Genomic DNA, 144,179 nt, shown 5'->3' on the forward strand with positions numbered 1-144,179 from the left:
TCCCATACTGAACTCTGTACCATTAAGCAGTAACTCTCCATTTCCCCCTCTCCCACCTTCCCTGGTAATCACTGTTCTACCTTCTGTCTCTATAATTTGACTGTTATGTTACCTCATAAAAGTGGAATCAAACAATATTTTTCTTTGAATTTGGGTTATTTTACTTACCATAATGCTTTTAAGATTCATCCATGTAATAACATATATCAGAATTTCCTTTTTAAAACTGAATAATATTCTATTGTATGTATGTACTTCATTTTGTTTATTGATCTATAATGGACATCTGGGTTATTTCTACCTTTTGGCTGTTGTGAATATGCTGTTATGAACATGAGTGTACAATTATCTGTTTCAGTCCCTGCTTTAAATTCTTTTGTGTATATACCCCAGAAATGGGTCAAATAGTAATTCTGTATTTAAATTTTGAAAAACTGTAGTGTTTTCCACAGGACTGTACCATTTTACATTTTTAACATCCAGGACTAAGATTCAAAGCAACCACATAAAAAGAATATAGAAGAAAGTCACTGTGCATGCCCAGGGAAAGATGTACACTCTGAAAAGACCTGAGAAGTCTAAGTTTACACCTCAAGCTGATTCTCAGCACAGATATCCTATGACAATAAAAATTTTAAAAATAGCAAGTTCTGGGGAAGTGGTAGAATTTCAAGAGTTATGTGATGATTCAAATGTCCCATTAACAAAAAATCACAAGGCATACAAAGAAACCTAAAGTATTGTCCATTCAACAGTAAGTAAATCAGCAGAAATTTTTCCTGAGAAAGACTAGATGACAGGTTTACTAAACAAAGACTTTAACACAGCCATCTTAAAGAGGTATAAAGTAAGATGTGGACAAAATTAAGAAAAGTATGTATGAACAAAATGGGAATATCACTAAATGATAGAAAACATGCAAAGAAACCAAAAAGAAAAGCAGCAGCTTAAAGGAATAATAATTGAAATGAAAAATTTGCTAGACTTATTTTTTTTTAAATATGTCTTTTATTGATTTCAGAGACGAAGGGAGAGGGAGAGAAGGAAACACCAATGATGAGAGAGAATCATTGATCAGCTGCCTCCTGCATGCCCCACACTGGGGATTGAACCCACAACCTGGGCATGTGCCCTGACCGGGAATTGAACCATGACCTCTGGTTCATAGGTTGACACTCAACTACTGAGCCACACTGGCCGGGCAACTTTTACTTTTACTCTTAAATTACTTTAACGTTGTATCTGGAAGTAACAAATACCCATCACATTAATTAGCTTACTTTTGTTTATATTCTGTTTTCCTATTTAACAGACATATTTAGATCACAGTAAGAACAGATTTGAGAACCAATAATTAAGGGGTTTACCCTTAATTTTTGTTGTTTTGCTTTAAATTTAGATATTCAAAGAGAAGAAGAAAAAGTGAAACGATCTGTGAAAGATGCTGCCAAGAAGGGTCAGAAAGACGTCTGTGTGGTCCTGGCCAAGGAAATGATCAGGTCAAGGAAAGCTGTAAGCAAGCTCTATGCATCCAAAGCTCACATGAACTCTGTACTCATGGGGATGAAGAACCAGCTGGGTAAGAAGGCCATTGCCTTACCACCACCTAGTCAAAACAAGAAGTGAGAAAGAGAGAAACATTTTTTTGTTTCCTCCTGTATACCCCCCAACTGGGATCGAACCCACAACCCAGGCATATACCCTGACCGGGAATTGAACCTGCAACCTTTTGGTGCATGGGATGATGCTCCAACCAACTGAGCCACCCGGCCAGGGCTATAATTTTTATTTTTTTATCATTGTCTTAGTTTGGGTGTTATATAAAATGCAAAATATTACTATCATTAGTTTTATTGTTACTTTTCTTTTTGCCAGTGTTGTTGAAGTAGTGGCAGTCTACACATAAAACTGCTTTGTTTAAAAGTTAGAATGTGCCTGACTGGCGTGGCTCAGGGGTTGAGCATTGACCTATGAACCAGGAGGTCACGGTTCGATTCCTGGTCAGGGCACATGCTTGGGTTTTGGGCTTAGCTCTCAGTAGTGGGGGGAGTGCAGGAGGCAGCCAATCAATGATTTTCTCTCATCATTGATGTGTCTATCTTTCCCTTTCTCTCTGAAATCAATAAAGATATATTTTTTTAAAAGTCAGAATGTATTTCCTCATGTGAACAGTGTTATAGAGTGACCTGAGAGTTGAATCATAGTTAAACTTTGCATCCAGTTGGTTTCTGTTCTTACTTAATTTCTGTTAAATGAAGACATCTTAATGCAGAACTATAGTTGCTCAGAATGGTAGCAAGTGACTGTCAGAAATTTATACTTAGTATGGGCTCAGAAATTATGGAGAAACTTTTCACTAAAGAGTATTGTCAACTCTCTGTCAGATACTACATTGATGAGCACGTCACACTCAAAAGTTAGAAGACTGAATTTTCATTTTAAAGGCTGGTTCCAAATTATTACCTAATCCATTATTTGATTGTATTTAGCTCTGAAGGTATTTCTTTACGTTCAGTTTTAATTTAACACTTGGATGTAGCTTTTAAATACTAGCATGTGTAATGACTACATCATCAGTTTCTTTCTCCAGATACTGACGAAAATAATCATGGGTTGGGAAAGAGTAAAAATGTGACAAACTCTTTGTACCACATCTTTTTAACTTTTTTAAAAAATATATTTTATTAATTTTTTACAGAGAGGAAGGGAGAGGGACAGAGAGTTAGAAACATTGATGAGAGAGAAACATTGATCAGCTGCCTCCTGCACACCCCCTACTGGGTATGTGCCCGCAACCAAGGTACATGCCCTTGACCGGAATCGAACCTGGGACCCTTGAGTCCTCAGGCCGACGCTCTATCCACTGAGCCAAACCGGCCACGGCCACATCTTTTTAACTTTTAAAAACTGTTATTTCAGCCCTAGAGTAATGTATTTAGACTCGTTCAATACTGGCTATATCACTTATCTCTATGCCTTTGAACAAACCAAGTGTTCAGTACCATGAAGAAATAGTTTAATCTAGCCGAAACCGGTTTGGCTCAGTGGATAGAGCGTCGGCCTGCGGACTGAAAGGTCCCAGGTTCGATTCCGGTCAAGGGCATGTGCCTGGGTTGCGGGCACATCCCCAGTAGGAGATGTGCAGGAGGCAGCTGATCGATGTTTCTCTCTCATCGATGTTTCTAACTCTCTATCTCTTTCCCTTCCTCTCTGTAAAAAATCAATAAAATATATATTTAAAAAAAAAAAGAAATAGTTTAATCTTATGTCATTTTAAAAAATATATATTTTTATTGATTTCAGAGAGGAAGGGAGAGGGAGAGAGAGATAGAAACATCAATCCGTGATGAGAGAATCATCGATTGTCTGCCTCCTACAACCCCTTATTGGGGATTGAGCCCATAAACTAGGCATGTACCCTTGCCAGGAATTAACTGTGACCTCCTGGTTTATAGGTCAGTGCTCACCACTGAGCCACACAGGTTGGGCTTATCTGTCATTTTGAAAGCTCAAGTAAAATATTCTTGCCTTTTACAGCCAGCTTTGAACATTTCATGTTTATTCCCTATTTTCATATTCCCTATTTTTATGCAACATGCTGAAAAGATGCATGTTCAGTTGACCATGAGAAACTTATTTTAAATTTTTTCATTATTTTTGTTACTGAATCAATATCAGAAAACATTTTGCTTATTGTGCCTTCTCTCCCCTACCCCACCTAGGAATTCAGCACTGTATGCATAGTCTCTTTTTTTCCCCAATTGCAAAGTAAAAGTATACAGGATAATATAGTAGATACTATGTACCTATTGCCTAGAACCAATAAAATTTGATATTTTGTTATATTTGCCTCAGTTTTTATATTATAAAACATTATTACTAAACTTGAAGCGCCTTTAATATACCTTTCCAATTCCATTCCCTTCTCTCTCAACCTCCCTAGAGGAAACCACTATCATGAATCTTAAAACTTGTATAAATGGTATTATACCATATACACCATTCGGTATCTTTGTACCATGTATCGTTGTACTTTTGAAATATACTCAATGATAAATACGCACTTTAACTAGTGGATGGTACTCCATTATATGGGTGTGTCATATTTTATTTTTGTTTCCCCCACTGATGAGCATTTTGGCTATTTCCAGTTTTTGCTGTTACTAACAGTGCTGCTGTGAATGTCTTTTCACTCTTGCACACGTCAGGTGGTTTCTTTAGGACAGTTATATACGCAGAGTGGAATAGCTGAATTTAAGTTATTCTAGAATTGCAAAATTACTCTCTACAGAGGTTTTACCAGTATATATTTCCACCAGCAGCAGATGAGAGTTCTTTTTTCCATATCTTTTTATAGTCTGACTTTTTAACCTTTAAGACAGTGGTTCTCAACCTTCCTAATGCCGCGACCCTTTAATACATACAGTTCCTCATGTTGTGGTGACCCCCAACCATAAAATTATTTTCGTTACTACTTCATAACTGTAATTTGCTACTGTTATGAATCATAATGTAAATAATCTGATATGCAGGATGCATTTTCATTGTTACAAATTGAACATAATTGAAGCATAGTGATTAATCACAAAAACAATCTGTAATTATATATGTGTTTTCCGATGGTCTTAGGCGACCCCTGTGAAAGGGTCGTTCGACCCCCAAAGGGGTCGCGACCCACAGGTTGAGAACCGCTGCTTTAAGAAGTGTTATCTTGTTTAACATCTGTGGGAACTAGTGAACTTGATCACTCTCTTCTGTCACCTTTTCTCCCTGTGTACTGATTCCGAAAAATCTTTTCAAGCAATTATAACTCACAGATCACCATTAATTTACGTGAAAAAAAAATCTTTCCTCCCATAGCATGTACTTTCAGTGGTAAACATGATGAAAGCTTTCTCAGGTACTGCACAAGTCAAGAGCTTGTTATCCTTTAAATATACATTCCTAACAATATGTAATGTTTTTTAAAACATATATTACCCTGTGGTTCTATCACAACTTAAAAGTAAAATATCTGCTCTTTGATCTTTAAATGTTAAAGTGCTATAAGGCTCTGTTTGGCCCTCTGCTCCCTTCCATCTTCTAACATCATGATCTCATCTAGCCTCATGCCTTTAAATGCTGTTGATATTTGAAGTTTTGTCTTCAGCCTGACTTCATCACTAAATGTATAGTTGGCATCTCCACTCATGTCTTAATGAGAATATCAAAATTAATATGACCACACAAAATCTTGGCTGGTCTTACTTCATCTGTATCCCCACCTACTCCCTATGTTCTCCTCTAGGAATCCAAGACATCATATAATTTCAGTTGTAAATGTTTGCACTTAGATTTTTAAAGGACAAGGGTTCTACCCCTTCTGTTCCTTGTTCTTTCAGTTCTGGGATTTGTGATCATTTCTTTTCCACGCACTGCATTTTTCTGTTTGTTGTGGGCGGGGCAGGGGGGGCGGTTAATGAAAGCAAAAGATTTTAGTCAGTTGTTAAATTTCCTAGATTGGTCCTTTAATTTGTTAGGTTTCCTATTTTCTGTTTTGAGAATAATAATAGTACCTTCCTCATAGGGTAGTGTGAGGCTTAATTTAGCGCCTGGCACATGGTAATTGCTACATATTATAGGTTTAAATGTTGTTATCATTGTTATCAATTTAGTCTTTGTTTTCTACTTTCTGAGAAATTTCCTCAACTTTATATTCCATTTAGTCTATTGAATTTTTTGTTTTGGCTAGCTTGATTTTTATTTACAGGAAAGAATTCTGTGATAGTCCCCTTAAAAAAAAAATTCTGTTTTTATTTCATGAATGCAGTATTGTCCCTTATTTTTGACAGTTTTCTTTAATAAATTTTTTTTTGTTCCTTACATTGGTTCTCAGAGCTGCTTCTTCTCTATTTCTCTCTCCCTTTTTAAGAAAGAAAGAGAACCCAGCTGGCATAGCCCAGTGGTTGAGCGCTGACCTATGAACCAGGAGATCACAGTTCGATTTTCGATCAGGGCACATGCCCAGGTTGTGGGCTCGATCCCCAGTGGGGGCGTGCAGGAAGCAGCTGGTTATTTCTTCTCTAGCATCATGGATGTTTTTCTCTCTCTCTCCCTTCCTCTCTGAAATCAATAAAAATTTTTTTTTTTTTTTAAGAAGAGAGAGGGAGGCAGAAAGGGGAAATGGAGGAGGTTGGATTAAGTGTAAGCTTCATGAGAACCTTCTTCAGTCTCTTCAGCAAATGGACTAAGCTACAAAGAGCAAAATGTTTTCATAAATTTAATAAATACATTCTCTTAGCCCCTATTATGTGCCATATATATTGCTGGGCACTGGAGATAAAATAATGAACATTACAGGCACAGTGTTGCCCTCTAGGTATGGGGTGAAAAGCAAATAATTGAATAAGCTTAATAAAGTAATAAAATACATGCATATTTATAATTGTGTTAAGCACTAGGAGACTGTAAAAGGGAAATGCAGTGAAAGGTGGCTCCTTAAGGCACGGATGTAACCTAAAGGAGGAGGAGCAATTAAGTATATGTGTTGGTGGGATGTTCCAACTAGAGTGTCAGTATGTGTAATGGTCATGGGGCAAAAACAATAGTGTACTCCACTCTGAAGGAAGGTCTGGGAGGTTGGGTACCCCAACTCTCAAGTTGATGGCCAGTAAGGATGAGCAGGGAAGTGAAGACGGGGTTTTTTTGGTGTTTTTTATTTTTTGTTAATCTTCACTCAAGGATATTTTCCCATTGATTTTTAGAGAGAGTGGAAGGGAGGGGAAGAGACAGAGAGAGAAACATCAATGTGAGAGAGACACATCGATTGGTTGCCTTCCTCATGAACCCTGACCAAGGTTGGGAATCGAGTCTACAACCCAGGTACGTGCCTTTGGCCGGAGAAAAACCTGGAACCCTTCAGTCTGCGGGCCCACGATCTATCCACTGAGCCAAACTGGCTAGGATAAGAAGGCAGTTTTTACAGCTATTAAAAGCAAGAGTTCTTAGAGACACATTCAAATTGAGATGCGCTGTGGCTACGGAGCAGATAAAATGCAGTGGGAGTTCAGAGGAAAAGTATTTGGGGGAGAATAAGGGAGGCAGCTGAGTAGAGGAACTAGGGTGCAGGTGAAGTATTTCAAGTTGTGTTCAGCCAACAGCACTTGATTCAGTTTGATGAGAGTGCATTAAGGGGAGCAGTGGGAGGTAACGCTGCAAAGGTAATTTGGAGTCGAGCTGAGAGTTAAGCTGAGGAGTTGTCATTCATTTCCTAGGCAGTGGAGAGCCTTGGCACACTTAAGCACAGACTGCAGATGCAGCAAGTGGGGCAGTGGGACCAGGGAGGTAGTGGGCAGAGCCTGAGTAGTCAGTCCACTGGGATGGCGTGGAAGAGAGGGCGAGAGGAGGCACTGTTCTGCATGAAGGGTAAACGGGACTTGGTGAAGGTGTAAACAAGGCAGAGATGCGCCAAACTCTTGGACGTGGAAAAACTGCAGGGCCATTAAGACACTGGAAACCTAGGGAGAGGAAGAGGCCTGGGAGGAAAGGAGATTCTGTTGGGCTGTCCAGATCACTGGATGAAGATCACCTGGCTTCCCCAGCACCAATGCGCTGCCTGGTGAGAGGAACCCCCAGGGAGAGAATTGAGAGGGTTTATAATAGGGTGTTGCTTGTTGATAAATTAAATACAGCAGAGAAGGTACGTGAGGATAGGACTTGGGACAGGCAAGAGGGAGGAGTTTACATTTAGGGAGTGAGAAAGGAGAAAACCAGAAATGGTGTAATGAGAGTTCCTGAGTGGTCTTGCTTCAAATGTGCCTTACACACACACACACACACACACGCACACACACACACACACACACACCCCAGGCATGTGGCTGCTTTGAAAACCCACCATTTGATGCAGTCATTCCTTTTCCTAAAATGCAGTTGCTAAAATGCAGATGTCCCTGGGAGGGTGAAATGCTAAGCCTTGTCAGCTGTGAATACGTTGTCATGATCAGATGCTTTCCAGGTGAAGCTTTCTGACAGCAGCTTCCCACAGAATAAGACAGATGATGAGTGTGTTTTGATTGAGAGGAGAAAGTGAAGAGAGAGGTTCAAAGGTGGGGCAGGAAATAGAATTACCATATCATCTGGCAATTCCACTGCTGGGTGTCCACTCAAAAGGATTGAAAGCAGGGATTCAGACAGGTAATTGTGCACGCATGTTCCTAGCAGTGTTTTCACAATGGGCAAAAGGTAAAGGCAGCTTGAGTGTCCACTGAAGGATGAAGAGGTAAAATGTGGTTTATATACAAAATGGAATATTCTTCATCTTTAACACACATTACAAATGGCTACACCTTGAAGGCATTATGTGAAGTGAAATACACCTGTCACAAAAGAACAAATATGGCGGCATAGATAAACACCTGAAATTGCTGCCTCACACAACCACTTCAAAAATACAACCAGAAGACAAACGGATATCATCCAGAACCACAGGAAGGCTGGCTGAGTGGAAATTCTACAACTAGAAGGAAAGAGAAAAGCACAGTGAGACTCAGAGGAGGTGCAGAAGTAAAGTGCAGAGGTACGGAGGCACGCGCGGAAAGGGCTGGCAACTGAGGACACAGTTGTCTTTTTCATTCGGGAGGGAGGCACAAGTTCCCGACTCCTCTGAATTCCAGTTCTGGGCGAATCTCTGGGGACCCAGACTCATACGGGGAGAAACTGGACTGTCTGGCGGGCAGAACTCGAGGGCGGCCTTTTTTTTTTTTTTACCGCGGGACACTGAGACCCGGGACCTCTTAGGGCAGGACTGAGGATTAGCTATAGCTGTTTACTCCACCCTGTTGAGCCCCTGAGACCCAGCCCTACCCAAGCTGTGCGCAGAGGCTTTTGCATATGAATGGCCTGGCCCTTTGCAATCTAAAATTACCTAACTGCAGCTGGATCAGAGAGACCCAGAACATCTAAAAGAAGGCCCAAGGCCCCACAGCAGCTTGCATTGCTTCACAGCTGGGCCTCATCTGGGCACCTCCAAACCCCAAACAAGGAAGAGGAACCTGCAGATCTCTTCGTAGCTCCTGCTGGGTAGCCTCAGACAGAGGCTAAATTAGCACCTCCTTAGAGATTCAAGAGCCTGTGTACCCAGTGGTCAGAGTGGGACCATCCAGATTACAACTCCTCAGATCCATAAGGGACACACTCAGGAGGCAGACTCAGTGAGCACCAAAGCCCCACTGAAGCAAGTCTTGCCCCAGAAGGGTGTCTCCAGCACAGAAGTTCTCCCATCGCAGATACAGCTGATTCTCACAGTCAGTTGGCCTGGAGGTCAATACCTCCCAGTGATACCAACAACAATCAAAGCTTAACTACAACAAGACTGTGCACAATGCCCACAAAGGGGTGCACCAAGAGTGTCCACCTCAGGTAATTGGGGATGCTGAGCCACTTGGCCCTATAGGACACCTAGCACAGAAAGCCACTCTATCAACACGGAAGCAGCCAAAATGCGGAGACAAAGAAACAGGTCACAAATGACAGAAATGGAGGAAAGCAAACTGCTGGATATAGAGTTCAAAACCACGGTTATAAGGATTTTCAAGAATTTTCTAGAAACCGCCGATAAATTTAGTGAGACCCTCGAGGTTATGAAAAAGGACCAACTAGAAATTAAGTATACACTGACTGAAATAAAGGATATTATATAGAGATCCAACAGCAGACTAGAGGATCACAAGAATCAAGTCAAAGATTTGAAATACGAAGAAGCAAAAAACACCCAACCGAAAAAACAAAAAGAAAAAAGAATCCAAAAATATGAAGATAGTGTAAGGAGCCTCTGGGACAACTTCAAGCGTACCAACATCCGAATTATAGGGGTGCCAGAAGAAGAGAGAGAGCAAGATATTGAAAACCTATTTGAAGAAATAATGACAGAAAACTTCCCCTACCTAGTGAAAGAAATAGACGTTACAAGTCCAGGAAGCACAGAGAACCCCAAACAAGGAATCCAAAGAGGACCACACCAAGACACATCATAATTAAAATGCCAAGAGCAGAAGACAGAGAGAATCTGAAAAGCAGCAAGAGAGAAACAGTTAGTTACCTACAAGGAAGTACCCATATGACTGTCAGCTGATTTCTCAACAGAAACTATGCAGGCCTGAAGGGAGTGGCAAGAAATATACAAAGTGATGAATAGCAAGAACCTACAACCAAGATAACTTTACCCAGCAAAGCTATCATTCAGAATTGAAGGTCAGATAAAGAACTTCACAGATAAGAAAAAGCTAAAGGAGTTCATCACCACCAAACCAGAATTATATGAAATGCTGAAAGGTATCCTTTAAGAAGAGGAAGAAGAAGAAAAAGGTAAAGATAAAAATTATGAACAACAAATACATATCTATCAACAAGTGAGTCTAAAAATCAAGTGAATAAATAATCTGATGAACAGAATAAACTGGTGAATATAATAGAATCAGGGGCATAGAAAGGGAGTGGACTGACAATTCTAGGGGGTGAAGGGGTGTGGGAGGTGCGGGAAGAGACTGGACAAAAATTGTACACCTATGGATGAGGACAGTGGGGCGGGGGGTAAGGGCAGAGGGTGGGGTGGGAACCGGGTAGAGGGGAGCTATGGGGAGATAAAGAGGAACAACTGTAATAATCTGAACAATAAAGATGTGTTTTTTTTTAAAAAAAGGACAAATACTATGATTCCATTCCTATCAGGTACCTAAAATACTCAGATTCATAAGGACAGAAAGTGTAATGGTGGCGCCAGGAGTTGGAGGGAGGAGGGAGATAGGAAGTTAATAGTACAGAATTTCTGTTTGGGAAGTTTGAGAAAAGTTCTGGAGAGAGAGTGGTGGTGATGTACAACGTGAATGTACTTAATGCCATCAAACTGTACATTTAAAACTAGTTAAAACAGTAAACGTTATGCTATAAATGTTTTGCCACAATAAAAATAAAAAGGTCGGGCAGGCCTGGGTGCTCAGCCATGGTGCGCCCTGCGGCAGGGACTGAATGGAGCTCTAAGCCCTTGAGTGCTGGGGGCAGAGTGTCTAGAGAGCCAAACAGGGCAGCACTCTCCTAGGCACCCGTTGTGATTTCCTTCTCTCTCTCTTTGTTTCATTCCATGCTTTGATTGGAGTACTTGAACGTGAGTGTACAAAGTGTGGATCTTTGAGGTGAAACATCACATTTGTGAAATTTAAACTGATTTGTTGATCAAAGCACACTTTTAATAATTTATTAGTATTTCTAACTTAAAAGTTATGTAGGCTTGCTGTAACTTTAATTCCAATTGCAGTCGCTCTTCTGGCTTAGTCAGTGATTCCCAGCGGGCGGCAGGTTTGCCCTTCAGGGGACATTTGGCAGATTTGAGACATTTTTGGTTGTCACAGCTGGGGAAGGAGGAATGCTGCTATTGGCATTTAGTGGGTAGAAGCCAGGGATGCTGCTAAACATCCTAGAATGTATAAAGCAGCCAATACAATAAACAAAATACACAAAATAAAAAGTGAACGTTCACCAATCCCCCCGTCTCGGCCTCAGCCCTCTTACCAACCAGTAACCACAGGGACTGTTATGCAGCTTGCTTTTTTCAGTCTAACAGTTTGTCATTTTAACAGGAACAGACTTTTCTCTTTATTTGGCATTAAACATTTAACTGTCTTCTAGCATATGAAAGATTAAAATTTAGTTTCTTTTAGGCTTGCTGAGCAATAATCTTCTAAAATAAATATATATCTGTGTTATGTATCATCCATAGTAGTGTTTATTTAGTGGTTTTAAATGTTTTTCTTCAAAACTTTTACAAATTCAAATTTTATAGTGCATAATTATCTTTTTCCAATAAAATTATTTTCCCTTGAACAAACAAAATACAACACTGAAATGTTTTAAAGGGTTAGAAACATCCACCTACCTCCCTAACAAATTGATTGTTTCCATTTGTTTCATATTCAGTTTTAGTTGTTAATCTTATGAATGCTGCTTTTATGCAGCTGTAAATAGTGTGTAAGAACACACAGCTGGCATTGAAGTGAGAGTGGCACAAGAGGGTCGTTCCTCTAAAAGTTTAAAGTCCTGTCCCTTTAGCACCTAGATAATCAGAAAGCTACATTCTCACACTCCTCCCACCTTAGCTTTGATTCCCATAGAAATGCCTTTACTGAGCTATGTTTTGATAGTATTCCTTTGCTTTATTTAATGGAAAATAATCAGCCATATTAAGAATATTTCTATAACCTCTATACAGTTGCAGATACAGTCAGTAAAGATTGTGATCATGTCATCATTTTAGGACCTAGTGCTGGGAAAAAATTATCTTTCTCATCATTGATGTTTCTCTCTCTCCCTCTCCCTTCCTCTCTGAAATCAATAAAAATATATATTAAAAATTTTTTTAAATCAACAAATAAATGCTGAGGAGGATGTGGAGAAAAGCAAACTCTTGTGCAGCCACTGTGGTTAACTGTGGAAGTCCCTCAAAATACTAAAATTAGAGCTGCTATACCACCCAGCAATTACACTTCTGGATATATATATATATATATATATATATATATATATATATACAAAGAAAACAAAAACACTAATTCAAAGAAAAGATATACACAGCGCTGTGTTCATTGCAGTACTATTTATAACTAGAGGCCCAGTGCATGAAATTCGTGCACGGGGGTGGCGGGGGGGGGGGTGTCCCTCAGCCTGGCCTGCACCCTCTCCAATCCGGGATCCCTCTCACAATCCAGAACCACTGGCTCCTAAGTGCTCACCTGCCTGCCTGCCTGATGGCCCTAACTGCTCTCCCCTGCCGGCCTGATCCCCCTAACTGCCTAACTGCTCTCCCCTACCGGCCTGATCCCCCTAACTGCCTATCTGCTCTCCCCTCCTGGCATGATCCCCCTAACTGCCTATCTGCTCTCCCCTCCTGGCATGATCCCCCTAACTGCCTACCTGCACTCCCCTCCTGGCCTGATCCCCCTAACTGCCCATCTGCCCTCCCTTCCTCTCTGCGCCTTCAGACCCCTGCGCCAGGAGTGCTGAGAGCTCTCCTGCGAGGCCCTGCCCCCGTCCTGACGCCCCCATCCAGGCTGAGCAGCCCAGTGGGCCTGGTGCGCCTCCACCGGGGGCACAGGGAGTGGGGGGCCGGGGGCGGTGGGGTGGGGCCGGCGGCAGCCTCATGTCCCAGTGGCACAAGTCCCCGCCCCTGTTCCCACCCACCAGCTCCAGTGTGCGCACAGCCTGTTGAACGGTCGTGACTGGGACATTGTTAGCAACCTAGGTATCAGTAGGTGAATGGATAAAAAAGAATTGGTATGTGATATACAGATATGCATATGATCTCAGAATACAGACAGTTTTTCCCTAGCAGGGAACTGTAACCATCTTACGTTGACACGCACATATACTCACTGCCTCTTATCCTGATTTCTCTCATTTTCCTGACATCCAGCAGCAGGTTCCTCACAGAGCGGCTGTCGTCCACATGCTGGTTTGTAAAGAGCACTGCGTGGGTAGCCTAAAGCCTTGCTTTCCAGTGTGACCCTGGCCAGGTCCAGAGCTGTTCCTCACATGTGTGACTCACCTGGATGCCGTGGTCATTCCTGGCCGGCTTCCTTCCCAAAGGCCAGCCGCAGGCCTTCGGGTCCCTCCGCACTGGCCAGTTGAAGTGCGTGCTCAGTGTTAGCAAAGGAGCACACAGTTTAGGAAAGTCAGTTCCTTGTGCAGTCGTGTATTCCGCAGATACGTTAATGGCTGTGGAAATTCACATACTGCTGTTTCCTTTTCTTAGAATGGCTTGTCATTTTACTCTCTTTTTTCATCCTGTGGTCCCTTCTATTGAGTAGTCCTTCTCTTTCAGCGGTTTTGCGAGTGGCTGGTTCCCTGCAGAAGAGCACAGAAGTGATGAAGGCCATGCAGACTCTGGTGAAGATCCCAGAAATCCAGGCCACCATGCGGGAGCTGTCCAAAGAGATGATGAAGGTGACCTGGGGCTAACCCTGCACCCCGCTACGTGTCACGCTCAGCAAGTGGCGGAGGCTTGGGCTGGGTTGGGCAAGAATGGGCGGACCACTGTGGCCTGACACTGAGGTCAGAGGAACAGCAGTTAATATCGGTTGAAACCACCTGAGCTGAGCCTGGCAGAGGTGGTCAGGTTGCAAGAGTGCCCCTTAGACTAGGAAGTGAAAGTGTACCCAGACCTCAGGGGAGGTTGGGATCCAGGGAACGGGCAGCTGGGGTTTACGGGCTCCGACAGGAGTACAGAGACAAGAAGAGCCCAGGTTCCTCCGTCTGCTCCAGGGGACTGTTAGAGAAGCTGGCATGGGGGGTCGTTCTCCCTCCCTCGCCAGCAAACTTTTGGTAATTTTTTTTCTGTGAAGGGCCAGATATGAAATGTAATTTCTATTTTGTGGTCCATACATCTTTGTTACAACTACTCAACACTGCTTTGTAGTGTAAAAGCAGCCATACATAACATGTAAACAACTGAGAGTTACTGTGTTCCAGTAAAACTTTATTTACAAAGCAGGGAGTGGGCTGATTGGAATCTGAGGGCTGTGGTTGGCTGGGGCCCGTTAGATAGAGAAGGGGAGGCTGAAAACCAAATAGGAAGCAGTGAACACCTGCCATCCAGGACGGGCCTCGCAAGGACCTTGCTGCTGGACGGGGCTCAGGAGGGTGTTGTTCCTGAGCCCTCTGCCAGCCATTGGTGCATCCCACGTTCTGTCCTCTCAAGCCCACCCAGCGACCCTGTGAGGTAGGTGTTTTATCCCCTTTTACACAGGAGGAACCTGAATCTTGAAGTTGCCAAGTAACTTACAGACCTGGGCTTGTCTGACCTTATCACCTGAGCTGCCCCGGAGGAAGTGGTGTAGGAAGTGCCTTGTGCAGTGCTTGCCAAGACGGGTCGGGACGCTCAGGCATCTGTCTGCAAGTTGTTCCCCAAGCACCGCCGTTGTAGTGCGGGGTGCTTTGTGAAGCTCTGCTGAGAGCAGTGAGAGGCCCACCTCCAAGCTTAGTGCTAAATTTGGAGAAGAGTTTCCTTTTTGCCCTTTGCCTTTCTGCAGAGAGGGCAGCATCCAGGGTTTCCTGTGGCCAACAGTCTTGTGTGTTAGCCCGCAAAAGGGTGGACTGGCCTGGGAGACACTGAAGTTCACTGGGCACTCACCCTTAAAGGTATCTTTTGAGAACAGATTTAACTGTTGGAAGTGACCTGGTTTATTCTGTGTTTAGGCAGGGATCATAGAAGAGATGTTGGAGGACACTTTTGAAAGCATGGAAGACCAGGAAGAAATGGAAGAAGAAGCCGAAATGGAAATTGACAAAATTCTGTTTGAAATTACAGCAGGTATGACCCTGACATTCATCCCTTCTCACCTCCTTTTATGGCCATTCTTCCTGCATTCACTAAATTAGCTAATAGCTTTTTCTTTAGGCTATAACTTCCTTACTTCTACATTTTTAATTTTAGATTGTGCAAGTTATTTCTTGAAAAATAGGCACATTATCTGTAAACATCTTTTTTAAGACACAGAAATAAAGAGTTTTTTTTAATTCCTAGAGTTTTCAAAGGTGAAAGGTGAAGTATTGGTGTCAAAAACTGCACTTGGGAGTTTGAATTGGTATAGAATTTCTAACTAACTGACCTAGAAGATTGACTTCTGGTAGTTTACTCTAGTAATTAAAGAGGGCTGAATGATTTAACTCAAGGATGTCTGTAGTAGTCTTGTTTATAATACTGAAAAGTTCTAAACAAGTTAAATGCCTAAAAACAGAATATTGGTTAAGTCAAGTATGTTATATATGTTTTAGTGGAATACATTATAGTTGTGATAGGTAATGTAGAAATTAATATATTAGTGACATGTAAATAGGTTCACTATGCATTATGTGAAAAGAATCTATGGAAATACACATTTTTATGTAAAAGTCACATCTATAGAAAAATAGTTGTTATCTCTGAGTGATGGTTAATGAGGTTTATTTGGATTTTTTCCCTGTTCTTTTTTAAAGTTATTTTTCACTTACAGTTGACATACAATATTATATTAGTTTCAGGTATACAATATAGTTCTAGACAATTATATCCTTTTGAAGTGATTACCCTGATAAGTCTAGTACCCATCTGACACAATATATACATATATACATTTCTTTTAAATTTCACTTATTGATATTGTTAGTGAGAAAGGAAAGGAGAAAGAGAAACATTGATTTGTTGTTCCATCTATTTAGGCATTCATTGATTAATTCTTGTATGTGTCCTGATTAGGGCTCAAACCCATAACCTTGGTGTATTGGGATAATTCGCTAACTAACTGAGCTACCCGGCCAGGGCACATATATATTATTAACTATATTCCCTATGCTGTACTTTATATTCCTGTGACTATTTTTATAACTGGTAGTTTGTACTTTATAATGACTTTCACCCATCTGCCCAACCCTTCTCCCATCTGTATCTATGAGTTTGTTTCTGTTTTGTTTGTTCATGTACTTTGTTTTTTACATTCCACACATAGATGGAATCATGTGGTATTTGTCTTTCTCTGTATGACTTATTTCACTTAGTATAATACCCTCCAGGTCCATCCATGTTGTTGTGAATAGTAAGATTTCATTCTTTTTTATGGCCATTGTATGTATGTACCACATCTTCTTTATCTAGTCATGTATTGATGGACACTTAGGTGGCTTCCATATCTCGCCTATTGTATGTGAAATGACCTCTTTGTCTTTTATGATAGCCTTGGTTTTAAAGTCTTACTTTGTCTGATATAAGTATTGCTACCCCCAGCTTTTTTTAAATTTACATGAAATACCTTTTTCTATCTCTTTATTTGCAGTCTGTGTGTGTCTTTCCATCTAAAGTGGGTCTCTATTGGCAGCATATATTGCCTTGTCTTCCAGATCACTGATTTGATCCTCTGCTTCATCTTATCTGCTATAGATTCTCACTAGTATATTCTTTCTCTGCTTCATCTAATCTGTTGTAGATTCCCTCTAGTATATTCGTTCCAGTTACTGTATTTTTCAGTTCTGACTTTTTATTTATTTATTTTTATTTTTATTTTTTTATTGACTTTTAAAATATATTTTCAATCTATATCCTTTTTTCTGTTTTCTATCTCTTTGTTGAAGTTCTCAGTGAGTTCATCTATTTTTCTCCCAAATTCATTGAGCATTTTTATAACCAATGTTTTGTGCTCTGTATCTTGTAGATGGCTTGTCTCCATTTCTTTTAATTCTTTTTCTGAAGTTTTATCCTAGTGTTTCCTTGGGGGCATGTTTTTTGTCTCCTCATTTTGGCTGACTCCCTGTGTCTGTTTCTATGTGTTATGTAGATCTGCTAGGCCTCCCAGTCTTGACAGAGTGAAGTTACATAGAAAGTGTCCTGTGTGGCTCATTGACACAGTCTCCTTAGTCATCTAAGCCAGGTGCTCCGGGGGTGTCCCCTTCATGAGTTGTAGTTGAGCCCCGAATGCTGCCAGCATGTCCGCGGTTTGGTTTGACCCTCAGGCTGACTGGCTCTGAGTGCTGCCACCAGTATAATGGACGAGGTGTGGTGCAGGGCTGACCCCACAGAGCTGGAGTCACTTTGGTGGGCTCTGGGGCCAGCCAAGTCTGACCCTAGGGTGTCAGTAGTGGAGCCGTTTGATTCGGACTCTGGTCTGATCTGAAGCTGGCCACTAGGTTTGTTGGGTGTGAGGCCTCTTGGGAGTGGCTCTGGTGCAGGCCAAGGTCAGCCACCCCTTGTGCTGGGCTTGGGACCACTTGGTAGGAGCTAAAGTGATCTGCACTTGTGCTGGTTTTGGAAGTGTTTGAGAGGGGGCACACTGTGAACCAAGGCTGGCTGCCACTTGTGCCAGGCTTGTGACCCTGTCCTGGGCACTGCGAGGTGAGCTCAGCCAGCTGCAACGTGTGCCTGCCTGGCTATGGCTGCTTAGTTGGAGCTACTCGATAGGCCACAACTGGCTCCACTTAGGACAGGCTTGGGGCCACCTGATAGGAGTTACAGTGTATGTGGAGACTCTTAGCACTTGTGCTGGTCTTAGGATGCAATGCATGCTGAGGCATCCATCACATGTGTGAGATGTGTGGACCTTTGAAAAAGTCTGCAGTGCAAGTCTGTGGCGCCCACCACTCATGTGAGGTGTGCAGATTTAGGGGAAAGGCTGTAAATTGAGCTGAGGTGGGCTGCTTGTGTGAAAGAGCTGCTGGAAGGGGCTCAGGCCAGGCAAGGGATTTGGGCTGGGGGTGGGTCAGGGTGGGGTATCACCAAGGCAGGCTGAGCGGTGTTAGTCAATTTAAACGAGAGAACAAATTTGATACCTTCCAGTATCAACCCCTGGGTAGAGCTGCCTTCTCCCCTATCCCCCCAGCTCTTTCCCTGAAATTAGTCAGTTCAGTTCCTTCTCACATGCCCTCCTCCCCATATGCCCCTGATGCTTTTCCAGCCACTGCCCCTGTGCTGGAACTTACAGCCAGTGAGTTTGTGAACGAGTGAGTCCATGTGGGCCCCACACAATCAGCACCTCAGTCTCTAGTGGCCCTTCGTGTTTCCCAGAAGCAACCCCTGTGGATCTTCACAGCCAGATATTATGGGCACTTCCTTCCCAGCACTGGAAAGTCTGGTTTGTGGCTGAGTTCCCTCACTCTCCAGGGGGACCTCTGCAGCCGAGATACCCCTCCCATTTCTTTTCTTTTTTTTAAATATGTTTTGAGAGAGAGAGAAAGAAACATCGATGAGAGAGAAACATCAACATCAATCAGCAGCTGCCTCCTTCATGCTCCACACTGGGGATCAAGCCTGCAACCTGGGCATGTGCCCTGACTGGGAATCAAACCGGTGACCTCTTGGTGCATGGGTTGACGCTCAACCTCTGAGCCACACTGGCTAGGTTCCCTCCGTTTCTTAATGGCCACACCGTGCTTGTGAGATCCGCCCATTTCACATCAGTTCAGCTGGGTGTGAATTCTGTTCAGCTAGCCTTCAGGGGCTTCTCAGTGATGGTTCTATAATTCACTTGTAGTTTTGATGTGATTCTGGGAGGAGGCGAGTACAGCATCTACTCTGCCATCTTGATCAGAAGTTGAGTTTTTAGTCTTTATTTTTCTGGATTTTCTGAGTTTTTTGTTTGATAAAATATATATATATATATATAATTGGTGAGATTTAATCACTGTTTTTTCATTTGTTTTAATTTGTTGGGGGAGAGAGGAGTAGTTACTCCATACTCCAGAAAAACATTTTTTGAAGATTTAGAAACAATTTAGTTAGATTTTGAAATCTTCATGAATCTTGAAAATTAAGTATTCAATAGTGTTTAGGAATTTAGATCAAGAGCTTCAGAACCAAAATTGTTTTGTTTTATTTTTTCCATCACCATTTATCCCCTCTGTGCCCTCTTCCACCTCTTCCTCCTCCTCCCCCCACAATCACCACACTGGTGTCCATGTCTGTCTGTCTCTCTCCCTCCCTCTCTCTCTCTCTCTCTCTCTCTCTCTCTTCCTTAGTCCCTCCATCGCCTCTGCCCCTGCCACCAGATCTGTCTGCCTGCTTTTATGAGTCTGTCCCTATTGTGCTTGGTAGTTCAGTTTGTTCATTCAGAACCAAAATTCTTAAAATCAGAATCTTTATAGTTATTATGACTTTGGTGTCATTACAGTTGGTATTTGCACATTTGTCATCATGGGCAAACCCTCACCAGAACAGCTTGTTTCCTTGCCCCTTCTCTGTCAGACTGGCCCTGGCCTGGAAGGCGGGAAGAGGAAGGACCATGTCTAAGCCAATGTGTTGTTGATCTGCTCGCTGTTTCTTTCCAGGGGCCTTGGGCAAAGCACCTAGTAAAGTGACTGATGCCCTTCCAGAGCCTGAGCCTCCAGGAGCCACGGCCGCCTCAGAGGAGGAGGAGGAAGAGGAGGAGGTGCTGGAGGCCATGCAGTCGCGGCTGGCCACGCTCCGCAGCTAGGGCCGCCCAGCTGTGCCCCGAAGCTCTTCCATGGCCTGCCCGCCAGGTGTGCGCACACTCCGCTGAACGGCCGCTATTTATGTATCTCTTGCACTACACCTCTGTGAGGAAGCTTTGCATTCTGGAGAAGGTTTTTTTCACTCTCTGCAGAGGTTTTGGGGTCTCAAAGGATTGTTCTGGGGACGTGCTGTAATAAATGCATCATTTACAGGAGTAGAAACGAAGAATCCTTTCGGAGGGAGGGCAAAGAATTTGGTCTCCTCGCAAAACACTTCTGAGAATAGAGCTCATCGCCTGATGTTGAGGACTCTGTACATTTTTTTGTCTGTAAAACACTATATGAATGGGTTTTAATAAATGTGCTTTAACACTTGGTCTCCTTTTAGGCTGTCATGTGCAATGAACTTTCCAGGTGTTTGCTCTTCCAAATTATTTTATAATGGAAGTAATTTGGAAAGAGAGCATAAGACTTGGAAGCTCAGGAGAAGGGCTTCTCCCCTGCAGATGCTTCTCCCCAGCCTTCGCAGACGTAGCGTGGGAGCCACTGTGCGCTTTTTGCCATCTGTTTAACTAAAAAGATACTTGGCGATTATGACCCTTTGTCCTGTTTCAATGGCTGTTTTAACGTCCTGAAGGGTATGTAGAGGGAGGGTAGGTGGGCTTTTCTTCCCTTCCTTCCCATTGCAAGTTGTATCCAGAGCAGAGAGCTGTGAGATTAGGACTTTTTCAGATTGCCTGATCCTGCTTTGAGCTGGTTGTCTTGGGTGCATGGGATATGGGTCTACCCATAAGTGCTTTCTCTAAGCCAGGGCTGACCAGTGAGAGGCATGGTGTGGCCATGCATTATAATCAACTCTCACACATCTGAAATATTCCTGCGTTACATTTATAAATAATTCAGGAGCAGTTTATATTTGTGTTTGACAGTTTATAAAGCTCTTCTTTTGACACGTGATCTCACTCAGTCTTCACAAATAAGAAAAAGAGCTCACCTTGCACAGGATGCAACCCAGATCCCTGTGGTCCAAGTCCTGTGTATAGTAAACCAGACAGGAAGAAACCCAGCCACTCATCACAGGTTGTATAGAGAAACCCTGAAGTTTCGGCTGTCGCTGCAGTGAGGCCGAAGTCTCGTCATGCAGAATGGGAATCTTGAATCCAGGGCCGTCCTGTCACTCTGGATTTTATCGTCAGGATCCACTTGTCTTTTTAGTAAACATGTTTTAGAGCAGCTTCAGGTTCATATCACAACGACTGGGAAACACAGCATTCCCATGTACCTCCGCCCAACCCATGCTCAGACTTCCCACTTTGTGGATGCACATCCCACACCACAGAGGTACATTTGTTACATTAGTAATGGCTTCTCGCCATTACTAATATGCATGTAAGCTTTCTTTATGTCTTTGGATGGCTTGGTAGGTCATTTCTTTTTATTGCTGAATTTCCATGGTTTGGATGTATCACGCTATCCATTCATCTACTGAAGGACATCTTGGTTGCTTTCGAGTTTTGGCAATTACGAATAAAGCTGTAAATGGCCATGTGCAGGTTTTGGGGTGGATACATGTTTCAGCTCATTTGGGTAAATACCAAGGAGCACAGCTTCTGGATCACATGGTAAGCGTATGTTTAGTTTTGTAAGAAACTGCCAGACTGTCTTCCAACGTGGCCGTACCATTTTGCATTCCTACCAACAACGTACGAGAGCTCCTGCTGCTCTACATTCTTACCAGCTTTGGTGGTGGTGGTGTTTTGGATCTTGACCGTTCTAACAACTGTGTGGTGGTATCTCACTTTTGATTTGCAATTGTCGAATGACATGATGTGGAATATCTTTTCATGTGTTGTTTTTTTGTTTGTTTGTTTTTGCCATCTGCAGATCTTCTTTGGAGAGGGGTCTGTTTAGATCTTTTACTCATTTTTCTTTCTTTTATTTTTTTCCATAACCCCCCCCCCCCGCCCCAATTACCACACTGTTGTCCATGTCCATGAATTCTTTCTCCCTCTCTTTTTTTTCTTTTTTGCTCAAACCCTCTGCCCATTTTTTAATTGGGTTGTTCGTTTCCTTATTATTGAGTTTTAGGAGTTCTTTGTGTAATAGTTCTTTATCACATGTGTGTTTTGCCAATATTTTCTCCCACTCTCTGGCTTCTCATCTGATTCTCTTCACATTGTCTTTCACAGAGCAGAAGTTCTTCATTTTACTGAAGTCCAACTTAGCAGTTACTTGTTTCATGATTGTGCCTTTGGTATTGGATTGTAAAAGTCCTCACCATACCCAGGGTCACCTACATTTTCTCCTATGTTATATTCTAGGAGTTTTATAGTTTTGTATTTTACATTTAGGTCTGTGATTCATTTTGATTTAATTCTTGCGAATAATTTAAGGTCTTTGTCTAGATTTTCATTTTTGCACATGGACGTCCAGTTGTTCCAGTACCATTTGTTGGAAAGACTGTCTGTGCTGCATTTTATTATCCTTGCTCCTTTGTCAAAGACCAGTTTACTATATTTATGTGGGCCTATTTAAGGGCTCTATTTTGCTTCATTGATGTATTTGCCTATTCTTTTGCCAATACCACACTGTGTTTTTACTTTCCACTCTGTTGATTCATGTAACTTTACAGTAAATGTTAAAGTCAAATCAAGTGCTCCAGCTTTGTTTTTCCCCTTCAGTATTGTGTGAGGTATTCTGTCTTTTACCTCTTCAAACAAACAGTAGAATTGATTTGTCAACATCCACAAATTTACTTGCTGGGATTGGGATTGGGATTGCATTTAAGTCCATAAATCAAATTGAGAAGCACTAACTTGTTGACAGGATATTGTTTTATGATTGCATTTGTCTGGCTAGTTTACTCGCAGCATGATATTGGAATTAAATGCTCATAACCCCTGGGCATTTTGGATCTTATGTGGATAGTCAGAATTTATCCAGGCGGGTGGATGGACAGTCAGAATAAATAATAACCACTGTTCCAGCCATTCAAGTAAAAGGTTCTAAATGTAGGGCTTGTTTTAATTGTTTAAAGGGGGGGTTCTGTGTTCTTCATTCCTGCTTTGAGGCCTGGGAAGTACAATGTTGGCTCAGTGTCATGTTAATATTCCATTTCCCCTCAGTACTCTCTTGGGCATATTGGAAATGAAGGTGAGCCAGATCCTCTCTGGCCCTGGAAGGATCCACAAGCCAGGAAGGGAACGAGTGATGTAAACAACGGCAATAAAAGTTTTCCTCTGTGCTCAGGCCGTCCACGTAGGTCCAGCCCTGGTGGCACCAGCTCCCACTCGTCCCACATTAACTACTGATCGAATCTATTTGGTGCCCTAAAATAATGTCAAGGGCACTCAGAATAGCATTCCACAGCACCAACTCATTTGTTTGTTTTTAAACACAGCTTACTTGGTAAAAATCACTGTCTAGCTTGTGGCAGTCACTCAGCAGTGTTTGTTTTACTATGGTTTCAAATATCAAAAAATTTCTATATGTGACATGGCACCAGAGTTAAGTTAGGGTTTTTCAAAATGCTGACACGCCGAGCTCAAAAGGTCGCCACCACTGCTCTGGGTAGATGGTAACCTCTCCCCGTGTTATCTATCAGCGATGATAGCTATTAGCACCCACGGCTCACATGGCCTTAGGCCTCTTGTCTTGCATATTTCCAGGTGTGTCTCGTTACTCCTGGAGAGAGGGGGTTATGACTCATATTTGTTCTCAATTAGTACTCGTCATTCCTGCCTCTTCACCTCTTCCTGACACCCAGCTATGAAAACAACTGTAAAACATCACAAAGCTTTCAAAGCTCTGAAGAACTGGGACTGTTTTTCTTGTCCTACCCGAGTGACAGGTGCTCTTCAAATGCTAATACGTGTTACCAGTTAGCAAGGCCCTTAAGTGAAATAAACTTGGGAAATGTTTGGTTAAAGTAAACGTAAATCAGGTTTTGTTTTTTTTAAATATATTTTATTGATTTTTTACAGAGAGGAGGGGAGAGAGATAGAGAGTTAGAAACATCGATGAGAGAGAAACATTGATCAGCTGCCTCCTGCACATCTCCTGCTGGGCATGTGCCCGCAACCCAGGTACATGCCCTTGACCGGAATCGAACCTGGGACCTTTCAGTCCGCAGTCCGACGCTCTATCCACTGAGCCAAACCAGTTTCAGCAAATCAGGTTTCTTTATACTTTTCAGAGCTTTTCATATGCTTTTTCCAAATGTATTTGACCAAAATAGTTTTTTTTGAGATAGCAGAATTAACATTTTCTAGCTACTGAGCCATTTAAAAAATACAAGCCTTTAAACCACAGTAGGGAAATATCTATTTTTAAGCTAAGAAAATTCTACACATAATTAATTATAGTTTTAACAGATAAGTTTATAGAGTGATGTCAGCGAAATTATGGAGTAGACAACTCCAAACACTCAGCCCTACAAAGAAACATTGAGAGAAAAAAAAACAGCCAACCAATTTTGTCAGAACTCTGGAAAGCAAAAAACTGACACTACCCAAATGAATACTGTATTAAGGAAAAAAGAAACTTAAAAAGAAAGCTGGTGGCATCTTTACTTGTCCGTGCCGCATCTGTTTCCAAGCCTGGCAGCAGTCTGGAAAGCAGCAGCCCACACTATCAGCCTGGAGTCCTGGTTCCTAATTCCAGAGGAACGGAGCAGACCTTATTCACAAATTATGTGTGCCTGCCCTAACCTGCCCAGGGTCATTCTGAACAACTAACATAAGGTGCTCATCTTTGGTTTGCCTGTCTTGAAACTTGGGGTGGAAAAGCAGCAGTCATTGCTTTAAAACATGTTAAGGAAATTTTTAAAATGTGCTCCCTTGGGGGAGCATGTCCTTGCCATTCCCTCCCCCCTTCCCCCACAGGCACACATCTCCTAAACTCCCAGGGACCCCAAAAGCTTGCAATTAGGGGAGCAATGGGCAGTGGCAGCTCATCCCAAGCTAACCCCCTAACCTGTCTCCAAGGCCCCCTTTACGCTGACTTCCCTGTTGCTTCTATGTTAATAAACTTTAATAAGCATCCCATCTAAGTGTGCTTTTGCTGTGGCCAATAAGTTTTTGCTGAAAAACATACACAAACAAATGAAAATATACTGGGAGGAAAGGCCAGGGATACTAAAGTGTTCACAAGCATCAGTGTATACTGGGGAATTTAGAAAGCCACATGCATGCCAGGACAGGAAATAGGCTCAGAAAAACCTGAGAAGTCCCTAAGCATTCTCCATGGCTAATCTACAGGCTGTGAGGTAGAATCATAACTGGTTAAGTGTTTAAAGATTGCCCCAGCACAAAGTCAGTCCATAAGGACAGGGACAGGTATTGATGGGTTTTTTTTTAAGGTCCTGGCGTGCAAGGAAATCTCAAAACACTGGTTGGCTGAACACAGCTAGTCCTTTAACAGCAGACCCTGGGAGAGAAGAGAGTCTAAATTATGGAATCTTCAAATGTCCAGTTTTCAACAAGAAACATCACAAATCATACAAAGAAACTGGAAAGTGTGGTTCATTCCAAGGAAAAAAATTTACAGAAACCATGCCTGAGGAAGCCCAGACATTGTACTTTCCAAACAAAGACCTGAAGCCGTCTGTTTTCAATATGCTCAAGAGGTAAAGAAAATCAGGAAAACAATGTGTGAACAAAATGAGAATATCCATAGAGAATTTTAGAAAGGAACCACAGAGCCCTGGCCAAGTGGCTCCATTGGTTGGAGTGTCGGCCCATACACCTAAAAGCTGTAGGTTTGATACGTGTAAAGGAGGCAGCTGATCATTGTTTCTCTTTCTCTCAAAATCAATGGAAACATTGTGCAAATTAATAAAAGAAAGGAACCACAAATTCTGGAACGAAAACATACAATAACTGAAATGAAGAAAAAAATAATATACCAGCCCTAGTTGATTTGGCTCAATGGTTACAACGTCAGCCTGTCCAGTGGTTCTCAACCTTCTGGCCCTTTAAATACAGTTCTTCATGTTGTGACCCCAACCATAAAATTATTTTCATTGCTACTTCATAACTGTAATTTTGCTACTGTTATGAATCGTAATGTAAATATCTGATATGCAGGATGGTCTTAGGCGACCCCTGTGAAAGGGTTGTTCGATTGCCAAAGGGGTCGCGACCCACAGGTTGAGAACCGCTGCTGTAGACTGAAGGGTCCCAGGTTTGATTCCAGTCAAGGGCACATGCCTGGGTTGGAGGCTCGATCCCTAGTAGGGAATGTACAGGGGGCAGCCTGTCAATCATTGATGTTTCTATCTCTCCCTCTCCCTTCCTCTCTGAAATCAATAAAATATATATTTTTAAAAATACACTAGAGGGGCTCACCATCAGATTTGAGTAGGCTGAAGAAATGATCAGTGAACTTAATGTATAATAACTTAAATGATCCAAACCAAGGAGCAGGAAGAAAAATGAAGAGTGGGCATAGCCTAAAGGACTTGTGGGAGACCATAAAGCTCACCAACATATGCATTATGGGAGTTCAGAAGAAGATGAGAGAGAAAGGAGCAGAAATAGTACTTGAAGACACAATGGCTAAAAACCTCCCATATGAAAGATACGAATCTACATATCCAAGAAACTCAACAAATTAAAGCAGGATAAAATAAAAGGGATCCACACTGAGACAAGTATAGTCAAGTTGTTGAACAATAGAGAAAAGAGAAAATCTTGAAAGCAGAAGAGAAGCAACTTCTCATGTACAAGGGATCTTTAAAAAGATTAACTGCTATTTTCTTGTAAGAAATATTTGTTAGCCCTGACCAGTTTGGCTCAGTGGGTAGAGCGTCAGCCTGCAGACTGAAAGGTCCCAGGTTCGATTCCAGTCAAGGGCATGTACTTTGGTTGCGGGCACATCCCTAGTGGGAGGTGTGCAGGAGGCAGATGATCGATGATTCTCTCTCGTCGATGTTTCTAACTCTCTATCCTTCTCCCTTCCTCTCTGTAAAAAATCAATAAAATAAAAAAAAAAGAAATATTTGTTAAATTGATTGGGGTGACATTGGTCAACATAAATATATAGGTTTCAGGTGTTGGTTTCTGTTATGAGATCTGCATATTGCACCATGTGCCCACCACCCAAAGTCAAATCTGTCACCATATATTAGGACCCCCTTCTCCTCCAACCCCCTTTAGCAATGTTTCAGGAATTAATAATTTTCTCTGCTGCTACTGTAACTAAAGAAGCCAACAAAACAGCCCAGAGAACTAGCCAAGTTTCTGAGGAGAGGCCTCCAAAGAACTTCAAAGACATGGCCAAATTTGGTACAAGTATTTCTTTTTTTAAAATATATTTTATTGATTTTTTACAGAGAGGAGGGGAGAGGGATAGAGAGCCAGAAACATCGATGAGAGAGAAACATCGATCAGCTGCCTCCTGCACACTCCCTACTGAGGATGTGCCTGCAACCAAGGTACATGCCCTTGACCAGAATCGAACCTGGGACCCTTCAGTCTGCAGGCCGACCCTCTATCCACTGAACCAAACCGGTCAGGGCCAGGAGTATTTCTTTTCATGGCAGCATTTGACTGCTCACCATGTGGCACCAGGTGGGTTTGTTATAGGATTCAGGGCAGGAGGAATAGAGAAACGAAGAGAGACAGGAAAGTTAAAACAAGGCCAAACAGTGCAGGTAATTTGCAGCCAGCTTGCAACTTACAAGCCATTATCCTTCCCAGTCGGGACACAAAGCACATGGTTTTAAAAAAAATCTCCCCAAGGACAGAATACAGAAAGGGAGGGAGAAAGGGGAAAGGAAAAAAGGGCAGTTTTACTCCCTAAGCAGAGAAGCCAGCAGTCTCAAGGCTTGGCAAGATAAAATTACCAGGTGTTTCTCATGAATTCTGGATAGGCCACAACAACCTAAAAAAAAGGGGGGGTGGGGGGTACCTTGAGATTTAATCTGTACCAAAATATTCAGCAGAGGAATTCTGAGACCTATAGACAGGAGGGTATATAACACCTTGTAACACCCCCCCCCACCAAAGAAACAAAACAAAACAAAAAAAATGGCTCTTCAGATGAGCTGAGAGCCCTTTTGCGCTTCGTAAGCCAGGTGTATAGTTTGGCTTGCTTTGCTTTTTTCAATAACGGTGCATGCTTCAATTGCTTTAATAAATTGGCTTTTCACAACTCAAAGTCTCGTATAAATTCATTTATGTGAGAAGACAAGGATCGAGGGTGGGAACAGCTCTCTCCCACTGACTCAGAGGGCTGTCCTTAGGGGTAGCACCCCTCCGGTGCCCGTGAGAGGTGCCTGTAGCAGGCTGGGTCCAGAAACCTGGCGTCCCCATGCCGCCCTCCGACTGGAGAGGCACCTTTCCGGTACCCAGCTGCCCCACGGTACCCCTCCCCAGTGAGAGAGCCCGCGCAGGCGCAAGGCAGAGGGGCACGAGGCTGGGGATGGGGGGAAGGGCTGGTGGGGGGGGGGGGGGGCCGGGAGGCGGCGGGGCGGGCTCGCGCGTGCGCAGTGGTGCTGCCGGCTAGCCACCCAGCGCGTGTAGGCGGGGCCTCCGGTTGCGCACCGTGCCGGGCGGCCCCGCGCGCTTGGCTCTGGACGGGCGGCTCCGGGAGCGGGAGCAGGTGCTGCCGCGCCTCGTGCCTGGAGTCACGCACAGGAGGACGGAGCTTCTGCTGGGCATCGCGCTGCTCGCCCACCTCCTGTGAGTGAGCGCGGCGGCCGAGGGGGCCTCACTCGTTCCCGGGAGGCGGGGCGGGGGGCGGCGGGCGGCGGGCGGCGGGCCGTGTGCGTCCCCGGTGGTGGCCCTGCAGCCCGGTCTCCCTCCCCGCCGGGACCTGCGCTTCCTGCTCCCACCCTTTTCCGGGGGCTTCGGACTCTCGCCCTTTCCACTTTGCGGCAAAGCAGCCGTCTAACTTGGGCGAAGACCCTCGACCGGTTCGGTCCTGGCGCAGGCCCCCTGCCCCGGAGCGCAGTGACCGCGGGGCCCCCGCGGCAGAGCGCTGCCGTCCTTGGCCAGCCCCGCGCACCGCGGCCCCCACTTTCCGTCCCCGACGCGCGGGACTGCTGTCCCCGTCGCTCCCGGAGCGGCCGGGGACACCTGGGGACACCTGGGGACGTGCGCGCCGTGCCGTGGGTTAAGTAGGATAAACTGCTGTTGCCGATGGCGGGGACCCCGCTACACTGTTTGCTCCGCAGGAAAATCACTCGGCATTTAACTGTTGGGGAGCCCGGTGTTGCGGGCCCCGCCAACCCGTGGCAGCTCCCAGGTGTGCGGGCGCGCGGGGCTCCAGTCCTGGCCCGATGGGCAGGCGCTTCCGTGTGTGCGGTTTGGGATGTTTAGGACCGTATTTATATACTACTGAAAGGAAATCCGTATCATTAAAGCTAGATTGCTGTAACTTTAAGGTGTTACTTATAATCACTAAGGTAACTACTAAAATATAACTAAAAATACACAGAAAAGGAAAGAAAAAGGGAAGCAAAATGGTACAGCACAAACTTTTAACTAAATGTTAACTAAATTTGAAAAGAGGTAGTAAAGAAGGAATTGAACATAAAGCATATACAGAAAACAAGTAGCTAAGCAGGAGAAGTCCTTCTTATTGAGAAATTAAATATAAATTGAGCTCCCCAAGTAAAAGGCAGAGAGATTGGGAGAATGAATAAGTGAAACAAAATCCAGCTACATGCTGACGCAATTTAGATACAAAGACACAAAAGACGGAAAGTAACAAAATGGAAAAAGACATTCCATGGGAATAATAATCAAAAGAGAGCCAGGGTGTTTACATTATTATCAGACAAAATAGGTTTTAAATAAAAAAGATGACAAGTAAAGGAGATTAAGTATTGACTAAAGGGTGGATCCATCAAGCAGACATAATATATGCACCTAACAACAGAGCGCCAGGATATATAAGGCAAAGATGGTCAGAACTGAAGAGGGAAATAGTTCTACAATGATAGAACTTTCAGTAATTAACAGGATAGCTAAGCACACAATTAATAAGGAAATTGAGGACTTGAAGAACACTAGGTACTCAGAACACACACAGAATGCATCCAACAACAGCAGATCACACATTGTTCTCAAATGTAATATTCTCCAGGATAAACTATATGCACAACCACAAAACAAGTCTCAAGAAATTTTAAAAGATTGAAATCATACTAAATATCTTTTCTTGCTGGGAGCCGGTCCATCCTTGCTGTTTCAAGGGACCTGGCATATATGGCATACTGTTCTTAATATGTTTGCTCACCTTCTTGGCACTATGTGTTTTAACCAAGGTCACCTCTCTGAGAAAGGTTGTTTCCCCAGGTAGGGATTTTCCCCTGAAGTTAGGGAGGGAATAAAACCCCTTAACTAAGTGCCAGGCGGGTAATTAATCACTTTAACTACGAACAATCATGCTTAAGCTACATAATCTTTATTCCCTGGAATGGACATAAGAAACGCCCTAACCTTTGGAATAGAGATTGATAGGATTGGAATCAACTGGTATAAATACAGATGTAAGAAGACAACAGGACACAGAACCTAGACACAGAACCTACACAGAACCTAGAGACAGAAGAACTTCGCTGGAGAGAACATGACAAAAGATCCTGGACAGAAACTGGCCACAGAACCTGGAGACAGAAACTAGCGAGAGAACCTGGCTGAAGAACCTAGAGACAGAACCTGGCTACAGAACCTGGATAGAACATGGCAAGAGAACCTGACTAGAACCTGGTGACTGAACCTGGCTGGAGAACCTGGACAGAACCTGGCTGGAGAATCTGGCAGGAGAACCTAGCAAGAGAACATGGCTAGAGAACATGGACACAGAACCTGGCTGGAGATCCTAACCAGAACTTCACTGGAGATCCTGACCAGAACTTGGCTGGAGATCCTGGCTAGGCTGCTGATCAACTGAACGCTGTCTCCGTGTCATTCCTTCTTCGCCGACTCCGTCCACACCTTTGGGGACCCCTGGACCTGCTGGGGCTGGACCCCAGCATTTTCTGACCACACACACACAAAAAAAAGAAACTAGAAATAAGTAACATGGGAACTGGAAAACTCACAAATATGTGAAATTAAAAAACACAAATGAAGGGAGGAAAAATAAAGTGAGGAAATACACAACAACAACAACAACAATCTCAAGGATCAAGGAAAAGAAATTATTTAAGCAATAAAAAAAAATTTAAAGAAGCTGAATAGCATGTTATTAAATATTGATTGGGTTAACAATGAGATCAAAGAAGAAATCAAAAAAATCCTGGAAACTAATGACAATGAAAACACAACAATCCAAAACCTATGGGACACAATGAAAGCAGTCCTGAGAGGGAAGTTTATAGCTCTACAGGCCTATCTCAAAAAACAAGAAAAAATGGTAGTAAATCACCTAACTCTACAACTCAAAGAATTAGAAAGACAGCAACAAGAAAACCCCAGAGTGAGCAGAATGAAGGAGATAATAAAGATTAGAGCAGAAATAAATGACATAGAGACCAAAAAAACAATACAGAAAATCAATGAAACCAAGAGCTTGTTCTTTGAAAGGATAAACAAAATTGACAAACCTCTAGCCAGACTCACCAAGAAGCAAAGAGAGAGGACCCAAATAAACAAAATCAGAAACGATAGAGGCGAAATAACAACAGACCCCACAGAAATACAAATGATTGTTAAAAAAATACTATGGACAGCTCTACTCCAACAAACTAGACAACCTGGAGGAAATGGACAAATTCCTAGAAAAAATACAACATTCCAAAACTCAATCAGGAAGAATCCAAAAATCTCAATAGGCCAATAACTATGGAAGAAATTGAAGCAGTCATCAAAAAGCTTCCAGCAAACAAAAGCCCAGGACCAGACGGCTTCACAGGGGAGTTTTACCAAACATTCAAGGAAGAACTAAAACCTATCCTCCTCAGACTACTACAAAAAATTCAAGAGGAAGGAACACTTCCAAGCTCATTCTATGAAGCCAGCATCACCCTAATACCAAAACCAGGTAAAAACAACACAATGAAAGAGAATTACAGGCCAATATCTCTCATGAACATAGATGCCAAAATCCTCAACAAGATCTTAGCAAATCGGATCCAGCAGTACATCAGAAAGATCATACACCATGACCAAGTAGGATTTATCCCAGGGACGCAAGGATGGTACAATATATGCAAATCAATAAACGTGATACATCACATAAACAAATTGAAAGAAAAAAACCACATGGTCATATCAATTGATGCAGAAAAAGCATTTGACAAAATCCAACACCCATTTTTGATAAAAACTCTCAGCAAGGCAGGAGTAGAAGGATCATACCTCAACATAATAAAAGCCATATATGACAGGCCCACAGCCAACATCATACTCAGTGGACAAAAACTAACACCATTTCCCCTAAGAACAGGAACAAGACAGGGATGCCCACTCTCACCACTCCTGTTCAACATAGTACTGGAAGTATTAGCCATCGCAATTAGGCAAGAAGAAGAAATAAAAGGCATCCAAATTGGAAAAGAGGAAGTAAAACTGTCCTTATTTGCAGATGACATGATATTATACATACAAAACCCTAGAGACTCAATCAAAAAGCTACTAGACTTAACACATGAATTTGGCAATGTAGCAGGATACAAAATTAACCCCAAGAAATCTGAGGCATTTTTATACACCAATAGTGAACTTTCAGAAAGAGAGATTATAAAAACAATCCCATTCACCATCACACCAAAAAAATTAAGCTACCTAGGAATAAACTTAACTAAAGAGGTAAAAGACCTCTACTCAGAAAACTACAGGACGTTGAAAGAAGAGATAGAGGAAGACATAAACAGATGGAAGAACATACCGTGTTCATGGATTGGTAGAATCAACATCATTAAAATGTCCGTACTGCCCAAAGCAATCTATAAATTCAATGCACTTCCCATTAAAATACTGCCAGGGTCCTGCCCCAGCAGGTCCAGGGGTCCCCAAAGGTGTGGACGGAGTCGGCGAAGAAGGAATGACACGGAGACAGCGTTCAGTTGATCAGCAGCCTAGCCAGGATCTCTAGCCAGGATCTCCAGCCAAGTTCTGGTCTGGATCTCCAGCGAAGTTCTGCTCTGGATCTCCAGCCAGGTTCTGTGTCCATGTTGTCTTGCTAGGATCTCCAGGTTCTCCAGCCAGGTTCTGTAGCCAAGTTCCCTCGCTAGGTTCTCCAGCCAGGTTCTGTCCAGGTTCTCCAGCCAGGTTCAGTCACCAGGTTCTAGTCAGGTCCTCTTGCCAATTTCTGTAGTCAGGTTCAGTCCAGGATCTTTTGCCATGTTCTCTCGCTAGGTTCTGTCTCTAGGTTCTGAGGCCAGTTTCTGTCCAGGATCTTTTGCCATGTTCTCTCCAGCGAAGTTCTTCTGTCTCTAGAGAACGTTCTGTGTAGGTTCTGTGCCTAGGTTCTGTCTCCTTAGTTCTGTCTCTCTCCTTTCTGTGTTCTTACATCTGTATTTATACCAGTTGATTCCAATCCTATCAATCTCTATTCCAAAGGTTAGGGCGTTTCTTATGTCCATTCCAGGGAATAAAGACTATGTAGCTTAAGCATGATTGTTCATAGTTAAAGTGATTAATTACCCGCCTGGCACTTAGTTAAGAGGTTTTATTCCCTCCCTAACTTCAGGGGAAAATCCCTACCCGGGGAAACAACCTTTCTCAGAGACCTTGGTTAAAACACATAGTGCCAAGAAGGTGAGCAAACATATTAAGAACAGTATGCCATATATGCCAGGTCCCTTGAAACAGCAAGCATGGACCGGCTCCCGGCAAAATACCAACGGCATACTTCACAGATCTAGAACGAACTCTCCAAAAATTTATCTGGAATAAAAAAGACCCCGAATAGCTGCAGCAATCCTGAGAAAGAAAAAAGTAGGTGGGATCGCAATACCAGATATCAAGATGTATTACAAAGCCACTGTTCTCAAAACTGCCTGGTACTGGCACAAGAACAGGCATATAGATCAATGGAATAGAATAGAGAGCCCAGAAATCGGCCCGAACCAATATGCTCAATTAATATTTGACAAAGGAGGCAAGAACATACAATGGAGCCAAGATAGTCTCTTCAATAAATGGTGTTGGGAAAATTGGACAGATATATGCAAGAAAATGAAACTAGATCACCAACTTACACCATACACAAAAATAAACTCAAAATGGATAAAGGACTTAAATGTACGACAGGAAACCATAAAAATTCTAGAAGAAGCCAAAGGCAACAAAATCTCAGACATATGCTGAAGCAATTTCTTCACTGATACAGCTCCTAGGGCACTTGAAACTAAAGAGAAAATGAACAAATGGGACTACATCAAAATAAAAAGCTTCTGCACAGCAAAAGAAACCATCAACAAAACAACGAGAAAACCCACTGCATGGGAAAACATATTTGCCAATGTCATATCTGATAAGGGCCTAATCTCCAAAATTTATAGGGAACTCATACAACTTAACAAAAGGAAGATAAACAATCCAATCAAAAAATGGGCAAAGGACCTAAATAGACACCTTTCAAAAGAGGACATTCAGAAAGCCAAGAGACATATGAAAACATGCTCAAAGTCACTAATCATCCAAGAGATGCAAATCAAAACAACAATGAGGTACCGTCTCACACCTGTCAGAATGGCTATCATCAACAAATCAACAAACAACAAGTGCTGGAGAGGATGTGGAGAAGAAGGAACACTCGTGCACTGCTGGTGGGAATGCAGACTGGTGCAGCCACTATGGAAGACAGTATGGAGTTTCCTCAAAAAACTAAAAATGGAACTCCCATTTGACCCTGTGATCCCACTTCTAGGAATATATCCCAAGAAACCAGAAACAATCAGAAAGGATATATGCACCCCTATGTTCATAGCAGCACAATTCACCATAGCTAGAATCTGGAAACAGCCTAAGTGCCCATCAGTAGATGAATGGATTAGAAAACAGTGGTACATCTACACGATGGAATACTATGCTGCTGTAAAAAAGAAGGAACTCTTACCATTTGCAACGGCATGGATGGAACTGGAGAGCATTATGCTAAGTGAAATAAGCCAGTCAATGAAGGAAAAATACCACATGATCTCACTCATTCATGGATAATAGAGACCATTATAAACTTTTGAACAATAATAGATACAGAGGCAGAGCAGCCTCAAACAGATTGCCAAACTGCAGCGGGAAGGCCGGGGAGGGGTGAGGAGCAGGAGGGAGGGGGGTAAGAGATCAACCAAAGGACTTGTATGCATGCATATAAGCATAACCAATGGACATAAGACACGGGGCTAGGGGAGGCCAGGGGATTGTCAAGGGTGGGGGGAAAAAGGGACACATATGTAATACCTTTTGTAAGACTGTAAGCAATAAAATAAAAAATTAAAAAAAAAATTTTGGAAATAGATAATGGTGATGTTTAAGACTTGTGAATGCCAGTTAATTGTACACTCAAATATGGTTACAATAGCATTTTATGTTATATATATTTACAACCACAATAGTAAAATAATACTTAAAATCTATTTTTACTTTTCTAAATAAACTTTTTGGCATGTTTGAAATGGTCATATGGATTTTTAAACTTTTAATATGTAAATATTCTGATACTAAGCTAGCTTTTATCCTTTATTTTTTACCTTTTTTTATATACTGCTGCATTTGAACTTGCCAATATTTTATCTAGGATTTTTTCAAGTACGTTTATAAATAATATTGGTCTATATGTTCTTTTTTGTGCTTTTGTATGATTTTGGTGTCAATTATATGAAGCCTTATAAAATCCACTGAATAATTTTCTCTTCTCTTGGTTATATTGCATAAAATAAAGACTTTTTTCTAAGTTTAGTACAAACTCATTTGTAAAATTGTCTGTGGCTGGTGCTTTTTGGGGGATTAGGATGGTGCAGATATTTTTGACTAAAAATTCAGTTTTATTTTTTTATATATATATTTTATTAATTTTTTTACAGAGGAAGGGAGAGGGATAGAGAGTCAGAAACATCGATGAGAGAGAAACATCGATAAGCTGCCTCCTGCACACCCACTACTGGGGATGTGCCCGCAACCCAGGTACATGCCCTTGACCAGAATCAAACCCAGGACCCTTCAGTCCGCAGGCCGAGGCTCTGTCCACTGAGCCAAACTGGTTAGGGCAAAATTCAGTTATTTTAATAATATCTAGATATTAGATTCAATTTTAATAATTATTTTCCTTTAATAATGTCCACTTTTATTGTTTTAAAATTGATTTAAATAAACATTAAAATAATTCTCTACCATATTTATAGTTTCATTCCTAATATTGTTCATTTGTATTTTTCCCTTAAGAAGTCTTGGAGAAGTTTACCTAGTTTACTAATTTTTTCAAACTCAGCTTTTGATATTGATAATTTCCATTTTTTGATTTCTGCTTTTTAAAAAATTAAGTCTTTTATTGTTGGAAGTATTACATATGTCCCCCTTTCCCCCTCATTAACCCCTTCTAGCTCACCTCTGCCTCCTGCTCCAGGCCTTCACCGCCCTATTGTCTGTGTCCATGGGTTATGTATATATGCATACAAGTTCTTTGGTTGATCTCTTCCCACCCACCTCCCCTTCCCCACCTTCCCTATGAGATTTCACAGTCTGTTCTGTGCTTCTGTGTCTCTGGATCTATTTTGTTCATCAGTTTATTTTCTTCATTAGATTCCACATAAGAGTAAGATCATGCGATACTTGTCTTTCTCTTGACTGGCTTATTTCGCTCAGCATAATATGGTACTCTCCATGCTGTCTCAAATGGTAAGAGATCCTTTTTTATTACTGCTGCATATTATTCCATGGTATAGATGTACCACAGCTTTTTTATCCATTCATATACTGATAGGCACTGGGCTGTTTCCAGATCTTAACTCTTGTAAATTGTGCTGTTATGAACTTAGGGGTACATACATTTTTTCTGATTGATTCCTAGAAGTGGGATCTCTGGGTCAAATGGCAGTTCCATATTTCTTTGAGGAAACTCCATACTGTTTTCTATAATGGCTGCGCCAACCTGCATTTCCGCCAGTGTACTAAGGTTCCCTTTTCTCCACATCCTCTCCAGCACTTGTTTGTTGATTTGTTGATGGTAGCCATTCGGACAGGTGTGAGTTGATACCTTATTGTCATTTTAATTTGCATCTCTCATGATCAGTGACTTTAAGCATTTTTTCTTATATCTCTTGGCCACCTGTATGTCCATTTTGGAGATGTGTCTATTTAGGTCCTTTGCCCTTTTTTAATTGGGTTATTTGTCTTCCTTTTGTTAAGTTGTATGCGTTCCTTATATTTGGGATATTAACCCTTTATCAGATGTGTCATTGCCAAATATGTTCTCCCATGCAGTGGGCTCCCTTTTCATTTTGTTGATGGTTTCCTTTGCTGTGCAGGAGCTTTTATTTTGATGTCATCCCACTTGTTTATTTTCTCCTTAGTTTTCTTTGCTTTAGGAGAAGTATGTGTAAACATATTGCTACGAGAGATGTCTGAGATTTTGCTGCCTATGGTTTTTTCTAGGATTTTTATGGTTTCATGACTTACAGTTAAGTCTTTTATCGATTTTGAGTTTATTCTTGTGTACGGTGTGAGTTGGTGGTCTAGTTTCATTTTCTTGCATGTATCTGTCCAATTTTCCCAACACCATTTATTGAAGAGACTATCTTGACTCCATTGTATGCTCTTGCCTCCTTTGTCAAATATTAATTGAGTGTAATGGCTTGGGTTGATTTCTGGGGTCTCTGTTCTGTTCCATTGATCTATATGCCTGTTGTTGTGCCAGTACCAGTCTGTTTGTTTTTTTTGTTTGGTTTTTTAAAATACATTTTTATGAATTTCAGAGAGGAAGGGAGGAGAGATAGAAACATCAATAATGAGAGAGAATCATTGATTGGCTGCCTCCTGCATGTCCCCCACTGGGGACTGAGCCTGCCACTGGGGCATGTGCCCTTGAATGGAATCGAACCCGGGACCCTTCAGTCTGTAGGCCGGCACTCTATCCACTGAGCCAAACCAGCTAGGGCAGTACCAGGCTGTTTTGATTACAGTGGCTTTGAAGTATAACTTGATATCTGGTATTGTGATTCCTCCAGCTTTGTTCTTTTTTCTTTTTAATATATTTTATTGATTTTTTACAGAGAGGAAGGCAGAGGGATAGAGAGTTAGAAACATCGATGAGAGAGAAACATTGATCAGGTGCCTCCTGCACACCCACTACTGGGGATGTGCCCGCAACCAAGGTACATGCCCTTGACCGGAATTGAACCTGAGACCCTTGAGTCTGCAGGCCGACGCTCTATCCACTGAGCCAAACCTGTTAAGGCTGTTCTTTTTTTCTTAAGATTGATGCAGCTATGCAGGCTCCTTTTTGGTTCTATATACATTTTTGGAGTATTTGTTCTAGATCTGTGAAATATGCTGTTGGTATTTTAATAGGAATTGCATTGACACTAGATTTCTTTGGGGAGTATGGACATTTTAATGTTAATTCTACCAATCCATGAACACGATATACTGTTCCACTTGTTTATATCTTCCTCTGTCTCTTTTATCAACATCCTGTAGTTCTCCAAGTATAAGTCTTTTACCTCCTTGGTTAAATTTATTCCTAGGCATCTTAATTTTTTTCTTTTTCTTTCTTTTTTTAAAAATATATCTTTATTGATTTCAGAGAGGAAGGGAGAGGTAGGGAGAGGAAGAGAGAGATAGAAACATCAATGATGAGAGGGAATAATTGATTGGCTGCCTCCTGCAGGCCCCCTACTGGGGATTGAGCCTGCAAGCTGGACATGTGCCCTTGGCAGGAATCAAACCCTGGATCCTTCAGTCCACAGGCTGATGCTCTATCCACTGAGCCAAACCAGCTAAGGCTAGGTATATTAATTTTTTTGTTGCACTGGTAAATGGAATTTTTTTTTTTAGTTCTCTTTCTGAGATTCATTATTGGTTTATGGAAATGCCATTGATTTCTGGGTATTGATTTTGTATCCTGCTACATTGCCAAAATCATTTATTAAAATCTAGTTTTTTTGTGGAGTCTTTAGAGTTCTCTATGTATAGTATCATGTTGTCTGCGAATAATGAATTTTACTTCCTCCTTTCCAATTTGTGTGCCTTATATGTTTTCTTCTTGTCTGATCTCTGTTGCTAGGACTTCCAATACTGTGTTGAATAAGAGTGGTGAGAGTGGACATCCCTGTCTTATTTCTGTCCTTACGGGAAATGGTTTTAGTTTTTGCCCATTAAGTATGTTGTTGGCTGTAGGTTTGTCAAATATGGCCTTTATTATGTTGAGGTATGATCCCTCTATTCCCACTTTGCTGAGTTTTTATAAAAAACTAGAGGCCCAGTGTATGATATTCATGTCCTGGTAGGGTCCCTAGGCCTGGCCAGCGATCACGGCTCATCGGGGCCTTCCAGCTGCCAGCTGGGGCCTTCCTTCCCTGACTGCCAGCTGTCGGCCAGGGCCTTCCTTCGTTCTGCGCTGCCCCCTGGTGGTCAGCGCATATCATAGCAAGCCATCAGTCTCCCAAATTCCCATGGGGACAATTTGCATATTAGGCTTTTATACATATAGATGGGTGTTGGATTTTGTCAAATGTTCTTTCTGCATTTATTAATATGATCATGTGATTTTTGTCTTTCAACTTGTTTATGTGATATATCACATTTATTGGTTTTTGAATATTGTACCAACCTTGCATCCCTGGAATAAATCCCACTTGGTCATGGTGTATGATCTTTTTAATATATTGCCGTATCCAATTTGCTAATATTTTGTTGAGGGTTTTAGCATCTATGTTCATCAGAGATATTTGCCTGTATTTCTCTTTCTTTGTAGTGTCTTTATCTGCTTTTGGAATTAGGATAATGCTGGTCTCATAAAAAGAGTTTGGAAGCCGAAACCGGTTTGGCTCAGTGGATAGAGCGTCGGCCTGCGGACTGAAAGGTCCCAGGTTCGATTCCGGTCAAGGGCATGTACCTGGGTTGTGGGCATATCCCCAGTAGGAGATATGCAGGAGGCAGCTGATCGATGTTTCTCTCTCATTGATGTTTCTAACTCTCTATCCCTCTGCCTTCCTCTCTGTAAAAAAATCAATAAAATATATTAAAAAAAAAAAAAGAGTTTGGAAGTGTTTCTTCCTCTTGGATTTTTTGGAATCGTTTGAGGAGGATAGGTGTTAATTCTTCTTTAAATGTTTGGTTAAACTTCCCTGTGAAGCCATTTGGACCAAGGCTTTTGTTTGGTGAGTGGGAGGTTTTGGATTACTGATTCAATTTCCTTAATTGTATTGGCCTACTCATGTTTTCTCATTCTTCCTGATTCAGTTTTGGAAGATTTTATTATTCTAGAAATTTGTCCATTTCATCCATTGTCTAGCTTGTTGGCATATAGTTGCTTATAGTACTTTCTTACAATCCTTTGTATTTTTTAAAAAATATTTTTATTGACTTCAGAGAGGAAGGGAGAGGGAGAAAGAGATAGAAATATCAATGATGAGAATCATTGATCGGCTGTCTCCTGCATGCTCCCTACTGGGGATCAAACCCACAACCCGGCATGTGCCCTGACTGTGAATTGAACTATAAACTCCTGGTTCATAGTTTGATGCTCAACCATTGTGCCACACTGGCTGTGCGAGGAACAACTCTTTTTATTGTTAACCGATAGTCAAACTGTATCTTTTATAAATATCATATAGTCAAGTCTTTTGTATAATCCAGCCTTTACATTATAACTGGAATGGAAAAATCCCATTTGTTCATTCTTTTCTGCTTTTAAATCAATTAATAAGAATGTCTCATTTTTTGCATGTATCTGTCCAATTTTCCCAACACCATTTATTGAAGCGATTGTCTTGACTCCATTGTATGTTCTTGTCTCATTTGTCAAATATTAATTGAGCATAGTGGTTTGGGTCGATTTCTGGGTTCTCTATTCTATTCCATTGGTCTATATGTCTGTTCTTGTGCCAGTACCAGGCAGCTTACACCATACACAAAAACTCAAAATGGATAAAGGACTTCAACATAAGACGGGAAACCATAAAAATACTAGACGAATCCATAGGCAGCAAAATCTCAGACATATGCCAAAGCAATTTCTTCACCGATACAGCTCCTAGGGCAATGGAAACTAAGAGAAAATAAAGAAATGGGACTACATCAAAATAAAAAGCTTTTGCACAGCAAAAGAAACCATCAACAAAACAACAAGAAAGCCCACTGCATGGGAGAACATATTTGCCAATGTATCACCGATAAGGGTTTAATCTCCAACATTTACAGGGAACTCATACAACTTAACTAAAGGAAGATAAACAACCCAAGCAAAAAATGGGCAACAGACCTAAATATATATTTTTTGAAAGAGGACATAAGGAAGGTCAAGAGACATATGAAAACATGCTCAAAGTCAGTAATCATCTGAGAGATACAAATCAAAACGACAATGCTGTATCATCTCACACCTGTCAGAATGGCTATCATCAACAAATCAACAAATGATAAATGCTGGCGAGGATGCAGAGAAAAAGGAACCCTTGTGCACTGCTGGTGGGAATGCAGACTGGTGCAGCCACTGTGGAGAACAGTATGGAGTTTCCTCAAAAAACTAGAAATGGAACTCCCATTTGACCCAATGATCCCATTTCTAGGAATATATCCCAAGAAACCAGAAACACCAATCAGAAAGGATATATGCACCCTATGTTCATAGCAGCACAATTTACAATAGCTAAGATTTGGAAACAGCCTAAATGCCCATCAGCAAATGGGTGGATTAACAAACTGGTACATTTACACAATGGAATATGACACTGCTGTAAAAAAGAAGGAATTCTTACCATTTGCAACAGCATGGATGGACCTGGGGAGCATTATGCTGAGCGAAATAAGCCAGTCGGAGAAAGAAAATATCACATGATCTCACTCATTTATGGAATCTATATATATGGTATAGAGGTAATATGCATATTGTCTGTTACAGCGTCACAGTAATGACTATTCAACAGGCTGCGCGTGGCGAGGGGCGGGGCTGTGTGCACAACCGGTCACCAGGAGATGCCGGAGCACCTCCAGGTCCCCTCCCCACCTCCCACCCCCGCTCCTGTGGGTGGTGGCGGTGGCTCGTTCCCACCTCCTGCACAAGTGTCGCAGCTCATTCCTGACTCCCGTGGAAGCAGCGCAAGTCCCTCCCAGCTCCCACGGAAGTTGTGTGGCTCCCTTCTGGCTCCCGCAGAAGCAGCATGGCTCCCGCCAGCTCCCGTGGGTGCACTTTGGCTCCCGCTGGCTCCCACGGAACTGGTGGGTGGCCTACTGCGTGTGATATCGCGTGCTGGTCCACTAGTAATAGTATAATGAACAACATAAACTGATGAACAAAAACAGATCCAGAAACAGAAAAGCATCGAACAGACTGTCAAACCTCAGCGGGAAGGTAGGGAAGGGTTGGGGTAAGGGGAAAAGATCAACCAAAGGACTTGTATGCATGCATATAAGCCCAACCAATGGACAGAGACAACAGGGGTGAGGGTATAAGTGGGGGTTGGAGGGGTGAGTGGGCAATGGGGCAGAAAGGACACATATGTAATACCTTAATCAATAAAGAAAAAAAAAATTTTTTTTAAATGTCATTTTCTCATTCAACTCCAAATCCTTTTCCTACTTAATTTTTGTTTTGGTAAATCATGCATAAAATTGACTATTTTAACCATTTTTTAAAATATATATTTCAGTGGTAGTACATTTACAGTGTACACTGTTCAACCATCACCACCATCTATCTGTAGAACTTTTTCATCATCCCAAACATAAACTCTGTACCCATTAAAAAATAATTCCCAGTTCCCCTTCCTCCTGTTCCAGTAACCATCATTCTACTTTCTTTTTTTAAAATTGATTCCAGAGAGGAATGGAGAGTGATAAAGATAAAAACATCAATGATGAGCTGAGAATCATTGATCAGCTGCCTCCTGCACACCCCCTACTTGGGATCGAGCCTGTCAACGGGCATGTGCCCTTGACTGGAATCGAACCTGGGACCCTTAAGTCCACAGGCTAACACTGTCCACTGAGCCAAAGCAGCTAGGGCCATCATTCTACTTTCTGGCTCTATGAAACATGACTATTCTGGGAATATGATTATTCATAGTAGAATTATACAGAACTTGTGCTTTTGTATGGGGGCATACTTAGCCTGTTTTCAAGATTCATCCAACTTTATATCCTGAGTCAAAATTTCCTTTTTTTGAAAAATATTCCATTGTATGTATATGCTATTTTGTTTTTTTCATTCATCTCTTGAAGGACTTTTGGGTTGTTTCACAAAGGTGTACAAGTATCTGTTTGAATTCTTGCTTTCAGTTCTTCTTTAGTGTATATCTAGGAGTGAAACTGCTGGGTCATATGTTAATCCTGTTTAACTTTTGGAGGAGCTTTACCTAGACTTCTAAAAAATACTTTTTCATACCACTTTTGTTTAATTTTACCCAAGAGTTTACAATGTCCCTTGTATACCATTTTTTCCCCTTGCATTATGTGGCTTAATTTTCTTCCCTAAGTATATCGTTTTTAAAAAAATGTTTTTTTTGGTTTCAGGGAGAGGGAGAGAGAAACATCAATGAGAAGAGAGAATCACCGATCAGCTGTCTCCTGCATGCCCCCTACTGGGGATTGAACCCAGCAACCCACGCATGTGCCCTGATTGGGAATCGAACCATAACCTCCCGATTCATGGTTCAACACTGGCTGGGCTCTAAGAATATCTTTATTTTTATTTTTATTTTATTTTATTTTTAATACATTTTATTGATTTTTTTACAGAGAGGAAGGGAGAGGGATAGAGAGCCAGAAACATTGATGAGAGAGAAACATCGATCAGCTGCCTCCTGCACGCCCCCTACTGGAGATGTGCCCACAACCAAGGTACATGCCATGCCCTTGACCGGAATCGAACCTGGGACCTTTCAGTCCGCGGGCCGGCACTCTATCCACTGAGCCAAACCGGATCTGGCTCTAAGAATATCTTTAAAAGTTTCTTCAGCAAGAGCCTGAAAATAAACTTGTGCTTTTTTGTTGTTGTTTGTTTAGAGATGTCTGTAAAAAACAGGGAAGAGAATTTGCCGTGTCTAGACTTTTGTTTTCAGATATGTTCTCAACAAATCTGATAATTAAGAATGGCATCTACTTTCTTCTGGTTCCCACTGTTGCTGTTGAAAGGCAAGTGTTAAGCTGTCACTGTTTTGAAGATCATGTTTTTCTCCCCCTGGCTGCTTCTAAGAACCTGTTTCGTGAGGCATTTTTTATTACCATACATCACATAGGTGTGTTTTTTATTTATCTTGCTTTATTTAGTCATTCATTCATTCATCTACCCACCCATCTTGCTTGGGCTTCTTCAGTCCAATGAGGTGTCTGTCATCAATACTGGAAAAGGTTCAGTCTCTGAACATCACCCCACCATTGTCTTGGTTCTTTGTTACCAAACCTATATTTTTCTGTGTCTTGCTTATAAGTTGATATCTCTGTCTGTTTTTCAGTGATGTATTGTGTATTTTTACCACTCTTCCAGTTTGTAAAAGAACATTTTTCTGTTAATTCATCTGCTAAATTTCCAATTTTAACCATCATGCCAGCATTTACATGAACAGAATTCACTCTGTAAATTCTACTTACTGACTTTCCAAGTCTGATCATTTCAGGCAATTTCATTCTTTTATCAGATTTCCTATACTCTCATTTCTTTAAACTTAACATTTCATAATACAAAATAAATATCAGATCGTTCCAGAATCTGCAAACTTCGCAAATTTAATGATACATATGAAGATTCTTTTGATTCTTGCTCATGGTGGCTTTCTGTTTTTATATGTGTTATTACAAAGTATTTGATTCTATAACAGTCCTTGGACTTCTGACTCTTTTGAGATCTGACTTGAAGGGGGGTTTACTCTAAAGAAGATACAAGCTTTCTTTGACTTAGGGAGATTTCTAAGCAATGGTGCCAATTGCAGATGAAACCCTATATAGAAGAGCTTTGTACTACCACTAAATTGTATACTTAAAAGGGGAATATTTTTTCTACTGAGTTAGGCAGATATATCTACTTATTTTCAGGGAATTTTGTGTATATTTGACCTCCCAAAGGTAAAAATCCAGGCTCTCAGCCTTGTCTATACTACTTGATTTCAATGTAATTTCTTTTAGTGTAGAGAGAGAAACTATGAGAACCTGTAAGCTATAAAAAGGTGGCTTCCTGAGAAACCAAGATGGCGGCATAGGTAAACACCGGAAATTACTGCCTCGCACAACCACTTCAAAAATACAACAAAGAGACATAACGGACATCATCAAGAACCACAGGAAGGCTGGCTGAGTGGAAATTCTACAACTAGAAGGAAAGAGAAAAGCACAGTGAGACTCAGAGGAGGTGCGGAAGGTAAAGTGCAAAGGTACTGAGGCGCACGTGGAAAGGACTGGCAACTGGGGACGCGGTTGTCTTTTTCAATGGGGAGGGAGTCTCAGGCTCTGAGCTCCAGTTCCGGGAGAGTCTCTGGGGACCCAGACTCATATGGGAGAAACTGGACTGTCTGGCATCGGTCAGAACTCAAGGGCGGCTTTCTCTCAGAGGTTACCGGGACACTGAGAAGTGGGACCTCTTAGGGCAGGACTGAGGAGCAGCCATAGCTGTTTGCTCTACCCTGTTGAGCCCAAGACCCCGCCCCATCCAAGCTGTGCATAGAGGCTTTTGCGTATGAAAGGCCTGGTCCTTTGCAATCTGAAAATTACCTAACAAACTGAAGCTGGATCAGAGAAACCCAGAATATCCAAAAGAAGGCCCAAGGCCCCACAGCAGCTTGCATTGCTTCACAGCTGGGCTCCTGCTGGGAAGCCTCAGGCAGAGGCTAAATTAGCACCTCCTTAGTGATCCAAGAGCCAGTGTACCTAGTGGTCAGAGTGGGACCATCGAGATTACAACTCCTCAGATCCATAAGGGACACTTCAGGGGTCAGACTCAGTGAGCACCAAAGCCCCACTGAAGCAAGTCTTGCCCCAGAAGGGTGTCTCCAGCACAGAAGTTCTCCCACTGCAGACACAGTTGATTCTCACAGCCAGTTGGCCTGGAGGGCAATTCCTCTCAGTGATACCTACAATAATTAAGGCTTAACTACAACAAGACTGTGCATAAAGCCCACAAAGAGGTGCACCAAGAGTGTCTACCTCCAGTAATTGGGGATGCTGAGCCACTGGGCCCTATAGGACACCTAGCACACAAAGCCACTCTATCAACACAGGGAAGCAGCCAAAATGCAGAGACAAAGAAACAGGTCACAAATGGCAGAAATGGAGGAAAGCAAACTACTGGATATAGAGTTCAAAACCACACTTTTAAGGTTTTTCAAGAATTTTCTAGAAACCGCCGATAAATTTAGTAAGACCCTCAATAAGTCTAGCGAGACTGCTGATAAATTTAGTGAGACCCTCAAGAAATCTAGTGAGACCCTTGAGGTTATGAAAAAGGACCAACTAGAAATTAAGCATACACTGACTGAAATAAAGAATATTATACAGACTCCCAACAGCAGACTAGAGGATCACAAGAATCAAGTCAAAGATTTGAAATACGAAGAAGCAAAAAACACCCAAGTGGAAAAACAAAATGAAAAAAGAATCCAAAAATATGAAGATAGTGTAAGGAGCCTCTGGGACAACTTCAAGCGTACCAACATCCGAATTATAGGGGTGCCAGAAGAAGAGAGAGAGAGCAAGATATTGAAAACCTCTTTGAAGAAATAATGACAGAAAACTTCCCCTACCTGGTGAAAGAAAGAGACTTACAAGTCTACGAAGCGCAGAGAACCCCAAACAAAAGGAATCCAAAGAGGACCACACCAAGACACATCATAATTAAAATGCCAAGAGCAAAAGACAAAGAGAGAATCTTAAGAGCAGCAAGAGAAAGAAACTCAGTTACCTACAAGGGAGTACCCATACGACTGTGAGCTGATTTCTCAACAGAAACTTTGCAGGCCAGAAGGGAGTGGCAAGAAATATTCAAATGATGAATAGCAAGAACCTACAACCAAGTTTACTTACCCAGCAAAGCTATCATTCAGAATTGAAGGTCCAATAAAGAGCTTCACAGATAAGGAAAAGTTAAAGGAGTTCATCACCACCAAACCAGTATTATATGAAATGCTGAAAGGTATCCTTTAAGAAGAGGAAGAAGAAAAAGGTAAAGATAAAAATTATGAACAACAAATACACATCTATCAACAAGTGAATCTAAAACTCAAGTGAATAAATAATCTGATGAACAGAATAAACTGGTGAATATAATAGAATCAGGGGCATAGAAAGAAATGGACTATTCTCGGGGGGGGGGGGGCGGGGAAGGGTGTGGGAAGAGATTGGACAAAAATCGTACACCTATGGATCAAGACAGTGCTGGTGGGGGTAAGGGCAGAGGCTGGGTTGGGAATTGGTGGAGGGGAGCTATGGGGGGGGGGAAAAGGAACAACTGTAATAATCTGAACAATAAAGATTTAACTTAAAAAAAAAAAGGTGGCTTCCTGAATTCTGTCCCTTCAGAGATAAATATTTTAGGTACTAGAGGCTCAGTGCACGAATTCATGCACCAATGGGGTCCCTTGGCCTGGCCTGCGGGATTGGGCTGAAACCAGCTCTCTGACATCTCCCGAGGAGTCCTGGATTGTGAGAGGGCACAGGCCAGGCAGAACGACCCCACTTGTGCATGACTGGGGCCGGGGAGGGATGCAGGAGGTTGGCCAGCCGGGGAGGGGCCCCGGGAGGGCTCCAGGGCATGTCTGGCCCATCTTGCTCAGTTTCAATCAGCTGGATCCCAGCACCAAGCTAAACTACCGGTCAGAGCATTTGCCCCCTGATGGTCAGTGCCCGTCATAGCAAGCAGTTGAGCGGCCTTAGCATATCATTACCATATTATGCTTTGATTGGTTGGACACTTAGCATATTATGCTTTTATTATATAGGACTAGAGGCCCAGTGCACAAAAATTTGTGCACTTGGGGGGGGGGGGGAGAGTTCCTCAGCCCGGCCTGTGCCCTCTCGCAGTCTGGGACCCCTTGGGGGATGTCCACCTGCTGGCTTAGGCCCGCTCCCCAGGGGATCAGGCCTAAGCTGGCAGTCAGACATCCCACTGGCAGCCCGGCAGCCCTAGGGGAATGTCCACTTGCCCGGGGAGCAGGCCTAAGCTGCAGTCAGACATCCTTAGCGCTGCTGAGGCAGCAGGAGAGGCTCCCGCCACTACCGCTGTGCTGGCAGCCATCAGCCTGCCTTGTGGCCGAACAGAGCTCCCCCTGTGAGAGTGCACTGACCACCAGGGGGCAGCTCCTGCATTGAGTATCTGCCCCCAGGTGGTCAGTGTGTCATAGTGACCAGTCATTCCCAGTTGTTCTGCTGTTGGGGCCAATTTGCATATTACCCTTTTACTATATAGGATAGAGGCCTGGTGCACGGGTGGGGGCCAGCTGGTTTGCCCTGAAGGGTGCCCCGGATCAGGGTGGGGTCTCCCGCTAGGGTGCCTGGCCAGCCTGGGTGAGGGGCTGAGGGCCATTTTCAAGCTGGCCACACCCCCCAGTGACCCAAGTTCCCAGCCTCTCCTTTGTTTTTTCCAGCACCTCCTTGAGCAGAGGCCAGGGCAGGCTGGAAGCAGGTATCTGGGATTTATTTATCTTCTATAATTGAAACTTTGTAGCCTTGAGTGGAGCCCAGGGCCAGCCAGGGCAGGCAGGAAGCTTGTCTTCCTGCATCACTGGGGGCAACCCAAGTCGCCTCCTTGCTTCAGCTCTGTGGCCGCCGCCATCTTAGTTGGGGTAATTTGCATACTCACTCCTGATTGGCTGGTGAGTGTAGCAGAGTGGCAGAGTGATGGTTAATTTGCATCTTTCTCTTTTATTAGTGTAGATTACTGTTCTAAAACTATCCTAATAATTTCATTTTTATTTTTAAACTCTTGCATCATGAAGGGCCAGAAGAGACAAAGTATTTTGATCATCTTTACAGAATCATTTAACCAGTCATGATTTGTTTTGTTTTTAATTCCAACTTCTAAATTTAGCTTGTTGGTGGTGTTTCTTTGCAAAATTGTGACAGGGTTTCCATCTTGCTGGGAGAAACTTATTTCCATGTTAGCATTGTAATAATCATGGGAAACCATTAGAGCATCTCATTTCTTTGCTTTTAGTATGAATTCCCAGAGCAATCTTTTACATGTATAACATTTGATGAAAGGTATGTAGAATGCCAATAAACAGTCAAAATATTATATGAATACTTTAATGCAAAATGCTCAACACTTACAATTAGCAAAGCTTCATTTAAATTAAAATTCCATTTAACTAAAGATGGTTAACCCCAAGAATTGTACAGTAGTTGGTTTGTTATATAATGCCAGTCCTGATTCGAAAGAGCAAGAATCGCATTGTTAGCTGTCATTTCCTCCGTTGCTTTTCTAAACCCTAAGGGTTAGGGGAGGGGATACTCAGACAGACACAGAACAAAATACAACCCAAATAAACTGCACAGTTGTTCCTAATAGTTTTAACCCATTTTGACTAAGCTGTCCAAGCAAACAGCTAGAGTCATAGCTGGAGTATTGTTCCAGAGCTGAGAAGAGGTTTTTATTTTTCAGCTTGGTAGTTCTGCACTAGGTGAGAAGTCAACAGTTGAAGGATGCATGTTCTGTAAATAGTCACTACATATACACATTTAGTGTCTGTAAACACTAGAAATATACATTAGACAGTACCCTCACCAGGTACAGTTTAAAAAAGATGAGGTAACATGAATCTCAAAGTCCACAGGAATCCTGCCTGAAGAGTTTGAACAGCTGCCAGTATTCACCTCCAATGCACAGGGCTCAAGGCGTCTCCAGGACCCTCGGTTTGCTGAAGCTGGATTCCCCGGCCTTCAGCATAGCAACTGCATCTTTGACTGCATGGTAGATAACATTCTTCACCTAAAGGAACAAGAGGAGGTATGATGAGTTTGCTGTTAAATCTAAAACCTGTTACTAAAAACAAACTTTACCTACCAGTTTCCACACCATTCTCTCAGAATTTAAAACTCAGTATTCACTATGAAATGTCAGTACTGGAAAGGTCCCCGGGCTCTTTTAGGCCCATATTTCACACATTTTAAACCCATGCCTCCTTTGAAGAACTTTAAAGACCCCTTTTGTAGGCTTTGATGCCATGTGGCCCTGCCCCTGGCAAGTGCAGGGAGAGGCAAGTTCAAAGGTACAGTTTTATTTTTCAGTTTGTTTTCCCCTGGTTTTGAAACATAAAATTATGTTACTTGGTTGACTATTAAAAGCCCTTTAAAAAGTACCCTCTTAGACCCTCTTTGGGTCCCAGAGATTCTGTTCTGCTCTACCCAAGGGTGAGAATACTTCAGCACTAAAAGTCTGTGTTCAAGACTCCTGCCTGGCAGCTCAGCCAGGATCGTAAGTCAGATCTATTCACTTTTAACACTAAAGACTCTCTCTCCAGACAGTCCCTTACAGACCAAGGTGAGATTTCCTGCTTGTTCCTCCTTTGCCTAAGTAGACAATGAAATTCAAAATAAAGCAGTTCATCAAATCACTGGACCAAGTGTGAGTTCACTAACTTTATAAGGTAAGTAATGGGCCATGAAGCCAGAGTCAGCCAGTGCCAGGAATCAGTGCTATTTTTACCTGTAATTTATCTTCATGATTAGTATGGGTCTGTGACAGGTAACGGAATTCCTGAGTAAGCCAGAAGCAGTGTTTCACATGCTCTGGGGAAACAAAATCTTCAGCCACTTTGATACAGCTATATAAGTTATGAACCTGAAAAACACCAAGCCACATCAGTCACACACACAGAAGTCCTTAGTAAAACCAGAAAAAAGGACAAAGTACTGGTTCTTGCCTGATGTGGAGCTCCTGCTGGGATAAACACCACATCCCCAAGAAACTGTACAATAGCCCAGCCTTGAACTCCATACTCTTGATGAAGACGCTTCCTTAGGGATCGATCTAAATACCAGCTCTGATCATGAATGGGATCATGGTCTGCTGGGTTTTCTTGACCTTGCTCTTCTGATACCTAGAATATATTAAAAATATTAAGAACCTGAGCAATATGCTAAGACCCATTGAAGGCATTCCTCCCCGTGAACCATGTGGGCAGTCAGTAACTGTCATATAGGCCTTCTTTTATATAAGTGCCCTATTAGCAAAGATGTGTAGTCCTCAAAGACAGTAAGTAAAGGAATGAAGTAAAGACTGAAAAAAAATGAGGTTTCCCTTCTATCATTTCCTGTAAACAGACCGGCAGCTTCTGTATATGTATACATGTATATGTATATATAATTAATCTGAGGATATTTTTTCACTGATTTTTAGAGAGTGGACGGAAGGGGAAGAGACAGAGATACATTGGTTGGTAGACTCCCACATGCTCCCCAACCAGGGAAGGGGATCGAGCCTGCAACTGAGGTACATGCCCTGGACAGGAATCAAACCCAGGACTCTCAGTCCACTGAGCCAAACCAGCTAGGGCAGCCTGTATACTTTTATAAATACAAATTCGGAAAATACTTTGGTCTAGACCAGTGGTCGGCAAACTGCGGCTCTTTGGCCCCTTGTGTGTGGCTCTTCCACAAAATACCGACTTCTGCACATGGGCCACAAAGTTTCAATCGCACTGTACATGCACGTCCGCATGTGGTATTTTGTGGGAGAGCCACATTCAAGCGGCCAAAGAGCCGCATGTGGCTCGCGAGCCACAGTTTGCCGACCATGGGTCTAGACTTTTGAATATAAGTTGGCCCAAGCTCCATTTTGCAGATAATAAACACCTGTATAATCTGAATTATGAAATAGTCACCAAGATAGCTGTAGATTAAATTTGTTTATTCTAGATCAGATAGCACAGACTAAGGGTGATACTATTAAAAGAAACAATATGGTGATTAGCAGGTTTTCTTGAAGAGTCAAATGATCCTTAGCCAGAAACACTTTGATTCAAAGAAATGTTGTTAAGGGCTAGGAGTATTCATATCCATTGTTCATGAATTGCTGGAGGATTTCAAGCACAGATACCTGAGCTGCCACCAGCAGCCTCATGGCCAACCAGGTTAAAAACTGAATACACCCATCTTTCCAGCTGCCTAGAACTTCCACAGATAGCCCTTTGTGAGTAACTGCCAAATAGACTCAGAAACTTCAAAACCACTCCCTCTCTTTCCAGTGACTCTTCACAAGCTAATAGCCACAAGCAGGGCCGGAGGCCTTCCTGACCTGCTTCTTTGTGAAGGCAGACAAAACCAACACGGTCTTTTTTAACTCACTCAGAACACGGTACCAAGGGCCAAGGAATGATACACAACTTGTGAAGTTCTTAGATTTTCAAGGCAATAAAAACAAATTACATGCTATGAGATAGAGGAAGTAACTTATAAAGAGCACAAAAAATTCCAAACGTACTATAATATAAAACACTATAGCCGAAACCGGTTTGGCTCAGTGGATAGAGCGTCGGCCTGCGGACTGAGGGGTCCCGGGTTCGATTCCGGTCAAGGGCATGTACCTGGGCTGCAGGCGCATCCCCAGTGGGAGATGTGCAGGAGGCGGCTGATCGATGTTTCTCTCCCATCGATGTTTCTAACTATCTCTCTCTCCCTTCCTCTCTGTAAAAAATCAATAAAATATATTTTAAAAAAACACACACACAAAAAAACCACTATAACATAAATGACAAGGGCTCGTCTTTTCAGAGGTGTCAGCCTAATCATTTAGAAATCCTGTTTCTTAGCAACCAGCTTCAGCCTGTCCAATCTGACAGGCACAGATTTAACCTTTGAGGTTGTGATAATTCCCCAGTAACCCAGTCAGTTCTTGAACATGTAGTCATTTATATTACTACTAGAGGCCTGGTGCACAAAATTCATGCACAGATAGGGTCCCTAGGCCTGACCAGCAATCAAGGCCCATCTGTGGGACAACCCACCAGGCAATTGGGGGACCCCCACTGGCACCTGCCTTGGCTGGCCTGGGGCCTGCGGGCCGGGGACAGCTCCTGAATTGAGCATCTGCCCCCTGATGGTCAGTGCGCATCATAGTGACTGGTCGTTCCACCATTTGGTCAATTTACATATCAGGCTTTTATTATATAGTATAGGATTCCCCATGCCTCTCTTTACATGCCATAGGGTAAGGAGCACACCTTTTTAAGGAATTCTCGTATCTTCTCTGTGTCCTTAGCAGCATATATGTGCCAAAGAGCCCCTGGTTTCTCTTTTCCTTCAATAAATCGCTTTATTGTGAGTTCATCAGAGTCTCCATCTTGAATAGTTTTAAGGACTTCTGGAGTAAGAGAAAGCAAACATCAACACACAGTCTCCAGCTGGGAGAGTGAGCCCCACTTTCACTTCAGCACCCTACCTTCTTCTTGGTCACACTGTCCTTTTGGAATTCCCACATAGACCATGACATTAGCTGCATCAGATACATCTAAGTGAAGATTTGTTGTTCCATATTTCCGATCTTCTGGAGTAATTAATCCTGCAAACAGAAAATGCCTTTAAATATACTAAAGGTAACAAAGGCTGACAGTCTTTCCTACTCCCTGGAGGGTACCTGGTCACGAAATTTAAAAGATGCTTCTCTAATCATGTAAAAGTAAGAGAACAATATTTAATACTAGAGGCCTGGTGCACGGATTCATGCACCAGTGGGGTCCCTCAGCCTGGCCTGTGCCCTCTTGCAATCCGGGACCCCTCGGGGGATATCAGACTGATGGTTTCGGCCTGATCCCCACAGCCCAGGGCCAACACCCTCCAAGGGATGTAGTAATGTGCAAAGTGGAGGCAGCTGGGGAGGAGCCTGGGCTGGGCACTGCGCTGCTCCCGCTCATCCTGGCCCCACTGCACCTGCTGCTGCCACCGTTGCTCGGTAACACACTGCCATGGAAGCAGGAGAGGCTCGCGCTGCTGCAGTAGTCCTCGCCAGCCTTGTGAACCCAGTGTCTGATGGCCTGTCAGTCAGCTGAGCGGTGCTCCCTGGAGCACACTGACCACCAGGCGGCAGCTCCTGCATCAAGTGTCTGCCCCCTGGTGGTCAGTGTGCATCATAGCAACTGGTCAAACAGTTGTTCAGTTGCTTAGACTTTTTTAAAAATATATTTTGATTTTTTTACAGAGAGGAAGGGATAGGGATAGTGAGTTAGAAACATTGATGAGCTACCTCCTGCATACCCCCTACTGGGGATGTGCCCGCAACCAAGGTACATGCCCCTGACTGGAATCAAACCTGGGACCCTTCAGTCCGCAGGCCGACGCTCTATCCACCGAGCCAAACCAGTCAGGGCTGCTTAGACTTTTATAAACTGGTGCACAAATTCGTGCATGGGTGGGGTCCAGTGGGCCCACCCGATCAGGGCCGATTGGGCTGGGCTGGCTGCGGGGAGGGGCCATGGGCAGTTGGCCGGTGGCCCCACTCCCTGTTCGAATGGTCGAGGGGACAATTTGCATATTGGCCTTTTATTATATAGGATTATTTTATCCTTTCAACTATGAAAGAAAATAATTTCTTATTAAATATTTAATCATAAATATAATAAGTATAATAAACCCTCTCCTAATACAAGGGCTTTGGTTTCTAGTGATAGGCAAAAAGTTCCTGAGAGACCCTTCTGCTGAGAATAACTAAAAATCCTGGATCTAATAATTGGGAAAATAATTTTTTAAAAAATGAATCACTGTGCTAGCAAGAAAAGATAATAAGCCAAAACTAGAAAGCAGAGCATGGCCAATGCTAGCAGGGGAGTGGAGCCACAAGAGCACACTGAGGAGTCAGGGCTCAGACACCCAATCTTTAACAAACGACCACTCTCTAATGATGTTTGTGGGAAGGTATAAGGTGTTTGAAAGGGAACACATTTTTATTTTCTTCAATCCCTAACTGCTTACTCTGGATAGAAACAAGTTTGTCACAGGAAAAGCTTTTCTAGAACAATGCTGCCATCTACTGGAATCTAGACCTGCTGCCAAGCTATTTCAGTAAGCAGAGAATTTACAGTCAAACCTCGAATCTTGACCTTCTCCCATCTGAACAATTTGGTTCTCCACCAACTTGTTCACAGAAAAAAGTCTTGGTTGTCAAACAAGTTCCAATGTTCTCCACCTGACAACCCTGTCTTGTTGATACATCAACATGATGAAAAGCATCTCATCTCTCAGGCCACAAAGGACAGAATGCGAGTCAGTTTACCATGCTGTGAATATTTTCCTGCTTGTTGGTTTTTGCTTTTGTTGCTGGTAAAATGGACGCTTAGCACAATTTTAAAACATAAAGAGGCCATCAAGTGTGCTCATATTGCTAAGGGTGTGAAAGTACTCACAAAACAAGGGATCACAGGCAACTAAAGAGGTAGAAAACCTGTTGTTGATTTGGCCAAAGAAAGCAGTTAGATAGTGACAGCATTTTGGAGGCAGTGATATGTGAACCAGCGAAGATGCTTCACCCCTGGAACAAGTGCTGAAAATGATTCATTTAAGACTAGGAGGGGGTAATTCGATAAATTAAGAAGTGCTTGTATATAGAATGAACAGTACATTAGACATGTACTCTATATAAGAAAGGTTAAAATGGGGAATCATTTGGGGGTCTGGAATGAATTCAATTTACACTCTTCTAAATGATTTGGTTTTCAAACAAATGGCTTCTCAGCCTTTTGGAATGAATGAAGTTTGAGAACCAAGGTTCCACTGTATTTTGAAAACTCAGATGACCACTTCTACCCTTTGAAGCTTCATTTCAATAAAACATGGATAATCATATTATGCAACATTACACCACTTACTTCTGTGGAAAAATGCTTCATTTATGTAAACCCCTACTGTGAACAGAGTATCCTGAGATCCTGACCATCCAGCTACTTTGAAGGGCTTGAGTGAAGTGAACTCACTTAGGTAACATGATACGAGCCTCAGATATATTCAGAGCGCTCTAACCTGAGACCTGAGAAGCAAGGGGAATAAATAAGCAAGGGGACTTCTGCCTGTGTGTCCTCTCTCCCACAGACCATTGTCACCCCAGGCTGGCAGAACTATCTTGGGCATCTAGTCGGTGGGAGTTTCCCCAACCCTCCTCCTGGTGTTGCTCTGGGCCGACTCCACCATAACAGAATGGTGGTTCTGAGGTCCAAACACTTGCTCCCCACAAAAAATGCCTCTGAAGAACATGGAAAAGATGCCAAAGACTGTCCTTTCTTCAAGAGGCCTGCCATCCCTTCCTCAAGTCTGAGAGATTAGTGTTGGAAGTAATTATGGGAGGAAGAAATAAAAAAAATCAAACTTACAAAAAACCTGAAAAATGGGAGTCAAATAATATAAAACACTACAAATTCACTGAATGATTCAAACAACTGAAATTTCATTCAACAATAAATTGATAAACCACCCTTTCAAAATGGCCAACTATAACAAAAGAAACCTGAACAAAGACCCTACATAAAACAGGTCAACAGAAGTAGCTGAAATTGTAGAAAGCAATCTCAATCCTGAGCAATCCTTAATGGACAGTTTATCAAGTCATGGCCAGAGAATAAAAACCCAATTGAAAGGGTACTTTAAATACCAACTTAAGTAACTACTATCCACCAACATAGAATATTACATTGAAGAGTAGATGTTAAAACAACTGGAATGCTTGTAGAATGACCTGAACGTCCAGCAACATTGAAATGACTAATAAAATTCCATTCATTCAATAGTGTACCATGCAACTATAGGGTGTCCCAAAATTCACGCAAGATATGAATTTTGCATGGACATTAACAACAACAACAACAAAAAATAAAAGCCTAATTTTACTTGGTTTATTGAATCAGATTCTAATATCTGTTGCCCTTTGATTTTAATCCCTTCAATTTGATAAGCATTACCAAGTACCAATTATGGCCCAGGAGCAGGGACAACGAAGACCACGGCTTTGAGTATGTGCCAGCAAAGCCGTGGAGGCCATTTACCTGATGTGCTATTCCATACATAACCCTATACTGTATACTTTGTGAATCAATAAAAAATTTACAATTTTTAATTATAAACCTGTGTTTTCTATCAAAATTACTTCTTGCATGAATTTTGGGACACCCTATATTAAACGATATCTTACCAAAGATGACTAAGGACTAATATGGTAGAGTGAAGTCAACATCATGGTGGAGTGAGAAGACTCCTTTGTTTCTCCCTTAAATTTACAAGTAGGATGACTATAACTCAACAAAAGATACTTACCCCCCTACACGCTCAACGCACAAACACGCCTGGAAGATTCACCCATTGAAACATCTCAAGATGGGGAAGATTGGAATGAGTAGGGGAGACAGGATTGGGGGAACGGATAGCAAGGGTGGTTGCACATAGAGTTGCGTGCCTACCATGGCTCCAATGAGTTCAGAAGCCAAAATGGGGGCAGGGAGGGAGTCAGACTGAAACCCTCACACTATAGCCTGGATTGTAAGAGGGGCAGAAGAAGTAGAACTCTGAGAAAAATTATCTCCCTTCTCTTTTTCCCATCCTAGCAACCCTGGTAGAGGTGGTTGGGAAGCTTAAAACAATGCAGCACTGCCGACAGCCATTATTGGAATGAGGACAGAACCACATTAAACTTGTCTTCACAGGCCCACCTATCCAGGCAGAGACTGGTAAAGAAAGATGAGAAGCCCAGACAGTGCGAGTACCCACAGCAGATGCTGGCGGGTGTGTGTGTGTGTGTGTGTAGCCACAAGATCACACACTTGTCTCCCATGCCCAGTTCATCCAGCAGAGCCCATTAGAGGCAGTGGAGACACCTCCAAAATAACACAGCGGGGCCAGTGATCATTAGTAAAAAGGTAGTGCTAGGAGCTCACTAAACCAGTTCTATACCACCCACCATAAACCCATACCACAGTGGTAGTGCCCCGTAACCAAGATGAGCTGTTCACAGTGAATACGTAGCATTTTCCTTAACCAAAGTGGCACTGCTTCACCTCAAGAGAAAAAAAAACAAAACAGAACAAAAACACCTTGTACTGTAACACCATCAGCTGGAAAAAAATAGAAGTACCCTACCCATCACGTCTCTAAATTATTGAGAATAAAACAGCATCTAAACAAAAGAACTCTTATCTCAAATGCACAGGCAGATAAATAATGTCAAATACCTTGAACAACCACAGTAACATGGAAGTACAGAAAGAAAATGAAATGTCTCCTGACATTAAACTCAAAGTCATGGAAGAATGTGACTTAAATGACAAGAGAATTTAAGATTGCAGTTGTGAAGAAGCTCAGTGAGATACAAGAGAACTCAGAAAGGCAGTTCAATGAACTCAGGAAGAAAATTAGTAAACAAAAGCAGCACTTTACCAAAGAAATTGAAACTGTAAAAGCAAACCAAATAGAAATTCTGGAACTGAAAAACTCAATAAATGAGATGAAGAATGCATTAGAGAGTACCAGAAACAAAGCAAACCAGATGGAAGAGAAAATTAGTGAACTCAAAGATAGGAACTTAGAAATGACCCAGGAGAAAGAAGAGAACTAAAAGTTAAAAAAAAAAAAAAAAAGGAAAGAAAAAAAGAACTTGCCGAAACCGGTTTGGCTCAGTGGATAGAGCGTCGGCTTGCGGATTGAAAGGTCCCAGGTTCGATTCCGGTCAAGGGCATGTACCTGGGTTGCGGGCACATCCCCAGTGGGAGATGTGCAGGAGGCAGCTGATCGATGTTTCTCTCTCATCGATGTTTCTAACTCTGTCTCTCTCCATTCCTCTCTGTAAAAAATCAATAAAACATTAAAAAAAAAAAGAAAAAAAGAACTTGCCCTGGTCAGTATGTCTCAGTTGGTTGAATGTTGACCTATGTACCAAGAGGTCACTGATTCAATTCCCAGTCAGGGCACATGCCCGGGTTGTGGGCTCGATCCTCAGTAGGGAGCATGGAGGAAGCAGCCTATTGATGTTTCTCTCTCATTGATGTTTCTCTCTCCCTTCCTCTCTAAAATCAATAAAAAAAAAACCACTTTAAAAAAAGAACTATGATAATTATCTGATTCCATAGAAAGAGCAACATAAGGATAATGGGGATGCCAGATGGAGAAAAGGAGAAAGGAACACAGAACCTACTCAAAGAAATAGTTAATGAGAACTTCCCAAGCCTTAGGAAACATATGTCAAATAGCCAAAACAATCTTGAGAAAACAGACAAAGTTGGAAGTATCACACTACCTGATATCAAACTATAGTACAAGTCAGACAGAGAAAGACAGATATCATATGGTTTCACTTAAATGTGAAATCTAAAAAACAAAATAAATGAGCAAAAAAAACAAACTCATAGATACAAAGTGATGGTTGCCATAGCATACTTTAGGAAGCAAACAATTTTTTTTTCATGAATGGAAGAGGATTGGGGGACTAGATAAAAAAGGTGAAAGGGCCTGGCCGGTGTGGCTCAATGGTTGAATGTCAACCAATGAGCCAGGAGGCCGTGATTCGAATCCCTGGTTGGGGCACATGTCCAGATTGTGAGCTCAATCCCCAGTGTGGCGCATGCAGGAGGCAGAAGATTGATTCTCTCTCTCATCATTGATGTTTCTATCACTCTCTCCCTCTCCTTTCCTCTCTGAAATAAAAAAAAAAAAAAGGGTGAAGGGATTAAGAAGTACAAATTTGTAGATACAAAATAGTCATGGATATTAAAGCACAGCATAGGGAATATGGTCAGTAATCTATCTATATATATAAAAGCCTATGTGACTGGCCAACCGGCTGGAGCTGTCCCCTGGTGGTCAGTGCACTCCCACAGCAGGAGCACCGCTCAGCTAACAGATGGGCACCAAATGCCGGGCTCATGGCTGGTGAGCGCAGCTGGAGCTGTGTGAGCCTCTCCTGCAGACACTCCCCCTGGGTGCCAGAGTGGTGGCGGCAGCAGGTGCAGCGGGGCCAGGATGGACGGGAGTGGCGAGGAGAGTGGGCTGGAACCTGACAAGCTGGCGGGTAAGGCCGGGCTGCGGCAGTGTGAAGTCCACTGATCCCCGTGGGCGACTTCGAAGGACCCCACTGGTGCATGAATCTGTGCACTGGGCCTCTAGTATTATAATAACTATGTATGGTGTCAGTTGAGTAGTACATAAACTTATCAAGAGGATCACTTTGTAAGTTATATTAAAACTAGAGGCCCAGTGCACAAAATTCATGCACTTGGGGCGGGGGGTGTCCCTCAGCCCGGCCTGCGCCCCTCTCGCTATCCAGGAGCCCTCGGGGGATGTTCAACTGACGGCTTAGGCCCACTCCCTGGGAAGTGGACCTAAGCCATAAGTCTGATATCCTTAGCGCTGTCGTGGAGACAGGAGAGGCTCCACCACCACCACTGTGCTCGTCATCCATGAGCCCGGCTTCTGGCTGAGCGGTGCTCCCCCTGTGGGAGTGCACTGACCACCTGACCACCAGGGGGCAGTTCCTGCATTGAGCGCCTGCCCCTTGGTGGTCAGTGCGCATCTTAGCAACTGATCGTTCTGCCATTCAGTTGATTTACATGTTAGTCTTCTATTATATAGGACTAGAGGCCCAGTGCACCAATTTGTGCACGGGTGGGGTCCCTCCGCCTGGGCGGCAATCAAGGCCTATGGGGGGGGAGGGGTAGACCGGCAGAGGAGAGGAGACATGGGAGTTTGGCCAGCCGGCCTCCCCAATGGGGGCCGATTGAGGGGGCTGGGTGGCCGGGGGGAGGGGCCGCAGAAGGTTGGCTGTGGGAGAGCACTGACCACCAGGGGGCAGCTCCTGCATTGAGCGTCTTCCCACTGGTGTCAGTGTGCATCATAGCGACTGGATGACCAGTCAGTCCGATCGTTCTGTCATAATGGTCGCTTAAGCTTTTATATATATAGACTAGAGGCCTGATGCACGAAGATTCGTGCAAGAATAGGCCTTCCTTCTCCTGGCTGCCAGCACCGGCTTCCCTCCTGCACCTGGGACCCAGGCCTTAGCTCTGGGCCGGGGCTGCCTCCCGCCTTCGCTCCGGGCTGGTGCCGGCTCCATGGCTGCTGCCCAAAGGCCGGCCGGGGCTTGCAGGAAGCCAAGCTTTCCACCTGAAGGAAGCGAAGCATACCATCGCTCAGGCCAGCTCCCTGGCTCCGGCCGGTGCTGCCATCTTTGTGGCTATGGGTGCCGCCATCTTTGTCGTGGAGTGATGGTTAATTTGCATATTACCCTTTTATTAGTATAGATATCTAACCACTGTGCAGTACATCTGAAATTAATATGGAATGTCAACTGAATTTGAAAAAAAAAATAAAGTAAACTTGAAATATGTTTTTAACCAATGTTACCCCAATAAACTTAATTTTAAAATTTTGGTAAGGGCTATTAAACTACATGATTTTATAATGTGTTAGATATAGAAGAGAAAAATAAAAAATTGCATATGCCCAACAACTACAATTCTGAAAAGGAAATACACAAACATTTGGCCAGGAATGAAAGGAAATATGCAAAAACGAAGCCTACTGCTGTGTTAAGTGTTGGGGTTACACATATTTTTCATCCACCCCAACCAAAAAAAAAAATCAATTTTCCAAACATTTTAATTTGCTCTATTCCATTATAATTTTTTCAAGTCATTTCCTCCTTACCATAAGCATTATACATCTTGGGACCCAGATCTGGCCTAACAAAGTAGTTTGGCAGCCTAGAGGCCAAGTTCAGTTTGCCATCTCTCCGTGTGTACTCCGGCAGTGGAATGTTGGCCATCAGGTCATCAAACCTGGCACAAAACAAAGAATTTGAAAAATAAAGTTGCCTTTCTAATTCATTATTATATGATTTGTTCCTTCTACACAAAAGGGACAAACAAAAATACCTGGCTCATGAAGATGGAGACAGCTGAACGTTAACTATATTCAAAATCAGAATTATAAAGGTTATAATTCTTCCTTCCTTCACCACAAAAATGTATCAAAATGATCTGGAGTATCTCAGACAAAAGATCTGAGCAATGAATTTTCTGGACACTCGGATTTATTTATTCATTAGTTCTGAAGATACTTTTCAAGGTTCAAGCTCAAATCAGGAAAATGAATCTACCAATCTAGCTGCTCATTGTCTAAGGCAAGACATGACTATTATCACATGGAACCATGGCAGTTCTGATCTCACTACTGCCTCAAATTCAGCACTTGCACACCTAAGCTGCCTCTTCTCTGGCAGAGCACTGCAGGGAAAACACGCGGAGCTTTCATTAACCAGATCTAAACCTCAGTATTTATCTCACTTAGAAACACACATCTCCAAAGTTTAAAGAGTAGAGATGAAAAATCAGCCCCAGTAAAACCATGGCAACTTTCATATTTCCCTGAGAACTATTTTCTCACACCATCTCAAAAAAGAGTTTATTCTACCAAGTCAAGGACTGAACCATCTACTCCCACAGTCATACCTGGAAGGCATCATATCTCTAAAATCTTCTCCTGGTGGCCAGTCCTTAAGTTTCAACACCATCGGTTCTTTTTCATTTTTCAATCGGTCTGAAAAACAACCAGAATAACTAAATTGCTCCTATTAACTAAAAAATAGACCAAAATAAATGGCAAATTAGCATTTTATGCTCAACAATGCAAATAAAATTTATCACTGTAAAATTTCATAGCCTGATACATTTTGTATATAAATATTTTAAATATTCTCATCCATCAGTTGCTAACTTTTCTACAGTGCCAAGAAATCCATCCATACCCAGGAGGCGGCAAGAGGTAGCAAAATAAAGATCACCAACTCATTTGTATCAGGGCCCTATCTTTTCTAGATGCTTATTAAATTTCTACTCATTCTTTGAGATTTCAGCCACTCCCCTTTGCCCATTACATCTAGGTGGTGTGTTTGACAGTTGTCCCTCTCACTCAGATCCAGTCTCCTCTTGCATACAAAGTTCTGTAAGAAGTGAGCAGCTCCGCAATGAATAAACAGCAATGCACCTTAACAATCAAAGACGACAGGGAAAAACAAACAAACCATTTTCTGAGGCTAGCATGAAATAGAAATGACTTGTCTGGCCAGCGTGGCTCAGTGGTTGAGTGTTGACCTATGAACCAGGAGGTCACAGTTTGATTCCTGGTCAGGGCACATGCCCAGGTTGCAGGTTCGATCCCTAGTAGGAGGTGTGCAGGAGACAGCCTATCAATGATTCTCTCTCATCATTGATGTTTCTCTCTCTTTCCCTTCCTCTCTGAAATCAGTAAAAAAAATATTTTTTAAAAAAGAATTAGAAATTACTTGTTTTATTCAGAGAGACTGAAACTGATGTTCTGTCCAGGGAGACCTAGGGCCAAAAGGGCTCACTCTCTGCTCTACCCTGGCAGATACACATAGAGTTTAATGAGAACTATTTTTGTGTGATAGAACTACTACCTGTTGCAGATAATGCCAAGGAACCAAGACCCAAGGAGCTCTCATTGGAAAAGATATATTTATAATTATGATTAACAGCAATGACAATCACTATTGCACTTCTTGCTGTGTTCTAGTCTCTGCTAAGTGTTTTATTGATTTTTTTACAGAGAGGAAGGGAGAGGGATAGAGAGTTAAAAACATCGATGGGAGAGAAACATCAATCAGCTGCCTCCTGCACACCCCCTACTGGGGATGTGCCTGCAACCAAGGTACATGCCCTTGACCAGAATCGAACCTGCGACCTTCCAGTCCGCAGGCTGGTGCTTTATCCACTGAGCCATTCCAGTTAGGGCTATCTTTTTTTAAAAAATTATTATTGTTTAATAAGGTGAATAGACCTGAAGGTGCCAGGGATTAATGATTTAATCCTTGCAACTAAACCAATATCCCAATGAGATTAAGCCCTTTTTAATATTCTCAATTTTAGATGAGGAAATTGACAGATGTCCAAGGGCATCCAGCAGAATTGGAACTGCAACCCAGGTTTGACTTCAGAGCTTGTACTCTCGAGGGCTAAGATTTGTAAAATGTTTTAGTCAACCAAACACTGTTCCATAACCTAGTTTAAACAGGTGCATTTGGGGCAATAGACAGGAAATCACAGGGAACAGGATATGTTCAGACACCAGCAGCACTTCAGTGTGGGTGGCACACTGTGGATATGCAGCAGGAACATCACATGGAAAAGGCAAGTTTCAGTTGACTCTGGGAAGTTTGAGCCCCAGAAAAATCAAATCTGGCTCATATAACAGTAAGTACATATCCAGTCAGGATTTGAACCCAGGCCTAACTGGATGGCACGCTGTGGTAGCTGTATCACCAGATCTCTTTCTTTCCTTTTCTTTTTTTAAAATATATTTTTATTGATTTCAGAAAGGAAGGGAGAGGGAGAGAGAGATAGAAACATCAATGATGAGAGAGAATCATTGATTGGCTGCCCCCTGCATGCCCCACACTGGGGATCGAGCCCGCAACCCAGGCATGTGCCCTTGGCCGGAATCGAACCCGAGACCCTTCAGTCTGCAGGCCGACGCTCTACTCACTGAGCCAAACCGGCCAGGGCTCACCAGATCTCTTTCAAAGAACTTGCTGCCAAGACACAGCTTTAGGGTCTGCCTCAGCTGCAAAGAGCTGTCTCACCAGGTTACTGCCCTTCCCAGGCACCAGGATCTAGAAAAAGGGTGGTGGCGAAGGCCCTGACATCCCCCACTTCAGCCCAATCTGTGACAATGAGGGGCAATACTTGCTCCAGGACTCCCTGCCATACTGGCTGAAGCTTTGTTGAGTCTGCCTTGCAGCTGACTCCTTCTCATGCCAGTCCTTCTTCCCACCTCCCTCTTCATTTCAGATAAATATCTTCCATCTGAAACTCCCATCTTGGCATCTACCTATGGAAAACCCCATCAGGTCTTATGTAAGAGGTAAGTATAACTATATTATAAAGTCTGTGAAAGTATGGGCCATGATCTATAAATGTGGGTAACAGGAAATAAGGAAGCAGGAGAGTAAAATCTGAAAATAAGTCTAAAAAGAATGAGTGATGAATGAGCATACTTGAATTACTGAGTCTGAAGAATGAACTGGCTGAATCTTCCAGCAGTGTCCCACTGCTCTGCTGATGGAAACCACAGGGCCCAGTGTGCACTTCATGTTCTTGGAAACAGTTTACTGATTGGCCAATCACAGAAAGGGCCACCTCAGCACAGGCCACGCTAGCCTTCTTATTGAGACAATCCCTGCTCACCCACATGAAGTAGACAGTGACCAGGAGACCCTGTATGAAATGAATTTACATTCCCTGGCACCTTCAGGTCTATTTACCTTATTAAACAATAATAATTAAAAAAAAAAAAAAAAGATAGCCCTAACCGGTTTGGCTCAGTGGATAGAGCACCCGCCTGCGGACTGAAAGGTCCCAGGTTTGATTCTGGTCAAGGGCATGTATCTTGGTTGCAGGCACATCCCCAGTAGGGGGTGTGCAGGAGGCAGCTGATCGATGTTTCTCTCCCACTGCTGTTTCTAACTCTTTATCTCTCTCCCTTCCTCTCTTTAAAAAATCAATAAAGTATATATATATTTTTTAAAAAAAGATAGATGAAGGTGAGACACACACAACCACCAGCCTCGAGTCATAAGCCCTGGCTTTGTGGTACCCTCCTGCTGGGCACAAGTGGAAGCACCTGAAGGATAGAAACTACAAAATGAACTTGTCTCAGTTCAAAAACATAAACTTTGAAAAAGAAATGGGAAGAGAAGACACTAATTTTAAACTTTAAATCCTGGAAAATGCTGTTGTTGCCACCAAAGTGTCTCAGATTCCTGCTCTTCCTGTGCCCCTCCTTTCAAACCCTCAACACCCCTGAAAAGTCTTTAATACATACTTGGAACATCTTCAAATCCATCCCAGAAATCTCCTACTGTGGCTCCTGTGATGATTTCATTGGTCCTGCAATTAACTAGGTCGACTTCCTGACCTCCAAATTCTTTCCTGAAGGATTCAGGTCTCCAAAGTTCAGTGTTCAGTTTGTGATGCACTCCTGACACCATCACTGGCTAAAGAAGAGAACGAAGACTTTAGTTTGAACTCCTCCTGTTCTGACTCCACACCTGTGGCAGCTACTGGCTTGGTCTCTATAGGTCATCTTATCTCAGATCCCAAAGTGCCAGCTTACACTCCTGAGCTCCCACATTTCCTGTCTTCATCACTCATCTGTTCCACACATCCCTTGCTCTCAAACTACCTCAGTAAGCTTCTAAGGCAGTGGTTGGCAAACTGCGGCTCGCGAGCCACATGCGGCTCTTTGGCCCCTTGAGTGTGGCTCTTCTACAAAATACCACGTGCAGGTGCGCATGTACAGTGCGACTGAAACTTCGTGGCCCATGCGCAGAGTCGGTATTTTGTGGAAGAGCCACACTCAAGGGGCCAAAGAGTTGCATGTGGCTCGCGAGCCGCAGTTTGCCGATCACTGTTCTAGGGGCAAGGACTCCACTCCCAGTATTCACAGACTACCAGTGCCAAGGCTCAGGGCAGGCAGAAGATGTGGTAAGACAAAGGCCAGCAGGAGAGTCCGGTCTACAGAGGGCACAGCCACTGGCTTCCAACCTGTTGTTGCTAGGCAGGAATCTAGACCTGAGGTTGCCAAGTCCTTTAGTTATCTAAGACAAGCCAGAAATCCTGAACTTTGTGAAATCTGACTAAAATATTGACAATCAGTTCAATTTAAAAAAATTATGTTATTCATGGTCTTGGTCTAAATTCAGTCTGTTAGTGTCATCATGAGCAAATCTTAGTACACAGGGTTGAAAAAAAATTTTTAGAATTTTTTTGTTAAATATGTACATTTTTTCTGTATGGCAATTTCCTAGCCTTGTCCAAGAGGAAAGTATTCCTTTCGTGAGGACTCCATTTAGCCCAGAAGAAAAGCCAAAGATTCAGAAAACAAAAACCAAAACAAGAAAGCAGAGGAGCAGGTGTACATAGCCATTCATCTCCTAAACTATCAACCAAAACTTAAGATGCAGTGCACTGGCTAGTGTTTCTCAGTGGTTAGAATATCGGCCCAGCACTGAAGGGTCTTGGGTTTGATTCCTGGTCAAGGGTATGTACCTGGGTTGTGGGCTCAGTCTCTGCCCTCGGTCGGGGTGCAAGTGGGAGGCAACCAGTCAATGTGTCTCTCTCACATCGTTCTCGTTCTCTCTCTCTCTCTCTCTCTCTCTCTCTCTCTCTCTCTCTCTCTCTTTCTCCCTCCCTCCCTCCCTCCCTCCCTCCCTCTATCTCTTCCTCCTACCCTCCTTTCCACTCTCTCTGAAAAAAAGCAATGGGGAAAAAAAACCCTTGGACAAGAATTTAAAAAAAACTTTTTTTAAAAAAAACTTAAGATGGAGCAATGCTGCCCTGTAAAGCAGACCCCTTGGGAGACTACACATCAATTACAAGATGAACCACCTGGCTTTGGTCCGCCTAAAACTGCCTTCAGCACAAGGTTTTAATTCATGAAAGAGGGATACATGATTGTCATAGTTTGTCTAATCCCCCAAATCCCATAAGCCTCCTTGTCATACACCACTTCTGTTGAGATTTATCACACAAGAATAACTGAGTCCTGGCGCTCTCATCAAAAATCCAGTTTGGCTCAGTGGATAGAGCGTTGGCCCAAGGACTAAAGGGTCTGGGTTCAATTCTGGTCAAGGGCATGTACTTCAATTGCAGGCTGGATCCTCGGCCCCAGTCAGAGCATGTGCGGGAGGGCAACCAATCGATGTCTCTCTCTCACATCGATGTTTCTCTCTGTGTGTCTTTCCCCTTCCCCTTTTCAAAATCAATGAAAACATATCCTCAGGTGAGGATTAACAACAAAAAATTCAATGACTAGTCAGAAGCAATCAGAACCTCACAAGCCATACTACTCTGCCTTAATAACATTCACCCTAAATAATAAAGCACAAAAACAGGAGATAAAGTATATACTACTTCTAATTGGGGAGAGGGGTGGTAGAAGGGGGGCAGGGATGTCAGAGTCTGCCAAAGGTACCAAGAAGGGGGATCTGAACTGGGCTGGGGGAGCAGAGGACCCTCTTACCTGCCCTTGTTTCCAGCACTCCCTAAACACATTCCAGTTGCTCTTGTTATTGGGATCTTGCAAGCATAGTAAGCGATTGTCACATAGCCAGTAATGTGGAGTGTCAAAGCCCAGAATGCTGGGCTTGATCGTCAGTCCTTGAGGCCTCTTAGATAAATCAGAGGAATTCTTATTTTGCACTAAAGAGGCAAAGATGTCATCAAGGATTTTTGGTGTATTCTTGAGTCCATTTTCTGTCTGAATTTGAGAAAGAATACAAGTCTTAAATGTCATTCCCTACCATCAAAAACTCATTCCTATAGTGGTAGGACAAGTATACATCACATATCCAGAAAACAGTCCAAGCCAGGACCCCAAGACAAAAAGGTAAGTCTCCTTCCCCCACTTGACGTCACAATTCACAGAAGTGGGTATAGGAGAAAGTATAACAGGAGAAAATTGCCCAGCCCAGTACTATAACCCCGTGAAGCCCACCTGCCAATCACACAGCCTTCTGTACCCATGAAGAAAAGCCTAGGGTTCATTTCTACTTTCTGTTTCAATTTTTCTAGTCTCATCTATTCACCTTTACTAGGCGGAGTACAAACAGCAAAACAAATGCATACCTTTCCCGTAGAGGAATTCAAGAGATTTCGGAGGAAACCAGAGCTGTTGTTGCTTACAGGTGTCAAAATCGTGCTGTTAAAGGTATGGAGGACTGTGCTGGACTTGCTCAAAGGAGGCAGGGGTGGAAGGCATTTGATTTCATTCTTTAAAGTTGGCATCATTGGTTGTTTTTCTAAAAATAAAAAACATCCAAATGGAAAAGCATTCTGAAATAAAATCTCTTAGTAGTCCTCTATTAAAATTACTTTGGAACCTGTTTTCATTTATTAGAACAAAAAAACTTAACAGGATAAATACTAATGACATTATTTAGACAAGGATTCCCAACTGGTATTAAATAACAAAGATCCAATTCCAGGGGCTACATGGTAAATGATGCATATATATTTTTTTGAGTTTTAGAGGACATTTATTAAAGCTGGAGACAATAAAACAAGGAAGAGCTGGGGAAATGAGCCTAGGCTGGTCTGCTTTGGCTCACTAATAAGTCAGAGAAAAGGGGGCCTTGGGTACAGGCTCAGGGGGTTTGCCCGGGATAAACTGCCACTGCCCATTGCTGCCCTGGTTGCAAGCCTTGTAGGGACGCTTAGAGTTTAGGAGATGCACGCCTGTGGGGAAAGAAGGAGAGAAGACAAGAGGTTGCTCCTGAGAAGGAGGGAGGAGGAGGGGAGGCTAAATGGTATTTTTTAAACTTCTGTTTTCTATTTGTTTGTTCCTGGTATACAAAATACAATTGATTTTTATAAATGAACAATGTAACTAGCAACCATGATAAAAATGTTTATTAAATATATGCTTTTTGATTTTTCACAATATGATTAGATTGTCTGCAGATATCAACAGCTTTATCTCTTTCTTTCCAATTCTAATATCTTCTTGCTTGCCTTAATGCAATAGCCAGGATTTCCAGCACAATGTTTAATAAAATAGTGATATCAGGTGTGCTTGTCTCTTTCCTGAACACAGAGGAACACTGTAAAAAACACCTATTCAACCAATTAAAAAAATTCAATCACTATTTATGATGATTGATGTCAGTTTTATTGTAGAAGCTCGTTATAGTAAGTACTAGAGGCCTGATGCATGAAATTTGTGCAAGAGTTGGCCTTCCTTCCCCCGGCTGCTGGCACGGGCTTCCCTCTGGCACCCAGGAACCCGGCTTCCCTTGCAGCCCCCGCTTCATTCAGAAGGATGTCCGGTCTAATTAGTATATTACACTTTTATTATTATAGATATTCCCTTCTGTTCCTAAGATTTAAAAAAATCATGAACAAGTATTGAATTTTCCTACTTTTGTCTCATAATTTTTCTTGTACTTTTTGAATGTTAAACTACACCTGCATTTCTGATGCCCTTGTTCATGCTGTATAAGTCCTTTATTGATAGTACTGAATTCTATCCACTTAAATTTTGTTTAGGATCTTTACATGAAAGAAATTGACCTGCAATTTTTCTTTCTTTTAACATAAACAGAAAGCAGAATCATGTAAATTTCTAATCTAACTACCTGATTCCCAAGGCCATATTCTTTACACTATCATCAAGCATAGATAAAGAAAAATAAAACTGAAGCCAGAACACTGAACATTAGACAAAACAAGATCTGTATATAGGATAAGAATAGGAAGGCAAAAAAGTCTCAATCTCCACCTAACTTGCCGTCTATCATCAGCAGTAGCTGTCCTTGCTGGTGCTGCATTTTGGAAACATTTGCACGTGTGTCAGGTCTTACGGTGACTATAGGGAACCACTTTCCCTTCTACACGACCTCTAACTACTCTGTTCTCACAGCAGCTAAGGCTGCCCAGTCCCTCCCCAAATGGACTACAGTTCCCAGGAACCCACAGGAAAGGAGGGAACGCTCACCCTTATTTTCCTTGTTGACATTTCCACCTGTCAGGTCTGCCAGCCAGTTTAAAGGAGAAGTGCTGCCTGGACAGGCTGGTTTGATGCTGCTGGCCGGCTTGGAGGTGGCTCCCCCACCCATGGCCACTGGCTCCACCACCGAGGGGTTCTGTTGGAGCATGGTTCCAAGAGTCGGTTTTTCTCCAGCTAAGGAAATCTTGAGTACAAAAGGAGAATTTTACACAAGCTGAAAAATTAAGTTTTCCTTTTCTTATCTTCTCCCTAACAGCTCACCAGTAAGAGAGACAAATACCCAAAACAAAGCCCAGTAACAGCCCTAGACATCACCATGGCTGCAGTAATCTTGCAATAACAGAACAGAACTATAAGGTAGGGGAGACTTTAATTTTTTAGCTTTTATGTATCACTAGTGAAACATTAAGATATGCTAAGAAGCCCTAGCCAGTTTGGTTCACTGGATAGAGCATCAGCCTGGGAACTGAAGTGTCTCAGGTTCGATTCCGGTCAAGGGCATGTACCTTGGTTGCAGGCACATCCCCCGTAGGGGGTATGCAGGAGGCAGCTGATCAATGCTTCTCTCTCATCGATGTTTCTAACTCTCTATCCCTTTCCCTTCCTCTCTGTAAAAAATCAATAAAATATATTTTTAAAAAAAGATATGCTAAGAATGTAAATACAGCAAAATATTCCACCCACAGCCCTTTATCTCCCACCTCACACTTATACATATCCTTAGCGCTCCATCTACCATGTTGCTTTATTTTTTTAAAAAAATATATCTTTATTGATTTCAGAGAGAAAGGGAGAGGGAAAGAGAGAGAGAAACATCAGTCATGCAAGAGAATCATTGATTGGCTGCCTCCTACATGTCCCCCTACTGGGGATCAAGCCTGCAACCCAGGCATGTGTCCTTGACTGGAATCAAACCTGGGACCCTTCAGCCCGCAGGCTGACACTCTATTCACTGAGCCAAACCAGTTAGGGCTACCGTGTTGCTTTCAAATGACCAGTTTGTGCCAATCTCCCCAGTGAACTCATCCTAGTATCTGGAATAGACACTCAAAACAGGGTTGCTGAATGAATGAGTACAGGAGGCAGGGTAGGAAAGTTACAGCTGTGATTTCAGAAGGAAAAAGGAAGTAGAGAAAATGCCCTTGATTTAGCATAGTGGAATGGGCTTTTAAATGTAGTGATCATCTCTTAAAAGAAGTCGAACAAACTGAGAAGAAAAAAACCTGGAAAGACCACACCACTTATCTTTCTGTTACTTAAAAATCTGCCTTGACAGCTCAACTGGGGAAGTTATACATACATACACGGAGGAGGAAAAGGATAGTCAAATTCCTGTTTGATCTCAGCCCTCCCTTTACATGTGATATGATTCTGTGATGTCCAATTATTGGTATTGTTCATTATTCCTCGACCAGAGGCCCAGTGCACAAAAATTTGTGCACTGGGGGTGGGGGGTTCCTCAGCCTGGCCTGTGCCCTCTTGCAGTCCAGGAGTCCTCAGGGGATGTCTGACTGATTGCTTAGGCCCCCTCCTGGAACGTGCATAAGCCGCAGTCTGGCCTCCCTCTGTGGGAGGCAACCTGGAAGGCTGATCAGGGGACAGGCCCCCTGCCCCTATCTCCGTCTCCTCCCTCTGCCTGCTGGCACATGCCTTGGCTGGCCTGGCGCTACCTGCTTGCCAGCCCAGCCCCCTGCCAACCGGCAGTTCCACTGTTCGGTTGATTTGCATATTATGCTTTTATTATATAGGATTACTGATGAGGAAGCAGAAGCCCATATAAACCAGTTAATTTGAGCCAAAGTTATGCAACTAGAAAGTGGCAGGGGGAAAAAATTCAAATTTAGTTCTGACTCCAGAATCACAACTCTTCTACCCATGCTGCCTTTTATGTAAATGTAAAAAACTCTGATTACTTAAACACAATATGGAATGGGCTGAGGGAGAGGGAGGAAGATGGGGGAGAGAGGATGTGATGGTGGAGATGAAGGGTATGTCTCTAGGAAGAGCATCATCACCAAGGAAATGTACATTTTTTATGTTGAGTATGGGTACATAGAGATTAATTTCAATATTTCCTTCAACTCTTCACATACATGACAGGTAAAATATACTTAGTAATTTAAAACATTTTAGAGCTTATCTGAATCTGTATGAGAAGTTTTTAAAAACCCATATAAATTCGATAGTAACTTATTAGGTAGACTATAATAGAAGAGTTTTTTGCTTTTTCAAGAAACAAAAATTAAAAACCTACTGTAAGTTCCATGATAGTAATGTGAAAAGTGAGAATGGGTCTATGAAGTGGCACATGAAACATGAATTCTCTTTCCAGTGTCCCCATATTCCTTTCAAATATACAGAAATCCTTGGGTTATTTGAAAGCAGACAGACAGCAATACGGATGGTGAATCTAGCATAAACAGTAATACCTGTTTTATGTCTTCCTTTGAGGCTGGCTTGGAAAAGAGTTTGAATTGCCTGTTTGAACAGGGACAATTTGCCTTTATTCCCCATTTTGCTCTTACAGAATGAACAATGTCTCCAACTTCATAGAGGGCTAAAAAAAGGGCACAGGCAAACATCTGAACATGGATGTCACGTATTTTCCATCTCAACATCACAGAGCAGAAGTTGACGTTTCTGGCAGGATGACTATTTTTTTAACATGGTGCTTACAAGTCCTCCTTTTCATCCTGCTAAGTATGCCTTCCCCCAAATGTACCATTTCCTTTCCTTCCACAAAACTATTTACAAGACCTTAATCACAAAGTTTTGGGGACATTATTTTACAAATTTCTGGACAATTTATGGTACACTCTAAAATAAAGTTAGCATATAATATACTATACAAAGTAAAATGAAATCACCTTTGAGCTAACCAAAATAAGGTGGGGGGAAAAAATCATTACACCATGTAAAATACCTTTTCCAGGGATGATCTGTGTAGGCATCAGGTTCTCTGGTTCATGGATTTGACTCTTCACACACCTTATCCAAGAGAAAGTCTTGTAGGCAGAACCTGTAAATAACTGATTTGTAGTAACTGATCTCATGGACTCTGGCCCCAAATACCTCAGGAATTCATCACCACTAACCAATAAAAGGATTAATCTAAGGGTGTTAAGGGGTCTGGAGGAGAATCAAGTCAATCCTCACCCTGCTGGAAATTTTTCCTCTTCATCCGGTAGCAATCCACACACACTCCAAACCCACACCGAGGACACACCCAGTGCAGGTTGAAGATGGTGGTGTCACACACATCGCACATTTCTCGAACACCTCTGACAGCTCGCTTCCAAGCAACCTGTCCTACAAAAATCAATAAATCACTTAGTCTTGGGAGAAGAGGGCTTATGAAATATAACTTGAAGGGGAAGGGAGCTGATGTTACTCCTCCGACTGGAGTTCCCATTAGTTCTGTTCAACACCCAGAGCCCATCTTAACTCCACCCCACCAACAGGCCTCTTCACACCATAAACAGTTGGGGGGTGCAGTTTTACCCCCTAGGAGATACTCAGGCTCTATACCCCTGCCCTCCCACCCTTCAATGAGCTCTGCATACCACTGATGTGGGTTAAATGCCACTGAATAAATCAATAAAAAAAGAAAATAGTAGCGGTTACACTCGAGTTCAGACACAGGTATCACACCACAGTGGTTCTTCATGTTTAGGGTCATGAGGCCCTTTGAGAATCTGAAGGCAGCATGGACCATGCTTTCTCCAAAGGAAAAACAAATTGACTCAGATACACAAACGCAACATTTGACATAATCTCAGGTTAGTCACAGATGTCCTGAATCCACAGACTGCCCATTAAAAACCCCAGGCTGCTTAGGGAAACGGGAGGGAGATGCACATTAATTTAGCGGGGGCACAATAGTCTGACTCATACTAACCAAAATATCCAACAGATCTATATATATAAAAGCCCAGTGACCGGAATGGCAGAACAACCAGAATGACTGGTAGCTATGATGCACACTGCAGCAGCCAACCAGCCTGATCCAGGCCCTGATTGCACCCCACCCCCAACCCCCGGCCAATGCCCCTGTCTGGCCCAGCCCTCGATCGGCCCCCAACACCTGGATTGGGGGCAAGGCAGCTGGCCAACCACCCACAGTCCCTCCCCCACGCAGGCCCAGCCCAATGGGTCCTCATCAGGATGGGCCAGCCGGACCCCACCCGTGCAGGATTTTGTGCACCAGGCCTCTAGTTAAGGCATAATCCAGAATTCTACAAAGTACCATTTCCCATTCCAATGGCCAAGCCCTGATAATGGGGAAAGGGCCTTCCAGAAATGGGCAGGACATATAACCCACTCCCCACTTACGCAGAAATGCCAGATCAGATGATCAAATCAAGTATTAGAAAGTTTCAAGGAGTATAAGCAGAGAAAGGACATTTTCTGGGTCAGACAAAAGCCCAATGTCTGCTGATCAGAACACTCTTTTCTGTGTGTCTCCCTCTCCTGAACAAGACTGGGATCAATACTGCCACATGCTTGTTCTATGGAGAGCATTTCCCACCTCCCAAGTCTAGTTTGTGGTTAATTTATTCATTCTTCAGACTGACCACAATGCAAATGACCAACTTCATTTTGCACTGAATTAATCCAATTGCTGAGTGAACTTCTGCCATTTCATTATAATGCAATAGCTCACTGTATAATACACAGAGCTTTAAGCATTTTGTAAATGAGATTTTATGAACTTCACCTTGGTCACTTGCATTAGACTGTTTTATTAGAGAACATTCTTGGATCTCTGAGCCACCATTTAATGATTTTTTGTCACTGAAAAGACAAAGTAAAAGTATAAACGTTGAGCTCAGCCTCCTAATCTCAGGATAAGAGTAATCCCTCTGGGAACATCTTGTGGTATCTTTCAGTATCACTCAAAGCGAGTTCCTCTCTCCAACTGACTAGCTGGTTAGAGGAAGTGAAAAGGAACAGAAGACTCAAACAAACAAAGAGGAAAGGTTAATCATATTTAAATCTTCAAGGACAGAGTTTCTTAATTATGCCTATTTCTGTATGAAAAAAAAATGCATTTTCCAGATGACTCACCTACAGTAAAGAAAAAACATCAGTTGCTTTAAACAGCCCTGATGATTTGGGAATGAAGTACTAATATGTTCCAAATAAGTGTTTCTATATTTCGATCATTATATGCCACCTTCTAGATCAGCAGTCGCCAATCTTCAGACCGCACGGACCGGTGGTCCACAGACCACTGGCTGGTGACCGCTGTCCTAGATCACTTAAAATTTTTTTCTTTAAACCTACTACTTTTACTTAAATGTACATAAAGGCACTTTGTATCTCTACCGAAAGGAGAAAACCATCATCACATGCCTTAAATAGAAGATTACGAGAAAACAACAATAAGATTCTTTATTAGAGTCTCTGCTACCCAAACAGAATAGAGTGATTCTAAAGCTGCTCTTCTCTTCAGCACGACTTTGGCTGTCCCAAGGCTCACAACTGCATCTCCCCACCTGAATTCCTGCTCCTGGGAATGCCCCATTCCTTGGGCTCTGAGATGCAATAGTGTCAATACCTGTCCAATAAATTATTTTCATTCTTAAGCTAGCTTCAGCTAGTTTCTGGTACCTAGAACTAAAAATCTTAAGGCTGTATGGGTAGATGCTTGCATTGAAACATTATTTGCCTATGCCAGTGGCTCTCAACCTTCCTAATGCCGTGACCCTTTAATACAGTTCCTCATGTTGTGGTGACCCCCAGTTTCATTGTTACAAACTGAACACAATTAAAGCATAGTGATTAATCACAAAAACAATATGTAATTATATATGTGTTTTCCGATGGTCTTAGGCGACTCCTGTGAAAGGGTCATTCGACGCCCCAAAGAGGTCGCGACCCACAGGTTGAGAACTGTTGGCCTATGCAAAGTCTGAAAAGCTACCCACCAGAGGAATGGAAAGGTTTCACTTGCAACTCTCAACCACTTGGGAAAGAAAAATGATGGAAGAAAATTGAGACTTAACAGAAAGATGCCCCTTGGTGCTTCTGGCTGGATACCTCTGTTTTACAGAGGGACATGGACAGACAGCAGTGTGCTGTCCTCCCAGATGTCATACCCTGACATGTTATGAAGGCGCTCTGGCTCTAATGTGTCACCCACACTGATTGATTCCTAAGGTTCATTGGACTGCCTGATGAATGTGAGAGTGGAGGCTACCTGCACACACCCATATGGAACCTCCACCTATTTCCTTAAAACCTTGCCTCTAACAGAATCATTTTCATCCGAGTTTGTTCCCATTCTCATTACTGGGACCCAGCACCCCAGACTGATTCAGCAGGTATTGGGTAGAACCTGTCTATTGTAATTTTCTTTACAATGTATTCATAATTAAGAACCTTTGTCTTAAAGTAAACCATCCTGAGGTCTCAACCCCTTTTGGTAAGCCCACACTGCTGATCATTGTGCAAATTCCAAAACCGCCTCATCTTTACCTTTCCTAACTAAAAAGGAGCTCTACTCCTTTGGTAATCACCCCCAAGTAACCCCCCCCCCCCCCCCCCGCCCCAGATAGGTAACTGGCTCTGATGAAACTAACAGGTAAAATCTGTTACAAAAGGAAAAATACAACCTCATTATGCCAAAGTCATCTAAACTTTGGGGTTTAGAAAATGAAACCTAAGCAATTAGGACTTAGGTGTCATTCAGGAACAAAAATCAAGCTGGACTCAAAAATCCTACCCACTAAGAGATGCTCTTACTGTGTGGCTCAATAGTTGACATAGCTTCCTTTTCAGAAATCACCATTTGACAGAAGTGGTCTCCAATGTTGGCCAGGATATACTTTGCTGTGTCCAAATCGATCCCCACCACGTTTTTGTTTAGAGGCAACCACAAGCCAATTGCTTCACTGTCATACTTGTTTGGAGTTAAGAAACCTTCTACCCGCAACACACCATGTTTGTTGAATTTTAACCTAGAAGAAGTAGAGAAAAAACAGGTGCATTTCACATACACACAAAATTAATTTACAGTTTATAGTTAATAATTCAATCAAATTCCTTCCCAGTTTTCTATAATCTGCACGGCTAATTACAGCCAATTGTTATTTGGCAATGTCAGTAGAAAGATCAGGAAAATATTCCCAAAAGACATGGTAGGGAACACATGCCAGACTTGGAGGCAAGAATAATCACAAGTCACCAGAGAAGTAAAATGACCAACAGAAGGTGGTAAATTATCTGATCAGATCTGAATACAAATATTGCTTCAAGAAAAATGCTCAGCAAGGGAAGGCTAACCCTGGACAGTCACTGAAGCCATGACCACGTAGGTATTTAGCACTCATATGAATCCTAGCTGCTAATTAGGGTGCAAGCTCCTAGAATGAGCAGCAGTGTTAAGGGGGGCCTCAGTACCTAAGAGAGAGGAGTAGTAAAAGGCAGAATACTTTCTCAGTATTCTCGTTCAATATTTTTGACACCTGAACGTTTTTTCTAAGCTATGTGTTGGTTGTTAATTTATTTCAAATACACATTAAATGTCAATCTATTTGGAGACACATAGAAGTAGATAGATAACCATAGTGAAATAGAGTACAATAGGTAAAACAATCATTAAATTTTATAGGAACCAGAGGTTTGTGTGGCTAATGTAAAGATAAAAATAGTAACTAAACTTGACCTTGCAATAAAAAGGTAGACATTAGGTAAGGGAGGCATGGCAAGGAAACAGGGACCTTGATTTCACTAGTCACCAACAGTTATGAAAACTCAAGTCTGTTAGACACATGAAGTTGTATTTTAGAAAAACCATTTGCCGCCCTGGCCGGCTTGGCTCAGTGGATAGAGGGTCAGCCTGTGGACTGAAGGGTCCCAGGTTCGATTCCGGCCAAGGGCACGTGGCTGGGTTGTGGGCTCAATCCCCAGGAGAGGACATGAAGGAGGCAGCCTATCGATGATTCTCTCTTATCACTCGTGTTTCTATCTCTCTCTCCTTCCCCCTTCCTCTCTGAAATCAATAAAGAAATATATTTAAAAAACAAAATAACAACAAAAAAACCCATTTGCCTAGAAGAGCATAGAATGAACTGAAAATACACTGGAAGTTGCATAAGAGATGCAAGCTTATTTTTAAGCAGTCCAAAGGAGATATGCAAGTTTTTAACTGATAGCTTAAATTAGAGATAGTCATTATACTAAAAAATAAATTTAAAAGCCATTTCAAAAAGGAAGGAGATAGCAAACTGGGCTTTATCACTGAGACCCTACCCTACCCCCTCCTATTTTGTCTGCAGAAGAAGTTAATGAGAAACAACCTTGATGAGAAATCTTGTGATAGCCTCAATCTTCACTATAAACTTTGGGGGGTGGGGAGAATGTTTTTTTAATTATTATGTTCTTTTTAACCAAAGAAATGAGTTTGTTCTAGTTCCACTAGATTGGCTTCTACTATGTAGCATTAAGTAAAAGCACTTTCCCCTTCAAAGAGGTCAAAAATGGGAAAATAACCGGTCAGTGTGGCTCAGTGGATGAGCACTGACCTATCGTAACCAGGAGGTCAAGGTTCGATTCCCTGTCAGAGCACATGCCCAGGTTGCGGGCTTGATCTCCTGTGTAGGGGGTGGGGGTGGAGGGTGGTGGTGGTGCAGGAAGTAGCCAATCAATTATTCTCTCTCATCATTGTTTCTCTTTCTCCCTCTCCCTTTCTTTCTCTGAAATCAATAAAAATATATTAAAGATCATCTATAGCCAGAACAAACTGCTCATTTATATATATAAAAAAAAGCAAAAACTAAACCAAAAATAAGACATGGCTGCCTATCTTCACTCAGGATCAAAAATTTAAAGAAAATCAATATATAAAATGGAAAGTTTTTGTCTATAAAATTGGAGGTTTTAAAAGAGATATGCCTCTTCTTACTGACAAAGGTACACAGAGACAGGCATGCTCAAACCCTACCAGTGGGCATGGATGCAGGTGCAACCTCCCTGCAGGGCAATGTGGCAGAACACATGTATCAAAGCCTTAAAATATGCACACCTAGCCTGGTATTACCACTTTCAGTAATCCTTCCAAAGTAAATAATCAGAAATGTGAACAAGGAAATGATCATTTCTACATTATTTTTAGTGGCAAAAAATATAAAATAATCTTAATACCAACAAGGGAATTGGCTAAGTGAATTACCAAACAATGTTATTATGGGTTCTTACATAGTTATTCAAAAATATTTGCAGAAAAATGTTAACATGATCAAGTGGTTCCTACTATGGAAAGTATTGGGAAAGATTCAACATAGTATATAGAAGCATAGCTTAGAGATATTGTGACTTCTATTCCAGACCACCATGATAAAGCAAATATTGCAGTAAAGCAAGTCACACATTTTTTTTTCCAGTGCACATAAAAGGTATGTTTACATTATACTGACGTCTATTAAGTGTGCAATAACATTTTGTCTAAAATATATGTACCACTATGTTCATAGCAGTATTAGTTACAATAGCTAAGATGTGGGAACAGCCCAAGTGTCCATCATTAGATGAGTGGATAAAAAAGGTGTGGTGCATTTACACAATGGAATACTATGCAACTGTAAAAAAGAAGGATCTCTTATCCTTTGAGACAGCATGGATGGACCTGGAGATTATTATGTTAAGCAAAATAAGCCAGTCAGGGAAAGACAAATATCACATGAGCTCACTTATATGTGGAATCTAATGAATAAAATAGGTCTAGAGGCCTGGATACATGGAACAGACTGACAGATCTCAGAGGGGAGAGGGGTGAGGGGGATGGGAAGAGATTAACCAAAGAACTTAGTGCATATATGCATTGCCCATGGACATAGACAATAGTGTGGAGAAGTCCTGGAGCCGGGTAGGGGCTGGGTGGAGGGGGACAAAGCAGGGGAAATGGGGGACATATGTAATACTGTCAACAATTTTAAAAAATACTTTATTTCTAAAAATGCTAACCATCATCTGAGCCTGTTGGAAAAATGGTGCCAATATACTTGCTCGACTTAGGGTTGCCACAAACCTTCAATTTGTAGAAAAGAATGAAAAGAGAAGAGAAGAGAAGAGAAGAGAAGAGAAGAGAAGAGAAGAGAAGAGAAGAGAAGAGAAAGAGAAAGAAGAAGGGAGGGAGGGAGTGTGGGGGGGAGGGAGGAAGGGAAGGAAGGAATGAAAGGAAGGAAGAAGGGAAGGAAAGAAAAGAAAGAAGGGAAGGGAAGGGAAGAAGGAAAGGAAGGAAGGAAAGAAAGGAAGGAAAGAAGGAAAGGAAAGAAGGAAATAAAGAAGGAAGGAAGGAAGGAAGGAATGAAGGGAAAGAAAAGAAAGGCAAAATCTGTAGAGTGCAATAAAATGAGGTAGCCTGTACAATACACTACATAAGTATGCTTAAGTGTATTTATGACAATATAAACATTAAAATGCATTGAAAAGTTAACAGTAGTTATTTGTAGTGGTTTTCCAGAACCTTCAGCATTTTTCTGTTTGTTACTTTTAGAAATAGAAGTTTGTATTTTTAGGCTTCTTTGCTTTAAAAAAATTTAAAAGGGAGAATATGAAGGAAATAATCTTCAGTAAGGTCTAGATTTCCAAACCAGAGATTAAAAATAGTATCTCTACTATTTATAGTTCTAGACGAGGAGGGTGGGGGGATATGGTATTGGGCCCAGATTAGCTGAGCTTCGCTCCAGATGCCTCACCTTCTAAAGTGAAAGAAGCGACAAAACACAGGCGAATCTTTCTGTTGTTCCTTATCCTTGCGGAGACTGTCTAAGCGACACTCCCGGCACTTGGGCAGCTGTGCGACAATGTTCATGCAGGAGTCATCCTGTACGAAGGCCTCACCGCTCTGCTGCAGCTTCTTGACTTTAGCTGGGTCTGTCAAAACGGACTTCCTGGATGGTGCTAGCAAAACAAAAGATTAAGAAAATGGGACCTCAAATTTTTAAAATTCACGTCAATATGCTACTGATTTCTATTCAAAAGGCCAGTTTTCCCAAAGGGAAAACTCCTCAATAACTGGTTCAATTGTCATTTCTAAAAATAGCTTAACAGAAGACAACTATGAGGACAATTAGAAAAGTTTTGCCCTCTTTATTATACTCATCTGGTGAACCAATTTGGCCAACTAAAACCCCAAATTTAACAATCAGACTCACAGTTCCAAGCAGTGTATACTTTTATTCACCATCCTAAGTGAGAGAAATATTTCAGGAAGATTTTTCCAAATCAGATACTTAATTCAAACTCACTGCAATATTAGCAATGCACCTCAACAAACACAACACTGTATAAAAGTCATTTTACACACCCCAAAAAAGACTGGTTTAAGGTGTGTTCTCTGCAAAAGCTAGCCATGTAAAACCAATAGAAAAGACCTTTTCTCAGGGCCCAAGTGAGCTGAGAAAAGGGAGGTAGATTCTTAGGCAAATAAATTTTTTATTATCAAACAAATAAATGAAAACCAAAAAACCCCAAAAACTCCTCTTAGGGAATCAGTCTAGAGATGGGTGGGAGAGAGGAGCAGTCTCGAGAGGAAATTGAAAGATCTCAAACCAAAAAAGCTTTAAATAAATAAGCATCTTTAATAATTACCCTAGAAGTGATCTAACCCTACCTCCCTTGTAAAGCAGACCTAGAGCTCACTGTAAAACACTAAATGGATGTTGTCAGGCTTCGATTCCTTAAATACTATTATTCAGTTATAGTGAAAGGGAAGATAAAGTAAGAAAGGAAAGAAAATAAAGAGATCAGTAGTTCAAGCATGGAATTTTAATTACTTAGGTATTGAAATGGAATCATCCTTTGAATTGGACCAGGTTTTCACAAACCATGGGCAAAGAGCCCAAAGGTTATCTTATCTGTTCTGTCCTGGCTTAAAAGAGGAAATATCTAGAAGTAAGCAAGTTGAGCGATCTAAGTCTAGCTCTCTATTGAGGAAAGCAATAGTTGATCCTATCAGTAATTCTCAGTTCAAATCAGAGCCAAGGGGGAAAAAAGCAAGGCGAGCTTCAGAGGACCCAGACATCTGTCTGACAGAAGAACAGGCAGCTATTCACCCCCAGTTTGCTTAGCTCCTAAGCAGAGCAAGGGTGCAAGAAAGAGGAACAGTTTCTAAATGTGTCTTTCTATACCCACAAGCAACACAAATGAAAACAACAGAGATCCCAGAGATCCTGGTAGGCTTCTGATAACACTCAGGCCTCAGCCAGAAGTCCCAGTAGATGGGATGCACCAGGATATGACTAGGTTTTTCATTCTCTTAAAATCACTTTAGCCCTGACCAGTGTTCTCAGTGGTTAGAGCAGTGGTTTGCATACCCAAGGGTCACAGGTTTGATTCCCAGTCATGGGCACATACCTGGGTTGCTGTTCCATCACACCCCCCACCTGCCCTCCCCTCCCCCCGCCCCGCCCCGCCGTGGAGAGGCAACCAACTTATGTGTCTCTCTCATGTTGATGTTTCTCTCTTTCCCTTCCCGCCCTCTCATCCATTCTCTCTAAAATAAAAATCAATGAAAAAAATACCCTCGGATGAGGATTAACAACTAAAATCCTATATAATAAAAGCATAGTATGCAAATTGTCCCCTCGACCAGGAAGTCGTCTGGGAGTTCAACCAGGCAGTGGGGCCAGCGGAGGAGGAAGGAGGCCCCGGCTGGCAGCGGCCATGGCAGGAAGGGAGTACCTGGCCAGCAGCTGGCAGCCGCTAGGGACCCTACCCGTGCATGAATTTCGTGTACTGGGCCTATAGTAATAAAATAAAATCACTTTAGGTGGGGCATAGTTGCACAACATACTGAGTAAGACAAAGCTGGATTCCTAATTCACTTATGTACCTATAATTCTGCTTACCAATGCTGAATTTTTATTGTTTGTTCACATAGTATTAAAATACTTTGCCTCAAAAACTAGATAAATGTGAGAGCTGATAACTCAAAAAGAATAAAGAGTCCTATCCAGTTTGCTCAGTGGATAGAGTATCAGCCTGATGACTGAAGGGTCCCTGGTTCAATGCTGATCAAGGACACATACCTCCATTGCAAGCTCAATCCTCAGCCCTAGTTGGGATACGTGCAGGAGGCAACCAATCAATGTGTGTCTCTCACATCGATGTTTCTCTGTCTCTTCCCCTCCCTTCCACTCTCTCTAAAAATCAATGGAAAAATATCCTCTGGTGAGGATTAACAACGAAACAAAAAAGAAATAGAACAAGGATATGGTTATGAATATTAACTTTCTTTTGGAAATTACACAACTCCTGAGAACAGTATACTCTTATGCAATTAATTTTATGCAAATTAATAGTTATATTAACTTCCTTCTCAAGAATGAAGATGGTTTAGAAATATCACAGGAAAAGAAAGTTCTTTTTCTAGTCCTCCAATTCTATATCAAAAAGACCCACAGTTCAATCCATCCATCTTGCCTTATAGTTTCAGAGGCCTGCAGTAAAAGCCAGAGTGTGGATATACTCATTTTTTATGTATCCAAATGAATAGTGTCTTGTAAAAGTTATCAAAACCCACACTAATTTTCCCACACAGCTGACAATTATCAAAGGCATTTTTAACTTGTAATAGCTCTGAACCTTTGACACACTGAAGCCATTTAGTTCTCTTATAAGAGAGCTTCTAATAAACCATCATTGAAATGCATCCTCAAACTTAATATAAGTAATGAAATACAGTGTGCCATTTTCTCTATAATAACAGTATTCAGTTTTAAAGTGTGGGTGCAGCAGGGCATTGTTCTTAAGCCAACAGACTCTGCAGGGTGGTTTGGCCCTATTCTTAGCATCTTGAACTAAACATCCCTTTTTTAGAGGTAGTGATGCAATTCTCTATCTTTTAAAAAAGTTTCAGATCTGAACTACCTATGTGAGCATAAAGTATCAATCACCTCTTCCACTTTCACGTGGATGTCACAGAAAGATGTGTTGGGCCCTAACTGGTTTGGCTCAGTGGATAGAGCGTCAGCCTGCAGACTCAAGGGTCCCAGGTTCGATTCCGGTCAAGGGCATGTACCTTGTTTTCGAGCACATCCCCAGTGGGGAGTGTGCAGGAAGCAGCTGAATTGATGTTTCCCTCTCATCAATGTTTCTAACTCTCTATCCCACTCTCTTCCTCTCTGTAAAAAAAAAAAATCAATAAAATATATTTTCTTTAAAAAAAGAAAGAAAGATGTGTTGGGCTGAAGATAAAGTCATCATCAGTGTACTTTAGATTTTGTTCCAAATTATTTTCTTACAACCAAACATTGGGAATCACCTCATTACCCATACAAAGGATCCAGCTAAGTCATATGGTAAGTGCCTAAAATGGAATCCTTACAGCCTTTAAGATGCTGATAGACACCTACACTAATCCACACGGTCAAGTTGTTAGTATAAAACCATTTAATAGCTTATCTTGTATTTTTACATACATGGAACCAGATCCAACAAAATATTAACAGTAATCATTTCTGAGATGATTTTGGAATTTCACTTCTTTGGACTTTTCTGATTGCATAAACTTTTTCTACAATCATTTTCATATTTTTCTTTGTAAGGCAAGATGAAATTATATATATCCACTACCATCTCTTACCCTCGACCAATAAAGACATGGAGAAAACACTCACCATTCTGGGTTTTATTGTTGCTTCTTGTACAGTAGCTTTCATTATCTACTCCTACTGAAGATTCCTTTAAATTCTGTGACTGGCAACCTAAAGTTGAAGGTTCTACCTTTCTCTCCACACAACTATTAGGGCTGTCACCATTGATAACTGCTTTCTCTTCTAGCTTAGCTGAAAGGAGTTTAGATGTGCAAGGGGCAGGTTCAAGGTGCTTCTGCAGTTCAGGAGCCTTGGCACTTTCCACTTCTGCCACAGAAGCAGCTTTAGTAGGTACGCTTGCCTTCGGAAGGCTGGTTGATGCTTGTGGAACAGAGTCCAGCCTGTGTTCCTGATCAGCGCTGGTCTTCAGCTGGGTACCACTACCTTTTGCTTCATTCAGGGTTTCCAAGTCTCCAGTTCCAACCTGAGAGGACTCTGAAGAGAGCAGCCCTACTGCGCAGACATCAGGTTTTGCTCGCAGTGCATCAGGCTTCGTATTTAGACAGGAAGAAACTACTTCTGGCAAACTCTGTTTATGGCATCTGAAAACAATAATAGGGAAAACCAACATCTTAGGCCTCTTATCTGTCCCCTACCAAAAACAATTCTGTGGTTCCCTAAGGCAGTGGTCGGCAAACTGCGGCTCGCGAGCCACGTGCGGCTCTTTGGCCCCTTGAGTGTGGCTCTTCCACAAAATACCACGTGCGGGCGCGCATGTACAGTGCGATTGAAACTTTGTGGCCCATGCGCAGAAGTCGGTATTTTGTGGAAGAGCCTCACTCAAGGGACCAAAGAGCCACATGTGGCTCACGAGCCGCAGTTTGCCGACCACTGCCCTAAGGCAACTAAATGAAAGAGAAAACTACTTATATTAGAAAATTCAAAATAGGTTTCTGTGACCTAGAGTTAAAAGTTATCGGTCAATGGCTCTGCAAAAATATCTTAAACATTAAGAAAAATACAACCTTAAATCCTATCTGCATATTCTCATGAGTCCTGAAGTACTTCAAGTTAGTTCCACTTCTTACAGCATAATGAACCTGAGCTGTCCCTCTAAACCACCAGCAGCACAAAACCCTATCCTGCTATAAACATCTAACCAGCCCCAACACTGGATAATTTTTTTAAAAACATGTTTTTATTGATTTTTAGATAGAGAAGGGAGACAGAAACATCGATGAGAGACACACATCGATTGGCTGCCTTCTTCACGCCCCCCTACTGGGAATTGAGCCCACAACCCAGGCATGTGCCCTAACTGGGAATCAAACCCGGGGCCTCTTGGTCCATGGGACAACGCTCAATACGCTGAGCCACACAAGCTGGGCAACACTGGATAATTCCAATGTTATGTGATCCATATTCAGGACCCAAAGTGAAGAGAAGAGACGATTGATTACTTCCTTGTTCACAGATGACTTGGCAATCCTCCACCCCCAATCTTTATAGGGGTACCCTTAAAGAACTTTTTGTTTCTCTGAAATTCACCCTAAAGTTCTAAGTATTCCATCCTTCTACTTGGAAGACTGCTTCTCCTTCCATCTAACTGTTATGTGGTCATCCTCCAAGCTCTAGCCCACGGAGCCTTCTCTCCTCCCAGCGAATGATGTACTCAAGCACTCTCCCACCATTCTGCAGCAGTCTTCCAAACCTACCACTCCCTGACCCACATCTTAAGTCTACCAACTGCCTGCACTCTACCACTCTTACTAAAAGAGATCCTTCCCTTAAAACTCTTCTCTGTTAACCCACTGTCACGTATCTCAGCCATACCTGGGGTCTGGGGCGATGAGAACCACTCACTGTAAGCAAGTCTCCCTCTTTTCCACACTCCTGTGGACCCCAGATTTCCACATAAACTAATCTGCTCTTTTCCTTGAAAGCAGACATCTAGTCTACTACTAATTGTACTATTTCAATTGACCATTCTCACTGTATCAAGTCAACAAAATTGCTCTTTCTTCATACCCCTTCATTTCTGTAATGTTTTCTATGTTGTTCTGCATGCCTTATACCTTTTCACTTCTGAAGGCATCTGACAAATTAGGAAACTTAAATGAAAAACGTCGCTGGACAACCTAAATGTAGTGAATGGCAGGACAAATTTTAGCTATCCTAATTTTCTGTCTATGAAGCCCTAATGTGGAAAAGGCTTGCCACCTGAGCAATGTAAGCTCAGGTAGGAAGAACCATGACTAAAATAGGTTTTCTTCTTATGATTAAACATCTTTCACAGATAACAGATCACTTACCCTGGAGGAAGTTTGGCTCCAAGGTTAGGTGGAGAACTGGCGGCATGGGGAACACCCTGCTGTCTTGGGTCCTTACTAGGCGGAGTGGCTGCAGTGCAGCCAAGTAGTATATCCTTAAAAACTGCTGTGCGAACAGACTGTATAGGACACACACTGGGAGAAGCCTAAAAGATACCAAACCAACAGATATTAAAAGGAAAAGTCCCTCGTTGGGGAAATACAAAGTGCTAGCGAGATTCAATTTTATTTGTTTGATTTATATTAACCAGTGTAATACCTACACCAGATAAAAAGAACACAGGAGAACAAGCGATAAATCACAAAATTAAGGATTTATATCTGAAGGCTGTTAATTAAATCACTCTGGTTTTTCACAAAACTTGTCTTCCTATAAAACGTAAGGACAGAACTTTTTTCACAGACCTCTGACTCATTATGTGAAGAAAATGCAGCCAGGTAGCAATTACTTCAATAATGCAATGCACAGAAGTGAGCTTTTAACAGTCTTCAAATGGTGGCAGCTTCACATGCATTCAGTTTAATATTGTTTGAGTGCCCACCACGCACTTATTGTGTAGGCTGGCAGGAGACCAGACCACATAGGACTCTTGTAGGCAGTATGCCTAATGGATACCAATATAAGCCTTTACTATGCAGTAAAGGTTGAGGACATGATTCTTGTTCTTATGTGGCTCATCAACTCACAAAGGTCATCCCATGCTGCAAAAAATACCAAGTCAGGCTGTGGGACAGGCTGGGACATACATCTCCTTCCATTCCCATGTAGTGTTTCATCTTTACAAAACTGTAAGTAATGAGCCCACTTCTTCCTAGTTTGTACTAGTCACAGAAATAAACCTCCCATCATGAGAAGAAAATGAAACTCAACTCCAGACAACTAAATAGTCTATGGCTAACCCAGGTGAGACCCATTCACCATCTTCACCAGCCTCAAGTCACGTGCCCTCTCAATCCTGTCTCTTTCATACCAGTTACCTTCATGTTTACCTTACTCCAAACCTAAACTTGAAGAACTGTCAAAGTTTCATCTTCTAGTCTTTAACCTCTAGATCTAGAACAACTTTCCTTAGTAAGTTTTTTAAACCTCACAATCCTGAGTAGATTTATTTACATGTAGTCTAGTCATGAACCCTTTTCTCAGACATTTACTCTGGAGACCTTGAAAAGACTGTCTAGTATATGCTAAACAGGAATATTAAAAAATAAGAATGTGCTTAATCACTATCAAAGTTTGGCATACTGTCAGACTATTTTAAAGTACTAAATTATCTGATCGGATACTGTACTATTTAGTCCAATCAATTCTGGCAAACTATTAGTTCAGTGCTCCCCAGAAGGATTTTTGGGGGAGGCTTTGTCAATTATAAGAATATCTTTGGGACAGTCAAATTTACTTCTTTAGACCTCAGTTTCCTAATCCTTAAAATGAGGAAATTAGATAGTTTATTCCCAAAGTCCTTTTCAACTCTATAATTCTCCTATTAAAGACCAGCCTCCCAGAGTTTAACTGCCATGTCATTTCAAAATGCTTATTCAAGCCCAGCCAGCATTGCTCAGTGGTTGAGCATCAACCTATTAACCACAAGGTCACAGTTGGATTCCTAGTCAGGGCACATGCCCGGGCTGCGGGCTCCATCCCCAGTGTGAGGCGTATAGGAGGCAGCCGATCAATGATTCTCTCTTATCACTGATGTTTCTCTCTCTTCCTCTCTGAAATAAAAAAATATGTATTTTAAAATGCTATCCAAGGTTCACTTTTATTAAGCATCTCCCCTCATATCATCTTCCTTATTCTCAACTATGTTTTAGTTGATGCACTAATACAATTAATACCTTTTCTTAAATTACTCTCCTGAGAGTAACATACTTAAGAGATTTAGATTCTAAACCTAGGCATAATTTTTTATTTTGTATATCCACTGAACTGCTCAAGTCAAAAAACCCTCTGCCTAATTTTCCATATCCAACCAATGAGCCAGTAAATGCTGCCTCTGTGGAATCTATCCATTCCTTTCCATGCCACCACTACCACCATCTTCCCCCAGGTTCCATGTCTCCTAACTGGCCTGACTTCCTTCCATTTTTGCCTGAACCTTTTGCCCCAAATTTCTTCGACTACAGAGCAATCCTTATGAAATATGAATCAATCAGAATATGGCACTCTACTGACTACAAGAATTCTATGTGGTCTGGTCTCTACCAACCCCCTCCACTCATCTCATATTCCTCTTGTCCACACTGCTCCAACTACACCACCTTATTTTCTGTTTTTCTAATGTTCTAAGCTCTTTCTTGCCTGCGCCTCTGTACTTGCTATTCCACCTGTCTGCAGTTTTCATGCGGCTGGCTGGTTCCATCCTTTTGCCCTCCTATCTGCTCAATTGTCACCTCCTCAGAATCTCTGATCACCCTTTCCATAGCAGTGCCTCACAAGTCACTCCCTTACTCTTTATCACATCACCATGTTTGGTTTCTCACTGCATTAACCCACTGTGAAAGTACCTTTATTTAAATTACCTTTTTACTGTCAGTTTCTTTGCAATGTAATTTACACTCCTAAGGGCAGAGACCCTGCTTATATCCACTGTTATAGCTCATAAAGCCAGCCACATAGTAGATGCTCAATGAATAAATCTGGTGTAATGCATGAGTGAATGAATGCAGCTAGCATTTAGTATTTCAAAATTGCTATAATTCTTATGAGTTACCTCAAGAATCAGGCATTTAGGACATACTACTCAATAAAATTTGTTCAAAGGAAAGAGGGATGGAGGAATGGAGGGAAGGAAGGAGCAATCTGCTATAACTCACCACACCAAGAAAAAGATTTGGAGAGGAGTGGCAACAGCGGCACAGTGGTAAAGGGTATTGGGCTTTGGTACTGGACCTTGGTTTGAATTCAGTCTCTGACCACTTCCTGGCACGTTATTTAACCTAAGTTTCAGTTTCCTCAATAAAAAGTGAGAGCAATGAAGTTTACTCTGGAGGGCTGTGCTTTACTGCAGTACCTGGCACATTGATCAGCTGTCTAAAAGTAGAGCAACATCCTAAAACCTTTCTCAGTTCAGTCACCATGGTTAGAGTTATAGGATGCTTTTCTTTTAAGAAACAGAAGTACATCACTCTACAACTTTCCTAAGAGTTAGCTCAAGAGGAATAGGGCTTCAGTTCCAAAGCCCATCTTGACACCACTGCACTGGCCTGACTCGACAAGGGTCAAAGTTTCTTCTTACCTGAAGAGTTTTCCCTGAAGGTCTTCTATACCAGTCATGGCAATAGTTCCTCCCTGCCAGCAGATGAAGATAATATAATTGAGTGTTTAATGGTACTCTAAAAAGGACACTGCTGGCTCGCACTCCTTAGCTGACTCTCTCAATTAACCAAGCAACTCTGAGGAACAGTCTGTTAGGCAGAGAAGACCTTCAAGGAGCCAGATGCTACTGGCAAACAAGTTTATTTTATCCAAAAGTACTCATCAAAGCAACCAAGAGCATCCTCTATCTATTCCCAAACTTCTGTCATCCAAAGACCACCTTAAAAGTAACCTCTGTGCCAGTCCACACATCTGGGAAGTGCAAACACAGTGAGGCGTGTGCCATGTGTGTTACTGTGCTCATCTTTCACTCCATTAAATGAACTCTCTTTTCCCACTTCTTCCACTATCTCTCCAGCTCTCTTGAAATCTCAGCCAGGCCAATGTTTCCAAAACAGGCCTGATGATAAGAATCACGTAGGATAAAAAAGAATATTTACTGACATTCACAATATAACATAAAGGAATCAAGGAGTATGATTTTTAGTTTTAAAAAAAAAAAAAAAAAAAAAAAAAAAAGAGGCTGAACATCCATGAATAGACGGGGGGTGGGGGGGGGTGGGGGGGTGGGGGGGTGGTGGAGAAGGAAGACAGGTATCCAAAATGTAAATAGTGAGATCTCTGTTATATGATGTTTTTTTTCCTTACTATGCTTTTTTACGTTAACAAATTCAGTTTCTCATTTTAGATGCAGAAGTTAAGACACAAATAGGTTAAGAGAGGACTTAACCCACAGCCAAAATGCAGGCTTTAAAACAGAACAGCCCTAGCCGGTTTGGCTCAGTGGACAGAGTGTTGGCCTGTGGACCAAAGGGTCCTGGATTCGATTCCAGAGAAGGGCGCGTACTTTGGTTGCAGGCTCCTCCCCAGCCCAGCCCTGGTCGGGCACATACAGGAGGCAACCAATCGATGTGTTTCTCTTATATCAATGTTTCCTCCCTCTTTCCCTCCCTCTAAAAATCAATGGGAAATGTCCTCGGGTGAGGATTCACACACACACACACACACACACACAAACCAAACCAAACCAAACCAAACCAAACCAAACCAAAAAAAGCTTCTATGGTGCCCAACGATTATTTTATACAAACCTACTAAGGTGAACAATATGCTGAGAGAGATAAAAAAGACATGCTCCCTGCCTTAAAAATATGAATCTGGTAGAGAGGATCACTTATTTTATGTATTCTTTCTCTTTCTCTTTCTCTCTCTCTTTCTCTCTCTCTCTCTTTCTCTCTCTCTCTCTCTCTCTTCCCCCCCCCCCACCCCCCGTGCATGAAATTCGTGCACAGGTAGGGTCCCTAGGCCTAGCCAGCGATCAGGGCAATCAGGGCCTTCTGGCTGCCAGCCTGAGCCTTCCTTCACTCTGCACCACCACCTGGTGGTCAGCGCACGTCATAGCAAGCGATAGAACTCCAGGTCTTCTGGTTGAACTCTGGAGGGGACACTTTGCATATTAGGCTTTTATTTATATAGATTACCACATTCCACAAGTAACTCCTTGAAGGTTATAAATTGACTTGCTCAACTACCTGTCCAAAGACTGGTAAACTTGACACTTTGAAGAACTGGTACCTTCCCCCACAGGAGGTCCTCACTGACCCCAGTCCTGCCTATATCCCAGGTTGCTTCTTCCAGGATCCATCAGGATGCCATTTGCTATTCCTTGGTCCCCTCCCCACCACAACTTCATGTGGCTTTCCTTTTCATCACGCCAACATTTATACTGATACATTCTGTGACAGGCAACACCCAATCAACTTCTTCAAACTGGCCTGTATTACCACTACCCAAGATCACTAACAATTTATCCAGTGTCAAAACCTTTCTCTTTTAGCTTCTAATGCTGTGGATTACTTGACAATATCCTCTGTGAGCTTAACTCTAAAAGGCAATAATCACTTACTTGGCGTCCTTACTACAGTAGTTCCTCTTTATCTGCTATTTCACTTTCCATGGTTTCAGTGACCGGCTATTAACCATGGTCCAAAAATATTACATGGAAAATTCTAGAAACAATTCAGAAATTTTAAATTGTGCACAGTTTTGAGAAGTATAAAATCTTGCCCCATCCTACCCAGGGTGTGAAGCAGCCTGCTATCCAGGGTATCCACTCTGTACATGCTACCCAAATGCTGGTCACTTAGGAGTAAGGTAGGTTATCAGATCTACTGCCATTATATTGCACTGTTTGTATTCAAGTTACCCTATTTTACTTACTAATGGGCCAAAATGCAAGAGACCCTGGCCATTTGGCTATGGCAAAGACCAGCCATAAATGTTATCATAAGTATCTGTATAGTAAAAACATTGTAAATGTATGGTTTGATATAACCCGTGGCTACGGGCATCTACTGGGTATGTGTATGTGCCTTAGAATGTATCCCTTTCAAAGAAAAGGGGGGACTACTGTACATTACTTCATCCTTGTAAATTTTAAGGCGAAAATGAAAGGTAGTAATACTAATTTCCATAATTACCTCTTCAATCTTTCCTGAACAACCTGATCAGACCTATGCACATAGAAGGAAGATAGGGGTATTAGATACTTTGATTTACAAAGTTGTTAGTCAAGTATCAAAGTTCCTGTTGCTTATATAAAGGTTTGATATTCAGGAAAGCCAATCATTCCCAGATGCTCAGATTCTTAAGTGCTGTCCTAACTATTTCAGAACAGAATTAAGTCCAATATTCGAACTCACAGTGACCTTTATAGAAGACTATACTTTTTGGGGCAGAAATTATAAAGACAGACCAACCACTTCCTTCAAAAAATGAGTATCCAGTCATAAATGACCAATCAAACCTTGTCATTATTGAGGAGGTAGGAGTCCTATTTCAGTACCAAATCTACTCAGAAATTTAAGGTTCTTGCCCTCTTCTCATTCCAGGAATTCTTCCAATTTCATACACAACAACTCAATTTACCTTCATAAACACCTCCATATGATGAAATTTTCAAATCTATTGGGAATTTTCAGAAAACATCAAACAAAAAATTTTTGCCCAAAAATAGTGAACCAGAAATTTATATGATCTCTACCTGCTTGAGGGAAGAAATTATGGCCAAGCTCTGGAATAGCAAAGAATAGCAGAGAAAGAAGACAGCTTTACAACCACTAAACAAGCTGGCCATGCACTGCTAGGGTTAAAGAACACTCCAGGCAAATGACAAAATTAATCAAGTTACCTCAGAGCAAGATTTTGCTTGTTTGGAAACTACGCTTCCGTTATTCTCAGAAGACTTGCGTTTCACAGCTCCAGTTCTTGTAATATTACCTAAAATATTTAAAAATAATTAAGTTGGCTTCCCTATTTCCTTTAACATGAGGATAAAGGGGAAAGACAGGAAGAAAAAGGAAGATTTTAACCAGACAATATTATCTTACCACATGTCACAAAGTTATCATGTACAACTTCAACATGAATCAGTGATGGATCAACAATTTTCAGTGCTGGAATCTTAAAAATAAATAAAACAAAGATAATGAAAAATTAGAAAATTCTCTGGAACATACCAGAAATTAGCTCTTTTAACATAATAGGAACTTCTTACAAATAATTTAAGATAATTGTGACATTTCCCTTTCTACTCTAATATGTTAACATAATAAAGGTGTTTAGCTCCTTTAAGATATCATAATTCCTTTTTATAATTACCTTCCCCTGTCATATTACATGCAATTGTCATCATCTTTACCTCCTCACAGTTGACTTGAAGAGTTTTGGATGCTGGGTTTCCACTTATAACAGTTGCGGAAAACCACTGAGTTGATGGGTCCAAGCTATAAATTTTTACTTCAGAACCAACTAAGTTTTTGTCACCTTAAAAGAAATAAAAATTTTAGAGCAATTTGGATTATCTTTCAACAGCACCATCATCCAAGATAATCTTTTCTGAAATCGTTTATAAAGGTAATAGACAAAAGTAAACATTAACAGATATTTCATAAACAAGAGAAGAAAGACATTTCCACAAAGCTAGGAGAAAATTTAAAACTTTTTATTTTAAAGCTCCATTCTCCTATTGATTTATCTTAGAGTGGCAATATATTTACTTTAGCATTTGTATCAGATCAAATAGTTCAGAAAACTCATTGAGCTCTAACTCACTGTCCTAGAAAGAGTCCTTAGAAGATGCAAAAATTCAGGAACCCCAACAGAACTGCTAAGTCTGATAAAAAGACTTCGTGCCTGGTCAGCATGGCTCAGTAGTTGAGTGTTGAACTATGAACCAGGAGGTCTCGGTTTGATTCTCAGTCAGGTCACATGCCTGGGTAGTGGGCTTGGTCCCCAGTGTGGGGTGTGCAGGAGGCAGTCAATCAATGATTCACTCTCATCACTAATGTTTCTCTCTCTCTCTCCCCCCCCCTCTTCCTTCTTCTCTGAAATCAATAAAAAATGTATATTTAAAAAAGACTGATTGTAAAACTGAACAAGAAACTCAATAACAGTAAATGGGAAACTCAGGATTACCAAATTAATGTTTCCTCAATTTTATAAGACTGGAATTCCAAACATATCAAATTCCATGTCTAAATATAGCTGAACTTTTAAGATATCTAGCTTACTTCTATAGTTTTCACATAATCCCCGAACGGTCCAAATTTCAAAGGCTTTAGAATATATTATAGAATACAAAGTCCTTCAATCATCTAGTTGCATGGGAGAAAGCAGCAAAGGAATTTCTAAAAAATTAGAAACTGCAATGAAAGGAGTGAAAGGGGCTAAAACATAGCTTTTCTTAGAAGCTAATCATTGATCAACTCATGAACTATCCACATACCTTGTAAAAGATGGCTTTCATCCAAATGTTTCACAATCAAAGCTTGAAATTCTTTACTGACATCATGGTTGTCCATAAGGGAAAGTCGAAGACGGTTTACATCCTGAGAAATGGAGGATCATTACATTTTAAGGTAACAAATAAAAAGAGTTATTGTAATTCCAGTGGATATTTTAATCAGTTTAATCAGAGAGGTTAAAGTACTATCAATTAGCCATTTGATGGCACCAATGAACCAGACAGGTCATAACAGGAAACCAAATGAGCACAAGACTAAGGCAGACTGAAGGGAAGTCACCCCAAGATAAGAGCAAGACAAATACTAAGAGTGGCTCAAAGCATAATTTTAAATAAGACATAACTTTGGTTATGGGAAACATAATAAGCACACAAATGAACAGGTGAATCCATGTCCAAAACACCAGGGTAAAAGACAGAGAAACAGAGATCCATACTGTCAGCTCACTGACATTGCTGTTTTTAACAAATCATTTCACACAGAATCATTTAACCTAACTAGAATTCCAAATGCAGTCTTCAATAGTAAAGGGGTGGAGGGTGATGATGACAAAATTTGAATGAACAGCCTAAATCTTCAGTGAGCCAGTTCTGAAACACTAAATTCTTGGCAGTGGTTCTGTTTCGGGCACTATTCCAGTCTTCTGGCTTTGTGCATACACTCAGTTATAAATGTATACAGAAACTGTCTTTAGGAATAAGCTGCCAACCCAAACTATATTGCACAGAAGCCCTTCCAATACCAGGTTGTCATGCTTTTCTGCCACTGTGAATGGCTAAAAATAAGTTATATTAGAAAAGATAACTAGTCTTTTAGAGGCCATTCTGGGGAAATGCAAGTAATATTAGACTTAACCTAGAGTCTTCATAAGAGCTCAACGTTAATTACCAGAATGTGTCATCTGTGAGGGTTTTTTCCCCTCACGCTACTGCAATTTCAAAAAATCTAAATGTGTTCCTACTCCTATGAGACAAAACAGCACAGTAATAGGGAAAACCACAAAAGGCTAAAGAAGTTAAAATAATTCTACTCAGCTTAGGAGAGTTTTAGGCTCATCAAAAGTGCCAGAGAGTTGACCTGGACACTTTGTCTTTTTTCTTAACCACAGATAACTGAGCCAAATTCAATCCAAAAGGCAGACCTTAAGTTTCAATACCAACGTTTACATCGACTAAATGATTTTCGGACTCTCTGTGCATTACTTAGACAAGCATCGTACTGCAGTAATCACATCCCTCAACCTAGAGTTTCACACAGAAGCCTGATGTGACCATATCCATAAGGGAATAATACCCTGAAGCACCAAACTTTGACCACTGTTGTCATCAATAAAAGTCAAGAGCACGCCACAGTCTCTCTCAATTGTTATACAAAACAGCATTCACACTGATGGCCACAGTGCATCTCCCTGAGAAAAAATAAACTTCCTATCACGATTTTTCTTTTTCCATCTCAATAGACAAAATTATGAGTTCTATTTAACTGAAAAGCTTGAACGCCTGCAAGATATAAAACAGAACTGTCCTGGAGAAAAAAATGCTAACAAGTAAAATATACTCTATCACTATGTAAAGCAAGATATAGCCACAGTCCCTCCTATATGTTCCTCAGTCCCTAAGAGCAAGTCATTCTTTCTTTTAAGGCAGGAAAAATATCAAGATGCCTTATCTAATATATGAAGGTAACTGGCACCTGAAGTTAAATAAAAGCATCTCCCCCTGTTCCACTTACTTAAACATCATAAAATAAGTGAGTGAACCTGTTTTCACTCACTTCTAAGATGTGGAAGTAAAAGTGAGACGAGTAGAGGAAAAAGCCAGTGTTCTGGGTTTTCTAATTCAGGGCCAGCAATGGCAATACCCTTTGGCCCTAGATTGCCTTTAAGCAACATAAACAGGGTGAATTGTTCTACAGGTCACTGAATAGAAGAAAGTAAAGGGGATTATTAAGCTTTCTAAGTGACATCTAAAAGATGAATATTATTATAAGACCAACATTATTCCCAAGGTATTGATCTGTGGAGATAAATTAACCTGTGTGTTCTTCCCCTCCTAACAACTTCGTAATAAAGAAAACAATCCCCTATGAAGAAGATACAGGAGCCTAAATGTTGTGAAGAAAAAGGTGGGAATTTTACAAGCTAAGTGGAAAGAACACACACACTCACACTCAGTTCTCATTCATGGTAGTTATGTTCTATTAAGTCACCACAAACACTGAATTAGTGAACACTGAACCACTGCTCCTAGAGGAAAGATAGGGTTAGGTTCTTTCAAGCCTCTGGTCACATTTTCATCAACTGATCAATATATAACCTTGTTTTATGTGTGTTTCTGTTGTAAGATACATTATTTAGCATATATTACTGCATTATTAGCCTTGAACTCAAGACCAATAGCTTATTTAACACATGTATCTTCTCCCTAAGACAAATCACAACCTTCCTGTATTTAGGAACACTAGATGAAGCGTCAGCACTTCTTTTTTTTTTTTTAATTTTCACCTGAGGATATGTTTCTTGACTTCAGACAAAGAAAGGGACAGAGATAAAAAATAACATCTAGGTCAGAGAGAAATATTGATCAGGATCAAACCTGCAACCCTTTGGTGTACAGGATGGTGCTCCAATCAACTGAGCCACTGACCAGGGCCAGCACTACTTTTGAGGGCCATTTTAAAAAGGGAAATCATCAACAGAAAGCACCAAAATTCAGCACAAAGTATGTCTCGAAAATAGTTTTTTTTACAATACGAGAGATGAAACAAGAAGGCAGAATACCACCTTACTTGACCTCAGCTGGGAACATGTGTCAAACAATTCAAATTTTTTGTCACTCTGGACATGTCTGTGAAAGCACCAAAGCATTGATTTTGGGGTTAGAAATATATTTTAGCAAGTAGGCAAATTCACAAATACAGAATCCATAGCTAATGAGGGCTAACATATATGTGTATATATGTGTATATAGATATATGTACACACAGAATGATAGTCAATCTTTTAAAAAGTATTGTCCTATCGCCTAGGTGTTTCCACACACACACACACACACCATTAATTATAGTACCTTTGTCCTTCCAATTTCATACAGTTGGCACTAACCCAATGACTAACACTGAGGGATAATGCCTAACAATTATCTGTTGATGGGATCGGTTCTTTTCTCTGTTAAGATATCTGAATTAGCCTCAGCCAGTTTGGCTGTGTATTTAGAGCGTCAGCTGGCGGACCAAAGGGTCTCAGGATTGATTCCCGGTCAAGGGCACGTTACCTCAGTTGCAGGCTCGATTTCCAGCCCCAGCTGGGGCATGTACAGAAGGCAACCAATCAATGTGTCTCTCACATCAATATTTCTCTCTCTTTTTCTCTGTCCTCCCCCCATCCCTTTCACTCTCTCTAAAAAAAAAAAAATCAATGGAAAAAATATCCTCGTTTAGGATTAACAACAATAAAAAAGATACCTGAATTAGAGCAATCAACATCAATATTTTAGTTCTCATGTTAAAGGACAATTTTATAAATTCTGTTTTTAGCATTTAATAATGTTTCTGTGTTATACCTGTATAGGCTTCAAAAGGTCTTTAGAAAGAAATACTCTCTGTTGATCTCCTAGAAAGCGAATGGAAGTTATGGATCCCAAACCAGCTTTGTCCAACAGAGATTTGTATACCTAAAACAAAACAAAAGAAAACATTTTGGCATCATAACTGCTGTCAGCATAATTCTGGAAATGGGGAATGGTAATATTGCACACATGCAGGAAGAGAGAAAGCCATTAAGTTTTTTATTCACTGCAAGTATCTCGTTAACAACTATTTATGCAACCACAACAAGAGCACACAATTTTTATCCAATCAATAATTTAAACCACATACACATTCGGGAGTTATTAACATACAAGTCTGGGCCCAGAGACACATGGCTTCCCCAAATTTTATGCAAAAAATTATGTGTGCATATATTTTCCTAGAGAGACAGGACCATATTTTTAGCAAATTCTTAATAGTTGGGAGAAAAAAAAAATACAAAAAGCAAAAGAGCAAAATGCAACTTTAACTAAAACCCTGCATCTCTCAAAAGTCTCTAAAAGCTGTTCTGACTCATGGGCAAACCTTCAATTTGCCAGCACAGCACACAAGGCCCTCCATAATCTAGTCAGCCTTTCAGTCATCTTCCGAGCCTTTCCACCTACCCAAATCTGCCCCTTCCACCTCACGCCCCGGCTCATGTCTCATAAAACCTCAAATGGCCTCTCCAAACATAGTAATAACTCTTTTCCTCTAACTTAATGATGTGGAAATGGCACAATCATATCCTGACTGTATCTTCAGAGCCAGAGAATATTATGACCCAGGGGGAAACTTAGAGGCCATGAGATCAAGACTGGAAACCCTTCCAGGAGCCAGGCAACAGCCATTATTCAGTTCTAAGAACTGCCACAAGGCTCAAGTTTTGACATATCTTATGGTTTTTTTCAAAAGAAACTGGAAATCTAGATTTTTAAGTGAACATTCCATATTCTTTTTTTTAAAATATGTTTTTATTGATTTTTAGAGAGAGAGGAAGGGAGACAGAGAAATAGAAACATCAATGAGAAACATCATCAAGTGGCTGCCTCCTGCATACCTCATACTGGGGATCGAGCCTACAACCTGGCATGTGCCCTCACCAAGAATTGAACCAGTGACCTCCTGGTTCACAGGTCAAGGGTCAACCACTACACTCCACATTCTGAAAAGCAGATAACTAATTTAAATTTTCTTAAAACACTGTGAGGGTCAAATCAAACAGATCTGTATGTCTGAGTATGTCTCCTAGTTCCCGACCTTTGACCTTTGGCATTCCCCACATTACTTCCATCCCTAGTTTTCAAGTGAAGAAAATAAGGCCCAAGAAGTTAAGGGCCCAGAGCTCCTAGCAGGACTAACCAAAGACCCAGGGTGCTCTTATGACTCATCTACACTGACATATATCTATATTATTATTTTCCAGAGGGCTGAATATAGGTATCACATACATATTTTTCTTGTTTCACTCATAACGGATGAAATGCCCTTTTCTCGTTGAGTTCAATAAGCCCAAGTTTTTACTCACTATCGCAGGCCACTGTACAATGCGTTCAGAAATCTCAGGACACTTTCGTTCCGCCAAAACCAAGTTATGCTCTACTAAAAATGCTCTCCTCAGAAGGCCGTAGACTTCTATCCATCTTCTCTTCCTCCAAGATTCCCCATCAAACTCCACACACACCTAGACAAACAGAAGGGGGGAAAAGTAGATTTGATTAACAAAAATAAACAGAAAAAATGCTCAAGTTGAATTATACCCTTTTTATTCTACTCAAATATCTGAATGTACTGTTCCCCTTTCCTGCTCTTACTTTTCTTCACACAATAAACTATCCAGACATGGATCAAGCTCTGGCTCCCAAACCACTTTGGGAAGCCGAAATCAAGGGCTTTGAGGGCCAGTCCCTGCCCCCAAAGTTACCTCTCAGGAGCCCACAAAGCACAGAACCCCCGTGTAGAAGGTTCTTACATATGTTAATTAGACATCAGAGTTTAGAATTAAAGACAAATTTAAAAGAAGTACTAATTGCTTAGGACTGTAACTCTATGTTGACATTGTTTGTGAGCTTAAGATGACTCCCCATGACCACAGTCCACCACTTGCTTTTGAATTCCCCTGGTATCAGTGGGATTTAGCACAAGACCTAATAGATGGCACAGCCTCAGAAATCCCTGTCAATTGAATAAGCTGGGAAATTTACCCTAGCATCTAAGACTACTTTGCCAAATAGACAAGCAAGTAATTGATAAATTATCCCAGAGTTTTCCAGGACTACCTCTAGCTTCTTATATGAAAGTTAAACTACAATGGAAATACCATTTTCCAAGTAATTGTGAAAATTTCTGCCTCAGAGCTGCAAAATATGTTTTAACCCTAAAGCTAAAACCCTTACAATTTGTATATTCTAAGACATAAAAAAAAAATTCACTCCAAAAGTGGGTCTCTCACCCAGAAATAGAAACATTCACAAAACCTTTAATTTGATATAAATCTATCAAAACACCCTAACTTACTTATTAACCCATTATGAACACACTACCCCTTAATTTATTCTAAACTTTTTAATGGGTTGGGGATTTTTTGTATTTTAATTTATATAAAATAGACTTCCTCAATATTTGGTGTAACAGTCATTATTTGACTTAAAATTCTTCCTCTTACTAAAAAGGCCTTTCATTTTTTTATTTCAAGTAATTAGTTAATAATTCTATAGCACTGTTCATAATTTCAGACAGTATCTCCCCTTTTAACCTTTAACTTAAAGAAAGTTTAGATAACTTCCATTTATCTGTCAGAACCAAATTAAAAAATCCTTTTCTCAAAGAAGTCCAAGAGAGGCTTCCTTGCTAACTGTACTCAAAACACTGTACTTCTCCTTCCCAGCACTTAACCACATTTTGAATTATTGATTTGTGGTTACCTGATTGACATGTTATAAATTCTAATAGGTCGAAGTCTGTGTCAGCATTTACTTACCACTGTGTTTCACTGGTATCAGTCCCAAGTCACTACTCAAAGACTTGCTGAATAAATTTCTCTCTGAATTACCTTCTGTTCTCTCACCCATTTAGAAGGGAGGAAGTTCCTAACTGACATACTGTTAGTCCCTATCCCAAACCTCCCCCAGTTTTATGGTTATCAATGAAATTGAAGACCTACCCCAAACCCCAGCCCCCCAACAACAAAATGTGCATCCCTAACTTCCCAAGCAACTTCTCCCAAGAAGCTGCCTGTCTTCTTCATATGGCAGGCTTTTAACCTTGTAGTTATTAGAGAATAAGTGCAAATATGTCAATACTATTCTGTGACAAGGCTCCATGGGCTCTCTCTTTGGTTCTATGTATTCCATCCATCACTATAACCAACCAAATGATCCTTTCACAGAGGTGGTCAAAGACTGCCCATCCTCCTTTATTTCTATTTTCCTAGCCACAGAATTCAGGTCCTCTGGTATCTCCTCTTCTGACCCATATCACATCAACCTCAAACCCAAGCTAGCTTTGGATGACAGTTTTCCCATCACAGTGGAACAAATTTCAGAAACAGCTCTGGTTTGCATCCCATCTATATTCAAGTTTTCTTAGAATGAATTTAGGAGCATAAAATAAAATATATAGGATTACAAAGGAAACCAATTAACCTACACCCCAGGTTAAGAACCCTTGCTTAGAGCAGATTTTTGTGTATGACCTGCTGCACTCCCATACTGCCGGCAGTATTGGAATAAATGCTCATATGCTTTAAACAAACAAACCTTGCTTAAATCAAAGCTCTCTGAATCATGTTTTGATAGTTTAAAAATGAAAGTACTAACACCTACCCTTCACTGCATTGCTAGGTAGATTTTAAAGACAATTTATATAAAGTATCTGGCAAGGAGGCGAGGTAGTTTGAAAACCCCTGTGATAATTCAAATCTTAATTTATCTTAATTAATCTTAACTCCTCCAGTTAGGAATGGAGGAGAGAGGATCTTCAATATCATTATCTAACATATAATCCAAAATTTAGACAGGGTCTCTCTTTACATCCTAATTTTTGAATGAGTTGAAAATAAAATTTAGTTCCTTAAAAATAATTTAGTTTATGCCTTTGGGAGTATTAGGTTGCATTGGTCAAAAATTCACATTAATTCTGGTTTGAAAAAAAGATGACTTAAAAATATATATATATATATATTAAATGGTGTGGGGGTGAGTGTGGTTACAGTGGGAGTGGAAAGGACATCTGTAATACTTTCAACAATAAAGATAAGTTAATATATATGTGTGTGTGTATTTGTGTATAAATGTGTGTATTTACATACATATAAAATGAACCCAACAGATTGTGAGTTTTCTTCAACATTCCTTCGTTTCCTATTAAAACCACGTAGATCTTTTATTTGTGACTGAAGATTGAGTTATATACATATATGTATATAACTATAACATGTTATATATATGTACGTGTGTATATATATATATATATATGTATGTATGTATATATATATATCACCCCTCCTCCAAAACGTCTCTTCTGCATAAATTTATATGAAATGACATACCAGTAAGAATTCAAATCCAGGGGGAACTAAAGTGACTTGATCAAGCTCCTACAAGCTGACAGATGTAACTAGTTTTCGTTCTTCAAATTGTGTTCTTTCCTCCATGTTCCCTTGATGTATCTACAAAAATGTTATTTATGCTGTCTGACTCTAAAGGCCAAAAAGAGGTCTATTAATTATAATTCTTAACCTATCATTTCCAATATTGCTATTCCAGATAAAGACAATGTCACTGCTTCATTAGATTATTTCTCTAAACTGCTTTTCCATGTAGAGATAATAATTTTATGATTCCTTCATTTACTCATTCAAATATTTTGACAAACACTACACGCCAAGCAGTGTTCTAGGTACTAAGGATTTAAAGCCAGTACAGTGGGGCCTTGACTTACGAGTGTCCCGACTAACGAGTTTTTCGAGATACGAGCCGTCTCTCAGACAAAAGATTTTTTGCTTTGAGTTGCGAGCTAAAATTCAGGTTATGAGCCAGCTTCACATACCCCACCATTAGTTGGCGCAGCGAACGTCATAGTGAACACCACAACATCAGCCCAGCATCACATGTCTCACTCATTCACTTTAATGATTTGACATATAATTTGAGTTACAAGCTCAGTAACAGAACAAATTAAACTCATAAGTTAAGGCCCCACTGTAAAATAAAGTTTTCTAACTTCACTCTACCTGAATATTAAAATCTAGTGTTTAAGATCTGGAGACAAACTTGGGCAAGTTATTTAACTTCTTTAAGAGTCAATTTCTAACACTAAAATAATGTGATTTTACCATCTAGAATACTTACGAGGGTTAAACAAAGTAGTATTTGCCATATAATAAGCATTTAAAGTTATTGCTTCTCCATCTGAACTTATTTGTAATGAACTAGTTACATTGTATCAAGTAAGTGACTTTGTTACAAAGTCTCTCTCAAGGTAAAACAATGTTACTAAGCCTTGACCACAATAATATCCTAACTAACTAAGCAAATCAGTCTGGTTCTCAACCTTCCTAATGCCGCGACCCTGTAATACAGTTCCTCATGTTGTGGTGACCCCCAATTTCATTGTTACAAATTGAACATAATTAAAGCATAGTGATTAATCACAAAAACAATATGAAATTATATAAGTGTTTTCTGATGGTCTTAGGCGACCCCTGTGAAAGGATCGTTCAACCCCCAAAGGGGTCGCGACCCACAGGTTGAGAATCGCTGGTCTAGACAAACCTGTACTTCTACTAATACTAAAAAGTTGGGCCAGTGCTTGAATTTCTTTTTTTCTTTTATTTTTCAGTGCTTGAATTTCATTCATTCATATTCATTTCAGGCCCCAGTCCACCCCAAAATGAAATATCCCGAAACCCAGGTGTAAGTAAGGATGGTCAGTGACTCAGTTTAATTCCTGACTACACCGCATCAAGTACAATTCGGCTCTATTGTTTTAAAATTCTATGTTTTTAAACTTGGCTCTAAACTTAAGCCAATTATTTCATCTTCTATCAACTAAGGAAGATAGCAATAAGTCATAATTAGCATAAAGACATCAAGTAGATTTGTATCTTACATGAGACTCAGTTGTGAGGTCTGCAAGTAAAGCAAAAATCCAATATAAGTCAAAATTGTTCTTGAATTAAAATTCCCTGCAGTCTCCAGTTCAGGCACCTTAGTTCAGTGGAAAAGACACACAGCATAACCTAGATTCAAATCCTCCTCCCTCCATCACTTAGTAACTCATTATGAAAGTCTAGACAAGACTTCTTTTCCTAATTCTATTTCCTCATTCTGAAAATGAAGATATCACCACCACCTCAAAGGCTGGAAGTCAGGGGGATGTGCAGATTTAAAAGTATACTCATAAAGGACCCTCCTAGATTGCCTTCCCAACCCAACAGGGACTCAGTCACCCAAACACCTAATCTCTCATCATCTTCAGAAAGAACTAAAAACTATAAAGTTTAAATAAAATGTGTCCATTCAAATCACAGAAAAACAAATGCACAAGAGAAAGTTCTATTTGGCAGGTGAAGTAACCCACAACAACTATGACTGAAATCTAGTACACAAAGCCCATTTTATGGAGAAATACTATTAGCTTAAAGCCAACAGGTTGACCATCTCTGCACCTCACTACATTATTTCTGTAACATCAAAACCTGGTTTGCTAGGAGTGAGAGAGAGAAAATCAGGGATTATGATAATTAAGAGGGTGAACCCAGAAGGCAAAACTTCCTGGTTTAGAACACAGGCTGTCAACTCCTAGATATGTGACCTTAGGCAAAATACTTAATCTCCCCCAGCCCCAGAATTTCTATCCGTAAAATGGAGCAATATCAGTACCTACCTCCAAAGAACGGCTGTAAGGGCTAAATAAAATCATGGCTATGAAGTGCTCAGCATGATTCCTGGCACGTGGTTAAATGCTCACTGGTCACTCCTCCTTTTCAACATGAGACAAGGCTCACGACATAAACTTTAAAAATATATAACCACACACCCTTTTCCCACAACCCTTTGCAAGTAATTCAGGTTTGGGCATGCATGGTCCCCCCTTGAGAGTATTCAAATGAACGGTTTCAGAAACCAAAACATAGCCAACTGTCAATGCTAAAACTCGCTTCCCCTGTCTGAGCGGTTTCAAGAACCGGCAGCGATAATGAAATACCCATTGCCCAAGTTCAGAAATACTTTCTGTTCTGACAGTGCTTCTTCTTCCTTCACATCATCATCACTTCGCAGTCTTTGTTAGGGACCCCTTTTCAGTTATTTTTGCACAAAGGAGTCTTTGCTGGTACAAAGTAGTCACACCAATACTTCTATTAGGAAGTACAATCAGAATTCATCGCTTTTTGAAAAGATCTAACTGATAACGGTCCTGAGTGTGGTTCTGATGAACCCCCCCCCCCCCCCCCCCCCCCCCCCCCGGCCGCACTTGTTGTCATTGATCTCCCGCCCCCTAACCACCAAGGTGGAATGAATATTTCTAAACCATTCCTCCAGCACACCACGTCAGGGGCCGCTAGCTCCACCCACCCCTCCATATATGGTCTCTCCCACACGCCCCCGCAGGCTAATCAGCACCACCCGGAACCCGCTCCTCCCCGGAGCCACCATGAAAGGACAGATACCCACCCTCATCTGCATAATAGAACCAAGCTCCTCCCCCCCGCCCCCCCCCCCCACACACACACAGACAGACACGCACACTTTTCATTTCTAACGGGACTAAAAGTTTAAGGAGTTGGGTGAAGACATGAAGAGGAACGAACAAACAAACAAAAAAACCCACTGAAAGCACCTCCAAACACTAGCTTTAAATGGTCGATTCCAAACGTCACCCACTAGCCCAGCTTCACACTACCTACCTACCTACCACCACCACTCCCCCTCGGGAGACGGTACTCACTCACCCCGAATGGGGCACAGCGCTGGCAATGCCGAGACGTGTCTAGACAACCGATCCTAAAGCCCATGTTCAGACACCAGCGACTGGAGGCGAAACACACCTCGGCTCCACACAACCATTTCCAAACTTTCCAGGCCTCGTTTTTTCTGCACCTTCCCGAGGCCAACTTTCTGATCGCCCTTACCACAAAGGGGCAGCGAGCGGGGTGCTGCTGGCCGCGTCGGGGCGCAGACCGCCGGGGCCCAGCCTTACCTTCAGGTCCTTCTTGGTGACGTCCGTGTGGGAGACGGCGCGGATGGTCCCGGAGAGCCAGGGCCACTCGGCGACGCGCCCCACGTCCCAGCCGTCGTCGCGGTCGGCGGCGGACAGGCTGAGGAATCGCTTCCCCACCAGCACCGGCCAACTTTCTGCGAGCGTGAGCACCATGGTTTCCACGCCTGCAGGAAGGGCTCCTCCCTGCAAAAGCACAAAAACAACACGCCATGGGGGCGGCAGGTGGTCGGGGGCCAGCGAGAGGCGGGCGCGGGCGGAGGGAGGGAGGGGCCCGAACCCCGCTCGGAGGGCCAGACCCCAGACGGCGGCGGGGCGGAGCAGGACCCCCTCGCCGCCACCGCACCCTCTCCGCCCCCCCATCCCTCCCCCACAGCAAACACGGGCCCGAGCGCCGCGTGACCCTCTCGCTCTCCCAAGTTTCGCTTTTCTAAAACCTTAAACCTCAACGCAGAGAGAGTATGGGGAGAAATACTGGCGGCTCAAGCGGGTCTTTGAAAGTGATCGCCCCCCTCCTAGAAAGGAAGAGGCCCCGATGCCGAGCCCTGTCCCAGCCGGCCGAGTGCCCCCACGGTTCCGCACTTGCCCCGCCCCGACACCCCGCTTCCCGAACGCCCATCCCCGGGTGCCCCTCGCCCCCGCCCGCGGCGCACGGGCGGCAGGGCCGCGGGATCGATCCCCTCACCTTTCTCCCTCTGCTCCTCGCAGCCGAGGCCGCGGCACCCTCACCCCGCCTCCCTGAGTCACCCGCGGCTGCCGCTGTTTCCAACCAGCCAGCCGACTCCAGCTCTGACTTGGTTCAAGAGCTCTCACAAGACACGCACTGCCTCCCCGGCCCGCCCCCTCGGAGCCGCTGCCGCCGCTGATTGGCTCAGCCAGCGGAGCTGAGCGAGGCTCGTGGGGACAGAGCCGATCGCTATTGGCCCGCGTGGCCGGGGCGGGGCTAGAGGAAAAAACAATTCCTTGGCTGCCTCCTCCCTCTGCCCTCCCCCTTCCGACTCCCGGACGACCCCCATTAGGTTAAAGTACACACAACGTAAGCGAGGGATCCCTCCGCCACAGCCATTCTTCTCAGTGGTTGCCTCACGGAACGCAAAAAAGTCCAGCGAAATCGGTTATCAACTTTAGGGCCCAGAGAGGAACATTGCAGTGGTGCACAGAAAAGACCGAATGGCGGACCCGGGCTATAAGCGCCTATGGTATGTGCTCCTCAAGTGCACAGGCTGTCGACCAAAGGTGGGCTTTCTACTTGGCGGAGGAATCTCACAGGAAAGGAGTGAAGGCGGTGCAGAGCCCGTGGGGGAGGAAAGAGACGGAACGTGCGGTTTCAGGCGTACTCAACTGGAGGGTGGAGCGACAGTGCTCAGGGGGCTCCTGCGCAGGCGCCTCGCGCAGCGGAGGCCGGAGCTGGGCGAAATGGCCGCCGGAGGCGCAGGCGCACGTGGTGCGGATCATGGAATGTCTGGAGTTCGCCATTTTGAAAGAAAAATGAAGAAAGGCCTGGAGCCCCTGGGAAATGACCTTCCTTAAATCTAGAGCAAAGGAGGCCATTCAGTACCATGCAGCATGGGATTATTTTTTTTAATGTAAAGGAAGAATGGAAAGATATCCTGAGACTTATAAATTGAAAAACTAGATTAAGACCGTAAATTATGAAGAGGCTGTGACTTTGAAGGACAGAGCAGGTGAGAAGTGATGGTGTGATTTGGAAGTTGAGTTTTCTTGGTTGAATGAAGAAGAAATAAAATGAAGGACTTGAAGATCTCTTCCTTTATCAAGGCTGGTACTTGACATGGCATCCCATTTAATCCTTAAACTAATGAGTGAAGAACTTATGAAGTGTGAAAACTGAGAATCAGAAAAACTTCAGAAGTGTATTCGAGAGATTATAGATGCAAGTTAACTCCAGGTATTGCTTTTAAACGTGTCAGTTCAGAATGGTTTATATTAGTTTTTTTTTTAACGAAGAACAAACACTGAAGAATTAAATTGGATTTATAATTTGCAGACCATTCGAAAGGAAGACAGGGAGCAAAGACAACCTATCCAGTCCAACACAAGTAGAAAAATGGAAACAAGAAAAGGAAAATAGAAGTATGGTAAATAGAAGAAAATAAAATTAAAGGAATAAGTCCAACCATTATTTACAATAAATATAAATTGGTTAATTTTACTCATAAGTTAAAAGACAATGGATTTTTAAAAGATCAGCTACAAATTAACTCCAAGCAAACTCCAACAGCACAGAAAATTTGAAAATTTTGGGCTAAAGTATTTTCAAATCAAATGGTAATGGAAGGAAAGCAATATAGTGATATTAACATAATTGAAAACAAAAGCATCAAAAGAGAAAATAATTTGTGTTAAGAAAGGAAAAAGTCCATGAAGATAACTCTTGATCTATTAGGACCCTGAAAACATAGCCTAGCCTAAGCTAAGGCTGAACTATTACAACTACGAGGAAATTTTGACAATATGTAGTCAGAGTAGAAAATATAAATATGTCTATCCCAGAAATAGGCACATCAGATAGATTTTTAAAATAAAGAGTATGGAGACCTTAGATTATATAATTATTCATTTGAAGAAAAAGTCGCTAGGTACAAGTTCTACCAAACTTCACAGAACATATAATTCCTATATTATATTTATGGTTTCAGAATTTAGGAAAGTTGTGAAGAGATCCAAAGCATTTTATGAAACTTGCAAAACTCTGTTACCAAATCTGAACTAGGAAAATACAAAAAAGGACAAGTATATTTCAATGACTCTTAGGAATTAAGATGGCAAATTCTTATATATAAAATATCAGCAAATTAAACCTAGCAGTATATTTTTAAAACAATCACCATGATTATAATTAGAATTATCATATGAATACAGGGATACTTCCAGATTAGAAAATTACTATAATTTACCACAACAGCTTAAAATAAAAAAAATATGAACATTTCGTAGAGGCAATTGAACATTGAGCTACCTAGGAAATGTACCCTCAACCAGAAACAGACTTGGGACTCTATAGGCCGAGGGCTGACCCTCAACCCACTGAGCCAAACTAGGTAAGGCCATATGTTACTTTTGAAATTTAAAGTTAATATTGAAATCCTATGAATGAAATAAACGACACTAACACTCAAGAACATTCAAAACAATTTATTAGAACTAATACAAGAGCCAAGAAGGTGGTACAATAAAAGATCAACAAACCAAAGTCAAAAGAATTCCTATCCCATAATTTCAATTAAAGCACCTAATAGTTAAATGTTAAAATATGGAAGCACAATAGAAAAAAGAAACCATTTATGATCATAAAACTATAGAAACTACCTAAGGAAAAAAACCATAAAATAAAACGTATATGAAAAATACTACAAAACTTTATTGACAGGCATAAAACAAAATTTTAAAATTCTGTCTCCTTATAAAAGATATAATTTCTTCTCAAATTAAACTACAATTTCAATGAGTGAAAAAATCAAAATATAAGTATATAAATAGTTAAGAGAATACAGGATCATGTATATATAAAAATAAGTTTATGATTAACACACCATTTGAATAATAAGCTATTCAATATATACTCTGGGGTCTATTGGTTATCTATTTAGGGAAAAAATAACAAAGTCAGATCCCTACATCAACATTCACAATAATAAGTTATGGGTGAATCAAAGAACTAAATATAAAATATCTGGTAAAATATTTTAAGGTTCCTTTCCCCTTTCCTTTCTCTTTTGCTTTTCCTTCCTCTTCCTCTTCCTCTTTCAGTCCTAAAGCCATTAGGTACAGTGATGGCAAACCTTTTGAGCTCAGTGTGTCAGCATTTTGAAAAACCCTAACTTAACTCTGGTACCGTGTCACATATAGAAATTTTTTGATATTTGCAACCATAGTAAAACAAAGATTTATATTTTTTTTCTTTTTTTTTATTGCTTAAAGTATTACAAAAAGTATTACATATGTCTCCTTTATTTTTTTCCCCCCGCCCTTGACAATCCCCTGGCCTCCCCTACTCCCCAGTGTCTTATGTCCATTGGTTATGCTTATATGCATGCATACAAGTCCTTTGGTTGATCTCTTACCCACCCCCCTCCTGCCTTCCCACCCTCCCCGGCCTTCCTGCTGTAGTTTGATAGTCTGTTCGAGGCAGCTCTGCCTCTGTATCTATTTTTGTTCAAAAGTTTATAATGGTCTTTATTATCCAGAAATGAGTGACATCATGTGGTATTTTTCCTTCATTGACTGGCTTATTTCACTTAGCATAATGCTCTCCAGTTCCATCCATGCTGTTGCAAATGGTAAGAGTTCCTTCTTTGTTACAGCAGCATAGTATTCCATCGTGTAGCTGTACCACAGTTTTCTAATCCATTCATCTACTGATGGGCACTTAGGCTGTTTCCAGATCTTAGCTATGGTGAATTGTGCTGCTATGAACATAGGGATGCATATATCCTTTCTGATTGGTGTTTCTGGTTTCCTGGGATATATTCCTAGAAGTGGGATCACAGGGTCAAATGGGAGTTCCATTTGTAGTTTTTTGAGGAAACTCCATACTGTCTTCCATAGTGGCTGCACCAGTCTGCATTCCCACCAGCAATGCACAAGTGTTCCTTTTTCTCCACATCCTCTCCAGCACTTGTCGTTTGTTGATTTGTTGATGATAGCCAATCTGACAGGTGTGAGATGGTACCTCATTGTTGTTTTGATTTGCATCTCTCGGATGATTACTGACTTTGAGCATGTTTTCATATGTCTGTTGGGTTTCTGAATGTCCTCTTTTGAAAGGTGTCTATTTAGATCCTTTGCCCATTTTTTGATTGGATTGTTTATCTTCCTTTTGTTAAGTTGTATGAGTTCCCTGTAAATTTTGGAAATTAGGCCCTTATCAGATATGACATTGGCAAATATGTTTTCCCACACAGTGGGTTTTCTTGTTTTGTTGATGGTTTCTTTTGCTGTGCAGAAGCTTTTTATTTTGATGTAGTCCCATTTGTTTATTTTCTCTTTAGTTTCCAATGCCCTAGGAGCTGTATCAGTGAAGAAATTGCTTCGGCATATGTCTGAGATTTTGTTGCCTTTGGATTCTTCTAGTATTTGTATGGTTTCCCGTTGTATATTTAAGTCCTTTATCCATTTTGAGTTTATTTTTGTACATGGTGTAAGTTGGTGGTCCAGTTTCATTTTCTTGCATGTATCTGTCCAATTTTCCCAACACCATTTATTGAAGAGACTATCTTGACTCCATTGTATGTTCTTGCCTCCTTTGTCAAATATTAATTGAGCGTATTGGTTGGGGCTGATTTCTGGGCTCTCTATTCTATTCCATTGATCTATATGTCTGTTCTTGTGCCAGTACCAGGCAGTTTTGAGAACAGTGGCTTTGTAATACAGCTTGATATCTGGTATTGAGATCCCACCTACTTTGTTCTTTCTCAGGATCACTGCAGCTATTCGGGGTCGTTTTTTATTCCAGATGAATTTTTGGAGAGTACGTTCTAGGTCTGTGAAATATGCCATTGGTATTTTAATGGGAAGTGCGTTGAATTTATAGATTGCTTTGGGCAGTATGGACATTTTAATGATGTTGATTCTACCAATCCAAGAACATGGTGTTCTTCCATCTCTTTATGTCTTCCTCTATCTTTTTTCAACGTCCTGTAGTTTTCTGAGAAGAGGTCTTTTACCTCTTTAGTTAAGTTTATTCCTAGGTAGCTTAATTTTTTTGGTGCGATGGTAAATGGGATTGCCTTTTTAGTCTCTCTTTCTGCACATTCACTATTGGTGTATAGAAATGACATAGATTTCTTGGGGTTAATTTTGTATCCTGCTACATTGCCGAATTCTTTTGTTAAGTCTAATAGTTTATTGATGGAGTCTTTAGGGTTTTTTAAATATAATATCATGTCATCTGCAAATAAGGACAGTTTTACTTCTTCTTTTCCAATTTGGATGCCTTTTATTTCTTCTTCTTGTCTAGTTGCAATGGCTAATACTTCCAGTACTATGTCGAACAGGAGTGGTGAGAGTGGGCATCCCTGTCTTGTTCCTGTTCTTAGGGGAAATGGTGTTAGTTTTTGTCAATTGAGTATGATGTTGACTGTGGGTTCGTCATATATGGCTTTTATTATGTTGAGGTATGATCCTTCAATTCCCACCTTGCTGAGAGTTTTTATCAAAAATGGGTGTTGAATTTTGTCAAATGCTTTTTCTGCATCAATTGATATGACTATGTGGTTTTGTTCTTTCAATTTGTTTATGTGATGTATCATGTTTATTGATTTGCGGATATTGTACCATCCTTGCATCCCTGGGATAAATCCTACTTGGTCGTGGTGTATGATCTTTCTGATGTACTGCTGGATCCGATTTGCTAAGATTTTGTTGAGGATTTTGGCATCTATGTTCATGAGGGATATTGGCCTGTAATTCTCTTTCATTGTGTTGTCTTTACCTGGTTTTGGTATTAGGGTGATGCTGGCTTCATAGAATGAGCTTGGAAGTGTTCCTTCCTCTTGGATTTTTTGTAGTAGTCTGAGGAGGATAGGTTTTAGTTTTTCCTTGAATGTTTGGTAAAACTCCCCTGTGAAGCCATCTGGTCCTGGGCTTTTGTTTGCTGGAAGCTTTTTGATGACTGCTTCAATTTCTTCCATAGTTATTGGTCTATTGAGATTTTTAGATTCTTCCTGATCAAGTTTTGGAATGTTGTATTTTTCTAGGAATATGTCCATTTCCTCCAAGTTGTCTAGTTTGTTGGAGTAGAGTTGTCCATAGTATTTATTAACAACCATTTGTATTTCTGTGGGATCTGTTGTTATTTCGCCTCTATCATTTCTGATTTTGTTTATTTGGGTCCTCTCTCTTTGCTTCTTGGTGAGCCTGGCTAGAGGTTTGTCAATCTTGTTTATCCTTTCAAAGAACCAGCTCTTGGTTTCATTGATTTTCTGTATTGTTTTTTGTCTCTATGTCATTTATTTCTGCTCTAATCTTTATTATCTCCTTCCTTCTGCTCACTCTGGGCTTTTCTTGTTGCTCTCTTTCTAATTCATTGAGCTGTAGATTTAGATGATTTACTACCATTTTTTCTTGTTTGTTGAGATAGGCCTATAGAGCTCTAAACTTCCCTCTCAGGACTGCTTTCATTGCATCCCAAAGGTTTCGGATTGTTGTGTTTTCATTGTCATTAGTTTCCAGGATGTTTTTAATTTCTTCTTTGATCTCATTGGTAACCCAATCAATATTTAATAACGTGCTATTCAGCTTCCAAGAGTTTGAGTATTTTGAGTTGTTTTTGTTGTAGTTTATTTCTAATATTATGGCCTTGTGGTCTGAGAAGATGCTTGGTATGATTTCAATCTTCTTGAATTTGGGGAGACTTTGTTTGTGACCCAATATGTGGTCTATTTTGAAGATGTCCCATGAGCACTTGAGATGAACGTATGTTTTGTGGCTTTGGGGTGAAGTGTTCTGAAGATGTCAATTAAGTCCATCTGATCTAGTGAGTCATTTAGGATTGCTGTTTCTTTGCTGAGTTTTTGTCTAGCGGATTTATCCAGTGATGTCAGTGGTGTATTAAAGTCCCCTACTATGATTGTATTGTTGTCAATCTCTCCCCTGATATCTTCCAGGAGTTTTCTTATGTATGTGGGTGCTCCTGCATTGGGTGCATATATGTTTATCAGGGTTATATCCTCTTGTTGTATTGATCCCTTTAGTATTATGAAGTGGCCTTTCTTATCTCTTGTTATGGCCTTCACTTTGAGGTCTATTTTGTCTGATATAAGTATTGCTACCCCAGCTTTTTTTTCATTTCCATTTGCCTGAAAGATATTTTTCCATCCCTTCACTTTCAGTCTGTGTGAGTCCCTTCTAATGAGGTGGGTCTCTTGTAGACAGCAAATATATGGGTCATTTTTTTTATCCATTCAGCCACTCGATGTCTTTTGATTGGACCATTTAGTCCACTTACGTTTAAAGTTATTATTGAAAGGTACTTGTTTGTAGCCATTTCTATTTTTTTGTGTGGCTGTTTTCTTTCTGGGCTTTTTAGTTCTTCTTTTTACACCAGTCCCTTTAGCATTTCTTGCATTGCTGGATTGGTGGTGATAAACTCCCTTAGCCTTTTTTTGTCTGTGAAGCTTCTTATTTCCCCTTCAATTTTGAATGATAGCCTTGCTGGATAGAGTATTCTTGGATTCAGTCCTTTGCTTTGCATCACTTTGTAAATTTCTGTCCATTCTTTTCTGGCCTGATGTGTTTCTGTTGAGAAATCATTTGATAATCTGATGGGGGATCCTTTGTAGGTAACTCTCTGTTTCTCTCTTGCAGCCTTTAAGATTCTGTCTTTGTCTTGTACATTTGCCATCGTTATTATGACGTGTCTTGGTGTGGGTCTTTTGGGGTTCATCTTGCCTGGGACTCTCTGTACTTGTGTAACTTTTTTCTTCCCCATATCAGGGAAGTTTTCTGACATTATTTCTTCAAATAGATTTTCTAATCCTTGCTGCTCTTCTTGTCCTTCTTGCAGCCCTATTATGCGTATGTTACTTCATTTCATGTTGTCCTGAAGCTCCCTTAGGCTCTCCTCCTGCTTTTTAATTCTTTTCTCCAGTTGCTGTTCAGATTGAGCTTGTTCCTCTGCCTTATCTTCTAATTCACTAATTCGGTCCTCTGCTTCTTCTAGTCTGCTGTTGAAACTTTCCATGGTGTTTTTGATTGTAGCTATATTGCTTTTCATTTCTTCCTGATTCTTGCATAGGTTGTTGATTTTCTCATCCATCCGGTGAATGAATTGTACAACCATTATTCTGAATTATTTTTCTGTCATGTTGCATGCTTCAACTTCATTAATGTCCTTTCTTGGTGACTCCTCATTGTCTTTTCTTTGGTTGTTGTTTCGTCTCCTCATTCTGATTATCTCCCGATGGTTCAAACGTCGAGTTGCGTGGGCCTGGGCCGTGTGCAGTGGGAGCCTCCCACCACCCTAGTGTCACTGAAGAGCTCTGACACTAAGATATGTGGTTGTTGTGGGTTGGTGGGAACCAGGCTCGCTCAGAGTCAGTGTTGTCAGCGCTCAATGTGGCCTCGTACGCACCCTTAGAATCAGGGACCCTGCCTGCACCGTGCTGAAACAGAGACCCCCCTGAAGCGTGTTGAAAACCAGAGCCCCCTAGCATGCGCCAGGAGTCAGAGTTCCCCAGAATCCAGTATCAGAGTTTCTGTTGCTTCGCGTGACCTTGCCTTGAGAATCAGGGTCCCTGGGTGCCTTTGCACCAGGAATTGGAGTCACTGGCTCTTGGTATGAATGCACAGGAAATCAGGATCTCAGGCACAGGTGAAAAGAAACACAGTCAAGTCACTGGTGTTTGGTGCTGCCACCTGCCCAGAGAATCGGGGTCCCTGGGCCTGTGATATATGGGACAAATTCCCGGTGTTCGCGCGATTGCTCCCAGCCCAGGGCTCAGAAGCCGGCAGTGTGCCTAGGCTCAGTTCCTGGGGTTCGCCCATTTGCTCCCAGCCCAGGGCTCAGAAGCCGGCAGTGCGCCTAGGCTCAGTTCTTGGGGTTTGTGCGTTTGCTTCCAGCCCAGGATGCTCGTGCACTTCCAGGCTAAAGTTCCTGGAGCGCTGAGGCCCCGGCAAGGGGTGGGTCTATCAGTTAGTTACTCTGGCGCTGCCTGCAAGCCTGCAGGTAGGGGGGATGGGCTCCGTTACTCACGGATCTGCCACGGGGATTTCTGAACTTTTGGTGTCCGCAGGTCTGTAGCTGTGGTCACAGGTCTCTGTCCCCAGTGGCTGCAGGGTCCTGGTATGCGTGTGAGATCAGACTGGGTGGTGCTGAGGCCAGGATCCTAGTCTCAAGCAGCTCTGTTTCCCAAGATGGCGTGGTCGCTGTGCGTGTGTTGGCCGCCCAGGAGTGTCTGCGCAGGGAGCGGGACTCTGCCGCCTAAGACTGCCCGGCTTAGCAGCCCCTTAGAAGACCTGCAGAATCTAACTGTCCCTAGCTCATACACACACACCACATGCGTCCACACACTCCTCTATCACTTCCTTGAGCTCTCACACTCTCTCCCTCCCTACCTTCCTGCTGGTCGCCATTTTGGAAGTCCAAAGAGTTATATTTTTGATATTTATTTTACATATTTAAATGCCATTTAACAAAGAAAAATCAACCAAAAAAATGAATTCGCGTGTCACCTCTGACACGCGTGTCATAGGTTCGCCATCCCTGCTAGGATTACAGAGCAAAATAGGTTTCATCAGGAGATGCTGCCTGGCATGAAATGTTTAGCTCAAAAAAATAGTAGTAGCCTGGCAGGGAGCGTCAGAGCCCAAGTGGGGCGAGAAGAATAGGCACACAGAAGGTCAACCCAGCACTGGATATCTAGAGCCCAAGTGAGGTAAGAAGGGCATCGGTGAATGGCGACGGCCTACTGTGGTATGGTAGAGATGGGCCAGAGTGAAGACACTGCCCACATGGGAGGTGTGGGAGGAAGCCTGGCATGGGGCATATGAGCTTGAGGAGTGTGAGGAGAGTATTCATGCAGGGACCAGCAGAGGACACTGAAAAGACAAAGATAGATCTTAGAAGGAGAATTAGGGGAGAGGTGCATCCTAGAAACAAAGCAGGAGAGAATTTCAATTTGGAGAACCATACAGAGAGGTCAAAGGATACACTGAGGTCAAGGCAGATAGAGGACTGAGCAGCAGGATATTGACTCTTCCAACAAATGTATGTTAGCCTGGGGGTATTACCAGAACTCATTTCTACTGGATAGTAAAAACTGTTATCCAAGCTCCCCCATGTACATTCCAGTCAAAATCCTGCCACTAACTGAGTTTCCTTTTATCCCATGGGACCTCAGAAGTTTCCAAAGTCTTTAAGAAAGTTAGCAACTAGAAATTTGGAATAATTTTGGACCTTTGATTCCTCAACTGCAAAACAATTCAAATACAATATTTTCCGTCTAAATCTGCTTCCCTTAAATAGCCCAAAATGGTGTTTGGTGTGAAAACTTAAATGTCTTATGCTATTTCTGTTAATGCTGTGCACCTGTGACAATGAAGCAAGCAGAGCATCGGCTTCTTCTTTTTCTTTATACACTTTTTCTGTTGAAAGTAATTAACATCCAGAGAAAAGCACAGATCTTAAGTGAACAGTTTCATCAGTTTTATAAGAACGTACATCTCCAAAATCCACATGCATAAAAAGATAGAGCAGGGCCTTAGCCGGTTTGGCTCAGTGGATAGAGTGCCAGTCCATGGACTGAAGGGTCCCGGGTTTGATTCTGGTCAAGGGCACGTACCTCAGTTGCAGACTTGATCCCTGGCCCTGGTCAGGGCAACCAATCAATGTGATTCTCGCACATGGATGTTTCTCTCTCTCTGTCTCTCCCCCAAACCTCCACTCTCTCTAAAAATCAATGGAAAAACATCTGCAGGTGAGGACAAACAAAAAAGGATATAGAACAGGGGTCAGCCATAGCCCACAGGCCAAATCTGGCCCAGCACCTAATTCTCTACAGACTGTGAAGGATAGTTTTTACATTTTTTAATGTTTGAAAAGAAACCCAGAAGAAGAATATTTTGTGACTATAAAAATTATACAAAATTCAAATTTCAGTGCCTATAAATAAAATTAGAACACAGCTAACCCATTTGTTTATGTTTTATCTCTGGATAATTTCATATTATAATGGTAAAGTTGAATAGTTATAACAGGGATAGTATGTCCCTCAAAGCCTGAAATATTTAGTCTCCATCCCCTTACAGAAAAGTTTCACCAAACCCTGATAGAGAACCTTCCATCATGCCTGAATGTTCCTGCTTCTTTCTAGTCAATACCATTGCTCACCGCAATCTTTTTTTCCATTTCTATCACCATAAATTGGCTTTGCCTATTCTTGCATTTTATTTAAACGACATAATACAGGTTTTACTCTTTTGTATTTAGTTTCCTTTACTCAGCATGTTTTCAAGATTATATCATTAAGATGTTTATTCCCTTTCATTGCTAGGTAGTATTCCATTGCCTAAATGTACCATAGTTTGTATATCCATGTTCTGTTGATGAATGCCTGAACTGTTTTTCAGTTCTTGACTATTATGAATAATATAATTATGAATACATTTGAATTTGTCTACTATCTTAGTGTTTGCTTGTCTTATCTGTTCTGTCTTTTAAAAAAATATATTTTATTGATTTTCTACAGAGAGGAAGGGAGAAGGATAGAGCATTAGAAACATCGATGAGAGAGAAACATCGATCAGCTGCTTCCTGCACACACCCCACTGGTGATGCGTCCGCAACCAAGGCACATGTCCTTGACTGGAATCGAACCTGGGACCCTTGAGTCCGCAGGCTGACACTCTATCCACTGAGCCAAACCAGTTAGGGCTGTTCTGTCTTTATATTTTTAACACTTTAACTCTTTTGCTAGTTTTCATTCCTTTCTATAAAGCCAGATTTCTATACAATTTAATTTCCCTTCAGCTTATTGAACTTTTAAAAGTAGATTAACAATTTACTCAGTAATTAGATGGCATAAACACCAATAACAATAATAACCTGATAATGCTAAATGAGCAATTCTGCCCATTGATAACACTAAGCCAAGACTTTGATATTTGTATTACAGTTGTAATACAAATAAATGATATAATTATTATTTTTTTTATTGCTTAAAGTATTACAAAGGGTATTACATATGTGTCCTTTTTTTCCCCTGCCCTTGACAGTCCCCTAGCCTCCCCTACCCCCCAGTGTCTTATGTCCATTGGTTATGCTTATATGCATGCACACAAGTCCTTCGGTTGACCTCTTACCCCCCTCCTTCCTGCCCCCTAACCCTCCCCAGCCTTCCCGCTGCAGTTTGACAATCTGTTTGAGGCAGCTCTGCCTCTGTATCTATTATTGTTCAAAAGTTTATAATGGTCTCTATTATCCATGAATGAGTGAGATCATGTGGTATTTTTCCTTCGTTGACTAGCTTATTTCACTTAGCATAATGCTCTCCAGGTCCATCCATGCCATTGCAAATGGTAAGAGTTCCTTCCTTTTTACAGCAGCATAGTATTCCATTGTGTAGATGTACCACAGTTTTCTAATCCATTTATCTACTGATGGGCACTTAGGCTGTTTCCAGATCTTAGCTATGGTGAATTGTGCTGCTATGAACATAGGGGTGTGATATAATTTTATATATATATATATATATATATATATATATATATACACACACACACACACACACACACATATATATATACGCATATATGGCTAATATGCAAAATGTCCCCTTGGGAGTTCGACTGGGAGACTGGGAGTTCTCATTGCTTGCTATGACATGTGCACTGATCGCTGGCCAGGCCTAAGGACCCTACCCGTGCATGAATTTCATGCACTGGGCCTCTAGTACAAGAATAAACTCTGTTTCACATACAAATGTAAACCTACTTTTGCCAACCCCTATATATTCTACTCATATGCACTACATGTGTCATGTATGTGATTTGATCAACAAAAAGAAAATGTGTACACAATGTCAAGCTGTTTATTTTTTGTTTTTAAGAGCAGCTCAATGATTTGGGGAGGTAATTATACAATACAGAGAAAAATAAGGGAAAAATATAAAATGGCACCTAGCACCAATGTCAGGACTCATCTCATTATGCTTTTAACTAAGGATATCGTTAATCTTTGTGTTATTCACTTTGCTTTAGACTCACGCAGTGGTTCTCAACCTTCCTAATGCTGTGACCCTTTAATACAGTTCCTCATGTTGTGGTGACCCCCAACCATAAAATTATTTTCATTGCTACTTCATAACTGTAATTTGGCTACTGTTATGAATCGTAATGTAAATATCTGATATGCAGGATATATTTTCAGGGGTCGCGACCCACAGGTTGAGAACTGCTGCAAGCATACATTAAGCCATCAATTTAATTTGAGATATATGCACAATACACATACAATTGTATGAAAAAGAACACTTTTCATAAGTAACATTACATTTTTAAATACTGAAAACTGAATATCAGATGCTGATTTCTATTTTGACTTAATGGAACCAGAGAAGAGCATTCAACTAGTGATGGTTATACTGATGATAAAGCTCTTAAATACATATGTGTTCCTCTCTCTTTGTGCTTACACAGGCTACACAATGTCCTGAGAGGATTCATTATGTGAAAAATGTCAATCTCGGCTTTAAGACCTTACTGTGGAAGAAATGAATGAGACAGCAAATTGGAAGGCAAGACTTCATCTTTGTTTTTAAGTGAGTAATCTTAATTTTTCTTATTAAAAAGTTCAATTCAGTTTATTATAAATTTATCTAAACCATTCATTTTCACAGCTTTCCAGTAGAGTTCAACATGTCTTTATACCAATTAATTTCTTTTAGTAAATCTTGCAATCAGGTCGGCTGCTAAGCAACAGGCAGCGGTGGCAAAAAAAACCCGGCAGGCCGGATAAATGTTTTCGGTGGGCCGCATGTGGCCCGCGGGCCATAGTTTGAGGACCCCTGTTCACTATGATACTATAATGATACTATAATATGTCATCATACAATATCATATACATTGTGCATCTAATGAACAACTCCCAGATTGAGTTGTAATTTAAACCTATGGACTTTGGGTGATAGTGACTCATCTGTGTGGATTCCTCAATTGTAACAAATGTATCTCTCTGATGGGGATGTTGCTAATGGGGGAGGCTGTGAACAGAAGGTATAAGGGAAATAAGTCTCTGTACCTTCCTCTCAATTTTGCTGTGAACCTAAAAGTGATCTAAAATAAAGTCTTAAAAAATACTTTTCACATAACCCCACCAGAGTGGTCCTCCTGAAGTGGCCGTAGCAAAAATCGTTCAGTGACCAGAAAGAACAACCAAAAAAAAGCATTTGAGGTTCTTCATGCCTCCCTTCACTTGCTACTTGCATATACTTCACAAAGTTATCCACCTGGTATTTCCAGTACCTACCTGGCACTGTACCTCCCTATTGCAATATTATTGGCTATATTCTCCATGCTGTACTTTACATCTCTATGAATATTGTGTACTACCAATTTGCACTTCACCTTTTTCACCCAGCCCCTCAACCCCCTCTCCTCTGGCTACCGTTTTTCAGTTCTCTGTATCTGGAGCTTACATGCTCATAGCGAGATGGTGGGAAATAAGTTAATAAATTATGCAGAATCTCAAAAGATGATAAGTGCCCTGGAGAAAAAGAAAGCTAGAATAGGATCCTGAGTAAGAAGGTGATACCTGGACAAAGACCTGAGGATGTGAGGGAACAAGCCACGTGGGTAACTGGGGAGCGGTCAGCAAGCACCATAGGGAGGGGTGTGCCTGCCGAGTCCCGAGTCCGGTGGAGGCCAGAGGCTGCAGAGGGTGAGTGGTGAGGAATGAGGCTGACGGGCAGCAGAAGGCCAGGGCCGGTCCTTGCAGGCCCTGTGAGCACGTTGGGTCTTCATCTAAGTGTAATGTGAAGCCACTGGAAGGTGTTTAGACAAGAGGAAGACGGTCTGACATATGTTTGTCCCGGATCCTCCTCGGAGCAAGAGCGGAAACTGGGGTCCCAGTTAGGAGGCTGCTGCAGCGATTCAGGTGAGCAATGGAGGTGGCAGTGGAGGTGGAGCCAGGCAGTCGGATTATAGGTGTATTTTGAAGGCTTTGCTGATGCATTGGATATGAGGCGTGAGAGAAAGAGAAGCGTCAGGGATGCAACTCTGCTGATATAACCCCCCCATTTCACACAGGGACCTTACTCAAAGATGCTCTTCATGACTGACTCGCCCTGCGTGACTGTGCTCACTTGTGTGGTTCACCACGAAGTCTAGTTCCACGAGACTCTGAGCCTGACAGTGCCGATTGCGGCATCTTTCAGTCACTGAGCCGTGCTTTGTACCCTCTTAGCATGACGCCCAAGAAGCACGTGCTTTCGGTGCTTACGTGCTACAGCTATTTTGAAATACATAACTGGTTCTTTTATCTTCCCTGAGATTTCCCCCGTTCTCCTTCCTTTATGTCAGCCCCCACTCCCACACTGTTGAACTCAGAGTAACATACTCAAATTATTTCTTGAGCTTGCCATCTGCTGCCAGGATCCTGACAGATAAAATTATGTTCCTTAATAAAAAGAAAGAAGGAAGGAAGGAAGGAAAGGAGGAAGGAAGGGAGGGAGAGAATAAGAGGGAGGGAGGGAGAGAGGGAGAAAGAGGTACAGGTATAATTGTCACCTGTCCAATTTGGTACTAGTACCAATTGGTCAAATTATAAGTATCCAGAGGAAATAATCTCTTTTTAAAAATTCTCTTGCATTTTTTTCTTTATTGATTAAGTTATTACAGATGTGTCCTTATCCCCCTCATTGCCCCCCGACCCCCACCCCCCATTCATGTCCTCACCCCCCTGAAGAATAATCTCTTAACAATTAAATTTACAAACCCCAGTAATGACAAACCTAATGGCAAATCCCCCTTATTTTCTTGCACAGTTCTCTCTACTTATATTGTGTCCCTGTGATGTATGTGGAGAGCACCACCTCTCTGTCATATGTGCTGGCACAGATAGCTAGTTGTTTCTGCTTATCTGTTATTCTCTCTTTTAGTAATGAATCCCCACGTTTTAGCTGGGCACAGTCATCCAGCTGAAGATGACATTTCTGAGCCTTCTCTGTGACTGGATGTGGCCTGTGACTAGGTGTTGGCTAAAGGGAAAGAGTAGATGCACCTCCAGGCACATGACTCTCACGCCTCCCCTCCCTCCTGCTGGATGGCATATTGTATACAGTGACCCATGGTCCCAATTTGGACGGGTTCCTGAGATGCAGGGCTTTCTGAGCTAAAACTGGGAAGTCTTCGGAAAACTGGGATGGGTTGGTCACCCTAAGTGTGAATGTGATCGTAGAGACCGGAGTATCTATTTTGGAAGCTGTGAAGGACAGGAAGAGTCTGGTTCCTGGTCCCATGACTCTCAAATAATTGAAAAACAAGCTTTTATTTTGTTCAGGCTATTGTTATTTTGGCTTCTTTTACAACAACTAGAAGCCTGTAGATATTTATTTCCATCTATATATTTTCTCTTTCATCTTCTCTTCTCTTTTATCATTTATTTTTTTTTTAAAGCACATACCAGGAAATTACAATTTTATTTTTTACAATACATTTTATTGATTTTTTACAGAGTGGAAGGGAGAGGGATAGAGTTTTAGAAACATTGATGAGAGAGAAAAATCGATCAGCTGCCTCCTGCATGCCCTGCACGGGGGATGTGCCCACAACCAAGGTACATGCCCTTGACTGGAATCGAACCTGGGACGTTCTATCCACTGAGCCAAACCGCTTAGGGAATTTTTTTTTTTTAATCCTTACCTGAGTATATTTCTCAATTGATTTTTAGAGAGAGTGGAAGAGAGAGAGAAAGACAGAGAGGAATATCAAGGTGAGAAAAACACATTGACTGGTTACCTCCTGCACGAGCCCTGACCAGGGCCTGGGCCAGGGAGGACCCCGAAACCTAGGCATGTGCCCTTGCCTGGAATTGAACCAGGAGCCCTTTGGTCCACAGGCCAATGCTCTAACCACTGGGAGAAATGGCTACAGCACTCTTTCATCATCTTTTTGAGAACTCTTACTTCCAACTAAAATATGATAATGATTTTGTTGAATTTACCTAAGTTGTATTTATGTTGTATTTTTAAAAAGATAGCCCATTAAACATAATTAACATGTAATCCTGGAATTCAGCTCCTAGGTATACCCTCAAAAGAATGAAAAACAAGCAGATGAATGTTCATAGCAGCAACATTCAAAATAGCCAAAAGTTGGAAATAATTCAATGTCCATCAACTGATAAATGGATAAGTCCATGTGGTATAACTATACAATGGAATATTACTTGCTCACAAAAAAACAGTGAAACACTGATACACGCTACATGTATGGACCTTGAAAACATTGTGCTAAGTGAAGGAAGACAGACACAAAAAGTCACATGTTATATGATTGCATTTATATGCAATACCTAGAGTATGACAGTCTATAGAGATTTCTATACCAAAGTAGATTAGTGGTCGCCAGGGGTTAGGGAAGCTGGAAATGGGAGTGACTAATAGGTATGAGTTTCCTTTTACAATGATTAAAATGTTCTGGAACTAGATTGTGGTGATGGTTTAAGAGCATCATAGATGTACTAATGCCACTGCATTGTAAACTTTAAGGTGGTTAAGATGGTGAATTTTATGCTATGTGAATTTTGCCTCTCTCTCTCTCTCTCTCTCTCTCTCTCTCTCTCTCTCTCTCTCTCTCTCTCTTTCTGTCACACACACACACACACACACACACACACACACACACACACACACCCTATGTAAGGGAAGCTGAAAAAGCGTAGGAAGCTGGTTGAGTTTTCTTTCTTCTTCCAATGGGTTCTTCTCCCTGTTTTCCCTGTGTTGTGACTTCCTAGAGAGCTGGGGCAGTTACATGCCCAGGGCATAGTGTCCCCTTGGCATTCACAACAAATCACTGGTCCTCACTCCTCTATTCCCTCGGGAGGAAGGCTCTCTGTTTGCCATTGGACTGAGCATTAGGTCAAAAATCAGGGGCAGCATTCTCAACTGCAGAAGGCTGTCTGACAGATGGTCCTCTGAGGCAGATCCAAATAATTTTCCCCTACTAGGAGTTAGGGCTTAAAGACATAATGCACTTTAGCTTAGATACTTGGCTAATCCTTATAGAAAATGTGGTAGATAGAATGACTTCCTAAAGATGTTCTTGTCCTGATCTCCAGAACCTGTAAATATGTTACCTCACATAGCAAAGGGACTTTGCAGATAGGATTAAATTAAGGATTTTGGAATGTGATTATCCTGGATTATTTGAGTGGACCTGATATGATCACAAGAGTTCCTAGATGGAGGCAGGAGGGGTCAGAGAGATGTAATGACCAGAGAAAGAGAGAGATGAGAGAGAAAAAAAATTTAAGTGCTATGCTGCTGCTTTTGAAAATGGAGCAGGAAGGGGCACCAGCCAAGGAAGTTGGGTGGCCTTTAGAAGCTGGCAAGGAAAGGAAACGGATTCTCCCCTACAGCCTCCAGAAGGAATTTAGCTCTGCTGACACTTTGGTTTTAGAACTGTGAGCTCCAGAACTACAAAATAGGAAATGTGTGTTGTTTTAAGCCAAAAATAAAAAGCATGGCATGTTTGAAGCTTTTCTGGTTCTCCTTCAAGAATATAATGACACCTTAAAAAATGTCTTTCCCTGCCTCGACCAGTATTGCTCAGTGGTTAGAGCGTCGGCTCATGCACCAAAGGCTCATGGGTTCGATTCCCGGTCAAGGGTACATACCTACATTTCAGGTGTGATCCCCAGCCCTGGTTGGGGCACGTGCGGGAGGCAGCCAATACAGGTGTCTTTCTCACATCTATGTTTCTTGCTCTCTCTTTCCTCTTTCTCTCTCCTCCCTTCCCTCCCTCCCTTCCACTCTCTCTGAAAAGCAATGGAAAAAATATCCTCAGGTGAGGATTAACAATAACAACAAATTTTTTCCTGTGCAGTTATAATGAAAATGGACTTTTTTCTCCTAGTGAGCTAATAATAAAAAGACTATCCTTTGTTGATTTCTTATAATGTAATTTGTAAGCTTTATCTTGTGGTATCTTCAAAATAGCCTTATAAGATAGATAATCCTACTTTTCTCCTGAGAACCTTGAAGCTTTGACATGCCTAAGAACATGTAGCTAAGACGGGTGTGTCAGTCTGTCTTCAAAGCTGGTGTGTCCGTTTACCCCTGTCCTATACTGTTTGTGAACACCAGTGTGAAAAGGGACCGGACTCTGCCATAGACCACTATGGACTGCTGCAGCTGCAGCTGCACGTACAAGGGGGTGTGAGGGGCCTCCCGCAGCCCAGTTGGTTTGACAGATTTGGCTGCCAACTGCTTATTATCTCAGTGTGGGTGTCTCCCTGGAACAGCCTTCAGGGGACTCCCAAAGGGGACTAAGGCCAGAGGACAGGGGTACTGCTCCCTTTCTCGGCCTTGGCCCTGGATCCCCTTTCTCCTCCCCGTGGGGCTGCTGCATCCCTAAATTCCTTCTTAAACACTCACCCTTGACTATTTTTCACGAGTACATTTTTCCTTATTAAGGTTAGTCTGAAATATATTTTTAAGATATTTTTATTGATTTCAGAGAGGAAGAGAGAGGGAGAGAGAGATAGAAACATCAATGATGAGAGAAAATCATTGATAGGCTGCCCCCCACGTGCCCCACACTGGGGATCGAACCCACAACCTGGGCATGTGCCCCTGACCAGAATCAAACCTGGGACCCTGCAGTCCATAGGCCGATGCTCTGTCCACTGAGCAAAACTGGCTAGGGCAGTCTGAAATATTTTTAACTTTGACTTTTGTATTGTCTTAGTATGTTTTCTATTCTGATTTACTAGTATGTTGCTTTGAATTATTTTAAACAGTATTCTTAGTTTTACACCCTTCAAATCTTTATCAGTTTTGTAATTTTATCTTTTTAATATTTTCATATGTTTTGCTTTGCATATTTCCTTTCAAACTTTTATTTTTTTGTACAATTATTTTTATTGATGAGGAGTAGTCCATTGTATGGATGTATAGTTAGGATGAAGGTCTCAAGGTCTGGGAAATTCTCAATTTTTTACTGTTATTCTTGCAAAATGTTTCTTAGATGCAACTGTAAACAGGATTAGCTGGACAATAACTCAACTGATAAGTGTAGCCAACTGCAAAGAAGAAATCAACATGTAATTGACCAAACAGTGTATATGAGCCATATGACTAAGCTCCCTGGGGGAGGCAGAGCTTTGGATATGAATCCTGTGACTGCAAGCAAATGAAACTACTGTGCACTCATTTTTGAGTAGAGACCCCAAGCTGTGAAACCCTTGAGGTTCAGTAACAGTATCAGAGTTTGTTTTTCCATTTTCCCATTGACAGGCATCTGAGAAATGTCCAGATGGGGCTATTATTAGTAAAGTGACTATGAACACTCATGTACAAGTCTATTAAACAGACACTCTGTCATCTCTCTTGGTAAACCTAGGAGCAGATGACTGAGTTGTTGCTAGGGTGTATGTTTCACTTTATAAGAAACTTTTCTTTTAAATGCACTTTTAAAATATTTTATTTTTCTAACATTGTGTTTGATTTTTAATCTTTTTTTTCTGTTTTTCTCCCTTTAATCTTCTTTTTTTTTTTTTTTTTTTTTTTTTAGTAGTAACTATTTTGTCTTCAATGTTTTTTATCTTCTGGTTTTACTTGTTTCAATCTTTTAAAAAATTCTTTACATTTTTAATTAATTAGCTTCCTTATTTTATTTATTTATAATTTCTATTCTTAAGCTTTTAGTTTATCTTATTATCTGAACACATTATATTGGCTTTGGGATTTATTCATTCTTAAAGGACATTTGGTACTTTTTGGTTGGTATTTATGTTCATATTTGAATTTGTTTAATTCATTTGAACCATGATTCTTTTCCTCTCTTTTTCATTTTAGTCTTTATCGCCTTAAAAAGAAACTTCATCTTATCTACTTTTTCTTATTTGTCTACTTTTTACTCTTTGTTTTCAAAATGGTTATCAGGGAATTGGTGGGATTTTGAAAGCTTTGGCAAAAACTCTCACCATAAACTGGAGACATTTCTATCTGCTCTGGCTACAGCTGTCTCTCTGGTTTCTCTTTATAGATTTCACATGCTCCTAGCACTCAAAAGATTTTAAAAAATAAAAGTAAGCCGTAACCGGTTTGGCTCAGTGGATAGAGCGTTGGCCTGCGGACTCAAGGGTCCCAGGTTCGATTCCGGTCAAGGGCATGTATGTACCTTGGTTGCGGGCACATCCCCCAGTGGGGGGTGTGCCGGAGGCAGCTGATTGATGTTTCTCTCTCATTGATGTTTCTAACTCTCTGTTCCTCTTCCTTCCTCTCTGTAAAAAATCAATAAAATATATTTAAAAAAAATAAAAGTAAGAGAAACAAATTACCCCTGAAATGAATGCCCTTCTGGCTGTGGACAGCTTGCTGTGCATCAGCTGAAGGGCGTGGATGTATCAGACACCGTCACTGAGGTTGGGGAGCAGCATGTCAGGATGAAACCACAGAGTCAGAGCCGGAGCTGCACAAGGAGACAAGTGGTGGGAGCGCACTGGGATCATAGTCCCCCTCATTCACAGGGGTACATCCAAGACCCTGAGTGGATGCCTAAAACTTTGGGGAGTACCAAACCCTATATATACTGCTTCTCCTATACATACATACCTATGGTGAAGCTTAATGTATAAGTTAGGCACAGCAAAAGTTTACCAATAATAACAAAATAGAACAATTATCATTATATACTATAATGAAAGTTATGTGAATGTGGTTGCTCTCTCAAAATATCTTGTACTCTACTCACCTTTCTTGTGATGATGTGAGATGATACAATGCTTACGTGATAAGATGAAGCATCTGAATGACATAGGTATTGTGACATAGCATTAGGCTACTGCAAGGGTTACTTGAACAAAAGCACACCCATATCACCATCACTGTAGATCTGATAACCAGATGGTGACTAAGTAACTAATGGGGTGGGGAACATACACATGAATTTCTCTTCCTAATGGAATCCATGGCAGACCCTGTGGGATACTTCTGGATCTACTCCAGAACAAGACACAGAAGTGAGTTGCTTAATATCTCTATGTCTAAGTTTCCTCATTTGTTACATGGGGACAAAATGGTATCCATCTAAAAAGACTGTTTTAAGAACAAAACAGAGTCCCGACAGTGCCTGGTACATACATTGTAAACACATGACGCATGAGCTAAGAGTGGCTTGTCTGTTTTTTAAATGGCTGAAAAAAAATCAAAGAAAGAACAGCCCTAACCGGTTTGGCTCAGTGGATAGAGCTTCGGCCTGCGGACTCAAGGGTCCCAGGTTCGATTCCGGTCAAGGGCATGTACCTTGGTTGCGGTCACATCCCCAGTGGGGAGTGTGCATGAGGCAGCTGATCGATGTTTCTCTCTCATCGATGTTTCTAACTCTCTATCCCTCTCCCTTCCGCTCTGTAAAAAATCAATAAACATATTTTTTTAAAAAAGAACAAATGCCACATGGAAATTACACAAAATTCAAGTTTCACTACCCATAAATAAAGTTTTGTTGGAACATTGTCATACTCATTTGTTTATGGGCTACATGTTTGTTGCTATTGCACTGCAACAGCAGAACTAATTGTGACAGGGGTGTATGGCCCACAAAGCCTAGAATATTTCCTGTCTGGCCTATAGAAATCGTTTTCTGACCTCTATGTAGACTGAAGTCAGAGAAGGATTACCTGAGGGTAGTAGAGCAATGCTTACCTTTTGTAGGGGCCCCCTTCTGTGGGGGCTGGGCCAGAGGGGTGATCTGAGAGTCCACATTGCGTTCAGAGCTTAAACTAAAAAGCAGGTAGGTTCTGAGAAGAATGGGAGACTCCAAGATACAAAAACATAACGCTCAGCCATATTGGCCCACACTGGAAGTCCGGGAAAACTGGCTTACCATGCTATCTGGCACCTGGTTTGAGGTACCAGAAGGAGGTTGGAGCCTCGATGGCCTATCTGCTGTTCAACCAAGTTCATCTTTGGACACAAGGTCAGAAATCTGCATTCTAGAATTTTAGTATTGTGTTTTCTTCAATTTCTTAGTATAGTTTTTTTGTATGGAGGGGTTCCTTTTTTTCTCAACAACTGAGGGAAAACTTTTTGATGCATAGATTGTTCCTGTCTGCTAAATGCCGGTGGCCTTCCCAGTCACACTAACAAGAAAAACGAAAACAAAAAGCAACCCAGTTTCTGAACCTGCAAATTGTGCTGGAGTAGGATGACAGGACACTTCCAGAGCCCTGGAAGAGCTTGAGCGTTGGCTATAGACTCAGAAGGGAAAACATTTCTTTGGTCCTGTAACTTGTTTTGACTTTGCTTTGAATACGGTGGAAGTGACACAGTGTGGCTTCCAAGGTCAGGTTTCAGGGCGTTGTCCCTTTTAAAAAATGTTTTATTTTTAAAAAAAATTAAATTCTCCCAAGGACATGTTTGTTAAATTGATTTTGAGAGAAAGAGAGAGAGAGAGAGAGAGAGAGAGAGAGAGAGAGAGAGAGAGAGAGAGAGAGAAACATCAATTTGAGAGAGAAAACATCCATTAGTTGCCTCCTGTATGCACCCTGACCAGAGTATCAAACCCACAACTTTTTGGTGTATGAGCCCCCCAGCCAGGGCGGGGTATTGTCACTCTTCTTTCCAATACAATGCTTCCTTGAGTCCACTGTGCTCTGAGGAAGTCAAGCTAGCCACCTGAAATGGTCACATGAAGAAGAACCAAGATACCCCAGCTGACAAGCCCAGCTGAGCCTGGTCCCCAGCTGACTCACCAGGCCATGCCTATATCACAATCCTATATAACAGTGGTTCTCAACTTTGGCTGCACATTAGAACCACCTGGGAATCTTTTTTAAATCCTGATTTCTGGGCCTCATCCTCCGGAATTCTGTTTCTTTGTTATGGGGTGAGGCCACATTAGTAACAAAGAAACAGAATTTCCAGGGGATGAGGCCCAGAAATCAGGATTTTAAAAAGATTCCCAGGTGATTCTAATGTGTAGCCAAGGTTGAGAACTACTGCTATATAATAGGCTAACATGCAAATTGTCCCCTTGACTGGGAGGACCGGGAGTTTGACCAGGGGGCGGGTCAGCCAGCCAACTGCCCTCGGCCCCTCCCCCTGGCTGGCCTGGCCCAATGGGGGCAGGCCGGCCAGACCCCACCCGTGCACAAATTCATGCACTGGGCCTCTAGTATATTGTATGGAGCAGAAAATTTACCCAGCCAACCCATGACATGACAATCACCATGGCAAGTCATTAAAAAATGTCAGAATTAATACATTAGTGTTTTAAGCATGAAGTTTGGGGTGATCTGTTACACAGAAGTAAGTATCTGATATACCCTGGTATTCTCAAATGCTAGAGAGATTACATGAACCAGTGCATTCCATCTGTATATCCCGACCTAATTTGCCCCCCCACCCCCACCCCAGTGCCTTAGCAATGACCTTCCTTAGGGTCTGCTTCCTAGAACTGATTTTGATACCAACTATCTGATGTCACGTTTCCTGGAAGCAGAGCCTGAGACAGGGATTCAGGTGCTTGTAATTTACTATGGCATGCTCTCAGAATAGAGAGTGAGGGAAGCTAGATAATACCAGGTGAAGGAACTGAGCAAGAATGTGGTCTCATCTGATCACAGAGGGACCTCTCAAGCATGAACTAGACACCACGCTGGTCCTACCTTCAGTCAGGAAGCTGGTTATTTTTAAAGACAGCTTTATTGAGATATAATTCACAAACTATAGAATTTACCCATTTAAATGGGTACAATACGGCATATCCATAGACGTGAAACAATCACCATGGTCAATTTTTAAATACTTAGTCACGACCAAGAGAAACCTATGCCCTTTAGTTATTTCCTCCCTATGTTTCATCTCTGCCCCCCCTGCCTTTAAACAACCATTAATCTATTTTCCTGTTTCTATACACTTTCTTATTGTGACCATTTCATGTAAGTGGAATCAAACAATGTGTGGTCTTTTGCAAGTGGCTTCTTTCACTTAGCATAGTGCTTTCAAGATTTATCCATGCTTATAGCATGCATTAGTATTTCATTCATTTTTTTAAGATGAATAATGCTCCATTGTATAAATATACCACATTTAGTTCTTCCATTCATCAATAGTGTTACCCGACAGGGGCCCAGAGCAGGTCAGCCTCAGGCTGGCCTGTAGTGTGTGGGTCCTTGACTTCATGTAGGAAAGATTTCACAATACGAGTCCAGATGGATTTGAGAGTATGTTTATTAACGCTGAGGACAATGAAATAAAGGAAGAAATTGGGGTAGGAGAACACAGGGGAGAGCCTAGGTCAGCTGTGGGCAAACTATGGCCCGCGGGCCGGATCCGACCCATTCGGCTGTTCTATCCGGCCCGCGGAGCTGAAAGAGCGGGGGGTTCTCTTGCTCTCCCCTCCGCTCCTTCACCAGCAGCAGTGTTAACATGTATTAGTTCACACAAACACTCCATCCATGCTTTTGTTCTGGCCCTCCGGTCCAGTTTAAGAACCCATTGTGGCCCTCGAGTCAAAAAGTTTGCCCACCCCTGGTAGGTGGTACTCTGCTTTGGTTCTCTAGAAATGTTATAGCAAAGAAGTGAGCCAAGGGGACCTTAGAGGCAAGATCAGGGGGTGAGCCAGGTGGAGCTGCCACTGCCCACTGATCCCCTGGCAGCATGTCTTGTGGGGACCCTTACAAATAAAAAGTTCATGCCCAGGAAGGGGCCTTGTATTGAGTCTGTGTCCTAGGACAGTGGTCAGCAAACCGAGACTTGCGAGCCACATGCGGCTCTTTGGCCCCTTTAGCGTGGCTCTTCCACACAATACCACGTGCAGGCGCGCATGTACAGTGTGAAGTTGACTTAAAACTTTAAGAAAAGTTTATTAAGTTAATTTTAGGGAACGTTGTGGAGTGAAAGAAGATGTAGTGTCGAGGATTGAAAAAGGTATGTTGAGAGGGTTTGTACATATAGAGAGGATGAAGGAAAGGAGATAGACGAAACAAGTATACAAGACTAGTGTGGATGGGAGAGTTGGAAGGGGCCAACCTCAGCGAACATACCTCAATCAGAATGAGGACGTTTTTAGCAAAGGCCAGCTTAGGAGTACCCTAATTAAGTTAATAACAATGTACCTACCTATATAGTTTAAGTTTAAAAAATTTGGCTCTCAAAAGAAATTTCAATTGTTGTACTGTTGATATTTGGCTCTGTTGATTAATGAGTTTGCCGCCCACTGTCCTAGGGGCTTTTTATCCTTTTTTTTCTTTTTCCTGCAGGTGAGAATCTTACTAGTAAAGGAGGGTTTCAGTAAATTATTCATCAGCTTTTCAGGTGCATTTTTAATATGCTGGTGCATCAAAATGAGTTTATAGGGGAGTTTGGGATTATTCTTTGGTCTGTTTTACTGTTATCTTAGGTCTGTCTGGTTTAATGGGGCTTTTGTTATTTATTCCCCAACTTCCTCTGTCCTTGGGTTTAGCTGGCACACGTGGCATTAATTAGGTCTTTGTTCTCTATTTTCCCAGCCCAGGGTGATTTAAGCTAAGTATTCTCTGACTAGGGAGTGGAGATACAAATCATTTGCTCTTAGGTGTCCCTGGTTGTGGGGAGGTAAGGTCTTGCAATTCACAAGCTGGCTGCAAGCTGCCCAAACTGTTTGGCTTTGTTTAAATTTCTTGTCTGAGTTTCCCCATTCCTCTTGCCGGGGAATTTTCCTAGTTTCTTACTATCCTGCCACAATAGAAACTGGGTTGCTTACACCTTTTGGCTATTATGAATGGTGGTACTATGAATATTTGTATATAAGTCTTTATCTAGACATGTTTTCATTTCTCTTGGATATATAACTACTGGTAGATATGGAATTGCTGGCCTTATGGTAACTGTATGTATAATTGATTGAAGAACTGCCAGACTCTTTTCCAAAATGGTGGTACCATTTTATATTTCTACCAGTAATGTGTGAGGGTTTGATTTCTCAGGCTTCTTGACAACACTTGTTTTCTCTGACATTTTGATTCTAGCCATTCTGAATGTGAAGCAGTATCTTACTGTGATTTTGATTTGCCTTTTCCTGATAACTGATGTTGTTGAGCATATTTCCAAGTTCACTGGCCATTTGTATAGCTTCTTTGGAGAAATGTGTATTCATTTTTATTGCCCATTATAAAATGGGTTATTTGTCTTTTTACTATTGAGTCATATAAATGCTTTATACATTCTAGTATAAGTTCCTTATCAGATACATGATTGGTAAATATTTTCTTTCATTCTGTGGGGTTTCTTTTCACTTTATCAATGGAGCCCTTTGAAGCACAAAAGTTTTACATTTTTTTTTATATATATTTTATTGATTTTTTACAGAGAGGAAGGGAGAGAGAGAGAGAGTTAGAAACATCGATGAGAGAGAAACATCGATCAGCTGCCTCCTGCACATCTCCCACTGTGGATGTGCCCGCAACCCAGGTACATGCCCTTGACGGAATCAAACCTGGGACCCTTCAGTCCACAGACCGACGCTCTATCCACTGAGCCAAACCAGTTTCGGCGCAAAAGTTTTACATTTTAATGAAACCCAATTATTTATTTTTTATTTTGTTGCTCACACTTTTGGTGTCATAACTAAATATTCATTGCCAAATCCAAGGTCACAAAGTTTTAATCTATGTTTTCTTCTAAAAGTATTACATTTAAATATTTTATCTATTTTGAGTTAATTTGGTATGTGGTTTGAGTTAGGGTCCAACTTCATTCTTTCGCATGTGTATAGCCATTTTTCCCAGCACCATTTGTTGAACAGACTGTTTTTTCCCCATTGAATGATCTTGGTATTCTTATTAAAAAATTCGTTGATAAGGGACACATGGTTTTATTTCTGGACTCTCAATTATATTTCATTAGTCTTTATATCTATTCACCTGCCAGTACCATGCTGTCTTTATTACTGTTGTCTTATAGTAAGTTTTGAAATTGAGAAGTTTGAGTTCTCTTACTTTTGTTTTTTTCAAGATTGGGCTATTCTGATTCCCTTAAACTTTCTTAGAATCACCTTGTCAATTTCTACCAAGAAGTCCACTGAAAGAGATTGTATTGAATCCACAGATAACTTTGGGGAGTGTTGTCATCTTAACCATATTCAGTCTTTCAATCCAGGAACATGAGATGTTTGTCCATTTATTTAGATCTTTAATTTCTTTCAACAATATTTTTATAGTTCTTAGGGTATGAGTTTTACACTTCTTTTGTTAAATTAATTCCTAATTGTTTTATTCTTTTTGATGCTATTGAAGTGGAATTGTTTTCTTAATTCCTTTTTTGGATTGTTCAATGCAACTATATAGAAATATAATTTATTTATTTATTTATTTATTTATTTAAATATATTTTATTGATTTTTTACAGAGAGGAAGGGAGAGAGATAGAGAGTTAGAAACATCGATGAAAGAGAAACATCGATCAGCTGCCTCCTGCATATCTCCTACTGGGGATATGCCCGCAACCCAGGTACATGCCCTTGACTGGAATCGAACCTGGGACCTTTCAGTCCGCAGGCCGACGCTCTATCCACTGAGCCAAACCGGTTTTGGCAATTTATTTTTTTATTGGTCTTATATCCTGCAACCATGCTGAATTTGTTTATTAGTTCTAATAGGGTTGTTGTTTTATAGTGGATTTCTTAGGATTTCCTATATATAAATTCATGTCATTTGTAAATAAAGATAATTTTACTTCTTTCTTTTCTATCTGGATGTCTTTTATTTATTTTTCTTGTCCAATTGCCCTAAAAGCTCCTGTACAATGTTGACTAGAAGTGGTAAAAGTGGGCATCCCTATCTTGCTCCTTATCATAGGAGGAAAGCATCCAATTTTTCACCATTAAGTATGATGTTACCTGTAGGAGTTTTTGTAGATACCCTTTACCAGGTTGAAGAGTTTTCTCCTATTCTTAGTTTATTTAGTGTTTTTACCATGAAATGGTGTTAGATTTTTGCCACTTTTTCTGTGTCCATTGAGACTGAAACAGGAATTTTAGGGGTAAAATAGAATAGGTTTAGGAAATTTTAGAAATTAAGGGGACTGTGGAGGAAGCACAGGGCTGCAGAGCAACACAGGGTATATTTCCGTAGAATAAGGAAGCTGAAAAGCTGCAATGGGTATATTTCCATAGAATGAGGGAGCTGGGAACAGCAAAAGGTCTATATTTACAAAATAAAGAGAAGGAAACCCTTCATCCAGAAGGAGAAGAAGAAAGCCCAAAGGGAATAGGAAAACAATAAGGAAGGGGTGGGGGGAGAACCTCACATGTCCTATGTGAGGTTGACCTTTGAATTCAGGAGCTACTATAGTAACCAGTCTAAGGGAATAGTGACCAATCAGAGGGGATATCAAGGCACCAGGATCTGCAGCCTTTATAATCCATAGAGAAAAGGAACTCAGTGGGACCGTTTCCCCCTTCCCTACGTGGGAGTCCGTCCAGTGGGACTCTTTCCCTCTCCCCACGTTGGAGTCTGTACTTGTTCTTCAATAAATTTCCCCCTTTGCTATACCACTTTCTGTTCATGGATTCATTCATTCTTCGATTCCAACGGACAGAGAATCTGGGTTCCAGTTCAAAAATTCCGTTTCAAGACGATCATGTGGTTTTTCTTTTTACTATTAATATGGTATATTATATTAATTAACTTTTGGAATAAATCCCACGTGGTCATGGTATGTAATTACTTTTATGTATTTGGATACTGTCTGGTATTCTTTGGAAACTTTTGTGTCCATAAGAGATATTGCTCTATAGTGATGTATTGTCTGGTTTTGGTATAAGATTAATACTGGCCTCATAGAATGAGTTGGGAAGTGTTTCCTTCTCTTCTATATTTTGGAAGAGTTTGTAAAGAATTGGTATTAATTCTCTTTTAAATGTTTGGGGCAATTCAGCTTAGAAGCTATCTGGGCCTGGACTTTTCTTTGTGTGTAGTTCTTTTTATTATGAATTCAATCTCTTGTTATAGGCCTATTCAGGTTGTCATCTTGAGGCTACTTTGGTAGTTTGTATCTTTCTAACTATTTTTTCATTTCATCTAAGTCATCTAATTTATTGGCATGTTCACTAATATTCACTTGTAATCCTTTTGACTTTTGTATGGTGAGTAAATATGTCCCCTCTTTAATTTTGGATTTGAGTCTTCCCTCTTTTTTCTTGATACATTAGCTAAAGTTTTGTTGAGATTTCACAGGACCGAGTTTTGGTTTAATTAATTTTGTATATATTTTTCCAATTCTCTTTCATTAATTTCTGCTTACCTCTTCAATATTTCCTTCCTTCTGGTTTAGTTTGCTTTAGGTTTAATTTGATTTTCCTTTTCTGGTGTCTAACATAGAATATTGAGGTTACAATTTGAGATCTTTCTTAATATAGGTATTTACAATTATAAATTTCTCTGTAAGTGTTATGCCCAGATTTCAAGACCCCAATAGACCACACCAGGGAGCCAGCCGTGTCCAATGCAAAAGCAAAGAGTCTTTTATTATTATAGACCCGGGTCTGGCTCCCAGCCTCCACTGACAAAACGGGGAGACGAGAGTGCCAGCCCCATGAGAAAAAAGGGGTTTTAATAGGGGGGTGGAGTGAGGGGAGGAGAGATGACTGTGGGCCCTGCCGATTGGCCAGGTGCAAGTCGGGTCTTGTTACACAGGATGTGGTCATATCTATGACGCACACGTCCTTTGATTGTCATTGGTTAGTTTAAAGAAGTCCTGGGTGTGGCTAGCAGAGTAGCAGAGGCTTGGGCTTCCGGGAAGAAGCCTTTCCCGAGCACATGGCCAAGGTAAGATGGAGGGCGTAGCCCTCGCCCCTTCATTCCCCCCTTTGTCTTGGAACTTCCGGCTCAATCATGAGACGGACTGCATTTCTATTCCACCATTGGTAGAGGCCTGTACTGGGCACATAGAACTATCAATTGAACTATCCCTCTATGCTTAACAAATGGTCCGGTGGAAGGGAAAGAAACCATTTTAGCTTTAACAATTCCTATTGAAATAGGATTTTTCTTCTTAAAATTCCTCCATGGCTATTAAAAAGCCAAATCAAGATTAATTTATCTACTATCCTGATGTTTGCATAAACACAACAAGAATGGTAACTGACTACCTTTGCTGGAATCTCATGGTTGAATTTTAATGTGCCCTGTAGAGCCAGGAAGCCAAGCCATCCAGCTGCCATTAGGCCTGCCTGCAGTATCTGCTGAGTTAGGTGAATCCCTCACCTGTAGCAACTCCACCTGAGCCCATGCTCCAGGCTTTAAGGCCCATCTCAGTAGCCCTCCTACGCGTTGTGGCCCAGAGTGTGTGGGCGTTCCGCAGGGATGCAGAGGCATCTTTACTGCTCCCCTTCTACTCTTACCAACCGCCAGTGATGGTAGGGCATCGGTCTGACACTCCAGTGCCAGCCATCCTCAGGGCTCCCAAGCAGGATACCAGGCTTTCTTCGTGGCATTCTTACTGGCTTCAAGTCTTTAGAGCTCAGACAGGGCTCTTTAAAACATGATACTCCAGTCAAAGTTTTCCGTTAATAAAACCACTATTAGGAACCAGTCTTATTGAACTATGCAAAGAAATGTTTTGCCATGACTTATTTAGCATTGCCAGATTTCGGAGGAATTACATAAAGAGAAAAACATACTGATCTACTCTAAGATTTTCTGACTTTCCTTGCCAATTCCTTTTCATGGATTTTTCTCAGAGTTATAACAAAATAGTAATTGTTGGGATTAAACTTTCTTTCTATGCATAACCATGTCTTAGACCTTCTATTCTAAACAGGCCTTTTCCAGCTTACTACCCCTGACATGGGCATGGTCATGCAGGCCTGCAAGCAGTACACAGGCTGCCAACTGTCAACTGTCTCTCAACAGTGACCAAAACCTGATGGGCACCCTTCCCTGCCCAGTTGGGCACCTGCCCTCTTGGCAGCTAGACACCCTTTACTTTTGGGGTTCACCCCACACAGTCTCCTTCCAGGATAGCCAACATACATAGCTATAACAATATCCCTCAGTATGGGAGACTGGACACTTGCCAGTTATTTCCAAAGACTACTAAGAACTGTAGACCATCACCGGTCCACAGCTACAGCTACATTTAAACCTGTAAGAGAATTGAAGGTTAATACAACATATCAATACAATGAAACATAATATTGGCATCATGGCCACTTCAGGCAGCCAAATCTTCTGCTACTAAACATGTGATCCTATAAATTGTCCTTGTCTCCTTGGAGCCATGTCCATGAAGATGCAGGCATTATCTAAGTCTATTACACAGTATTGTGGGGCTCCAGGTGGCAGGAGTGATCGCGAGCAATGTTACCAGAATCAGGCAGGTAGAGCACGCCGTAGCTTGAGCTTGAGCGGGTTGCTTTGATTGCACGGATGGGACTGCTGATCAGACGTGAGTGTGATGGACCCAGGTGGCGACACCGTCTACCTTGAGAGTGGTGGGGGTTGTCAGCACCACAGTGTAGGGACCCTTCCAACGTGGCTCTAGGGTCTCCCGGCGGTGCCTTCTGACGTAGACCCGATCTCCTGGTCTGTGCTGATGAGGAGTTGGGGTTGGGCCGGTCTCGTAGATTGCATGGAGGCGCTGCCAAATGTCCTCGTGCGCCCTCTGGAGCCCTCTCAAGGAAAGAAATAGTTAAAGAAAAGGGTTTTATAGGGGGTGGCCTGCCAAACATGATAGGAGAGCCACCCAGTCCCCGCCAGTCTCCAAGTCAGATTCCTCCTCTCTTGGAGAACTTCAAAGTCCTGATGGCTTCTAGGTAACCCTGTTTATTAGTTACAGTGCTCTGCTTTCTTGCCTTTCTACCAGTTCCCTTTGTGGCAGAGCAGCAACCAGGCCTCTTTCAAGGGAGTGCGCTAGAAGGGGGTATCAGCCCCTCCTTTGCTAGCAGCAACAGGTACCAAACCCTTTCAGTACATTTGACCAGCTTCATTCCCACCCACCTTTACAGATTCTAAGGCCCATTGTCTTCCTTTAACCAGCAAGCCAAATGACACTGGCCTGTATTATTTAATTCAGCACAGGCAGGGGGAAGGGCCCATAAAATCTCTGCCCTGAGGAACTGTGAGCCCCATCCTTAAATGTCCCAACCAGACTAGAAAAGCCACAAATACCTTTTAAATCTATCCCAGAATTCCAAAATCCCAACCCAGCACAGAATATCACATAGCAAATCAAAGTTCCCAGCAAACAAACAGACAGAGATGTTTACTAGTTAGGCAGGCCGATTCCACCTCTGACAGAGCAAGCGCCCTTGGGCAGCTGCTCAGGGCACTTTGCTATCGGTCAGAGCACTCAGCCTTAAAGAAATAAAGCATGTGCCTTTTTTCCCACAGACTTCCACACTTACATTATCAAATAATTATACCCAAGTAGACATACAAACATCAAATAAGCATTTACACTTACACCCTTTCAGTGAACAAGTACTTTTACAGTCTTGGGATCTTGAGCAGGTAACAGGAACACCGCCCAAGTCCCCTGATGGGGCCCTGACAGGAACAGATGTGGGGGCCTCCCTTTCCCACATCCCAGGACAGGATTCTTGACCTATGTCTCATCAGATAGAAACGGTACTCATATTGAACAAGGAAATCAAGACTAAATAGACACGATAAGCAAATACATTCCCCATTAAGAACTTTGAGGTGCATGCCACATTTATACCACAAAACACCAACAAATCAGTTTCAGTTGTGTCGAGATACAGAACAAGTCCCTGAACAGAGGCAGTAGAAAACTGCCTAGGAATGCTTCTTTTCTACCTTTTTAAAAGATAGGCCAGATTCGAACCCTTAGCCAGTTCGAGTTTTGACTTCCCTCCAGAAGTCTCAGAGATGGTGAATACCATCTAGAAGCCATTCCTCCAGATACAGGACAAGTCCCTTAGAGATCCTTGATAATCTACATCAGTAATCCATTCACACAATCCCCCAAAAGTTCAGAGGAAGGAAAGAACCATTCAATGTCCTTCAAGAGGATTTCGGTGAAACAACAAAGTCGACAGACTAAACACATTGGAAAACCAAGGCCAGAAGTACCCTCTGACGTTTCAGGGGTACCAAGAAAGGAGAAGTTAGGCCCCGTCCAGCCCTTCTCACAATCCACCACCAGTGACCAGTCCCAGCTCACTGGTCTACCATCCATTTAACATTTCTCTTTCCTTCCATCACACCAAAGCCACGCTTTCCAGTTAGTTAGAACTCTTAGCCTTAATTTTTAGGTGACATGTAAATAATTAACATTCCTCAGATTAGCAATACATTCAAAAATTTTTTTAAGAGACACAGAAATTTCACTAGTTAAACAATTTTAAACAACAAAGATACATATTTAAGCAATAAGGACAGATCAATTTACAGAAGCAGAGACAGCATACAATTTAAACCACAGCCTTGGGTAAACACATTATCTAGAACATAGGTTATACTTAGGCATGTCCTGGGTCTCCAGAACACTGAACTGGAGCCCTCTAGGATCAGTATGAAACCAGTTTCTACCTGAAATAATCATACTTTACTTTAGAAATTGGATTACTGCTATCAGTCCCTTTTAAAGACTTTGGCATAAAAATAAATCCACGAGGCAAGCACACTTTTTGCCCCATAGATGATTTGAACTTAAAAGTTTTAAGTTTCCAGCCAATAGGCCTGGAATAGCTGCTAAATTTCAAAATGGTCACAATTTTCCTGCTGGGGAAGTCAAGAAGCAAACCCATAGCTATTCACATGTAAACTTGACTATCAACTTCCTGATGGTACTTGCCTCGGAGCGGGAAGTTTCAAAAGAGCTCTCACCAAATAGCCCTCAAGGTCACCCTGAACTGTGGCAACTGAGGAGGTTGGATGTCTTTGTCAGGTTCATCTCCACCATTTTTAAGGCCAAAACAGTCTCGGGTTTTTATTCTGTACACAGCAAAAGGTCAAGTACAGCTCAAAACTATGCGCACTCGTTTTTAAACTGGCCTTTTCCCTTTACATGTGCATAGAAATCCCGGATGCATTAAGTCATTAGCTGGAAAAAAAAGGTAAATATGGTGAAGATGAGGCTAAGAAGTGGCTTTCTTGGGGAGTGACGTCCATATTGGATGGCCATGTGGGCTTCTTTCTTCCCTTCCCCCACATTCTGCTTTGAGGGAAGTTTCAGCAAATGACTCAGATGGTGTATTTTTCCCAAAGTCATGCTTAATAGATTACCTGCATGCTAGGGGAAGGGCGTGTCTACCCCTCCCTCCACTAAAATAAACTTTTTAATGGCAAGAAAAGAGACCTTAAACTTTCAGAGCTTTAAATCTGAGGTAGCAAATTAAATACTTAGCATTTTTCAAATCAATACTTTTACATTTAAGGATACATTTCAAATAAAATATAAGGCATTTTCAATTAATAGATTAACTTCTATTATCTAGACTTCATACTAGGCATACTCAGATAGCCACACAAAGGAGGGGAGAGGGCAGGCCCCCTCCCTCCACACTCACACACTTTCACCAGACATTCATTCAGAGTTTAAATAATCCATTCAATTCCTAACAATTTCCCAACTCCTGAGGGAGCTCTACAGCCTCCCCCAATCTCCTTGAAATGATCAATCACAATACCCAAAGGAGCACTCTGAGTCTGTCCAGTAAGTCCACAGAAAAAACATACAAACACAGAAAACTAAGAGGGCCTGAAAATACAGCCTTCCAACTCCATGGAAGCAAAAACCAAAAGCTAGACGATGGCTGCGCGCCAACCAGCGGGAGAGACCCGCCTATTCTCAGATTGAGGGGTTTCTACAGACCTTCCGATTCCGCGGAAGCAAAACTACACCCCTCCAGATGGAGGATCGAGGCGTCCCCCGACTCCTCCCACCCGTGATCCCCCAGTGCGTCCAATTAGATCATTACGGGTACTTACAGAATTTCAGAAGTGAGCTCACACAGGACAGATACAGAACACACAGACACAGACACTTACCGCGGTCAGTCAGACTTTCCTGATCGGGGTCCCTCGAGGGTCTTGGGGATCCCGGATGAGCCTCCAAATGTTATGCCCAGATTTCAAGATCCCCAATAGACCACACCAGGGAGCCAGCCGTGTCCGATGCAAAAGCAAAGAGTCTTTTATTATTATAGACCCGGGTCTGGCTCCCAGCCTC

General features: G+C 41.7%; 2 protein-coding genes across 3 annotated transcripts in view; one reads left to right on the forward strand and one right to left on the reverse strand.

Annotated features, from left to right (window-relative positions):
* CHMP3 (charged multivesicular body protein 3) overlaps window positions 1-20,341 on the forward strand; it is a 46,139-nt gene extending 25,798 nt beyond the window's left edge. For both annotated transcript variants that reach the window (XM_081101021.1, XM_081101020.1), the window contains 4 exons: window positions 1,400-1,579; window positions 13,850-13,971; window positions 15,223-15,337; window positions 19,816-20,341. In XM_081101021.1, the coding sequence (XP_080957147.1) occupies window positions 1,492-1,579; window positions 13,850-13,971; window positions 15,223-15,337; window positions 19,816-19,961 (471 nt within the window). In that variant the 5' untranslated portion in view covers window positions 1,400-1,491 and the 3' untranslated portion in view covers window positions 19,962-20,341. The remainder of the gene's footprint in view (window positions 1-1,399; window positions 1,580-13,849; window positions 13,972-15,222; window positions 15,338-19,815) is intronic.
* A 28,631-nt stretch (window positions 20,342-48,972) lies between these two features.
* Window positions 48,973-108,245, reverse strand: KDM3A (lysine demethylase 3A). Its single transcript, XM_081101022.1, has 26 exons — window positions 108,005-108,245; window positions 107,302-107,505; window positions 100,628-100,783; window positions 99,093-99,203; window positions 95,514-95,616; window positions 94,428-94,552; window positions 94,117-94,189; window positions 93,918-94,006; window positions 87,394-87,557; window positions 85,166-85,683; window positions 81,242-81,446; window positions 77,289-77,503; window positions 73,698-73,850; window positions 73,465-73,560; window positions 72,971-73,098; window positions 70,530-70,725; window positions 68,663-68,835; window positions 68,058-68,294; window positions 65,859-66,030; window positions 62,468-62,555; window positions 61,665-61,795; window positions 53,434-53,553; window positions 53,216-53,355; window positions 50,918-51,094; window positions 50,701-50,835; window positions 48,973-49,983 (listed from the first exon to the last, which is right to left on the reverse strand). The coding sequence occupies exons 2-26, from the start codon at window positions 107,473-107,475 to the stop codon at window positions 49,885-49,887; spliced, it is 3,978 nt and encodes a 1,325-aa protein (XP_080957148.1). The 5' UTR covers window positions 107,476-107,505; window positions 108,005-108,245; the 3' UTR covers window positions 48,973-49,884.
* Window positions 108,246-144,179: the final 35,934 nt, after the last annotated feature.

This window comes from Myotis nattereri, assembly GCF_964212035.1.
Source record: "Myotis nattereri genome assembly, chromosome: 10".
Taxonomy (NCBI): domain Eukaryota; kingdom Metazoa; phylum Chordata; class Mammalia; order Chiroptera; family Vespertilionidae; genus Myotis; species Myotis nattereri.

Coding starts and splice junctions, on each gene's coding strand:
- KDM3A (XM_081101022.1), bottom strand. CDS start 107,475: ATGGTGCTCACGCTCGCAGAAAGTTGGCCGGTGCTGGTGGGGAAGCGA. Junction 66,031..68,057: donor AGTGCTGGAAACAAGGGCAG/GTAAGAGGGTCC, acceptor TCTCTTCTTTAG/CCAGTGATGGTGTCAGGAGT. Junction 61,796..62,467: donor AGAGATATGATGCCTTCCAG/GTATGACTGTGG, acceptor GTTTTGTGCCAG/GTTTGATGACCTGATGGCCA.